Source organism: Eulemur rufifrons, chromosome 2, assembly GCF_041146395.1.
Source record: "Eulemur rufifrons isolate Redbay chromosome 2, OSU_ERuf_1, whole genome shotgun sequence".
NCBI lineage: Eukaryota > Metazoa > Chordata > Mammalia > Primates > Lemuridae > Eulemur > Eulemur rufifrons.
In genome coordinates, this window is record NC_090984.1 from 87,878,541 (window position 1) to 88,019,703 (window position 141,163).

General features: G+C 35.8%; 5 protein-coding genes and 2 non-coding genes across 14 annotated transcripts in view; 4 read left to right on the forward strand and 3 right to left on the reverse strand.

Annotated features, from left to right (window-relative positions):
• Positions 1-2,261: 2,261 nt before the first annotated feature.
• Positions 2,262-2,334, reverse strand: TRNAK-CUU (transfer RNA lysine (anticodon CUU)). Its single transcript has one exon. It is a non-coding gene; the product is annotated as a tRNA-Lys (tRNA).
• Positions 2,335-4,334: 2,000 nt separating this feature from the next.
• Positions 4,335-29,703, forward strand: PSMA3 (proteasome 20S subunit alpha 3). 2 transcript variants are annotated; one of them, XM_069487258.1, is made up of 11 exons: positions 4,335-4,434; positions 6,918-7,000; positions 13,774-13,897; positions 17,921-18,022; positions 18,102-18,175; positions 20,821-20,872; positions 21,722-21,787; positions 24,867-24,913; positions 27,082-27,149; positions 28,054-28,118; positions 28,516-29,703. In XM_069487258.1, exons 1-11 carry the CDS (start codon positions 4,414-4,416, stop codon positions 28,558-28,560), a joined length of 747 nt encoding a protein of 248 aa, XP_069343359.1. In that variant the 5' UTR covers positions 4,335-4,413; the 3' UTR covers positions 28,561-29,703. The 2 variants fall into 2 exon arrangements, with proteins under 2 accessions (XP_069343359.1, XP_069343358.1); XM_069487257.1 differs by having other exon boundaries at positions 20,800-20,872; positions 28,516-29,692.
• A 6,698-nt stretch (positions 29,704-36,401) lies between these two features.
• On the forward strand, positions 36,402-36,506 carry LOC138381065 (U6 spliceosomal RNA). Its single transcript, XR_011233014.1, has one exon. It is a non-coding gene; the product is annotated as a U6 spliceosomal RNA (small nuclear RNA).
• An 8,839-nt stretch (positions 36,507-45,345) lies between these two features.
• LOC138394924 (histone-lysine N-methyltransferase SETMAR-like) lies at positions 45,346-48,596 on the reverse strand. The gene is made up of 2 exons (XM_069487256.1): positions 48,435-48,596; positions 45,346-46,569 (listed from the first exon to the last, which is right to left on the reverse strand). The coding sequence occupies exon 2, from the start codon at positions 46,558-46,560 to the stop codon at positions 45,535-45,537; it is 1,026 nt and encodes a 341-aa protein (XP_069343357.1). The 5' UTR covers positions 46,561-46,569; positions 48,435-48,596; the 3' UTR covers positions 45,346-45,534.
• Positions 48,597-49,066: 470 nt separating this feature from the next.
• Positions 49,067-115,723, forward strand: ARID4A (AT-rich interaction domain 4A). Its single transcript, XM_069487259.1, has 24 exons — positions 49,067-49,179; positions 50,285-50,341; positions 52,156-52,266; positions 54,135-54,200; positions 55,210-55,300; positions 64,080-64,159; positions 64,245-64,339; positions 67,770-67,902; positions 71,848-71,927; positions 72,847-72,923; positions 73,315-73,481; positions 86,274-86,346; positions 87,169-87,263; positions 87,438-87,535; positions 88,392-88,623; positions 91,545-91,795; positions 94,663-94,860; positions 100,024-100,108; positions 101,439-101,580; positions 104,294-105,424; positions 105,637-105,741; positions 109,547-109,753; positions 110,410-110,556; positions 114,896-115,723. The coding sequence occupies exons 2-24, from the start codon at positions 50,336-50,338 to the stop codon at positions 114,997-114,999; spliced, it is 3,774 nt and encodes a 1,257-aa protein (XP_069343360.1). The 5' UTR covers positions 49,067-49,179; positions 50,285-50,335; the 3' UTR covers positions 115,000-115,723.
• Positions 115,724-126,102: 10,379 nt separating this feature from the next.
• TOMM20L (translocase of outer mitochondrial membrane 20 like) lies at positions 126,103-134,890 on the forward strand. Its single transcript, XM_069487260.1, has 5 exons — positions 126,103-126,266; positions 126,458-126,501; positions 130,424-130,505; positions 133,788-133,930; positions 134,715-134,890. The coding sequence occupies exons 1-5, from the start codon at positions 126,131-126,133 to the stop codon at positions 134,766-134,768; spliced, it is 459 nt and encodes a 152-aa protein (XP_069343361.1). The 5' UTR covers positions 126,103-126,130; the 3' UTR covers positions 134,769-134,890.
• The window catches only part of TIMM9 (translocase of inner mitochondrial membrane 9), a 10,483-nt gene continuing 3,959 nt past the window's right edge, over positions 134,640-141,163 (reverse strand). For 3 of the 7 annotated variants that reach the window (XM_069487261.1, XM_069487269.1, XM_069487262.1), the window contains 3 exons: positions 137,115-137,179; positions 136,675-136,770; positions 134,640-135,357 (listed from right to left, as the gene is read on the reverse strand). In XM_069487261.1, coding sequence (XP_069343362.1) covers positions 135,223-135,357; positions 136,675-136,770; positions 137,115-137,153 — 270 coding nt within the window. In that variant the 5' untranslated portion in view covers positions 137,154-137,179 and the 3' untranslated portion in view covers positions 134,640-135,222. The remainder of the gene's footprint in view (positions 135,358-136,674; positions 136,771-137,114; positions 137,180-141,163) is intronic. The other 4 variants (XM_069487303.1, XM_069487294.1, XM_069487288.1 and 1 more) reach the window with 3 other exon arrangements.

Genomic DNA, 141,163 nt, shown 5'->3' on the forward strand with positions numbered 1-141,163 from the left:
GTCCTAGCCCAAAGTCAGTGTGGGAGAGGAAACATTGAAAGATGCTTTCACAATGGGATTCTAGAGAAAGAAGTCAATAATTTTTCCAAGATTTTTGACCTTCATAACTATAAAGATGGTGTTACCATTAATGGGGGCGGGGGGAAGAAGGAAAACTGCAGGAGAAGCAAGTTTTGGGGCAAAGATCAAGAGTTAAGTTTGTGTATGTTAAGTTTGAGATACTACACATCCAAATGACATTTAAGAAAGAGATGTGGGCTCTCTTAATATGAAGTTGAGAGTCACCAGCAAATATCTTGTATTTAAAGCCACAAGATCACCACGTGAGGGAGTACAGGTGGTAAAAAGGATCAAGGTCTTATCCCTAGAGCACTTCAAAGTGAATAGGTAGGAGAGAAAAGGAGGAACTAGTAAGATAGAGGAGAAAATGAGAGCATTAGTGTCTTGGAAGCCAGAAGTATGGAGTGATCAAATTTGTAATAAGTTTCTGATAGGGCAAGTAGATTAAGCCTAGCAATTAACAATTAGATTTAGTAATGTGGAGGTAATTGGTGATCTTTTCATGAACAGTTTGGCAGACTAGTGGGGAGTGCGGTGGCAGAGCAGGAAATCCTGACTGGAGTGGATTGAGAAAGGCAGGAAGTAGCCCTGACATGGTGAACTAAGCTGACACAGCTAAGCCTCAATGCGATTATAGACTGATAGGACACTCTGAGCAAATTATACTTTTCTCCTGTTTTTCACAGAATATCCACTTCAGATAAGTTGGTCATTGCCCAACTCAAAACACCAATGGCTACTACTTTACCAATTTCAGATTTATCCCTTCTTTTTCCTCCCTATCGATAAGATTTATTAAGATCATAGAATTGCCCTGGCTTTCTGAGAGCACCCAATCCAGAACAAGCCCCCACTTCCTTAGGCCCTCCCCCAAATTACCCAACAAAAGCCCAAATCCTACAAATAGATTCTTTTTAACACTCTCTTACTGAATCACCCCCACAGTTCTCCCTCGATATAACACATAGTAAACCAAACTTGTTCAACTGCAAGTGTCGGTTTGGTTTGGTTTGGTTTGGTTTTTGGTCTTTGGCTGAAAGCCATTGTCCAGGTTAAGAGATGGGAGAAGAGGAACGAGAGCGTAAACGGGGTGACTTTTTCCAAAGGGGAACAGAAAAATAGAATGGTAGCCTTCAGGAAAACTGGGTCAAAGTTTTTGTCTTAAGATAGAGAAATAGCGGCATGTATGTAGGTTGAAGGGAACAATCAAGAAGAGAGAAAAATTGATCGTTTAGTAGAGAGCGAGTTGGTAGATAACAGGGGGAGGGTATAGGATCCAGTGGTTTAGGGCTGGCTTCACGTAAGAAGGAGCATGGATTGTTCACTTATGTGGTCTGGTGGGTGAGACCCTGGAAGGTGCCTAACTGTGGTGGTCCCAGTGAGTGTGAACGTTCTCTTTGTGATTACTTCATAGTTCTCAGTGAAGAGGGAAGAAGGTGGAAACCGTGCTCAAATATCTAATTTCCCATCCTAGTTTTCACAACTGAGTTCTTTTATGCATTTGTCAAAGAGCCTTTACTAGAATATTAACTTCCTAATATCCATCCCGTTAATAGATCCCAAGAACAATGGAAGAAAACTGGATGTATGCACTGGTTGTATAAATCTCACTATAGAAAGAAGTATTTCTCACTCTGTATTTCTTCAGGATAATTTCTCCTCCCACCCCACACCCCCCAAGATAGGCCTTATATTGAGTGCAAGAAAAAGGGGAAAACACACACGCACGCACACACACACGCACACACACACACACACACGCACACACTCACGCGAGAGGATAAATTAGTTGTTTTTCTTCCGAGTCCTCTGGCGTCTCCAACTACTTTCACATCGGATCTCTTAAATTTTAGAAAAGCAGCCAAAATTGGGGCATAATTTTGGTAAGATAAAAGCAAAAACTGCCCTCTACCAGCAACTGTGCAAAGAACGCATAGTAACAGAAAAACCAGTCTTAAACAGTGGCCATTTAGTTTCCCCCGTGTTTTAAGGAGGACACTGGGGAGGGGACGTGAGCTCTCAAGTGCGCAAGCACAGTTTGCGATCTGTTTCGTTTTCAAAATGAAGACTTTTTCCAGAGATCTGGTTAATATTAAAAACGTTTAAATTAATTTTGTGTAAAAACCCTTCTTAGTGTACATGCTTTCAAGAAACCGTAAAAGTTTTGGAGCGGAATTGAATCTCCTGACAAAACAGGAAATCGCCCAACGTGGGGCTCGAACCCACGACCCTGGGATTAAGAGTCCCATGCTCTACCGACTGAGCTAGCCGGGCGCTTACAAACTGCACTTATTTTTCTTTCTCTTGATGAATGTGCAAATGCATTTGCTTGCAATCTCCCATGCTATTTTTTATTTCTAAAAAATAATTTGTAACATACTAAGTCGGCACGTTAGAATTATTTTAAAAAATTAAGAATCTGTATTATGTATGTGTCCGAAGATCACTGAAACCTTATGCAAGTCTTTCTCCTTACAGTCATTTAATCTTTTTTATTAAGTTGTTTGAAGTACTTACACCGCCCAATATGTTATCTTCTTTACATAAACGTGTATCAAGGCTACTCAACTTCTATCAAATGGCATACTGGATTCCTGCATGTTTGGGCTCCGCATTAAAAAACAAAGTCCAACCTCTAAGAGGTTAGTTTCACTTTAGAACAGCGGGCTTACCGATTTTCTTTTTAGGTATGGCTGATTAAAGAAAGTTAAATTGAGGAAAAGGGATTTCGATTCAATTAAAGTAAGGTCTCTTTCGAGTAACTGACAATGGGATAGGATGCTCAGAGGTGGTTATTATTCTGTTCAAAAGACAGAAGCTGTGAGGAAAGAAATATAGTCTACGAAAATAATAAAGAATTTTAATTTTAAGAGGCAAAGAGAAGAACCTGATTTTGATCAAATTATGATAGGAGATAATGGAATAGTATCCTATGGAAATATATGTATTCCGAGATACTGGTGAACATTTCAAGATAAAGAATTCTGCACATTTCTGTAATAGTGGAGTAGATAGCGGATGATGTTTATCCTACTGTTCAGAAATGCAAGTTACAGTCTAATTGTAAACTTGAAAATAACAAAGAATTCTTAGGATACTATCCCTAAAACACAGTATTTGGAAGCTAAATACATTGAATGTCACATTTCCTGAGGTATTCAATTAAAAAATAATAAGATGTGTCATAAAATATGTTTAGATTCCTCAAAGTACACATAGGAGTTAAGTATATAAAATTTTAAAGCTTAAAATATTATTACATTATTAACAAATTTGTTTGCAATTACAAACTGATTTTTTTGTGATTATTTTATAACTTGGCAGAATGTAACTGGTAACTGAATTTGATGGTATTTTTTTTTTCATATTAAGCACATTTATTAAGTACCCACCACGTGCAAAGCACCGTGTTGGGTATTCTAATAGAAGAATAAAACAGATTCTGATAGCCTCAAAAAGCTTATCACTCTGTAAGAAAGATGCGTAAATTACATACCGCTTTCACATGTACTACTTCCAAAAGTAATTTGGAGTAAGTTGGTTAAAACAAGCAAACAAATCCATACCCACGCCATTTAAGGCTTGTAATGAATCACGCAAATAATTGAGAACCCGAGGCCAAAATTTAATGGTAATTCCACAGGGGACGGGAGTATGCCTAGTTCACCGTTTTATCCACCGTGTTAAATGGAGTACGTGGAATGTCAGTGCTCAATATATATCTTTAATCAGGATTATCTTTAACTCTACTAAAAAGAGTTACACTCATAGAAAGAGCACTCATACTTTTGTAAAGTTCCAAGCTGAGCTCAAAGATGATATCCTTAAAAGTGCAAAGTGCTTCCCGAGAGCCTGAGGAAAGGAGGGTGAAGCGGATATCATCAAGATACTGGTCAAAACCAGGACGTCAAGGACAAGAAGATACTTCTCCCTATTTGTAAGAGTATACGAACATCTCTCCTTTTTGTTTCACTAAAGAATAAAATAACGAGATGAGACAAATAATATAAAAGATAAATAATAATTCCTAGATAAAGAAGTGGAACAGCTTCTCAAAACTCTAGGACTTAAGAGTGGCTCGAAAGACTGGAACTGAGAGGAACACTAACCTTTTTCTAACCCCGCCTCCATTGCTTCTGCACACGCGCACTACCCACCACTCGTGCCCCCTACTCCTTTTCCCACAATACTTTTCGTTCCGAGGGCTAGAGCCCAAGGAACTACCCGCAGAGACAAAGGCCATTGGTCGAAGTACAGCCAATGAGAGGGTCTGTTACTACTCTGCGCCGTGCTGTAGGGTAGGGGAAGTGCCTTAGGCCTGGAAGCCTTGCGCGTTCCGTTGGTTTTAGCACGATGAGCTCAATCGGCACCGGGGTGAGTTTGTGATCTTTTGGTGTGATAGTTTAACTTAAGGATTGGCATTGAAGGGAACTCGGGCAGACTGAAGGGGGTGCGCGGACCCGGGATTCTCTTGGACTGCCTTCAGGTCAGGTGGGCCGCTTCCAGCTGTCTGGAGATCGGTCGTCTCGTATCCGCTAGTATACTAGGCCCGCGTCTCCGATGAAGGTGACTGCTGAAGATTTTCAGCCCAGGTGTAGCCGGCTTGGCGGCGCAGCAGTGAGGTTTGGAGCTGCTTTGAGTTGCTGAGTCACTTTCTTTAGCCGCTTAGGGAAACCGAAAGTGGAAACTTGTGGGGTCTGAAAAAGTGTGTGAAGGGTTTGGGCAACAGTTCGCCTCTTGAGAACCACTCAGGCGGCGCAGCTTGGGATTCCATGGTCTGAGGCTCGTGCTTTCTGTGAACCTACCAGTTCCTAGGGTGCTGCTGATTCACGGGCCTTCTCTTTCCTTCGAATGTACTGATCCACCGCTCAGTGTAGAGTCACTGGAAACCCACTTGGGACAGAACTAATAAGAAAAGTGGTCTGAAAAGCTAAATCTGATGACTCCTTTCAGTTTTCCTTTGTTCCGTCTTCTGAACAGCACTTTTAGGCATTGACACTTTATGTAGGAACTTGACTGCTTCAGACTTTCAATATACTGTTGAGGATTTTGGAGTTGGACCTGTTAACTTGTTTGGCTTTCTACTTTCCTTTGTTAAACGTATTGCATATGTGCAGTCTTCTGCTTACTCATTTTATGTACTTCTCCATATAGGAAATAGAGGGTTTTTTTTTTTTTTAGTCTATTGGTTATTTGCACAATAGTTATCGAATAATGGGTTTCTCAGTTTATTTAATCCTACTTGTTCCCGAGATTTTGATATTCAACGTTAAACCCAAATACTGGTGCTCTGAATTTGATAATAGGCAATTTATGTTTGGGATAGTTTAATCCATTCGTTTCATTTATGAGATACTAAAGTTATGTCACACTATTTTTTTGCGTAAGTAAATGCTCAATAAAGAATTTCATAGCGAATGGACTTTACAACTACATTAATATTAACTTCAATCAATAGTGTTTCAGTCTACTGAGCCTTTAAAAAATACTTGACAATATAACCATGTGGGATATTTTAGTATTACGATGCTGGAGTTTTTCCTTCTTGCCTTTTTAACCCTGAGAGGCCGGCCCTTCTGCAGTGAGTCTCCAGGTTCGAGAACCCCATGGTAGAGCTGACTTTACCACCTGCCCCCAGCCCTCAGTGAATCTTGAGCAGTGCCTTATATTTCAGTGTTACTGAATTCTTCTCTAAAGAAGGTTTTGGCCTGGCATGGTGGCCAACGCCTGTGATCCCAGTGCTTTGGGAGGCCAAGGTGAGAGGATCAATTGAGGCCAGGAGTTGAAGAACAGCCTGAACAACATAGCAAGACCCTGTCTCTACAAAAATGAAAACTTAGCCATGCATGGTAGTATGTTCCTGTAAGTCCTAGCTACTCTACTCCAAAGGTTGAGGAGGGAGAAGATTGCTTGAGCCCTGGAGTTTGAGGTTGCAGTGAACTATGATGATGACCCTGCTCTCTAACCTGGGCTACAGAGAGAGACCCTGTATCCAAAATAAATAAATACAAAATACATACATACATGTATAATAAACTAACTCCCTACTCCAGCCTGGAAGACCCAATGTAGTTTGGCCCTTAGCTACTTTGCTAAGATTGCTTACTTTTTTCTCCATCAGTTAACAGTGCTCAAGACAGTGATCTTAATTCTGTTCCTTGACTGTGCTAGGCTTATTTCTACCCTAATGTCTTTGTACCAAATGCCAGAAAGTTTCTTCTTCCATATCCTAAATGGCTAGCTCCTTGTCATTTAAGTTTTATTCAGCCTAAATATCACTGCCCCAGGCAGGCCTCCCCTGATGATGCAGTCTGTAGTAGTTCCTTCTATCACTTTACTGTTTTATTTTCATCTTTGTGCCATTTCTGGTTTTTTGCTGTACCTTCAGCACTTAGATTTGTGTCTGGTCTGATTTGAAATGAAAGACTTCATGAATAAGTGGTTATTTTTGTATTCTCATAAAATGACTGTCATGTAATGGATATTCATTAAGTGTTTCATGAATGCTGAATGATTTGTTAAGTCCTTCAGTTTGTTAGTGGCACAGCTATAGCTACAAATTTAAATGTTTTGACTTCAGTGCTGGTTCTACCACACAGTGTTAATTTTTTTCAAAAGTGAGTTTTGTGTTCTGACTTTACCTAAGACTTGTATCCATTGCTCTTCAATATTAGAAATCTAACGTGTATGACTTCCGTTAGTCACTGTTGGTGCTCTGACATGCTTCCCCTTCCTCTCTTAAAAGCAGAGTCATTGTTGGGATATAACACATTCCTGATTTCTAAGCCATTTAGAGGATATGCTTATTACTGCGAAAGAGATGTTACTATAAGCTTATTGTTGCCTTTTTCCCTTAGTATGACCTGTCAGCCTCTACATTCTCTCCTGATGGAAGAGTTTTTCAAGTTGAATATGCTATGAAGGCTGTGGAAAACAGTAGGTAAGAAATACTATTTTACTTAAAATGATTGTTTTAATCAGGTATTATGTCTCCTTTTATTTTTTATATTTCTGGTAATTAGGCTTTGTTATGTTGCTTTGGCACAAATTAGTATATGCCTCAAAGCAATCTCTATTTATTCATTTCCAGATCTCTTTCTAAGCCAAATGTTTTCCATGAACCCCCGCCCGATAATTCCAGTCAATTCCAAACTTATCCACTAAAATACCTATGTTGCAAATATAGCATATGAAATCACATTCATTATCATCTTCACTAGCTATTTTCCATTTTCAAATTCTTGATTTATATCATTGTTTTCCTTGGCTATTAGATTTGTGGCCTTTTTGTCTTTTATTTCTCATACATCTTGTGGTTTTTTTCTTTTAGAGACAGGGTCTCACCATTCACTCCAGCCTGGGTGACAGTGTGAGACCCTGTCTCAAAAAAAAAAAAAAAAAAACGAGAGAGAAGATGGGCTCTTAGAGCAAAGAGCAGGAGAGGCTTGGGAAAGTTACTGTTTCCTCTCCTCTGCATTCCTGCTTTTTCACTGTTGTAAAAAACTAGTAAGTCTTGACTAAGAAAAACTGGAGAGATATATTTTGAAACCATGTGTAAGCAGAAAATTGAAGGTAAGCTGTGAGTAGCTGTGTTATCTTAGGGATTTGTTTTCTATAAAGTATCTCTAATATGATTTAAAATAGTCATATTTAAACAAACATGAGGAAATAGTTCTAAAAATTTCTAAAAATTGAAACTTCAAAAAGGGAACAAGAGCAAGACCCCTGTCTCTACTAAAAATAGAAAAATTAGCCAGGCATGGTGGTGCTTGCTTGTAGTCCCAGTTGTTCGGGAGGCAGAGGCAGGAGAATCGCTTGAGCCCAGTAGTCTGAGGTTGCTGTGAGCTAGGCTGATGCCACGGCACTGTAGCCCAGGTGACAGAGGAAGACTCTGTCTCCAAAAAAAAAAAAAAAAAGAATTTTTTTTTTTTTCCTCTCCTTAATAAAGAATAAATACTAGGAAAGTTCCTCTTTTAAAGGGATTTATGTAACCTGCTATGGCAGAATACTGATGAGGTTCAGAAGATAAATTTTTTCTAACTGGTACTTACTGGTAGTGTGATGTAGGATTCTTCTCTTCGGTCATCTAAGTGTCACTTTTTTGTCATAATTTGGTAGACATCTACCCCAACTACTTCACATATTTAGTCTTAAGGATGAAATATATCTAAAAACATTTGGAAAATGTTTAAGTGCTATGGGCACAGAAAGTAGAAAAATTAAATTGTATATTAATTTTCTTAAGAGTGTGGTATATAAATAAATAGAAAATATTTAACCTAGTAATATGATATTCCTGCATCAAAAGGAGATAAATTGTTTTAAAGAAATTTAATTTTTTTTTTTTTTTTTTTTTAACTGAGACAGACTCTCACTCTGTTCCCCTGAATAGAGTGCAGTGGTATCATCATAGCTCACTGCAACCTCAAACTCCTGGGCTCAAGCGATCCTCCTGCTTCAGTCTCCTGAGTAGTTGGGATTACAGGCGTGCACCACCACAGTCAGCTAATTTTTTCTATTTTTGGGTCTTTCCCTTGCTCAGGCTGCTCTCGAACTCCTGACCTCAAGTGATCCTCCTGCCTTGGCTTCCCAGAGTGCTAGGATTATAGGCGTGAGCCACCGTGCCAGCCCTAAAGAAATTTAATCTCATAATTTAAAAGTCAAATATTTTATAGTACCTGTTGTGTTAAACATAGGAACTACCAAAACAAATAATTAATGGCATCTAAGTGAATACTTAAAAGCACATTATTAAAAATATATATACTATGATAATAACTGTTTTATAAAATTGTATGACTCTAAAAGGTAATATGAAAAAGAAAGTCTCATTGAGGAGCCAAGGTATAAAAAGAAGGTTGTATAATACAAGGACTGGATTGTTTAGAATAAAAGTGTACACAGAATTTTGGTTTCTGGAGCCCTTTATGCTTTTAGAAATTATTGAGGACCTCAGAAAGCATTTTTTTATGTAGACTATAGGTTCTGTCAGTAATTACTATGATCCCAAAGACTTTTGATTAATGCAGGTTATTTGTTCTGTTAATAATTTATCATATTAGAAGTAAAAACTGAGAAGAAAATTTAAATGTATTCATTTAAAATAACAAACACAATTGCATATTGACATTGATTTTTAAAACTTTTAATTAATAGTAATAACTTTTTTTTTTTTTTAAAGAGGTAGTGTCTCGTTCTGTAACCCAGGCTGAAATGCAGTGGCATGATCGTAGTTCATTGCAGTCTTGAACTCCTGGGTTCAAAAGATCCTCCTATTTCAGCCTTCCAAGTAGCTGGGATTACAGGAACATGCCACCATGCCCAGATAATTTTTTAAATTTTTTTTAGAGATGTGGGGTCTTGCTGCATTGCCCATGCTGGTCTCAAATTCCTGGCTTCCAGTGATTTTTCCCGCTTCAGACTCCTGAGTCCCTGGGATTATAGGCATGAGCCATAACATATTTAATAAAAAAATAACTTTTCCAAAATATAAAATATAGTGAGAAGAATGGCACTGTTTTATATTTTTGCAAATCTCAGTCTTAGTTTAAAAAGACAGTGGAATTCTCCTATCTTCATTCAATCCATTATATTTTGTTGAAGCATATGAAGCACATCAGCCTTGACACAGATTCGTAGCTGGAAAAGTGGAGACTCTTTTAATAGCCTTTTCAGATAATTATGGATATTGTCCTTTGGTACTGCAGCAAAATTGAATAAATGGTAGTTTCTTAAAGTTGGAGTCTGAAAACATATGGGTGAACTTTTTGCGTTTTGTTACATTAACTCCATTGGGCTGTCTTATACTTTTGATCTTTTATCTATGCGTGATTTTGTAACATCATGAATTGATCATTTGGAAAACACTGATTCACTGACTTATAACAGATCTTCCAAATTTGACATATTTTTAAATAAATTATCAAAAACATCACATTTGTTAATATCACCACCAATCTCAACATAAAAGTTTGCAAATATTGAGAAGTAGACAGGCTTATAGTGAATGAATATAGTGGTGAATATGTTTTCTAAAATTACTACTTTTGCTTAAAAACTTGAATTTTTGTTTCTGGAGACAGGGTTTAGCTCTGTTGCGCTGGCTAGAGTGTGGGGTGTCATCATAGTTCACTGCAACCTCAAACTCCTGGGCTCAAGCAATCCTCCTGCCTTAGCTCCCAAGTAACTGGGAGTATAGGCATACACCACCGTGGTGGGCTAAAATTTTTCTATATTTTGTAGAGGAGGGGTTTTGCTGTGTTGCTCAGGGTGGTTTTGGACTCCTGGCCTTAAGCGATCCTCCCGCCTCAGCCTCCCAAATTGCTAGGATTACAGGTGTGAGCTACCATGCCCATTGGAAAACTTGAATTTTATCATTGGCAACAAACACTGTCAGTTTTCCTTGAGGTGACATGTTTACTTTTTTCACTTTAGAAAAAATGTCTGCCATATACCTAAGTATAAATAACCACAGTTTGTCTAACATTTGTTGAAGGTAAAAACAGTATTTATGAAAAAAAAACAACTAAAAAAAGTTATATAGATACTTTTTCCTTGAGACAGCTATCATATTTTGGTGTGTAGCAGAAGTACCTTGAGCACCTACCATTTCATTACTAGAATATTAAAAATACAGGTACTCAAAGGTTGAGACTTAATAAAAGTATTGCTTCATCAAGGACATTCTTAACTAAAAGTGGCTTTTTTTTTTTTTAACTGAGAGCATGGCAGTGAAGAATACAGCTATTAGCAGTTTACTAGTACTATTTGTTGCCACTGCCTTGATTCATGTTAAAGTGTCAGCAGTCTTACCCACCCCGCTTCTGTATCATCAGTGCAAATGTCCACACAGTAGAAAAGGAACAAATGAAGTCTTTGTACTTTTATGAATATAATTGTGACCTCACGGGACACCCTGAAAGAATCTCAGGGATTTCTGAAGGTTTACAAACTATAGTTAGAAAACTTCTAGTTTAGAATAAAGAATGTTTTAGATTCTAAATAGTGAGGAAGATGGTGAGCTGAAATAATTAATAAAGGCTTACTGAGATTGCAGAAGTTAAGTTCAAGTAAATTTGCAAATGTTTGTGGAAATTTACGTAAATATGCAGTGGCAAGGAAATTCTGGCAGCCAGGATAACTTCAGAGACATGGAGGCAAAAAATGAACATGAGGTGTTTGAGCGGTGACAGTGAAGTTAAATTCAGTAGAGTACAGGATTTATAACAGGAAATCGAATATGCTTAGTGGACTTTATCTGTTCATTTTTCTTGGAAGAAATGCCACAGTTTCATCAGATTTTGAGAGCCCTGTGGTTGACACAGTTCCCCCACTTTTTAGGTTGTGGACCATTTTTTAGATTATGGTAATGACAAAATGAAACAGAGCTAGGAATTAGGCTGTTCATGTTAGGTAAGATGGACTGAAGAAGTAGAAAAGATGCTTACTAGTAATCTAAGCCTGAAACTATAAGGACCTCAATGCTGGTATAATTATTAGAAAAGTAGATATAAAAGAAATTTTGAAGGAAAAAATCAATAGTAAATACAAGTTCAACATGGGGGATGAAGAAACAATGAAATTCAAGGTGTTAGAGCTTGGTTATGCTGTTATCAAAAATAGAGAAGTTGCATTCACGGTACTGGCTATTTGGGAGGCTAAGGATTGGTTGAACCCAGGAGTATGAGGATGCAGTGAGCTGTGATCATGCTTATGAAAAAAGCCACTATACTCCAACCTGGGTAACATAGTGAGACTCTATCTTTAAAAAAAAAAAAGAAAAAAAGATAAGATAATTTTACCAAAAAACTGTATAATCAAGCATTGCTTATTTTGTCTGACTGGTTGTTTCTGATCAGAATTACCTTTGTTTAAAAAGGATTAGAAGAATGAAATAATTAAAATTTTCATCTTAAAATGGCAACATATAATTTTTCCATATTTTTTTTTTTTTTTTTTTTGAGACAGAGTCTCTCTCTGTTGCCCAGGCTAGAGTGAGTGCCGTGGCGTCAGCCTAGCTCACAGCAACCTCAAACTCCTGGGCTCAAGGGATCCTCCTGTCTCAGCCTCCCGAGTAGCTAGGACTACAGGCATGCACCACCATGCCCGGCTAATTTTTTCTATATATATATTTTAGCTGTCCATATAGTTTCTTTCTATTTTTAGTAGAGATGGGGTCTCGCTCTTGCTCAGGCTGGTCTCGAACTCCTGAGCTCAAACGATCCGCCCACCTCGGCCTCCCAGAGTGCTAGGATTACAGGCGTGAGCCACCGCGCCCGGCCTAATTTTTCCATATTTTACTGAAGTTGTTAAGATATATTTTTTTGAATAGTTGCAGCAGGCTGAGTACAGGGGTTCATCCCTATAATCCCAGCAGTTTGGAACGCTGAGGCAGGAGGATAGCTTCAGGCCGGGAGTTCAAGACCAGCCTGGGCAACATAGCAAGACTCTGTTCTCTACAAAAAGTAAAACAAACAAACAAAAGACAATAAAGGCCGGGCGCGGTGGCTCACGCCTGTAATCCTAGCACTCTGGGAGGCCGAGGCGGGTGGATCGCTTGAGGTCAGGAGTTCGAGACCAGCCTGAGCAAGAGCGAGACCCCGTCTCTACTAAAAATAGAAAGAAACTATATGGACAACTAAAATATATATATACAAAAAAATTAGCCGGGCATGGTGGCGCATGCCTGTAGTCCCAGCTACTAGGGAGGCTGAGGCAGTAGGATCGCCTGAGCCCAGGAGTCTGAGGTTGCTGTGAGCTGGACTGACGCCACGGCACTCACTCTAGCCCGGGCAACAGAGTGAGACTCTGTCTCAAAAAAAAAAAAAAAAAAGACAATAAAAAAAATTAGCCGGGCATGGTGGCTAGTCCCAGCTACTTGGGAGGCTGAAGCAGGAGGATCACTTCAGCCCAGGAAGTCAAGGTTACAGTGAGCTATGATCAGGCTGTTGCACTCTAGCCTGGGCCACAGAGTGAGACCCTGTCTATAAAAATAAAAAAGTAAAACATTTGTTGTAGAACATGTATTTTATTCTTTTATATACTTGTAGAAGCAATACATGTTTATTACAGAAAAATTGGAAGAAACAGATGAGCAAAGGGAAGAAAAAGAATAAATCATAATCCTTCCACTCAGATTAGTCACTTAATTTTTTAGCCTGTCTTTTCTTTGTATATTATGTACCATTTTTAATGGATGTGAATTTAGTCAATATTTGTTTATAACATTACTGTGATATGCCAGGCAGTATGCCATGATGTGCATATTTTGTTGGCAAATTATTTGTACTTGTTTATTTATTTATTTATTTATTTTTTTTTTGAGACAGAGTCTCACTCTGTTGCCTGGGCTAGAGTCAGTGCCGTGGCGTCAGTCTAGCTCACAGCAACCTCAAACTCCTGGGCTTAAGCGATCCTACTGCCTCAGCCTCCCGAGTAGCTGGGACTACAGGCATGCGCCACCATGCCCTGTACTTGTTTATTAGTATCTTTTTTTTGTCAAATGATACGCTAGATTTTGGGGGGGAGGTCATATGATATTCACTTATATGGATGTAATTTATCACACTTCTGGTTCTTTTTCTAGTTTTCAAATGTTTTAAAGAATTTGGCATGCTTTAAATGTTACCTATTTTTGTGGTTGTTTTAAAACTGAGGTTTATGAAGTTCCTTTTATTTTCAGTTAAAAAATGAATTTTTTTCTCCTTGTTTCAGTACAGCTATTGGAATCAGATGTAAAGATGGTGTTGTCTTTGGGGTAGAAAAATTAGTACTTTCTAAGCTTTATGAAGAAGGTTCCAACAAACGTCTTTTTAACGTTGATCGGCATGTTGGAATGGTAAGGTCATATTTAAAAATATTCCTTTTTGTCTTACCCAATTTCTTTTGAAGTTATTTCCGGGAATAGATCAGTGAGCAGCCACAATAGTAATCAGAATGAATTATTGGGTTTAAGCAGTTCACTGTCCAAAAGAAAGGTAGCATTATCATAACCCTATTTGTGATAGATGTGAAAAATCAAGTTGTCTTAAGAAAATGAGGAGAGGGGAGTACGTGTAGAAGTGAGATCTTGGCAGCACAGATGTCCAGTGAAGGTTTATGCTTGAAAGGGAAAGAATCTTTAGCTTTTGTATCCCATTTGGCAGTGGACCCCAACCTTTTTGGCACTGGGGACCCGTTTCACGAAAGACTATTTTCCCATGGGGGCGTGCTCTGGCAGCGCCCAGGTGGTGATACGAGCGATGGGGAACAGCCATAAACACAGATGAAGCTTCTCTCCCTGGCCCGCTGCTCACCTCTTGCTGTGCAGTTCCTTTCTGAGTTTCCTGGAAGACAACTGGGAGGTGGGCAGAGCTCAGGCGGTGATGCATGGTCTGGTTCCTAAACAGGCCTCAGCCTCAGGGTTGGGGACTGCAGCCTTTTGGGGATTACTGAAGATGCTATCAGATAGAGAACACATTTATAGTAAGGTGGAACACCAGGTTGTTTAATGAAAGGAAAAGTGCACATATCCTTAATAGCTTCATAAATGTCACTATATTTATTTAATGCAGCTGGTATCTAAGCTGAGTGACTGCTTTGTACAACTCCAAGCCAAGCCATAAATACACTACTGGTATATACTGAAGTTATATTACAGGGTGTCCCAAAAATCTCTATACAAAGGAAAAATTTTGTAATGAATATTTTGTCAATAAGGGTATATTTATAGCTACAATTTTCCATATATATGGCGACTTTTGGGACACCCTGTGTATAGATGTCAGACCTTGCTCAATAAGAACTACCACCAAAAAAGGGAATGAAATATTCTAATCCTGCTATCTGAAGAGGCAAGGAAGAAAAGAACATGTGTGCTAGGGACTATGCTGGGAGCTCTTTACATACTATCTTGTTTAATCTGCACAGCCCAGTGGAAGTAAGATTGATGCCATTTTTACAGATGAGAAAACAGATGAATAGCTAGTAGAGAAAAAACTGGGATTCAAACTTGGGTCTCCATGTTACTCCAGAGCCTGTTCTGCAGGGTGATAGTCTATAGGACCCAGTTCATTCAGCTGATAGCTTTGGTGTTTATAAAGCAGATGTGATACAAACAGGACTGATAAAGTATAACCATAAAGCTAAAGATAATTTTTTGTTTTGCTTCTTCAAAGATTATTTTTTTCTAAACAACATTTCTCTCCTGAACAGATTTACTATTGCCAGTGAAATTATGTTTTGATGACACTTGCCAGATTGTAACTTAGCTGGTAGGAGGTGAATTATGTATTCTTTTACTTAGTAAAAAAAAGTTTATTTTGTAAAAAATCATATATGCTAATACCATAGGCACATCAATGATGGAAAAATTTATTGTCCTAGAATTTTCAAATTTGCCCCATTTGTTATTTAAAGCCAGGGAATTGATGATACTTCTTATGCCTGGAAATTGGTAAAACATTTGACATTGGTGGGGGTTGGAAAAAATAAGGTTTAATGTCCTCCCTTCACGGTTGTCATCTTCAAGTGATTTGAGAATTATGAGACTTTACAGTAAACTTTCTCCAAAGCAACAGAAGATTCCTTAAATGGTGTAACTTACTGGCTTGGATAACCTTGGGGGAGTTATTCTAAATACCCATTTCCTTATCTGCAAAACAAGGGTGATAGTATTATACCTATCGAATACAGTTGTTAAAAGGTTCAAAATTATGTAAAATGATTAACAAGTAATGAGTGCTCAGTATATGTTAGGAATTATCATTAGGGAACAGTAGAAAAAAAGACTTCAAGATTCTGATACCACTTTTAAATTCTGCAAACCTAGCAATTTCCAAATTTTCTTGGTACCTTAAGTGTCTCAGTATTTTTTTCATAGTTTCTCTAGGCCAATAATACCTAATGGTTTTGTAAAGTATTTAGGTCCAAACTTAGGATTTATGTCCTAAAAACTTAGCTGTTTGAAAAAAAATACAAAGGAAAATATTTTTATTTAAAAATTAAAATATTTTATTTCATTTTTAAGCAACCACAATTACTAATGTGTGTACAGTGCACAACTTCCTAAACTGTGGAGTCAGATTAGATGTTGCTACCCTCATTTTCACATTGACAATTGTACAGTACTTTTTATCATAGCAACCACTAAACCACCCAGCTTCTCAAAGATATGTCATTGAAGGGAATGTAGTAAAATGATCTAATTTTAGAACTGAACTTCCTTTTTTTTTTTTTGTTGAGACAGAGTCTCACTTTGTTGCCCAGGCTACAGTGAGTGCCGTGGCGTCAGCTTAGCTCACAGTAACCTCAGACTCCTCGGCTTAAGCGATCCTACTGCCTCAGCCTCCCGAGTAGCTGGGACTACAGGCATGCGCCACCATGCCCGGCTAATTTTTTCTATATAGATTTTTAGTTGTCCATATAATATCTTTCTATTTTTAGTAGAGACGGGGTCTCGCTCAGGCTGGTCTCGAACTCCTGACCTTGAGCAATCCACCCGCCTCGGCCTCCCAGAGTGCTAGGATTACAGGCGTGAGCCACCGCGCCCGGCCTGAACTGAACTTCTTTTACAGTTGTTTACCCCAAACTTAAAATGTCCCACACTAACCTATGATTTCACCACAGTGCCCAGGGCATCTCAGCACAGTATGTAGGAACTGCAGTTAGTTCTAAGCCACAAATCTTTTCATTTTTTTCTTTCTCTTTCATTTTTATTTTCCAAACACCAGCTTGAACCAGACTACAAATCTTCAAAGATAATGGTTTTTCATTTCAGTTTATTAGCCAGTAGGTTGAAAAAGAACGTTTGTGATTGTACCTTTATACTTGATCTCAGCCAAAAGGCTGAAAAGTTGTGCCTTTAGACCAAAACTTTTACAGGTTGAGTATCCTTTATCCAAAATGCTTGGGACAAGATGTATCGTCTTCTTTTTTTTTTCCTCTCTTTTTTTTAAGAGATAGGACCTAGCTCTTACCCTGGCTGGAATGCAGTGGCACAATCATAGCTCACCGCAGCCTTGAATTCCTGGACTCAAGGGATCCTCCCACTTCAGCATCCCTAGTAGCTGGGACTACAAACATACCCTACCATGCCTGGCTAATTTTTTTTTTTTTTTAAGAGATGGGGTCTCACTGTGTTGCCCAGGCTGGTCTTGAACTCCTGGGCTAAGTGCTCCTTCTGCCTCACCTTCCCAGTTGCTAGGATTACAGGTGTGGCCAGCTGGATTTTTTTTGTTGTTGTTGGAATATTTGCATCATGCACTCACCAGTTGAACATCCCTAATCCAAAAAATCTGAAATTCGAAAAGCTCCAACGAGCATTTCTTTGAGCATCACACTGACATTCAAAAGTTTTAGATTTGGTATGAAAAAAAAAAAAAAACAATTGTAAAATGTATTTTATATGATGTTTTGAACATTTAGCACACTATTTAGTGATTAAAAAAAAAACAATAATACATTTACCAGCTGTTTCTAAGGAAAAAAAAAAAAAGTTTTAGATTTGGAGCATTTTGGATTTCAGATTTTTGGATTAGAAATGTTCAACCTATAATAACTTTAAAGAAAAGATTAACTCTGACCAAGACCATTGGTTTTTATTCTTTATAATGAGGTCAGTAAATGGGGAGAAGAGGATTTATCATAGAAATATTTTCTGTGAATGTGACCATTAGACAAAACAAGTCATACTTTGTAAATTTCCAAATTGTAATTTCATACTCAAGCACCAAAATGCCTTGTAAAGACCTTTAAGCCAAAAAAATTTATTTTGAATTGTGATGCTTATAAAAAAATATTACATAAGTCTATCATCATTACAGACTTTGATTTGTGATAGAAATGTGTTTATCACTTAAATTGGTACTTTTTTTTCCCCCAGGCAGTAGCAGGTTTGCTGGCAGATGCTCGTTCTTTAGCAGACATAGCAAGAGAAGAAGCTTCCAACTTTAGATCTAACTTTGGCTATAACATTCCACTAAAAGTAAGTTGTTAACATGTTGAGGAACCTTTTGAACACTAATAGAAGTTTATTAATAAGCTCTTCTGTTTCCACCCCATAGCATCTTGCAGACAGAGTGGCCATGTATGTGCATGCATATACACTCTACAGTGCTGTGAGACCTTTCGGCTGCAGGTATGAAATTTTATGATATATTCAAAAGTCAGATCTGTACTGTAGATATTTATTTTCCCCACCATCTTAGCCTTTTATACACTTAAAAATATGAACTCTTACCACAAAGTATTATAGCAATGATTAAATAAAATGGCATACATAAAAACTATTTGAATAGTGAGGACTATACAGAACTGAAGTGATTATAAAACTCATAATAATGATTATAATCTGATTATAATAAATTCTCTGTTATTGGTCCCTGATATTCTTAGGAAACCACGAACTACTAAACATATACCAGGTTGACATTAAATTGCCAACTATACTTCAGTTTTCTCATTAATTTCCATGTGATATACTTTAAGCACTTGGGTAAAGTGCTTTTTAAATGGAGTTCTTTTTTGTATAACGATACTTCATACAAAATTACATTTCATAATTCCCGTTGGTCACATATTCTGTTGGTAAGGTGACGTGGGTATTTTCATTTTTGGAGAAAGTGGGGATTCAGCTGCATAAAGACTTGAAATAGGCATAAATATTCAAATACGGCTTCACAGAGAAGACTTGTCATGACTAGATTTTCCTAAAACGAAAAGACATGCTTGTTTTATAACTTAAAAAAAAGTCATCTTTGATCAAAATAATACCTTTGCTAACATCTGAATGCTTAGCTGTAGTCCTCCCTTTGCATTGTTTGTAATCAGCCATACTTAATTACTAAGGAAGACAGATGTTAAAGAAAACCTCAGTTTTGTTCTAATGGCAATAGGTTAGATCTGTGGACATTTGTTACATTAGTTATTCTTAAGGTTCTCATTTAAACTACATTATGAAACACTCTACTTTCAGACTACGTAGAATCTTTCATTTTTAACCTTTCAGCTTAGCTCTCAGTTCATCTGTTAACTTCTCTTTTTAAGAAAGTAAGTAGTAGAACTGTTTCAGTAAACATTTATTAAGCATATACTATGAGTCAGTCATAGATGTGGGGACACAGAGATGAATGTTACATGGATAAAAATCTTAGAGGTGTATGATAAAGGTATGTAATGGGTATAGTGAGACAATAATTAGGGAGTGGCCTCTTTCTGAAGAGGCAGCAAGGAAAAGGATGTGGGATGTAGGGGGAATGGGTGGGTAAGGGTTATTTCCAGCATTTCAGGTAATGCAGAAGTTAAGTATACCTGGTGTGTAGAGTATAAGGTTAAGAGATAATATTGAAGACATAAGAAGGGACTCAATCATACAGAAGTGTGTGATCCATGCTATGGAGTTTCAGCAAAGGAAATAAGTTTAAGTTTTAAGATAATGACAATGAGATATATATTCTGAAAGATAAGTCTTATAGCAGTGTGGAAGATGGAAGGGAATAATTTTAGGATCGGGAATTGGATAGTTGGCTGTTACAATATTCTGCTATGAGATGATGCTAGTTTCTCTCTCTCTCTCTTTTTTTTTTTTTTATTTTGAGATGAGGTCTCTCTCTGTTACCCAGGCTGGAGTGCAGTGGCATGTCACAGTTCACTGCAACCTTCAACTCTTGAATTCTCAGGCTGAAGCAATCTTCATGGCTCAGCCACGCAAACAGATAGAACCACAGGCACATGTCACCATGCTGGCTAATATTTTAAAATTTTTTGTAGAGATGGGGATCTCACTGTGTTGCCCAGGCTGGTCCTGAACTCCTGGCCTCAAGCGATCCTCCCACCTTGGCTTCCCAAAGTGCTGGCGTGACAGGCATGACTCACTGCACTCAGCCAATGGTGGTTTCTTTTCTACTGTAAAGCAAAGAAAATATAGTCCCTTCGTATCTATGAGGGACTGGTTCTAGGACCTCCTACAGCTACCATAGTCCAAGGTTGCTCAAGTCCTTGATATAAAATGGCATAGTATTTGCATATAACCTATGCACATCCTCCTGTATGCTTTAAAAATTATCTCTGGATTACCTATAATACCTAATACAAGGTAAATGCTACGTAAATAATTATTATATTTTACTGTTTAGGGAATAATGACAAGGAAAAAGTCTGTACATGTTAAGTACAGATGCTATTTTTTTCCCTAATCTTTTCTATCTGTGGTTGGTGAATCCACAGATGCAGAACTCAATAAAGAGGGGTGAGTCAGAAACTCAAATTCATATGATCATTTCATGGCCTGATTTTAATTTCTTGAGCATATAAAAATATATTGAACCAATTCTGATTATTGCAGAACAGTGAGTGGAAGAAATACTGGGGAATAGAATGAAGGGTGAAAAGAGTTTGACGTGGATTCAGTGTACTCTCAGTCAGGAATTTTGTTCCCTTAGCTTTTTTTGTGTTTATACCTTTACCTATTGGGCCCCTTGCATTAGTTATTTTCCACCTGTCTCTTGTTACTTCTTTCTCTCCTGCTATCTTCCCAGGAAAGAGTTTCATCAGAAAATTTAATACCAAACAAACAAAAAAAGCCACGTGAATTTGGAACATGTACTAGTTTTAATTAACGCAAACTGCAGATTTAATTAATGTATGTGTATTAGTAATTTATCTTAGAAACTACAATTCAGTGTTTTCAATTGAATTGTAGTTTTTCTAAATACTTATGGTATTAAGAACCATGGTTTAAACTATTTGTTCATTTTTATGCAGTTTCATGTTAGGGTCTTACAGTGTGAATGACGGTGCACAGCTCTACATGATTGACCCATCAGGTGTTTCATATGTGAGTAATTTTGAATCATTTGACATTCTATTGTAGTTTAATGGTATTTCATTAGCATTTAAGTCTCAGATCATATGAAATTTCTTTAAAACTCATTCAAGGAAAGTAATGTTTTCTTGTTTATCATTGATAACCTATGGATATGAGGCAGAGGAAAGATTTGTAGTTCTCAATATACTTATAGAAACTACATAGTGAATATAATATTTTGAATATGTGATTTTCCTTCATTCATGTATTATAAATATTAGCAATGTCTTAAAAGTGAATATCATGTTATCCCTTTTAAAGGTGGGGTTTAAATAGGATTTCTTAGAGCTTTTTCTAAATAATTATACCCTTAACTGTTTTCTTCTTCTGAGGTTTTTACGGGTTTTACTAATTGAAGAAAATGAAGACTGTTAAATATATTTTGTTATAACACAAGTATTTATATGCATCCTTTAAAAAAAACATAAGCAATAAATGAAGGTTTAGAGTATTGAACTCATAATATTTCTGTCTCTCAGAAATGTATCATTTCATTTTTTACTTGTTACAATGCTAAAAGTTTTTTTCATTCTTATTCCCCAAAATGTCTCTAATTCAAAGTGTATATGATGATATAGTTTATTTTTCTTTCGATATACCTCTATTGAAAAGAATCCAGTTTGTTCTAGAATTAAGTCTGGTATTTTAAATTTTTTGAGTCCCTTCGCATTCATCAGAATGCGTTTAGCTATATTTTTCCATACTTTTAGAAATCATTTAACATCTTTTCATTAACTTATATAAATAGAAACTGTAGTAGTTATTGATATGATAGTATACTAATTCAGTGATTATATACTTTGTCTTTTTTTAAAATAGGGTTATTGGGGCTGTGCTATTGGCAAAGCCAGGCAAGCTGCAAAGACAGAAATAGAAAAGCTTCAGGTAATATTTAATGCTTGAATTTTTGCTGCATCATCATCCTCATTCAGTGAAGTTTTACCATCACAAACTAAACGGTTTAGTCTAAGAATATCGTGTGGCTTGATGTCCAGAGCAGAGCTTTCTGACGCTGCTGACTGGCTGAATAGAAAAGCTGGTATCACATTATCTGTAAAGTTGTATTATGGATCCCTTTATGATTTTGTTGGCTGCTATAAAGCTTCAATCTAGAAAAACACAAACACTTTTTATATAATTTCACAAAATCCTTGAAACTCATTCATGAATCCTTGTGTTCCTTAGCTTAAGAATTTTGGTGTTTAAAATTTTGAGTTAATGTCACAGAAACAGCTATAATAAAAAGTTATACATAGTACTTTTTTCCTATATCATTTCTTTCTTTGGAACACAGTTTTTATGTCTTAGTAGTCTTATATTTAAGTGTTGGCTTTGCTTTCCCATGCATCTTTACTTTGCTCCTAGCTAGATAAGGGATGGAGCCTATCCTGTTAAGAATACCCACTTTTTCTTCTCTAAGAAATTAAGCTATTAGTGTGAAAAAGTTTTCTTTAACCTGGTTTTCCTTTTAGCCATAAATTGCTCAACTTAATACTGAAAGAGTATCCCCAAAGTTCTTATTGCTTACCTGTCAGAAACTTCCCTAAGAGGCATGCATATGATTTGTCACAGTTTTGGTAAATTACAGTAAGATAAAATTTCATGTACATTTAATAATAATGCTGAAATAGAACCTTGCTCAACTAATTACTCCTTCACCTTATTTAAGGCCAGGTTCTAGAAAATATTAGTGCATGTCATTTATTTAATGCCAAGTTCTAGAACCTCCTATAAAGCCTCATTCATATTTGGTGTTTAGTAAAGTTTACAAAAGGACCTTAGAGATCAGTTAGCCTTGGCCCAACCCTGGGTTAAAAACCTATCTGAATAGCATCCAGACCTTATGACTCTTGGACTGGTATTCTTTTCCATCACACACTTACTGGTGTGGTGCTAGGTTCCTATCTTTTACTCTTTTCCTTTTTGTTTTTATCTTTCCATGGTATTATGTGGAAATTTGAAAATTAGAATATTTAGAGCAGTCAACTATCTTTTTGTCTTTCTGTGGTTAAATCCTAGTAAGGAATGGGAAGAAGAACAAATCCCAGCTAAAAATCAAGAAAAATTACTTCAATTTAGGAACACTTACACTTTAAGACAAAAACATGCTCTAAATAAGGTGTTGCAAACTATGGCCCAGTGCTTGCTTTTGTGTAAGTTTTATTGGAACACAGCTACATTCAGTCTATGGCTACTTTCATACTATAATAGTAGAGTTTAATATTTGGAACAAAGAAACCATATGACTAATAAAATCTAAAATATTTATTTACTAGTTGGTTCTTTACAGAAAGAATTTGTTGACTCCTGCTCTGTATCACTGTCCTCGTGTGTTTCTTCTGATGTTTTCTTTTCTAAATAATAAAAACTTCGGTGAACATTGTAAAAATATTGCCAGTTAAAATGTGCTTTTTCAGGCTAGCTTAAGTTTGCCTTTCTAGGATGCAGTTAATTCACTAAATGTAGAACTTAATCGATAAGGGCAAAAATATGAAGATCAGTATTCTTTCCCTTCCTTTCACCCCCAATTTAACATAAAAAAATGTGAACATCATAGGATTACAACAAACCTCTTTATTTAGACTTAAGTTATTGCTTTCCCATATTTTATCTGTATATTTTACCTGTGAACTATTTGAAACAAAGTTGCAGGCATGACATTAAATCCCTAAATGCTTCAGCATTCATTGACTTACACCATTACCATAGCTATGATACTGTCTAATAGTCCATAAAATCAAATTGCCTCAATAATCTAAACAGTGTCTTTTGTAACTGTTTCAAACTGTTGATGTTCATATTGAATTTGTTCCTTAGATCTCTTTTAATTTAGTGTTCCCCCCAACAATATTTTTTAAGAGTCTATGCTAGTTGCTTTTGTTGTTGTACCCACCGAATGGATTTATCTATTTCCTAAGACTAGGAAATATTCTTAAATTTAAATTCAGTGATGATTTTTATTGTTCCTTCTTCCTCATGTAGTTGTGCTAGGGACAGCTTTAGCATCAGGATTTCTAAATTAAGAAAATATATATTAACGAACCTCGTTTAAAGATACAGTAGTTGAATCACCACCTCAAGTCTGGACTGCTGTATGAGGACCCCTTATCATTCACCATTTTCCATACCGGCAACGTATCCAGAAAATATGAATGCCAGTTTACTCAAACATTATTTTGATCCTGTCATGTCTGTTCAGAAACCCATGTGTCAATTCAGAAACCCTTATGTCTAATAATAAAATCTTGGCACTAGTTACTTACAAAACCTACAGTATAAAACTCTTTAGCTGGGCACTTAATGGCTGTATTTCTACCCTGATTTCCAAGTATTCACTGAAAGAATGCTGAATTACTTCTAATGTGAACAAGCTTTTGGCTTCCCACTTGTGCTTTGCACAATTCATTTAGATTCCTAGAAATCAAACCAAATGCATTCTGTATTCTAAGAACCCACTCACATGTTGGTTCTTCTTCAGAGCTTGGTATTTTTCATATCCCAGATACTTTGCATTTTTGTCTTGAATAGTTCTGAGGGATAATTTATCCTACTCCTTCATTTTTCAGTGTTTTGTATATAGTAGGTCATTTCTTTCATGGCTTATATGCATTTTATTATCTTAAATTGGCTGTGAAGAAAATCAGATTTCTAATCTTTGAAACTTCAGGGTCTGCCTATGAACAGATTTCAAAGAGGGCTCTGGGTTTTTATAAATTTTATCACAAAGTTAGTGGTACCTATGGATTATCCAGAATATCTATTTTGTATATTAATTTAACAACATGAAGTTGTAAATCAGAAAACTTTGGTTCTGAGGTTTTTTTTTTTACTTTCAGTTATTTTCCTTGGTTTTATATCTAAGTATTTCAAGAATATGGGTTATTGATAAAAGTTGTAAAAATAGTTACACAAGTGGAAAATGGTGTTCATTTAACTCATATAATTTACATTTTATTTTCTGTAGATGAAAGAAATGACCTGCCGCGATATTGTTAAAGAAGTTGCAAAAATGTAAGTTGGAATTGGAATTTTCCTTACCATCTACAAAAATATTTAACTTGACCTTTCCATATACATTATACATTTTCAAGTAATAATGAATAGAATGGGAAAAAATAGCCTTTGTCCAAATAAACTGCTATTAAGTGACAAGTTAAAGGTAGGAGGACATATAGTGGACCTTTAGGGGCTTCATTTGTTAGCTCCCAACTTCTCAAATCTCGTAAGTGCCTACAATAATCTTGGATTGCCTCCAAGAAAGCTTATTGGTTTATAGCTAGTTATTTATGCATGATCCATGAAACTAGCTTATTTATATTCTTTGAGAAAGATACGTTTTACTTTTTCAGGTTTATCATGAAAGTACTTGTAACAAGATGAGAAAAGTAGTATTTCAAAACATTTACAGCTTAAGAAAACCTGAGTGGTTTATATATTACAGGTATATAAAGTAGAATACTATGTAACAGACATTTGAAATCGTAAACAACAACAAAGTTAATAAACCTGGGTGGTGATGCTTCAGAAATTCATGATTCTTCCTGATAAGAGTGTAGGCATTTGATACGCAAGGAAAAAAATCCCAACAGGCTCTATGGTATAATAATAAATACACTATTTTAAATAACACTCATAATCTCTTCTAAACTGATAGTTTTGTCCTAATGGTTTACCATTGCTGCTACTGCCACTACCCCTTCCCATCTACCCTACCTTACCTTTCTTCTTCAGTTGTGAAGCAAGCAGAAGGCATTCTATGATTGTCAGTTAATAACAGGAACACTGGGAACTAACATACATTAGAACTGCTAAAAAAGAAAGAAAATAATCTTACTGAATTGTACAACAGTTTAACATAATGTTCAGTTTCTTTCACTGAATAAATCCTTTGAAGTGCTTCTGGAAATCCACCCGTATCACCTTTTACATTCAGGTGTAATAATAGTCATCTCTTACTTTGATGTAGGAAAGCCATCCCTTCATCATTTAATAAAATGGAACACCATGGATCTTTTACTTAGTTCTAAAAAATTAAGATGCTCTCATATTATAGCAAGGCTTTAGAAGACCCTCCAAAGTAAGGGATATAAGGCAGTGGAACGTATAACATAAAGCTATACCCTGATACTGTACTTAATTTTTTCTTCCTGGTTTTTGTTTGTTTGTTTGTTTGTTTTTTTGTTTTTGAGACAGCCCTGCATCACCCAGGCTGGAATGCTGTGGCACAATCATAGCTTACTGTAATGTAACATCAAATTCCTGGGATTGAGCAATCCTCCTGTTTTAGCCTCCTAGGTAGCAGGGACTATAGGCACATGCCAACATGCCTGGCATTTTTTTTTTTTTTTTTTTTTATAAGAGTTGAGGTCTTGCTATGCTTCCCAGGCTGGTCTTGAACTCCTTGGCTCAAGCGGCCTCCCAAAGTGCTGGGAATATAGGCATGAGCCACCATGCCCCTTGCCTATACTAAAGTTTTTGATACTTTTTTTATTACTTCAATATGTTGCATGAAAGCGCTTCCTTGTTTGCTGCAATTTATAATATACTGCAGTGTGAAGGCCAGGTTAAGTGGCATATTAAACCATTATAAAATGGTCAAAGGTTTTGAAAAGATTACTGTCAAGAAGCTGCAGGTTGAAGAGACCACCGATAGTTGCAAAGACATAAATTACATGGTTTTAAAAATATTTGGTTACCTGTAGTCCCAGCTACTCCAGAGGCTATAAGGCAGGGGGAACACTGGAGTCCAGGAGTTCAAGGCTGTAGTGTGCTATGATCCTTACTGAACTCCAACCTGGGTGACATAGTGAGAACCCCATCTCTTAAAATGGTTAATGAACAGAAAAAAATAAATACCCTGAAAAGGCACAGTTAATGATGGCCTTTTCCCATTGAATCCATATCTTTAAAACAATGTATCAAAAAAAACTGAACTTGGGTTGTATAGGTATATTCAGTATTTGTAGGGAGAGCAAAAGTGTTTAATTTTATCTCAATCCCCGTGTAATTTTTCTTGTCTAGTGTTCATAATAATATAGACTGCAGAATGTCTCTGGGTGTAATTTTATAAATAAATAATTTTATTAGGGATGTGCATTCTAATTTGTACTGACTGTGGATAGGTGAACTACAATGTTTGGAGGTTGCCAAAAATGTTAATTTTCCCTCTTCTGTTCTAGAATTTACATAGTACATGATGAAGTTAAGGATAAAGCTTTTGAACTAGAACTCAGCTGGGTTGGTGAATGTAAGTTATTTTTGTGAATTTATTTGATATATGTCATTTTACTGACCTAATTACCACTGGGTATCCTTTCTAATATAAAGAAAGCCAAAACAATTTTACCAGGTAGTCTAATGAGGAGAAAGTTATTCTTAATAATTGACTTAAGTTGTGAACAGTTTACGTTTTGAAACATCCATTTCATGGTTTTAAACGATATTGCTGAGAAATTGGCTGGGCAAGGTGGCTCACGCCTGTAATCCTAGCACTCTGGGAGGCCGAGGCGGGAGGATCACTCGAGGTCAAGAGTTTGAGACCAGCCGGAGCAAGAAAAAGACCCCGTCTCTACTAAACAATAGAAAGAAATTATCTGGACAACTAAAAATATATAGAAAAAATTAGCCGGGCATGGTGGTGCATGCCTGTAGTCCCAGCTACTTGGGAGGCTGAGGCAGAAGGATCGCTTAAGCCCAGGAGTTTGAGGTTGCTGTGAGCTAGGCTGACGCCACGGCACTCTAGCCAGGGCAAAAGAGTGAGACTCTGTCTCCAAAAAAAAAAAAATAAATAAATAAAATAAAGGATATTACTAAGAAATCACCAATGTTTTTCTTTATAGCATAGTTACCACAGGGTTTCAAGGCAGGATATTTTAAAAATCTAACCATGTTATAGATTAATGCTCAGGATTTATAAATCATGGTGCATAATTTACTCTTCATCTCCACAAGAGCTTGCTTTGATTTGGGGACATATAAACTCATGTGGAGGAAATACACAAAAATGAATCCAAACCATCTAGTATTACTCATAGTACAATTTTGCATCATTAGATGAGTCATACCTGTGGATTGGGTAGATTGTATGGTATTGTTAAATCACAGCATACTTCTCGTTTTTAATTCATTTAAATATATGGCTTAATTTACAGTAACTAAAGGAAGACATGAAATTGTTCCAAAAGATGTAAGGGAAGAAGCAGAGAAATATGCTAAGGTAAGCCACAGCATAAAAAATTCTCTAAAATCATGTGTTAAATAATAAACAAATTTGGTTGAGTTTTATTAAATAACACCAGAGTTCAAATGAACTAAAGATAGAAATTTTCTAGGTTCTCTCCAGTGAGGACAAAGTTGCAGCCCTGGTTCCAAAAGAAAAATTTCTTGTGAAAATTGCAAGGAATTTTCAGGACATTTAATGCTTTCATATGTATATATTCTATCAAGGATATAGTTGTTGATTGTTACAGCAAGATTTACCTAATCATCCTTTCTTTACTTGGGTATCTTCTGCAACAGTGTTCATTTTGGGTTATAAGTAAAGGAAGTTTTAATGACAGGTGCTTAATTGAGGCTATTATATCTTAACTTGCCCACTAATTTTCTCTCAACAGGAATCTTTGAAGGAAGAAGATGAATCAGATGATGATAATATGTGACCTTTCCTCCAGTATCTGTTTTATTTTAAATTTCTACTGTAGTCCCATGTAACTATTTAGCCCTATGGATTATACATAGTTACTGACCAATTTTCATTAAATTTTTGTCTTGTAACTATTGAAGCTTGGTTAATATCTGCCTGACAAAATTGGTGGGAATAATTGAGGACATTTATTTACTATTAAAATACAGATTTATGCCTACTTAAAAATTCCTTAATTAAAATACTATAAAATGAAGGTTTGGAATCAGATGAATTCAAAGCCCTATTTCATCACTCATCTAAAATTTGAACATAATTTGAACATAATTTCCTGGGTTCTTGTATTAAAAGAACTTACCAACTCAATAGTGAAATGATTGGTGGTCATCAGCCACCGTTAATCTTTAGGTGTGATGCAGATGAAAGATGTTTCGATTTGAGATAGTTTTTTTCAAAAATGAATCCTTTACAATAGAAGTCAAGAATGTTTTTGCTTTTTTCCTTAACTGTGGTGAGAAAGAGTGGATTTAACAATCAATAAAGTCCCTGTTTTGTCACTTGAAAAATTTCTTGATCTGTAAAGTTCTAATAAAAATACTCACACCAGATAGCTTTCATGCTAAAAATAAATAAGAATATATGTGAAAGTGCTCTGTAAACAGAACTGTTGCTAAGTGGAATAATCAATAATGTGGCCTGGAAGAACAGCTGTCACAACATGAACAGCAGTAATCATCACAGCAGGAACAAACAATTTGAACTCAGGCCAGGTATGCACACCCTTTATTGGGCTCATGCCAGTATCACTTCATTCAAGTGTTATTTCCTAAGAAGGTAATCTGGTTACAGAGTTTAGCTGCAGGATACTGCTGGACTTTGAGCATTTATGTAGTTTAAATAGCAAATCATTATACCTGAATAGCTAACTACTATACAAACAGCTCAAAACCAATATTTCATTACCATGGCTTCTTTTATGTAACATTACCTGCTACATTTTACATCTCATATATTTAACTGAGAATCACACAAGTGTTGGCCTTGGAAAAACACCTGAATACTAAGTTGCATCCATTAACAGACAGATAAATTGACTATCCCTGAGCCAATCCGTGGCCATTCCTATACTTTACCAAAGTTCCAGAGTATGAATGGCACGTGAATCTTCTATTCTTATTGTGCTTTGAGTATGTCTGTTCTTAAATTTACATCAGTATAGTTATGAACCCTCTTTACAAGAGAAGACATTGGTTCTAAAGCAACCTAAATTTGAGCAGCTCAGCCACTTGTAAGCTACTACAGGTGCATAATATAAGATAAATCTAGAACTATTTAAACAGATACACCTAGCTCTATAGCTATTATGAAAGAAAAACAAATGAGTTTTCATACACACTAAAACACAGGATAAATAAATCTAGGTTATTGTAGGGGCACTTTGTAACCACCACTGAGATATTAGCCTCTGAGAAAAAAAGCTGGTACGCTTTACTTTCACATGATACAAAATTTATTTTCAGAAAAGACTGAGTACCTTATCACCATAAATCATCTTGATACTGGTACCCAAAAAAGTGTCTTAAAGAGTAGAGATTTGGTTTAGAAATTACAAATAATAAAATATTTAGACTATAGAAGCACTTATCTGACAAGACTATCCATTTTTATTTCTGCCATTCATAAAGAGACCTAAAAAATAAATAAGAAAATCAAGTTGTAGGTCATCAATGTTTAACTGACTGACACATTAAAATACTCTTATTTTATGGACAAGCAGTAAATTAAGATTACAAATTAGTATTTTCTTCATTTTGTAAAAATATCCACATATCAAAATGCTGATAAGAAACCAGAAGAAATCCTAAATGAAAATGTCTTAATGTACAACACTAACTCCTATTAGTTTTTCTCTAACTTTTGAATACTTTACCGTTTGAAAATGGAACCCAGACTTGACATATTTTACTTTCCTGCACCCCATCATATCCATATCGTATTCCCCATACCTAGGCTATTTCTTAACTGGTCTTTTCTCAGGACTCCCAAAACCTGCCAAACAAAGCCCGCTAAAATGATTGTCAAATTTTTCCCTGCTCACAGCCCCATTACATGTTTATTTAATAGTTGTCAAACTTTTTTTTTTTTTAAAGGAACTCCAAAACATGAAATGAGTAAGAGCATGGCTGCTTGTAACCCCAACCAAGTAAAGATGTTGTGTTCTACCACTGACCATGTGTATGCATCTATTGTGGCTTAAATATAACAAAATTAGTGTATATGCCCCCAGTCTGGGAGTTATTAAAGAAAAAAAAAAAAATCACGTCTTTGGATCTTGACTGGTTTAAACACACAATAAGCATTCATTCAAATGCTAAAGGCACACATTTCTTACTGAAGTAATTCATATTAATTAACTGAAGGGTAAGGTATACTATTTTAAAAACACTGGTTCAGAAATGTATTGATCAGAAGCTTCTAAATTAAGATAAGGCAGTGGTTTATCTGAACAGATCTGGAAAACTGAACCTTAGAAAATATAAAATGTGGGGGGACCAATTCTCTTGTGAAAGCACAGTAGAGGGATTTTTCTTGTTAAAAGAAGTTAGGGTTTCCTATCTATCCCAATACAATCACAATGATTTAAGAAAACTAGTAGCATAATTAAAACCAGGATATTGGTTTATTAGCTCATACAGGTTTAAGTCTGGCTTTGTCATTTACTTAATTATCTCTTCTATAAAATGAGGATTAGGTACCATTTAAAGTGACAATGAAATGGAAATATTTAGGTGTAAATTAAATTTGCGTAAGATTTTAATGTTGAAAATTATAAAATTACAGAAAATAAAGGAATAAAGTGATCAGAAGACTCTTGTTAAGATGTCACTTCTCCCCAAAGTGATTCAATGTAAAGAGACTTTTTGGGAGAGGAGGGACAGAAATCAACAAACTGTTTCTAAAAATTTATATGGGGAAAGTAAAGGAATTAGAAGAGCGAGTACAATTTTGAAAAAGAACAAGTGAGAAGACCCACACTACCTGATTAAAAGACTATTTACTATAAAGTAAATAAAACCACCCAAAACAAAAACCTCATACCATACTTTAACTCAAAAGTGATCACAGACCAAAATGTACATCAAACTATGAAACTTCTAGAATAAAATATAGATCTCTGTGAGTAGTTTAAGAAAGACTTCTTAGATACTACACCAAAAGCATGATCCATAAAAGAAAGAAATTAACAAATATTTTCACCAAAATTAAAAGCCGCTGCTCTTCTAAAAATACTGTTAAGAAAATGACAAGGCTAGGAATGGTAGCTCACACCTATAATCCTAGCACTTTTGGAAGGCCGAGGCAGGAGGATCCTTGAGCCCAGGATTTCTTTTCTTTGAGACCAGCCTGGGCAACATAGTGAGACCCTGTCTGTACAAAAATATTTTAAACATTAGTCCATGTGTTGGCTCACACCTGTAGTCCCAGCTACTCAGGAGGCTGAGGCAGGAGGAAAGCTTGAGCCCCAGGAGTTGGAGGCTGCAGTGAGCCATGATTGTGCCACTGCACTCCAGCCTGGGCACCAGAGCAAAAATATTTGCCAATTACATCTGACAAAGGACTTGTGTTCAGAACATAAAAAACTCCCAAAATTGAACATGAAACCCAATTTTTAAAAATGGGCAAAAGTCAAATGGACAGTTCACTAAAGAAGATACATGAATAGTAAACATGTATGTGAAAAGATGCTCATTATTTGTTAGAAAATGCAAATTAAAATCACAATGAGGTATCATTCATTCCACATCTATTAGAATGTATATAATTAAAACTGTACACATCCTGACCACAGTAAGCATTGGTGAAGATCTGGACTAACAGGAATGCTCATTGCTAGTGGGAAAGCAAAATGGTACAGCTGCTTTGGAAAACAGTTTGGCAGTTTCTTATCAAGTTGAACTACTCCTAGATGTTTACCTAAGTGAAATGAAAATTTAATTTACATGATTCACACATAGTGTATGATTCCAATTGTATGACATTTTAGAAAAGGCAAAACTGTAGGGTCCGAGAAACGGTTTCTCAGGGGCTGGGGATGGGAAGAAGAGATTAAGCACAAAACTTTTTATAGTAATGGAAATGTCCTATATTTTGATTGTATTTAATTAAAAGATTTTAAGTTGGCAAAAAAATAAAGGGAGGATAAGAGATATCATTTAGTGGTTTTATAAAATAAAACCTCTCTAAATTTAACTTCCTTTCCTTTTGTAAACTAAAAGGCAAGAGTGTATTTTCTATTTTCTGTGTTCTTTATATTCTGTAGGGAACTAATGTTGAACCAGAGTCTAGGATATATTTTTGGATTAAAATTGAATGCCCCTTTAACTGACACTATACAATAAGAGGGGGTTATAGTATATTCGCTATGTTCATCATATTCATATTTCCCCAATATGAGATGATAAACATCTTAAAATTAAAAAAAAATTTCATTCCGATTTCCTAGAAGTCAAAAATTACATCATTGCTAAATGAAGCTTTTCATGATATGTGAGCATATTAGATATAACAAACAATTTTTCACTGTTTTAAGGATGATCTTTGGTTTAAAGCTGTCCTGTTATATTTTTTAGTTGGTAGTTGTTCTCTTACCCACCTTTAAATTAGGGTGAATTAAACTAAAACAAGATAACAAAAGCACAGTTAGTCCAGATCTTCACCAATGCTTACTGTGGTCAGGATGTGTACAGTTTTAATTATATACATTCTAATAGATGTGGAATGAATGATACCTCATTGTTGTGGTATGTGCATATGTAGCTATATATTATCCCTCACATAAATATTAGAACATTATAAATAAAAGTATTGTTCCTTTTTTGACCACCCCGTTACAAGGGGTAATCACTCCATTTAGGTGTATCCTTGCAGTCTGCACATAACATTTCTCTAAAAGAGTAAATGCTGGTATAATATGGTTAATATATAAAGTTTTTTGTAATTTTAAAAAAGTTTTTTAAATTTTTTTGAGACAGGGAGGGCCTTGCTCTGTCACCTGGGCTGGAGTGCAGTGGTGTAGTCATAGCTCACTGTAGCCTCAAACTCCCAGGCTCACATAATCCTCCTGCCTCAGCCTTCTGAGTAGCTGGGACTACACCTGGCTAATTATTTTTTTTTTTTTTGGTAGAGACAAGGTCCTGCTCTGTTGCCCAGGCTGGTCTTGAACTCCAGGCGTCTGCCTCCCAAAGTGCTAGGATTACAGGCATGTGCCACCATGCCCAGCCAGTTAATATATGAAGATTGCTGAAGAGCAGGATTCCTTACTTATGTATCTTGAGTTTGTCTTTGAAGAGTGTGATTTGGACTTATATTTGATTTCTACTACATGAAACCACAAAATAGAATTTTAGGAAAATTCACTTAGAGAGTTGAACTATAAGATCCACATGGGAATGGGAATTATTAATTTTTTTTTTTTTTTTTTTTTTTAGGAAAAGCCATCCAGGTTCAGGACTAATGTAATATAGGAGAATTATTCTTAAGATGACACCAAGGAAATGCTGGTAATTTAGAGGGAAATGGTATAGGAGAATTAGGGGTATAAAGATGATAATATATCACCTTTATAGGTTTGACTTGAGAGTCAGCAGCAACCAAGTGATAGCAGTAAAAATTCAATGCAAACATTTGGATGCCTACAATGTATCACATAGCCAAGGAAGATTGAAATGTAAAGTTAAGATACAACAGACACATTTAAAAATCACTTGCAAGATCCATTAGAAATGTATGTGTTATTATTATGTATACATATAATATATGTCTACACTGAACTACAAATATGTGCTTTGGGAAGCGGAGGACAGGAACTTCTTTTTTTCTCTTAGACAGAGCTTCACTATGCTGCCTTGGGCTAGAGTGCAGTGGCGTCAACACAGCTCACTGCAACCTCAAGCTCCTGGACTCAGGAGATCCTCCTGCCTCAGCCTCCTGAGTAGCTGGGACTACAGGCCCGTGCCATGACGCCTTGCTAATTTTTCTGTTTTTAGTAGAGATGGGGGTCTTGCTCTTTCTCAGGCTGGTCTTTCTTTTTTTTTTTCCTGAGACAGAGTCTCGCTTTGTTGCCTGGGCGAGAGTGCCATGGCAACAGCCTAGCTCACAGCAACCTCAAACTCCTGGGCTTAAGCGATCCTACTGCCTCAGCCTCCCGAGTAGCTTGGACTACAGGCATGCGCCACCATGCCCAGCTAATTTTTTCTATATATATTTTTAGTTGGCCAGATAATTTCTTTGTATTTTTAGTAGAGATGGGGTCTCGCTCTTGCTCAGGCTGGTCTTGAACTCCTCAGCTCAAGCAATCCTCCTGTCTTGGACTCCCAGAGTGCCAGGAGAAAAACAAAGGATGTCAGTAATTAGCAAAACACTTCTGAGATGCCAGTAATTAAAGAGACCATAAAAGAATATGAAAGACAATTTAGATGCTAGTGGGAATGCATGCAATAGTTAACTTTCTCAGATGGTGGTTTAAAGACCACCTGCATAAAAATTCTCCATAGATTTGAATTCAGTGGGTCTGAAGTAGAACTCAGAAATCTGCATTGTGAATAAGTACCTGATATAATTCTTATGAACACACTAAAATTTGACAATCACTGATTTGGACACAGGTTATTCAAAGGTGAACAATTGTGCAACCAAAAAGCTTACTGGTAGAAAAATTTACAGCAGATGGTTTCAAATATTTTATGATTCAACATCAGTTCCCAAAGAGGACAACATAGAGGTCCTAGGAGAACATTTCTATCATGAGAGTAGACAAAGAGCCAGGGTGCCAATAAGAAAGAAATTGTACAATTGTTCATCAATGGTCAGGGATTAAAAAGCATCTTTCATATTTTATTGACAGGTCAAGAAAGAGAAAAATAACTCTGACTTAAATCTGGTCAGGTAAATTTGGTGAAAGAAAATTTTATAAAAGGGCTTGTTTCCACTACTGCAAAACTGGTAACACAATATTTCCTTACCAACAATGTTAGCAGGATTCAAGTTTACACTGAAAGTATGTTCTACTGACATACTCTCTCAGTACTTAGTTAGAAGTTCAATTCATAGGATAAAAACTGACAGATAATTCATCACTTATAAGTAGATGTTCTATTTACTATTTTAGTTTCAAGAGGTTCTTAAAATGGTTTTACTGCAACTTTCCCCTAAAAGATATTTGACATTCACAGTGTGCCCATTTCTATTCTAATTACCATCTGACCTTCGATGTCTCTACTCTAAGTGGAGCAAATGTGGCTAAATGCAGTTCTTACATATTTCTAGAAAAGTCTACTACAAATAAACATAGATTCTTCCTTCACAGGCAATATAATAATTCATTCACAAACTCAAACACGTTTGACGTGGAAAGCCTAAAGGCAAGCCACAACATTGGCAAGTCAAACACTAAATATTTCTGACAGCAAAAAGTTTCTCTTCCTTCCTGGCAACCCTCTCTTTCATGACAGAAGCCAAATGAAGCTTTCTGACAAATGACTTCATGTGTAGACATGACATGCCATTTTTTTCCCCCCTCCTCTAGATATCTGGACAGATTCCAAACTGAATTTCAGGAGAAGCTTTAAACATGAAACTAAGGCTAGCCTATTCTAAAATCCATTCTTTTCCCTAAATGGAAATCTGACAAAACAGGAAGTACGCAGTAGCATAGAGAAGTTCTGTGGCTTAAGTATTTACTGGTAACAGACTAGCTCTTCATGACTATGTAATAAAATGCAGAACTTCAAATTTGAGAAGAAAACAAAAAAGTATGCCTTAGGTTACCAAGGCCTCAGTAATAATTTTAAGGGCTTCATGCTCGCTTCAGTACATATACTAAAACTGGAATGATACAAAGATTAGCATGGCCCCTGCACAAGGATGACATGCTTTATAAAAAAAAACAAAAAAAAAAATTTTAAGCACTTCAAGACACATGATACCTAGAGGAATAAGAAACAGGAAGATGGCTTTTCTTTATGCTCCTTCATATAAAAATCCCCTTCCCTGCCCCATATGACCAAGATCTAAGCCACCTAAATTATACAAACACTGGAAGCAGCTTTGTGATTGCACATAAAGATTAAGAAACACGGAAGATTTTTTTGAGAAACAGTAAGAATTCTGGTTTGGTTTGAGGGAACCAGTGGAGGGAAAAATTGTTTTTTGCTTGCCACAAGATTTGAGGTAATCCTAAATATAAACAAACAGTGGGTTGCTAGAATTGGCAGTCAATAACCTATTACCACACATACCACAAGCCAACAAAAGAAAAAAAAGAAAATGAATCATTCACTCATTGACTTCTTTCCCTCTCTACCCCACTGCTATTGAAACAAGAGGCCTTTTCAGGCAACAATTAATTAACTTTTAAGATATCATAAAGATACAGTAGTATATCTAAGTGCCTAGTAAATGCTGTAATACCAAACAAATACAAAGCACTATTATCTAGTTTACTTTCTCCCCAAAAGCAGGTTGAGACCCACAGTAAGTCATGAAACCACTTTTATGGGTCATACCAGGTTTTTCAAACAAATGAACTACAAGAGAAAACATTGAAGTACATTGTAGTACTTTTGTTTGTATGTGTGTGGGCAATACACACATATATACAAAATAGGAATGTCACTATAATGAAATTAATCAGTGGTTTTCTTGCTTCGATATTATTTCAAATATATTTTACCAGCCAATGAAAACAATTAGAACTCTTGTTAAATAAAATAGCGAGGTAGGTGGGACATTAAAATGTGTGTCATAATTTGATCCTAGGAACTTCAGCAACTTCCTTAAGTGCTAAAATTATCAAGTCGAAGTCTGATACTTCAGATCCTCAAGGGTTGTTAAATAACCATACCCTTCAAGGATAGATGGATATTGTAAGTAGGCTTAGGAACTCCTGTTTGAAAAATACGGTGCTGGATTGGAACCCTAAAATATTGAGAGCTGTAAACACATAGCCCCATATCCCTCATTCTCTAAAAGCAAAACTTCATGCAGCGATGTATCTCAGGTATAGCCAGTGAGTAACAGACTTATGACTAGAACACATAACATCTGGTTTTCAAATCCATTGTTGCTATAATAGGATGCTTATTCAATCCTACGTCCTGTTGAGTTATTGTAAAATTTCTGAGAATTTTTGAGCTATGGGTACACAATTGCCACTTTAGCTCCATGAATGCCTACTATGAGCCTGATATTTTAACTTATCTCCCCAATTCCCATCATTATCATTTTTTTAAATCTTGAGGCCAAGCCCTTAGTAATATTTTAGCAATCAAGGATCAAGTAAATGTCCTCATGAAATATCTTATCCAGTTTTTATTCCCAGGTTACCCCTAGTTTCATACCTAGAAGTATTATAGTATTTTGATTTCCAAAAATGTACTTGAAGGGTGAGATTATGGGTTCAATAATTTACTGAGCCAGGTGGCTTATATATTGTTACTGGCTACTAATCGACCCTTAGCCTGGGCCAAACTTTCCTCAAATTTGTAGCACTAATAATTAGGAAGAGCTGTGAAAAATCAGGTACCATCAGAAAAACAATTTTCTGGTGGTTAAAGACACCATCTTTTAAAGAACAAAAAGAAAAATTCTAATGGAAATTCCTGTCTTGTGGATAGTCTTGCCAGTGTGCTACCCACTATGTGCTCTTGAACCTGACCCAATTCGTAAAACCTCAAGTGATCTCATTTTAAGTAACTGACCAGGATATTCTAGAACATACAAACACTGACAAAGCACATTTTTACCAGCATGCATTTGCCCATTAAACACCACCTTTTAGTTTGCTATAACTTTTTAAAACTTTCACTCCACATGTCAAGTGCCTACTAAGTGCCAAGGCCTGTGACAGGTTCTAAACGTACAAAGGTGAATAAGGTACAGTTCTCTGCCTATAAGGATTTCCTCACATAGTGACGGACACATAATAAAAAAGCTAAAATGCAATACAGAAAGTGGTAGGGATCATATGAGGAAATATATGAAATTCAAATGGATAAAGATTAACCTATGGTTGCAGATATAGAGCTGCCAAGAAAACTTCACTTAAAAGCTAGCATTTGAACACATGGAGACAGGACAACATTCAAGATGGTGGGAACAGTATGAATAAAAACAAAAGAACTGGAAAAACACAGGGTTTGTACAGGATAGCCATGATAATTGACTGTGACTGCAGTTTATGATACCTGAAGGGAAGTAGTAGGAAATAAGTATGGAGAGAGGTTGATATGACCTTCAGGAGAGTCTTGAAAGCAAGACAAAAATTTAAATGATTTCTGTATATTGATATGCTAATATATTCATTTAAAACTCTCCTGGATTGACATTCATTTAATAGAATTACTACACTAAAATCACCTGACTACTTCCTAAATACTTGCCATCATTCCAAGCATGTTACATGTATTAAGCATGTAATACGAATTCCAAACTCATCAGGTCAGTTCTATTATCATCCCCATTTTACAGATGGGGGAGAGGGTAAGAAATTTTCCATAAACCACCTCTTTTCACAAAAAAACCCTGGCAATATCTACACATTCTAAAGCTAGCAGTATCTTCTCTGCTGTCCCTCCATGATTTTTAAAGCTATCATTTCTTATGGGGGAATAGGAAAAATCTAAATCCTACAAGTAACTCGAATGACTTAAAAGTCTTTGAAAAACACAAGATCTCAAAGGTAAGGGATTATTGAAAATGAAGCAATAAAAACATACATAACCACATATTCATTAAAAACTCAGAATGCTGAAACAAACACATAAATGTTGTATTTCAGCATATATTACCTTTTTCCTGAATCAGTAAAAAGATATCTTTCTAACTCAAAGCTAGCATTATAATGGGAGAACTTTTAAATACCTAACTATATAAATGACATCAAAGATAGTCTTGATGTATGTTAACAAAGTGACTCCAATTTCATAAGCTCACATACTATACTAAATGAAGGTTTTGAAAGGGTTAGGTTTTAAAAAAAAAACAGACTAAAAAGTAGAATCAAAAAGAAAATAAGGAAAAAATATTTACTACTGTGCTTGGTATTTAACTGATTATGTAAAAGACTTGAACTTTTCCCTTGCTAAACAGCAGGAAAAGTGAGCAGAAAACATTTTTTTGTAAAGCCGTAGGAAAAAAGGCAGGAGTGGGTTGGGGGACGATAGTGGTAGGAGAACTATAGGAGGTCAACAGGTGAAATTAAGCTCTTTCTCTTGAGAAACACTCAAAAGTTAGCCTATTCCATGTCTTGATAATTCTAATTATTAAAGTACTTCCTTATACTGAAGATTTTATATGTTGAAATAGAAGTGATTTTTAAAAACAAAGCAATTAACATCCTTACCTGGATTTCAGATATTTAAAGAATAATGGCTAAAATCCATGTTCCATAAACGTACATCTGTTTACCTCTCCATATTCTATTAAAACCAAACTAAAACAAAACACTAAAATTAGTTCACACAGGAAGAGCGGAAAACAAAAGATAGTTCAGCCCATATATATGATAGCCCTTTAAATACATATACATACAAGAGGACTTAAAAGTTTGTGGAAAAATGGAAGTGAAAGATTTAAAAAAATAAACTTTATTTCTCAACATAAGCTCCGTCAAGTTCAGACACTTGTAAGCGATGATACCAGCCATTTAGTCCATCCCTAAAGAACTGAGGGTCCTGGGAATTTAACCATGTCAATGCAGTCTTTTTCACATTATCAACTAAAGAAAAATGGGTGTCCTTTAAAGATTTTTTACGATTAGGAAACAAAAAGAAGTCAGGAGGATGCCTAATGATTTCCCATCGAAATTCCCCCAAAATTGCCCTTGACTGATGAGAACTGAGCAGCATTGTCCTGGATGGAGGATGACTGGTGAAGCTTTCCTGCTAAAGCTTTGGCAAATGTTATATTGTTCTTTGGCCCACCAGAAAGTCAACAAGCAAAATGCTCTGAACATCCCAAAAATCTGTTGCCATGACCTTTGTTCTTGACTGCTCTGCTTTCGCTCTGCTGGACCACTTTCACCTCTTGGTAGTCATTGCTTTGATGGTGCTTTGTCTTCAGGATCACACTGGTAAAGCCATGTTCCATCTCCTTTTATAATTCTTCAAAGAAATGCTTTAGGATCTTGATCCCCTTTGTTTAAAATTTTCATTGAAAGCTCTGCTCTTGTCTGCAGCTGATCTGAGCACGAGAGCTCTGGCACCAATAGAGTGGAAAGTTTGCTCAACTTTAATTTTTCAGTCAGAATTGTGTAAGTTGAATCAGTTGAGATGTCAATGGTTTCGGTTATTGTTTCTGCTATCAATTGTCAATCCTCTTTAATTAGGTCACCAACAACATTAATTTTTTCCTTGCAAATTGATGTGGATGGTCTGCTGCTGCAGGCTTCATCTTCAGCATAGTCTCATCCCTTCTTAAAACAAGTTATCCACTTGTAAATTGCCACTTATTCCTTTGGAGCACTGTCCCCAAAAACATGTTTTAAAGCATCAGGGATTTCACCATTTTTTCACCCAAGCTTAACCATAAATTGGATGTTTTTTCTTGATTAAATTTTAGCAGAATTCATGTTGCTCTGATAGGGGCTTTTTTCAAACTGCTGTCTTATCCTTCTTTGTGCCTCAAACTAGATCCTGTTTAGATACGTTATAACAAGTTAGTATGAGTTTATTTTGGTACAAAAAAATTAAAACATGCTCTCATAAAACTGTATTTTTTTCAATAATGAAAAACTAACCTCTCCTTAATTTACTGTGAGAATCATCTGGTATTCCTGAATTTTAAATTGAAGTTAAGCTTTAAAAACCAGAAATATGAAAGCCCTGATAAAAGCACCTAAGTCTAACAGAATGGAATTAAAAGTCAAATCAAAATATAGAAACAATGTAAGGTCCAGCATAATGCCTTATCCCAGTAAGTGACCCCATAAATAATTTGACAAAAGGAAGAACAGATGCTTACTAGACAGCTCAAGCTCTAACTCCAATGTTTAACACAGATTTCATCTTCTTTACCAACCAGTGGCCACCCCTGACTTTCCAAATCAGTTAATGGTACTGTCTGTGCCCCCCATTCTTAAAACTTGAGAGTGTGTTTTGGTTTTCTTCTTTACCCTGATAACTGGAGATCAAATGCTGTCAACTCTTCCTCCCAACTCCATGTCTTGCTCACCATGTATTCTTTTTTCTCTAGATCCTACTCTAGTTTCACCTCATGCTGACATCACTTCAGCAGTATCTTGTTTCTTTACCTCCAATTCTATGTCATTTTTTTAGTCACTTTGGACACTGTTTCTAAATAATTTTCCAACAATATTATTTTGTACATCATACCCTTCTGTCTGTTCAAAAACCCTCTGCAAAACTAAAATTAAAAGGGAAATCCATATGGAAAAATATGTGCAAGTTACTACTAAGAATTACATAATAAACAATTAAGAAGCAAAATATCAAGACTCCAACAACATAATTAGGAAGTCTGAATATACAACTTGTACAAGAATCAGTAAGTGAAATTATAGAAAAAGGTCCCACCTTACTAGTCAACAAAAACCTTACCAAGAAAAAAAGAGCTCAACATATTTTGCACCTATTAATAAGTTAGCAAAAATGATAATTATAGACTACTCCATGCCAGTATCTCAATTCACAAGGAAGGTGATAGTGTAATTATAACTCTTTTGAAAAACAACACAACAATGTTTCAACAGTCATAATAATGTTCCTACAATGACAGTTAAAAGACAGAAAATACTATACACACATAATATGAAAATTGTAGCACAATACTAAAGAACTAGAAATCTACATGGTCAAGCAACAGAAAAATGTTAAAGATAAAATAGCTTGATGGAATATTTTCAGACATTAAAATTACTATGGAGACTGCAGTCACGCTAAATGCTTGTCACAATGTGAAAGGAACAAAGGAAAACAAAAATTACTCTAAGACTAAAGAAAGAATATGCTTACAGACAAGGAAGAAGGAAATTTTAAAAATCTGTTAGAGTGGGATTAAAAGTAATTTTATTTTTTTTAGTATCATTATGATTTGTAAGTTTGAAAATAAGACAAAACAATCTTCAATTTCTGTTCAAACCCCAGCTTTCAAGACCCCCTGGAAACCTGTATAGAGAGCAAATACCCCATGAGACTGTGATGTGCAGCTAACTCTACCAACACTGACAGGTTGGCCCCACACAATTTTCCCAACGGTATCTTTAGCCAGTCATCCTTTCTGAACTAGTTTACCCTCTCCCAGACATAGATTTCCTTATATTCTTGCTCACAGCCTTCCCTCCAATTACGGTGCCTTCTTTTCTTCTAATTTTATAGATTATATTTCAGGATCCTTGAAAAGCCTTCAATAACCATTATATAAATTTCTTTCTGCTCTGCTTTCTAAAGCAATTTATGTCTTTTCAAAAAATCACTAGATCTGATTATATACAGAACTTTGACAAATCTATTACCGTGAGCCACTATTTAAATCTTTAAATAAGGTTATCTAAATTGCTTATATCTTTTGAAATAACTACTAGATTAACTTTCTACATGTCTAATTATGTTCTCCCTTTTACTGACAGTAAGCTTCTTGAGCACAGATCCTTGTAAGGGAAAGCTATTAGGTAACCCATATCCACTTGAATCCAATTCCTAAAATATGCTGTCGTTCTAGTTTGAATTATATGTGAAAGAAAACCATTATCTATGACTCCATGTGGCCATTAAATCAGAACCAAAATCTAATAGGGCAAAAGACCATACAGAGACTGCAAAGTCTGCTTTGGTTACAAATAAATTATATAACTTTCAGAAAAATAACTGAATCTTTAGGAAAGCAGCTACATTCACCATAGCAATCAGTTCCTTTCAACATACACTGACGTTTACAGAAATAACTGCACAGTTGGAAAAATTCTATTTTTTCAGAGGACACACACACCCCCCTCCTCCCCACCGAAACGAATTGATTACTTAAGGGTGGTTTAAGTAAAATTACGTACCATAAATAGAGTTTTCAAAACAGACTGCAGATCCAGGTCTTTAAAAACAGGGACACCTTGCCTCATTTTCCCACAAATCCGTCTCATTCTAAAAGACAAACACTTCTTTTGAGTATGTTATAGCTCAGACATTCAGAACACAGACTGTCCTAAAAAAAATAATAAAAATAAAAAAAATTTATTTCACTCCTAAACATTCTCACTGATAAGCTCTCTCTCTACACATAAAGCTTTTGGAGGGCAAAAAAAAAAAAAAATCATAAACATGTTCATATAGTCCTGCGATAAAAATTGGGAAGTTAATTATACACCCTCATTTGAACACTTGATCAAACAAAACATTTTTCTTTCAATATAGCTTTATGTCATAAAAACATTAAAAATCTGACAATTATTAGTTTGTGCTCCTTGAAATAGGTTGCAAAACTACAATTCCATCATAATTTCATTCATGTATACCTAACAGATGATCTAGTAACTGTTAGTATTCATTTACAGTCACCTTCCACTAAGATATAAAATCCTTAAAAAGGATTGAGGAACAAAAAAGTCTTGAAAAACTAGTATTGACACATTCTTAATGGTTCTCTAAATCAATATTTTATTAGCAATTACAAATCAATTCAGTATTAAGTACTTGGGAATATTAAATTGGAGGTTAAGACAGCTTTGGGGAACACCACTCATTTTTAGTCAAAAATTACTATTAAACTTAAGTTGGCTTATTGCACATATTTTGTATACAAATGTGCATACATATTCATAAGAAATATTTACAGAGCACCTATCATGCATCAGGTAGGGGAACACAGCTATTAAAACAGTTGCTACCTTCAGGGAACAAAAATTTCATACTGGATTAGCCAGGTATGGTGGTGTGCGCCTGTGGTCTCAGCTACTCGGGAGGCTGAGGCAGAATGATCGCGTGGGCCCACGAGTTTGAGGCTGCAGTGAGCTATGATGGTGCTACTGCACTCTAGCCTGGGAACAGAGCAGGACTCTGTCTCAAAATAAATAAATAAATAAATAAATTCAAAATAAAAAATCTCAAACTGGGTAAGAGCCAAACAACTGCAAAGAAAGGGTGGAGATGCATGTAAAGGTTCCGATGAGACTATAAAAGCACTCAGGAAGGAATGTGTATGAAGATGGAAAATTTTAGAGCAGGCCACAGGGAAACATAAATTAGTTAAACTCAACTAACTATACCATAAAAACAATTTATTCTTTGTATCCCTAAACATCACTTCTGTGTAGCAAAACATTTAAATGTACAAATGCTCAACTATTCTAAAGTGAAAAAATTAGTTTTAAAAAGTCACTCCTGAGGTCCAAGAAAAATTTTCACATTTATTTCACTATATGTATAATTTAAGTATTTTAATTATATTTGAATAAACAGAGATTGAGGAAAGAAAATTCAAAATTTAAGGTAAAAAAAAAACCAGGAAATTGGGGGAAAAAATAAAAAGAAAAAGCACAACAAATATAAATGCAATAACAAGAAAAGCTTTCTGATGGATAAGTGTACAAGTATCCAAAGCCTTAAATGTACAATACAATCCTTTCGGCCTTTTATTTCCACTTCTGGTAACTTATTCCAAAGAAACAACCAGGGATGTGAATGAAGATTTAGATTCCCAGAAATTTTAGCCATTGATGTAAGTTCTTGTATTTTGCAAAGCATGTACAAGGATATTCACTGACGTAGTATTGCTATTATGGAAAAATAAACACGTTATATAAATTATGGTAGATTTATCTTATAAAACACTATGAAGATAAGAAAGATGCTTTCATACAAGGTATTTCTGACATTCCCAATGTTTTTCATGAAGAAAAAAAACCATCGGTAACAAAATGAGTGTAGTCCAAAACCGCAGCGTGAATTTTAAATCATTATAACTAGGCTCAAACACATCTTTATTAATCAAAATAGGAACCATTACAATCAACACATTTCTGCCAATGAGAAATAAGTTTGTTTATTCCCATAGCATAAAAACCTGTGCTTCGGGATTTGACAAACTCTTGGAAAGCATTTTCTGCATCCTGCTGGTTGTGCAAGTGTTTTCCCTGCAAAAAGTTATCAAGATGCTTGAAGAAGTGGTAGTCAGTTGGCGAGAGATCAGGTGAATATGGCGGATGAGGCAAAACTTCATAGCCCAATTCGTTCAACTTTTGAAGAGTTGGCTGTGCCACGTGCGGTTGGGCATTGTCGTGGAGAAGAATTGGTCCCCTTCTGTTGACCAATGCTGGCTGCAGGCGCTGCAGTTTTTGGTGCATCTCATCGATTTGCTGAACATACTTCTCAGATGTAATGGTTTCCTCAGGATTCAGAAAGCTGTAGTGGATCAGACCAGCAGCAGACCACCAAACGGAGATCATGACCTTTTTTTGGTGCAAGTTTGCCTTTGGGAAGTGCTTTGGAGCTTCTTCTTGGTCCAACCACTGAGCTGGTTGTCGCCCACTGTCATATAAAATCCACTTTTCTTCCCATGTCACAATCCGATCAAGAAATGGTTCGTTGTTGTTGCGTACAATAAGAGAAGACGACACTTCAAAACGACGATTTTTTTGATTTTCGGTCAGTTCACGAGGCACCCACTTACCAAGCTTTTTCACTTTTCTAATTTGCTTTAAATGCCGAACGACCGTAGAATGGTTGACGTTGAGTTTTTCAGCAACTTCTCGTGTAGTTTTAAGAGGATCAGCTTCTATGATTGCTCTCAACTGGTCATTGTCAACTTCTGATGGCCGGCCACTGCGCCCCTCATCTTCAAGGCTCTCGTCTCCTTTGCAAAACTTCTTGAACCACCACTGCACTGTACGTTCGTTAACAGTTCCTGGGCCAAATGCCTTGTTGATGTTGCGAGTTGTCTCTGCTGCTTTACGACCCATTTTGAACTCGAATAAGAAAATCGCTCGAATTTGCTTTTTGTCTAACATCATTTCGATAGTCTAAAATAAATATAAAATAAACAGCAAGTAATAAGTCATTAGCAAAAAAAAAAAAAAGCCAGAGATGTACATTAAAATGATATACAACATAACCACATTTAAGATATATTCCAATGTTAAACGGCAAATTTCAACAATGTTAAAACCACAATTATTTTTGCACCAAAATATAGAATATTTTATAAAAGAAAACCTAAAGAGACAAAGCCCTCTGCATAATATTAATATATAAGCACAGTATAAACTGTAATTGCCTTTTATTGGTAGGATACAAGAGATTTCTGTTCTTTTTTGGTTTTTTAGTAATTTCCAAATGCCCACTAACATGTTATTTAGATCAGCTAATAAGTGTTTAAGGTTGAGTAATGGGATTATGGATGATTAACCCCTGCAAAGTTCAGTAGTATTATATTGTTTTATAATTTCCTTTAAAAAAATTGCTATACTCCTAAATACTATTAGTAACAAGATCTTTGCTGTATGAGAAGTTTTTAAATAGGGGGGGAAAAAAAGAATCACAAAAGTATCCAGAGTGTTTCATGATAAAATCATTAAGTGCCTAAAAACCCCGAAATGAGAACCACATGAATGGTTAAACAAATCCGTAAGGCTGTTCTAATTTGGGGATTTCATTCAAAAATATTATCATCAGTAAGGCAGTTAGTTATACAGACTCGTTTGAACCCTTGGCCAAACAGAACACCTTTTAACTACCATTCTTGTATTTATTTACTGGTCCACAGAAAATTTTCCAAATGGTCCCCCCAATTCTGAGGATTTTTACAGACATAAAGGACTCACCTTGGCAATAGTTTGGGATATTTGTTACTGAGATGTCCTGTTTTCTTCAGCACAACTGCCAAAAAAACCCCAGTAAATTGTTAAATCACTCAATCATTTTCCAGTCGTGAGCACCACCAAATACAGCAATAGGGTTTAAAAGAGGTATTGAGGATAATTGTAAGTACCCACTGTGACTAGGTCACTCATTGGAATACCCGACATAGGTTTCACTTTCTTAACGAATAATTTTGAGAGAAATCACTGCTATGAATAAAAAATTCATCCTGCTTTAGTTAGGTATCCTCTTATTTAATAAATTTACTCTGTGGATTACTGACGATATTTAACATTCTAAAAATTATTTCATTCTTTAAAACAACTATTCAATTTCCAATACTTAAAATACGTTAAGTTTTTGTTTCATATTACAAAAAAATAAGATGTTAATAGAGTAAGACCAACATCTGTCCTATTGGGGGGTCCTTTTACGTAAAGTATTTTCAGTCCCTGCAAAACCACTGCTACTTCCTTTCAAAAAGTAGCATAAGCCTCGTGCAAAGTGACACAGGCGCTTGTCTAAGGTCACAGTAGCAGCGCCCGTGCTGGCAAGCAAATTCCTCAGCATTCCGAAAGCGAGAGCTTTCTCCAGTTTCCTCCATAGCTTTATCGCGTGAGGAGCACGCGGAAACACCTCTCCCCACGCAGAATGTTTGTAAGAACCATGTCTTCCACGTCTTAAGGAGACCCACACAGCCGGTGCCACTCGGGTGGAGAATATGGCAAGTCCCCGAAACGCATTTCCAAAGGAGGAAAAACAGCTCGGAAAGACGCAGAATCCAGAATATTTCTGAGCAGCCCAAAGGATCACCTCCAAGAAAGACTTGCACGTCTCCCCAGCCTCTTTCTCTTTCTCTCGGCGGGAGAGGAAGCCTCGCCCCCTTTCATCCCGCCTCCTCCCCCCAACCCCGCGAGGGAGCACTCACTTCACCATGGCTGCCCGCGGCCCCTTCACTTCCGGTGCCGGTGCCGATAGAGCTGCGCCATCCCCCCAGTCAATCGGACAACCATAGCCTCCAACTGACCTTTTTGACAGCTCTGCGACTCCTCCGACCAGGACTAGGTGCTGTCCTGGAGAGAACGGTGGATGGATGCCCCACTAAAATAAATCTGCCGGATAAGGACTCCGCTCCTTTCACGCCAGAAGCATAAAATGCGATAGAGCTGCGGCTACCGCTGCCGAGACAAAATGGCGCCGAGAAGCGGTTTAGCGCAAGCGCCTTGGAAACACCCTGCCCCGCCCCCGTGCAAGCCCCTGGCTGCAGTTCTGGGTTCCGTTTCCATGGGACACTCCGCCGCCAATCCTCGTGCCGAACTGCTCTTCCTGACCCCTCAATTCACCAATCAGTGCTCAGTCAAGCACATCCGGAGTCGTCTCTACCAATCATTTCTCAGGACTTGCTTACTCAATACCCAATTCTCCAATAACGTTGGTCTTCGGAGAAAGCCAATCATAAGTGGAGGATGTCCTACCTGCTGTTTTTCGCACCAATCCGTGAAGTTTCAGAGCTACATCCAATGAGGACGACAGGTAGCGAGGTCCAATCCGAAGCTCTTCGGCGTCATGAGGAGCCAATAGGAGTTCGTGTAGAAGCGAGTCTGCTCAACAGCTTGTTATTTGGTGGATTGTGGCAGTAAATCGGGGCGAGTGGGGAACCGGGCGCAGGAACTGCCGTCGCGGCCGGGAGTGGTGCTGCCGAGACGGGGGCCCCTGGGGGTCAGTGGGGCGGAGGACTCAGGAGCTGACAGCGCACACTTCACCCGCTGTTGGTAGGTGGGGAGAAAGGAAGCGCGGAATACTGAATGGACGAAGCGGCAATAGCAGCTGGTGCTGCTGCCCGGGGTCCCGGTGCAGTTGGAAGCTTTGGAGGTGGGGAGAAGGATGCCAGGCAAGTGGTGCAGCGAGCTCAGGGGAAGGGGCAAGTCGTGAAGCAGCGGCAGCAAGTGCAGGAACCGCCGCCGCAGCCGCCTCCTCGTCCGCTTCCCCGGGTTCCCCGGGAAAATGGCTGTGGGGCTGGCCGCGCCGCTAAGTTTGCTTCCGCGGGGTGAGGAGCGGGCAGCTTGGACTAGCCGGCCCCCCCAACTCCGTGGCGCGTCCTCCACTGTGGAGTCCGTGGCAGGACCCAAGGGGCTGGGGGCTGATACCTCTCTGGGCTGTACAAAAAGTTGAGGCGGGCGCGGGGAGGAGGCGGTGGCTGCCGCTGTGCGGCTCCCCTCCCCTCCCACACCCTGTCCGGCCACCTCCCCTCCTCCCCCCCCCCGCACCCCCAACCTCTCTGTTCCCTCCACCGTTCGGGTCTCCCCGAGCACTCGCAGCTCCCTGCTGAAGGCCGCGGCCCCTGCCCCTTCGGGTGAAGGAGCGCTTCTCCTTCCTGACATGGTGCAGAGCGAAGGAGGGAGAGCAATGGCGCCGTGACACTCCGCTGCCGCCACCGCGGGCCCGGGGCGGGCCGAGGGGGCCGAGCGGCGGAGGCGGGGCGCGGGCCGAAGTCGGGGTATCAGGGGGGCGGCCGAGCAAAGCCTGGGCGGTCGCCTCTCTGGCGGACCTGGGGAAGCCCAAACGGCGCGCTGCTCTTGTCCAGAGCGATCTGTCCTGGGGCTCCGAGTTGAGCATTCCGGGTCAAAGTGGCCAGCGAGGCGGGGGTGCCGTGGGCCGCTGGCAAGCTCCGGGGCGGAACGGGCTGCCCTTATGCGCGCGTGGGCTTTTCGCTGCCCCCTCAGCTCCCGCGTCCTGGCTGCCCACTGAGGGGGTCTTGTCCCTTGCCTGCTGAGGGTTCTGCCCCTCCCCGTTGGCGTTTGTTTACTTTCTTTCCCTTCGTCGCTCCCCGCTGTTGACTGATTCTGTGCCTGTCTTTCCCCTCCCCAATGGTTCTAGCAACAGCAAAGATAGCTCGTAGAGCTGGAACCCCAGAGATCACCAATAAAAATGAAGGTAAGTGGAGTCAACGCTGCCCTGATCCTCGTGCCCTGGACACTGCCAGTCGTGAGGCTGGTGCCGTGAAATGTCATTTTTTTTTTTTGCTACTCAAAATTGATTTCCCTACTAAGCAACACTTTCAGAAATCGAGGACGTGTTGAATGGGTGAGAAATGATCTGTGTGTCTAAATGCAGTCAGTTCAGCCCCTCTCTGTAGCAGTTAGCACTTTGGAAAGGCTGGTGCAGCCTTTCAATTGTTGTCCATTCGGATAGTATTTTTAAACACTTCCTGTGTTGGCAGCAACCTTTGCAGAAGTGAAGCTTTTGCCCTGCTTTGGTTCTTTGGGGGATTTTTTGAAAAATTTTTTCTTCTCCAGTGCCAATGCGATTTTCTAAGAGAATTATGTGGATTGGATAAGGAAAGTATCATTGCTTCTGAGGATAACGTGAACTTCTCTGGCTAAAATACTTGAAGTTGATCTGAAACTAGTTCTAGTTAAATCTTTATGGTAAATATTTTAAAACATGTACCCATCCTAAAAATGTGTGTATGTGTGTGTCTATCTACACACACACACACACATATTCTCAAAACAACTGAGAACACGTGGATGTTTAAAGAGAAGGGAAGCATTCCACAGTACAGTGGCCATTGGAATGTTTCAGGTTAGATACTTACTTGCCAAATGTATTCCTCTTCGATTTGCATTGTTTGTAAATGCAATGACTTTAAAAGGTACCTGATTCCTGTCTTATTACTGTTTCAGTTTATTAAGCTCTGAAATATAGCATTTGCCACAGCTGTCTCTTGTTTTTCTATTTTCTTGAAGTGAAGTGACATATTCAGCCTTCTTTAATATTACTTGGGAAAACTTATTGGAAGTGAAAAATTGTTTTCTACTTAAAAATGTATCTCTAAAGTGTACATTGTTGCCTTTGCCCATAACAGTGTTCAATTGAACTTGTATGATTACACCTAACTTTTGAAAAAAATAGACACAATGACAGATTGAGATAGCGATCATTCTGTTACTGTCAAGATTAAAATAAATGGTGAATGAAATTTCTCACATCTTTCAATGTATCATTCTGATTATGACCATTGTCTAACAGCAGACATTTCTTAGTAAAGCTTATATTTTATACTAAGAAGATTAGAGTGGTAAACTCTCATAGGTATGCCTACGAGTTTTGAATCATCAGTTCATATCTGCGTTCATTGCCTGAATTCAGACTTAAATTTTTCAAATGCAGCTGGTAGCCAATGAATTTTCCAAATGTTAACTTTTTTTTAAAATCAAAAGGACTGGCTTCATTTCTTATCTGTATAGTTACATTGTATTTAAAAATATTGCTTTTTTATGTAGCTAAATCAATAAACATTTAATTATTGTTGGCATTAATTTTAATAGCAATATTTCGTTTAACTTAAAAACAATTTTTGGGAGGCCATAAATGAATAATGTAGTTTTATAAGCGTTTATTATAAGACACTTTTTCTATTTTTTCCTTATTTTTCCACTTCTTATATAAATTATAGAATTTTTTATAACACTTTGTATATAGAGAAAAAACATTATTGTATTTCCTTGTTGATAATTTCTAATTACAACTTTAACACATTTTATAGTATCAAGATATCAGTATATAAAATGAAAGATTGTTAATAAAGTGTTTGCTGTAGGGGTATTTTTTGAATTATCAATGATATTAATAAACAAATAATTTTAATGTTCTTATTACTTTAAATACAGAACCTTATAATGAGACTTGAGGTTGGTGTAGGGAGAAATAATAGTGACATTCATAGTTTATGTTCCTTTCATCAGGCGGCAGATGAGCCTGCCTACCTGACAGTGGGAACTGATGTCAGTGCCAAGTACCGAGGTGCCTTCTGTGAGGCCAAGATTAAGACTGTGAAAAGGCTGGTGAAAGTTAAGGTAATTTTTCTTTTTCTTTTTTTTTTTTAATGCAACAGTTTTATTAACTCTGGATTGAAGAAAATCAGAGAGGGCGAGACTGTAAATCAACATTTTATTTATTGAGTCATTGCTGTGTGAAAGCACTGTTACATACTAAACTTATAGAAAAAGCACATTAAGAATTGAGAAATAAAGAACTCAGAAGGAGAAATTATTATAAAATGCTTCTATCAAAATACCATGATCCTGATACTTCCTGTCATTTGGATCTTTTTTATTTGTGGTAGCATACTTAGGCTGTAGTTACTTTCTCCCCTTTCATAATGTTCAGGTAGAGAGAATTTCAGTGATTAGAACAATACAGTGGCAATTATGTTTTTGAGACAGTATATAAAAAAGTACAAATGGATTAATATCCATAGCTTACCTCTCAGAAATAACTATTAACATTTTTTGTGTTTCCTTCTAGTAATTTTCCTATATATTTTTAAGTCTTTGTCACTTTGTACTTAGATACCAAAGTAATGCATGCTTATTATAAACATTTTTAATGTTGAGGTCTGTTATAACATTACTATCATGATTGCTATCACTATTACTATCATGATCCAGTAGTGCATCATGGATCATACTGAATTTGCTGTTTGCAAATTTTGATTTATTCACTTATATGTCTGTTGTTTTCCTACCAGAATTAATCACTGTGAAAGGAGGAAACATCTGACTTGTTCTATGCCTAACACCTAGAGTAGTGCTTGATATATAGTGGATACTCAAAATTTGTTGAGTGAATGTATCAATGAATTAGAACAGTGATTCTCAAAGTATGCCCCTAAACCAGCACCTTTAGCCCTACCTGGGAACTTGTTCAAAACGCAAATTCTCAGGCCCACACCCCAGACCTACTGAATAAGAAACTCTGGGGGTAAGATCCAGTAATTGTGTTTTAGTAAGCCCTCCAAATGTTTCTGATGCATGTCAAAGTTTGAGAACTGTTGAACTAGAGGAATGTGATTTGTGTGGTAGATAAATAGATTTATACATAATTATTATAACATTTCTGTATAAATTTTGATCTGCCGATGAAGCTTTTCTTCAGGTATTATTAGGATAGGATGTTATTTGACACTCACTTCTTATTTCATATAGCCTTTTTACTGTGTCATAGGATTTGCTTAATCAATGTTTATTTGGGATTCTTTGACAATTTTAACTTTTCATTAGTATTGTGGTTCTAATTTTTTAAAAATCAATACAATGATTGTTTTAGGAGGTCTTATACATACATTACCTAGATTTTGAATTTATTTATTTGGGTAATTGCTCTATTATGGATGGTTATCCTGTTTATTTGGGAGGATGTGTAGTAGAAAGGAGCACTTGTTTGTAAGAAACACAGAATTGCCTATCATGATTATTGTTCAGATTTACTTTATGAAGGACTAAAAGAGTTCTGACTTTAATTTGTTTACCTTTCGTACAGGCAATGGAGTTTGATACTTTTTTTGTATACTTGGTGACAATCATAACGTTTTATGACTTGTTGATAAAAAGCAATAAAGATAGTTTTTAACTTTTTACAGTAATAACTACAGGTTATAAATCTTCTGTAGTTCATTCAGTAAACAGTTATTAAGTGCCTATAATATGCATTGACATTTGCTAACCACTGGTGATATAGTAATGAAGGAGGGCCCCAGCCCTCAAGGAGCTCACAGTTAATGAGAGAGACAATAAACGTAAATACAAGACAATGTGATAAGTGTTATACTAGACCTAACCACAGGGTGCTAAGAAAGCATAGATTAAAGACATTATTGTTACAGTGTTACTATAAATGTATTTTAAAAGTAACATGTAAATAATTGTGCAAAAATGTTTTTCAGGTACTCCTAAAACAGGATAATACTACACAACTGGTGCAAGATGACCAAGTAAAGGGTCCTTTAAGAGTACGTATGTTGTGCAGTTTAAAATCTAAAATAATCATAGATTCATACTGTAATTGACCATCAATTTTACATTTGTACATATACTTAAAATTTTATAATAATTTTAATCAGAAAACAAAAATACAAATGAGGGTTTTGTATAGTTAGTATAAATTATGATATTGCAATGGCTGTATTCTTAGTTTTAGAATATTAAAAATCTTATAGAAGGGAAAGTTAATACATATAAACATGTTAAATTTTCACTCACCTTTTGTTTTAAATTCTTGGACTGAATACTTGACTTTGTTTTTTACATTGTTGCTATATCTGAGGTGATGTTTAGCCTGCTAAAATGTATACAGTATCATATACTGAATCTTCTGTTGTTCTAATTTACCAAGTAAATTATGTTCATTTTATAATTCAATTTTATGAATACCTATATTATGTTTTCCATCCATTTCTGGCCATTTGTTTATGTAATAAATCTTTGTTATGTCAGAGTACCACTTCGGTTAATATCTGATATACAAAGGTCTGGAAGCTGAAAGAAGGTCAACTGGTCCATCCTTCTCTCTCCAGGTGAACCTTTATCTAAAAGGTCCCTTAGATACAAATGCTAAATCCAATATTTTTACAAAAGTTGAGGCTATTTTAGTTGTCTGATGGTTTTATGGTTTTTATATTTAATTTTCTTGAAGGCAGTGTGATACAGTGAATAGGCTCTGAAGTAAGATTTAAGAGACTGAGTTCTCATGCTGGACTCTGCAAATTATTTTCTTTCTCCAAGCCACAATTTTCAATATGTAAAGTAGAGGTAATAATAGCTACCTCACTTTTTGCCAAAGTGTTTTGGGGCTCAAATTACATAATGAATATATGTGTACTATGAGTGATAAAGATCTAAGCCAATATAAGGTAGAATTATCATAAGTACTATATTATTTCTCTTACCCAGATCATATAGTTGGTGGGAGTGATTTGGTTTGTTTAAATTTGGTAAGGAAATTTGGATTTCATGTTTTAGGTTGGGGCTATTGTTGAAACAAGGACATCTGATGGATCTTTTCAGGAAGCTATTATCAGCAAGTTGACAGATGCTAGTTGGTATACCGTGGGTAAGTAGTTAAGTAATTTAATATATAGATTTGATTTGGAGGTTGCATATTCCTCTGTTTTGTGGGTACGCCGAATCATTGTGTTGGCAGAGAAATATGCATTCTTTCCTGTCAATTTTCTGGATATAACTAGCTAAAATTTTAATGATACCCTGCAGGTAACAAAAGTAATTATCTCTTAAAGTAACGTGGCTGTTTGTGTCTATTTCATTCAAAAATTTACTTCTGTTTTAGGTTATTTTGATGTTTTTCTTTAGGAAAACATCACTTTAGAAAAACTTTCTTTAGGAAAGTTAGATTGTATGATTATTGTTTTTTAATAAGAAAAGTCAATAAAATAGTATTATAAATAGACGTTTTCACTTTTTTCTATAATTGCAATTAAAATTGCATAGTTGCAATCTTACAGTAATCCCACATGTTTTATATAAGGATAATGTAGATGTTGCCACAGAATTTATGAACTAAAAAAAATCTGACCTTAGTAGACTAAAGACCAGGTGCTTGTAGCTTCATTTTTGACTTTTGATACAGTATGGTCTCCCTTATTAACAGCTTTTAAGAAAGATGCAGTTAATGTGAATGCATTCTTAACGTTCCATGCATAAGCTTATACTGGCTTTAAAAAGCTTTACTGTAGTGAGAAGCAACAAGTGTAATAAAACATGTAAGTTAAAACCTAAAAGTAGTATTTAAATAGTTGCTGTCATTATGTTGATGAAAAAAGCAAAAGGTAACATTTGCAAATCTCCTCTCAGTACTTTCAAACTACACAACCCTGTGGATAACATCCAATCCTTTGTCTTACATTGGACATCTATAACATTGTTGGTTTTTACATTTATATGTTGGTTTAAGCGGTGTAATTATAGTGTGGTTTCCTTGTAGAAGGAAAAGAAATGACCATTTAGGTTTGCTTTTAGTTTACTTGGTTTGTTGCTTTGGATAAAAATCATTCATTTCCAGTTTGATGCTCAGATCTGTGAGTGTTATGCTTTGGTTAAAAATTGTAGTCCCTGTGTCTTGTGGCTTCTATCAGTAGTAGCAATTTGCTGTATGTAACTACTTTTTCCAACCTATTTTATTCTTCCTGGACCTCCTAGAAGTTGGTATTGGTTCACATGGTGCTATTATTCTGAACTACATATTTTTAGGAAGCTCACTTGTGGCTACTGATATTTGTTAGAGATTTAAAAACTAAACTTAATGTTAACTCTTAGAGATTAGGTAAATATAATTTTGCTATATTAAACAGCACTGGTAACAATTATAGGACTTGGTTGGTATGTGTAGAATCATGGGAAAATATGCATATTCAAATACTATAATAATATTGTATCCTTTATTATAGTCACTATCAAGGTTGTACTCACATTACTTGTAAAGCTTTACTGATAAAATGCTTGTGCTCTGCAGAAGCATTACCTTGCAAATTTTCACATTCTGGTTTCCTGCATCCTATTGTAATTATTCAGTTATTAGTAGTGATCTCCATCCTCTACGTAAGTGGCATTTTAGTGTTTCTAAAAACATGTTACTACTGAGCATTCTCTGTGGTGATTTTCTGTGTTGGGTGATTACAGAAGAAATTGTGTAATTCTTTTCTTTTTTTTTAATTTATGTTGCATGTCCTTCCAATGAATATAATTCTTGTTTTCAAAGAGCTTTAGCATTTTAATTGCATATAGTTGAGGTATCAAGCATTAGTGTACATAAGAATCACTTGGTGCTTGCTTAGAAAAATGAGAATTTGAGGACCCTGAACCTCTTCCTTTATAGTAGTTCCGGGGATGGCAATACAAGAACCTTTTTATAAGGATGTTGGATGATTCTGAAGCAGGTAGTACACACTTAGGAAAACAGGGAGAAACATATTTATTTGAGAGACAAATTCAAAATATTAAAGATTTTTGCACTTACATGCATAAAGATTGATCTATAAAAGTTTAAGATTTTGAGAGGTACTGTTCACTTCAGAATACTCAATATAGTACTCTACTATAAGGAACATGTAGGTATTGAAGGATGTGTACCACATAAAAAATGATCAGAGTACATTGATCTTCATTACTAGTTGGTTTAAAAAGATGGCAAAAGGAAATGTGTGATCTTTCACAGGTCATGAACTTTCTATTACGTATTTTTCTTTTATTGAGTGCCTACTCCCTATTTGGTTTAATTGCTCTTTCTGGAATTTTTCTGGATTGCTAATTCCTAGCAAAATATTATATAGGTGGAATCAGAAAGTTATACTAAGTGTTAATGGCCTCCATGATCTTTTTTGGTTTCATGAGATACCTGAAATTATGTCAGATTATTAAAAATGAAACAAAAGAATATACCACATTGCTGGTTTGGATCAAATGGGAGTGATGATGATTAGTAATCTAAAGTTATTGTTAGAGTCAGTGATAGTAACTCCTTATGCAATATAGAATTAAATTTCTCTTCTGTTATATATGAATAATTTTGAAAGAGATTATGGATGTAATATGACTTGGTTTTTAAAATGTAATACCTTGCCCTTTAATCTTGAACAATGAATAGCACCAGCTCAGAGTTTTGTTTTGTTTTGAGCATTAGAAATGTTTTCTCTTCCTATTCCTACCATAGTTTGTTCATTTGATAGGGTTTTTTTTTTAAGACAGGATCTTGCCCAGGCTGGAGTGCAGTGGCATGATCATAGCTCACTGCAACCTCCAACTCCTGGGTTCTGGGTTCAAGTGATTCTCTTGCTTCAGTCTCCCCAGGAGCTGGGACTACAGGTGCATGCCACCATGCCTACCTAATTTTTTTTTTATTTTTTGTAGAGACAGGGTCTTGAGTTGCCCAGACTGGTCTTGAACTCCTGGCCTCAAGTGATCCTCCCAAAGTGCTGGGATTATAGGTGTGAGCCATTGCACCCAGCCATTTGATAGTTTTTATCCTTGCATTTAAGATAAGGAATCTAGAAAATACGGAAGTGTGTTATCCGTTCAGTCATTCAAAAGTTGTCAAAATTAGGATTAGCATTTATATCTCCACTTAAATGTTGCCATTAACTCCTGGTGAATACAACTGTCAATGACACATCTTGAAAGTACTCTTATTTTGCCCTGTTGTAATATAAAAATAACAGGTTTGAAAAATGCCAGTAATTCTAGTAATTTACATATAAAATGTACATACACACATCATATATCAAGTTTAACAGTAAAATCTATTCTGCCATTTGTATAATATTTTTATAATAAATGCTTCTTAAGATTCAGGCTTTTTGTGCCTTGTAGTTATTGTTTTGAACATTAGTTATATCAGATTTCATGGAAGTACTAGTTAAATTGAGTAGACTCCTCTAGAGGGGAATTAGATTAAACTGGTGAATTTACTGAATTTTGTACAATGTGCTACAGGCTTATAAGCCTTTTAATTTAGTCAGACCCTTTTATGAAAAATGTTTTACCCAAAATCAACCACAAAATGTTTTCAAAACCAGATGTTTATTCCACTGACAAGAAAATCATTCATTAAGGAAAAAAGTACTAAGCCACAAAGAAATTTATTTAGTCCTGTGATAGGCTTTAACCCATTGTTTAAATGGCCTTCCATAAGACTTAGTATTCTCATGATATTTTGTTAATGTAATTATATATTTGAGTGTTAATTTCTTAAGTTTCCAGATTCCTGGAGTTTTTTTTTTTTTTTAATCTTAGCTGCTGAGCACTCCTATAGTTATAGATGTTTCTGTGAATAACAGAACTATTGGAGCTAAAGCAATCTTGAACAAAAAAAACAAAACTGGAGACATATCACTACCTGATTTCAAAATATACTACAAAGCTATAGTAATCAAAACATCACAGTACTGGTATAAAAACAGACACATAGATCAATGGAACAGACTATAGAGCCCCAAAATAAATCCATGCATATATGGTCAATTAATTTTTGAAAAACTTGCAAAGAACACACAATGGGAAAAGGACAGATTCTTCAATAAAGTGTTGGGAAAGCTGAATATCCACATGCAGAAAAATGGAAATAGACCTTCATCTCACACCGTATATAAAAACCGACTTAAAGTAGAGTAAAGACTTAAACTTAAGACCTGAATTTCTAAAACTACTAGAAAGAAAACATAAGGGGAAAGCTCCATGACATTGGCCTGGGCAATGATGTTTTGGCTACAACTCCAAAATCACAGACAACAAAAGCAAAATAGACAAATGGTATTATGTCAAATTAAAAAGCTTCTTGCACAGGAAAGGAAACTATCAACATAATGAAGAGATACTTTTCACAATAGAAGAAAATATTTGCAAGCCAAACATCTGATAAAGGGTTAATATGCAAATACATAAGCAACTCTATAGTAAGAAGACAACCTGATTAAAAAACGGGCAAAGGATTTGAATAGACATTTCTCAAAAGAAGACATACAAATGACCAACAGTGTTTGAAGAAAATGTTCAACACTAGTAATCATCAGGGAAATGCAAATTAAAACTATAATGAGATATCACTTTATGCCTGTTAAAGCAGGTATTATCATCAAAAAGATAAAAGATTGTGAGCACTAGCAAGGATATGGGAAAAGGGAACTTATGCACACACTGTTGGTGGGAATGCAAATTAGTACAATCATCATGGAAAACAGTGTGAAAGTTTCTCAAAAAATAAAAGATAGAACTACCATATGCCTCAGCAATCCCATTTCTGGGTATATATCCAAAGAAAAGGAAATCAGTTACGTCAAAGAAATATCTGCGCTCTGTATTTTGTTAACCCAGGTGTCTATCAGTAGGTAAATGGATAAAGAAAATGTGGTATTATGAATACCATTGTGGAATAGTATTCCACAATGAATATTATGTGGAATAATATTCAGCCTTAAAAAAGAAGATTCTGTCATTTGGTACAACATGGATGAACCTGGAGGACATTATGCTAAGTGAAAATAATTTAATCCCAGAAAGACAAATACCACATTATCTCACTTATATATATGGAGTATAAAAAAGTCAAACTCCTAGAGGGGAGCAGAATGGTGGTAATCGGGCTGGGGCAGGTTAGGAGTGCTGAGGGATTGGGGAAATGTTGGTCAAATGATACAAAATTTTAGTTAAACAGGAGGTATAAGTTCAGGAGATCTATAGTACAACGTGGTTGCTATAGTTAATACATTGTGTACTTGAAAACTGCTAATAGTAGATTTTAAGTGTTTCTCACCACAAAAAAAAAAAAAATAAGCATGTGAGGTAATGCATATGTTAATTTGCTTGTTTAGCAATTCCACAATGCATACACACTTCAAAACATGTATACCATTAATATGTACTATTTTCATTTGTCAAAATATTGGTTTACCTAGTATACATTTATTAATTTTCAAATTTTTACTCCTTTATGCAAAGAATTCTGTTAATCGTAACTTCTATACACAGATATAACAATAATGATACTTATTTTTCCAATATCAGAATTCTTGACTTCCTCCTCAGTCTTCATTCATTTTATACTTCTGCTTTATACCTATTATCTCTTTTGATAACCCCTTAACTAAATTGTAGCTCATGGGTTAACCTTCTGATTCTCAGTTTCTTTATCTGTAAAAAGAAGATAGTGATGCCTACCTTGCAGAAGCTGTTATGAGGATTAGAATATGGTGGAAGCTTAATAAATGATGGCCAATTATATTTATGGATAAAGTTAATTTACGCTGATACTATCTTACTGTCTTCCAAGTATCTATTAGTGCTTTGATAACAGGGAGCTAGCGCTTTCATATTTAGTAGTTCATCAGATCCCTGTTTCTTTGAATTCTAACAGATGTGAGTTAGGATTTGTATATTTGTTTGCATTGGCATTATTTTGTCTATTTTGTTTATGATTAGTGTTACTGTGAGATCTTGGCTTTGTCATTTTCCTCTAAATAGATTTTAGTATTTCAATCTCTATTAGGGTTCTCCGGAGAGACAGAACCAATAAGATAGATACAAATATTAGAGAAAATTTATCAGGGAAATTGGCTTAGGTAATTATGAAAGCCAAGAAGTCCTGCGATAGGCCTCTGCAAGCTGGAGACCTGGGATGCTAATAGCTTGATTCAGTTCAAGTCCAAAAGCCTCAGAACCAGGGAGGTGGATGGTGTAATTCACAGTTCAGGCCAAAGGCCTGAGAATCTGGGGGACTGCTGGTGTAAGTTTCAGAGTCCCAAGACCAGAGACCCTGGAGTTCTGTTGTCCAAGTGTGGGAGGAGGAGAGTGTCTTAGCTCCAGGAAAGAGAGGATCTGGGCCTCCAGCTGTTTGGGTGGTGCCGGTGCACATTGAGAGCAGATCTTCCCTACTTGGTCTACTGACTCACACACATCTCTGGAAACACCCTCATAGACACATCGAGAAGTAATGCTTTACCAGTTCTCTAGGTATTCCTTAATCCTGTCAAGTGACACCTAAAATTAACCATCACAATGTCTAACATAATAATGGAGATACTACTTTTGGCTCATATGCATGTTCTATTGCACTCAATGAATAATCTGTTCAAATGCCATTTTTGGCAAGTATAAGACATTTTGTAGAATTACTACATCCTTGTAGTCTCACTTTTTTCTCTTAGACTGCTGTAGTGTAAGTCTGAACTAAAAAGAAGGTAAACTTACTATATACAGCAGTTAATTATTTCACTCTTACCAAAAATGCTATAAAGTCACTCTTCAGTTCCTACAAATTTTGTATTCTTTTAAATGATACTTCTAACATGGAAGTTAAAGAGGAAGCTTCTTATAGATGGAGCTTTTTCATGGTTTTGGTAATTAGGGATGTCATAAGTATACAACTTTGAGTTTTCTATTTGTCTTTCAGAAAATCTTGAAAAGTTACATGACTTAACAAATGTATAAAGTACTCAAGTACATATATTTGTATAGTTTTGTGAATTAAAAAAGACTTAAACCTTTTCTCTTTGTTCCCTGGAAGTTGGAATTGTTCCTGTGTAAAATTATAAAATAGTTGTTTGTACCTATAATACCGTTTTGAGAAATCCTTTGATTTTTACTTTATTTCTATCCATGATAAAGTATGTTGAAGTGAAATGAATTTTTCTCTTTAAAAATCTGATTTAATTTCAAATGATTTTAAAAATCTAGTACTAAGGATATTAAATTGTTGAAATTTTTCATCAGAGCATTTTGATTTAGGGCTGCCATTGATTAATGATAGAACACTGTGGAAAAGATTGTGTTATGTAAATTTGACAGTATTGGTCTTACATTCTCATTTTCCCTCCTCACAACTCTGTATAACTTTGTTTGTCTAACGTCATCATCTTTGGTATTATAGGCATTAAGGAAAATTGGAACCATTAATTGGAACCATTTATTCTTTATGAAATCTTATGGACACTAATACTAACATGAAGAATGCTTTTAAGTTTGGTTTGTGATAATTTCAATGAATTTTTAAAGGAACAGTGGTTTATTTATTAGACTTGATGACACTATATGAATCATGATTTTTATATAAATATTTAGGACACTATTAATCAAGTACAGATCAGTGATATAATTGATGGAAGATGTTTTGTTTTATCCTGTCATTGTGTCTGTAGGTAGTCATCAATTTCTGAATCAGTGACAGTATATAGCACAGCTGCTTTTGTGGAGTCATTATGGTACTTTGAGTATGTGCTTCAAGGGCTTTTAATTTTCTCTACATTATCTCCTGCATGTAAGAGAACCTATACTAGATGTCTTTAGTCTAAGAGTAAGAACTGATTGAAATACATAAATACTGAACATGTTAAGTGCTTTTATATAATTTTCTTTTAAAAACTTAGTCATTGAAAATAAGCATATGATTTGATGACAAAGTGTTTGCTAATAAGACATCCTTTTTTTAAGAAGAGAATTCAGGATTATAACTATATAAGTAACCAATTAAAAGATTCTAAGATATTACTAAATCAAGGTAATATAGAATTTCCCTTTATTAATACTAAATTGTTAGAATGGAAAAGCATTTAGAATTATGAAAATTAGGATTAAATCTTAATCATTTTTGTGTAACATGCTTTCCTCTGAATATATTCTTTTCATAAGATGTACAAACATTGTTGACTAAATATATGCATTTTAAGTATCTGAGATAAGGATTCTGTCTTTTATTTCTTCATAACCCTGGGTAATGAGATATCTTCTAAGGGCATTTTTTAAAAAAATAAACTTTGTAATTTTATATCTTTCTGATGTTTTCTTGTTTCAACCTTTATTTCTAAACTACTTATATCCTTTTCTAGCAAAAGAAAGAACTTGAATTTTAAGACTTTAGGATTTGGCAGCCAGTACTTCTGTTATGGTAGGTTATCACGCAAATAAGTAAAAGCAGTGGAATGATCCACAGCATTACCAGGAGTCAAACAGTTTGTGGAAATTAGGGGTACTCCTTTGATAACTGTTGTGGAAAAACCTATAACACTACTTTTTTTAAAATCAGGTTTCTGCTCATTCTTCTAGGATTACGGGTAATTTAATATTTTGCTTTGACTAGGTTCCTTATGAGTTACGATCATTCTGAAGTGATAGAAAAAAAAAAAGCAGTTGTGGGCAACCATTTAAGCTATGTTTGTTTGGTATGCTCAGAATGAAAAATGTGGTATGCTCATTTGAAAAGGTTTTGAAAAATGACTAACAAATAATTGTTCTTACAAATATTAAGCTCTTATAATTAATAGCATTCTGTGCCATTAAGTTTTTATTTAATTAGAGTGCATAAATTCTCTAATATCTTGTGCTTATTGTAGTGTTTGATGATGGTGATGAGAGAACACTGAGACGTACCTCGCTTTGCCTGAAAGGGGAGAGACATTTTGCAGAGAGTGAGGTAGGATTACATGGATGGACTATTTGGGTTAAGCAATAGCTACTGATCTAGAGGTAAAATTTGGTTTAATCTGTTTTTTATCCAGACACTTGACCAGCTTCCATTAACAAATCCAGAGCATTTTGGAACTCCAGTCATTGCAAAGAAGACAAACAGAGGAAGGAGGTCTTCTCTTCCAGTGTGAGTTTTTTCATATATGGTGTCATTACAATATAATTATTACAACATTAAACATGTGATTTTCCTAGATTGGCTAAATTTGTTTGGATAACCTTTCCATAGCATCTTGTATCCTTATGGTAGATGTTTTACCCTGAGCAGACCTTGTTGTTAACTATTCCCATTACTGTGTCCAAGAATTATTCACACCACCTTTTTCAAAAAGGTTGTTTGTTTTAAGTTACTTTGCCTAAATCCTTAATTGATATGATGATTTTCCTATTTTAAGTGAGTATATGTGGGTTTTTTTACCTTTTTATTTTGAAAACATTTTATTTTATTTATTTTTTTTTTGAGACAGAGTCTCACTCTGTTGCCCAGGCTAGAGTGAGTGCCGTGGCGTCAGCCTAGCTCACAGCAACCTCAAACTCCTGAGCTCAAGTGATTCTCCTGTCTCAGCCTCCCGAGTAGCTGGGACTACAGGCACGCGCCACCATGCCCAGCTAATTTTTTCTATATATATTTTTAGCTGTCCATATAATTTCTTTCTATTTTTAGTAGAGATGAGGTCTCGCTCTTGCTCAGGCTGGTCTCGAACTCCTGAGCTCAAACGATCCGCCCACCTCGGCCTCCCAGAGTGCTAGGATTACAGGCGTGAGCCACCGCGCCCGGCCTGAAAACATTTTAAACTTAAAAAATTGTAAGAATAATACAATGAACTTCTGTATACTCATCTAGATTCACCAACTGTTGACATTTTTTGACAGATTTGCTATATCATTCCCTCTGTTTATATATACATATAATTATTTTTCAATTTTATGATTTTATTTTGCTGAACTATTTTAGAGGAAGTGGCAAGTATCATGACTCTTTACTTTTATGTACTTTAGAACAAAGAGATTCTCTCACATAATCATAGAATGAATATCCAATTCAGAAATTTAACATTGATGGAATACTATTATTAATATGTAGTCAGTATTTCAAATTTTGGCAATTGTCCCACTAATAGCCTTTATAGCATTCGCTATTCCCCTTATTAGAGTCCAATCCAAGATCATGCATTGCATTTAGTTTATATGGTTCTTCAGTCTCCTTTAATGTGCAAAAGTTCTTTAGCCTTTTTTTCTTTTTCATGATATTGATATTTTTGAAGAGTAGTTTGTAGACTATTCCTCAACATGATTTGTCTGATTGTTCACTATTAGATTCAGGTTGTATACTTTTGACAGAAATACCATAATAAGTAGTGTTGTCTTCCTTAAAGCAGGCACATAAAGAAGTGCATGTTACCAGTCTGTTCCATAATTGTTGGTATTAACTGGTTAAGGTAATATCTGCGAAATTTCTGAACTTTGGAGTTACCATAGTTGCCATTTTTCCCTTTGTAATTTATAAATAATCTGTGTGGAGATACTTTGAGACTATTTAAATATCCTATTCCTATCAAACTTTCATTTGGTGGTTTTATTATCCACGGATAATTTGTGACTAAATCAGTTAATACTATTATGATAGCAAAATGGTGATTTTCTGATTTTTCATGCCCGCTACATTTATTAGTTTTCATTTAACTATAATGAAAATCTTTTCCTAATCATCACAATGGATTTATGGATTCTAATTTTATATAATCGGTTATAATTCATTGTCACAAAATTCATTTTGTTGCTCAAGTTGTCCCAGATTTAGCCAATCGGAGCCTTTCCAGGCTGGCTTCTGTGCACTTTTGATATATCCTCATCATTTCTTGAGTACTTTTTCACTTTCTGGCATGATGAGGTAATCTAGGCTCATATTAGTCTTTTTCTGTCCCAGCTTTGGATTTGGCTATTTTTATAAGGGTCCCTGGTTCCTTTTAGTGGGAAATAATATTCAGAAACCAAGATCCAGGTATTACATGTACCCATTGCTACTGGGGAGTATATAATGAAGATTTTAGATGGCAAAGTCAAATAATACCTAAGCTGCAAATCAGAAGTAATAAAAAACCTCTGAGGACCCTAAATAGAAATCCCAACTCAGCCAATTACTAAATATGTCACTTTGGGAAAATTACTCAAGTTCTTTGAAGTTAAGTACAACTTCTTTGAAGTTAAGTACATTTACATATATTAACTCTAATCTTCATAAAAACGTATAATATTTCCAGTTTATAGCTAAGGAAAATGGGAATGATAAATGTCTTGCCAGTTTTTGTGAGGATTAGATAATGTATATAAATTTATCAATATATCATAAGTACTTAGTACATGATATATATTTAATAAATCATTAATACCCAGTATTTTATTCATAAGCTAGTTCAATAGACTTTTACTGAAAGTGTCCTCAATTTTAACAATTTGAGTCATCTGGTTTCTCAGAGTGCAACAGATTTGAAGAGGCAAATAGAGGTCTTGGAAGGAAAGATAGGAAAGATTAATAGATGCAGACAATAAAGAAAGTAATGTGGTAGAGTTGATAGCTCACAAGTCTGTGAGGAAAAGGACTAAAACCTTAAAAAGACAAGGAACTAAATAGTTTTGAGCCATTTAATAAGCGTTAATAGCTCTGCCTACTTTAGTAAAATCTTCAAGAAGGTGTCAAATTATTCAGCATGTATTCATCAAGAATTCAGCTGGGCATAGTGGCTCATGCCTGTAATCCCCGACTTTGGGAAGCCAAGGCGGGAGGATTGCCTGAGGCCAGGAGTTCAAGACTAGCCTGGGCAACAGTGAGACCCTGTCTCCACACACAAAAAATTAGCTGGGCCTGGTGGCATGCTGTGCCTGTAGTCCCAGCTACTCAGGAGGCTGAGGTGGAAGGATCACTTGAGCTCAGGAGTTCCAGGTTACAGTGAACTATGATTGCACCACTGCACTCCAGCCTGGGCAACACAGCAAAACCCTGTCTCAAAAAAAAAAAAAAAAAAAAAAAAATTCAAATGAGGTACATACTCATTTTTAAAAAATATGGGCTTAAAATTAAAAATACATGTTGTTGACATTACGGGTAAGCTTTAGTTTTCCAGATAAGTTAGCAAAATAAACCCTCATATGTGTTTTAATGAGATATTTTTGAAGCCAGTTAGAAAGTTAAAGTTATGTTATCTGGTATCTGGCATAAAAATGGAAGGGCAATCTTTTATTTAAAAAAATGTGTGGCACAGTAAGTACTTAATGGTGGTGTAATTAGGCTTTTCTGCTCCAGCTGGTGGTTGACATGAGAGCCTAAGTCCAAGTACTCATTGATCTAGTGAAGTGGACTCAGTTATCATAGACAGCTCAGGACCACATACTTCTGTGAGGCAAAGGAAGTATTCACCTCTTCAATTACAAGAATGAAGAGGCACCTACTGCAGGGTAATCTGTTAGGAATTGAATTGACCATGTTAAATTCACACCACTCTGACTGTATCAAACAATGGTTTATATTAGGATAATGATCAAGTTATTCTAACTTTCAGTACTGAAGATGAAAAGGAAGAAGAAAGTAGTGAAGAGGAAGATGAAGACAAGCGACGCCTCAATGATGAATTATTAGGAAAAGTTGTAAGTGTGGTATCTACAACTGAGAGGAATGAATGTTATCCTGCTTTGGTAAGTAATGTTTCTTTGCAAGGTTACTCAACCATGTAAATATTTATTTAAAATGGATTTTTTTTAAGCTAGTCAAATTTAGCAGTAGGGGGTTGTATACTAGCTTTAGTGACACTAATGTTAATAAGTTCTGATAACCCACTACTATCGGACCAGCTAAAATGGATTTTTTAAAAGCATTTAAAAAACTTTGAAAATATTGGGCCAGGCATGGTGGCTGACACCTGTAATCCCAGCACTTTGGGAGAATGGGGCGAGAGGATCGCTTGAGGCCAGGAGTTTAAGACCAGCCTGGGCAACATAGCAAGACCTAATCTCTGCAAAAAAAAAAAAAAATAATAATAATAATTTAGCTGGGCATGGTAGTGCATGCCTGTTGTCCCAGCTACTTGGGCAGCTAAGACAGGAAGATCACGTAAGCCTAGGAGTTCTAGGCTGCAGTGAGCTATGATCTCGCCACTACACTCCAGTCTGGGCAACAGAGGGAGACCCTGTCTCTGGAAAAAAAAAAAAAAAGGTATTAAACAAATTTGAACTTTATTGGAGATTTAAAAATTGAGGAGTCATAGTCAGGTCCAGAATACTTCATTGTCTTCTTTTGTTATTCTCTTTCTTTAATTCTCTATAACTGTTTCTTGAGATCTTTCCTTTCTTCCCTCAAAGTGTGTGCAGTGGCTTCTTTTTACTTTATTCCTATTACCATGGGTTCCCTTAAATTGATTTTTGAAATTTTTCTTTGCTACATTCAGACATTTTCCAGAACTAACTTTTACAGAGTTTTTTTTTTTTTAAATATTGATTTAATCATGATAGTTCCATATTTTTTTTTTTAAAAAACCCTCTACTGAGTCTGCCTAATCAATCAATTTTGCATTCTTTAGGTAGATATTAGAGGCCATCTCTAGCTCTTAGTTTACTTGCTATTTTCAGTGTAAACTTGTTTGTTCTTAAATGCCGCCTATGTAAGATACTTTTCTAAGCTTTTACCACATCTTAGTTAGTATTTACTGAGCATCTGTAGTGAGTTCATCTTTCTTCTGAATTTCTTAGAAGAGAAAGAAGTGTGAGACTTGCAGCACATTGCCCTCCAGAAGCTTACTATACACACAACATAGTAATAAAGGAGTATGTAGTAAATTTAAAAACATTTGCTACACACTGGAGTAGGACAGGGAATACTGAAAAGGAAGAGTTCACCCAGATTTTCAAGAAGGGTTTGGAAATGGCAAGTCTTAAGTGACTTGGTAGAGAAAGCTAATCTTTGCTTACATAGGGAAGGAATAAGAAGAAAAGATAGACAATTATTTCATGAGAGGTATCAAAAATACTTGGTGATGCCTGTTTCCACTTCTCCTCCTCCACTTCCTCCTCCTCCTCCTCTCTCATTCCCTCTTAAATATCTTGTAGAGATCACCTCAAGTTCTGCCTTCTCTGCCTTCTCTAAGTACTTTTAACATAAGTATGCTCCTTTGAGTTTTGATACCATTTATCTCCAATAATTGTGGCATAAAATATATCCCCAATTAGATTATAATTCTTTTAAGAGCTGAAGCCATTTTTTTAGCTTTCTATGTACATGTACAATATATTTTTACTCGGTTCCTAGATAATAAATTTACATAAGGAAAATCCTGAAAATCCTTTGAACCATTTCAGTTATATAGGCAGAAAAGTAAATGGATTTTGATTCAGAATAATCAGATCATAGTTTGCCAAGATTCTTTTTTTAATTTTTTTAACAACTTCATTTACTCAACAGATATATCACTTGTCAGGTGATACTGAAAATAAAAGATAAGACACCATTCTTACCTCTGATGATTTTATGTCTGATGCAGAGAATAGTCTAAGTAACTGTAATATAAAATAGTATATGTTCAGTATTAGAACTTCTTGGTCTGAGAGAGGACATTTATATGAAGAAAATACAGAAAGCCTTCATGAAGCAAATGCTTTTGAGCTGAGCATTGAAGGATTTAAAGTTTGTAGACAGAGATTCACTAGAGGACTTTTCTTAGAGAAAATGAAATAAGTAAATCAGAAAACCAAAAGGTTTATTCAAGGAACTATTTGCTCTGGGAATCCATTTTAGCTAAATATTTGAGGTGGGTAGGGGAATAATAGGAAATATGACTTCAAAGATAATTTGAATTTAGGGAAGAAAGGTGTTTAAAAGTTCATCTAAGGAATTTGGACATAATTCTGCAGAGAATTTTATAGAAGAGTGATGTTACTTGAGCTGCACATTTAGGAAAGTCAATGAGGCAGTGATATGTTAGACCAGTTGTTGGAAAGACTGGAGGTAGCAGGAATCAATTTGAAGACCATTAGAGTAGTTCACAGGTGAGGTAATGAGACCTTGGGTTGTGCCTACTCATCATGTAAGACTTACCATACGCTTTTGTTGCCACACCTTTTCGTTGAGCATGCTGGGTTAAATCTTCCTCTTATGTGTTTCCATATTATTTTATGCCCGCTGTACTTATTCCCCATTGTGTTCTTTTTGTGTATATTTTAATGTTTCCCCTTCTATTACACTCTAAACTTCTTGAGGGTAGGCACAACTTTATTATTAATCTAATATTAGAAGCACCTAGCAAACAAGCAAACAAAGACCATTTACTTCCATCTGTTTTTAAGACAGCTTATGTGACTGCCAGGAATACTTAATTATCTGGATATTCACTTTTCAGTATGATAACCATGAGCCATATGTGGCTATTTAAGTTTAAATATAAATTAATTAAAATTAAATAGAATTAAAAATTCAGTCTCTCAGTTGCATCAGCCACATTTCAAGTGCCAAACCTCATGTGACTCATTGGTACTGTATTGGGCAGTCCAGATATGGAACATTTCCATCATTGCATAAAGGTGTGTGAACAGTGCTAGATTGTAGCAGAGTGGCTAGTATTAGGGACAGCACGAGGCAGGTACATTTCGGTAATTTATTAAGAAACTTTAATTATTTTTTTTAAATATAAAGTTTGAAGTTTTATAAAGTATACAGAGATTATTTTTTAATGATACTGCTTAAATATTTATTATTTTCAAAAGTTAAGAAATTTTTAAAAGTTGTTTATATTTTCTTTGATTTGTTTTAATTACTAAAAATTATACATGCCCTGGTAAAAAGATAACTGGTGTTTTTTTAAAACAAATATCCTGATTTGAGAATAGATCCTGGCCAGGCGTGGTGGCTCACGCCTGTAATCCTAGCACTGTGGGAGGCTGAGGAGGGAGGATTGCATGAGCTCAGGACTTTGAGACCAGTCTGAGCAAGAACGAGACCCCGTCTCTACCAAAAATAGAAAAAAATTAGCCGGGCTTGGTGGTCCACACATGCCTGTAGTCTCAGCTGCTTGGGAGGCTAAGGCAAGAGGATTGCTTGAGCCCAGAAGTTTGAAGTTGAAGTGAGCTACTTTGATGCCATTGCATTCTAGCCAGGGCGACAGAATGAGACTTTGTCTCAAAAAAATAAAATAAAATAAAAATAAAAATAGATCCTGATTCACATGTATTTTTAAAATTTTTTTTCTCTATTTTTTTTGTTTTTACTGAAGGCAACACATGTGCATTAAAATTTTAATATGTCAAATTTTCATCACAGATCATTTTACTTTTTGGATAATGAATTATTATTTAGCTTATAATAAATTCTAATATTTTGAAAGTGCTGGCCACATATTAATTTATATTTCATTAATTATTCATTTTTTAATCTAATGACTATGGATAAATTAAATATGTAGAAAACCAATATACTAAACCAAAATATAAGGAGATCTTCTTTCATAAGTAATTATAATGGGAGCTATTGACAATGAAGCTGTTTCTTGTAAAATAATCCATTTGAGAAGTTAAGGGATCCAGAGTTCTTTTTAAAAATGTTCTTTTTCTGAGAAAGGGAAATAGGAATTAATCTGTTATTATTTTATATTTCAGGTGGTATCTCCCAGCTGTAATGATGATGTCACAGTGAAAAAGGATCAGTGTTTAGTTCGGTCATTTATAGATTCTAAATTGTGAGTGAATCACTTAATAATGTTACATGGGAGGAAAAAAATGGAATCACAGTGATAGACTTCTCCCCCTAAGTCATTATTTTTAGAAGTCTAATCATTCATGAACTGAAAAGTTATCTAATATGTTTTGACTTTTTGTAATGTAGGGTATTTTTTACTGATAAATTTTATATAAAAACTGAACAACAATATGTAAGAACAATATTAAAAAGTTTTTTAAAAAATAGAGCATGGTATTTTTTCTGTAATTGTAAAATTCTGTAATTTTATCAAGTGTACTATTTCATATTAAGAATTATGAAACTTATTTTTTAATAGAATCTATATTACCAGAATAATTATTTTGACATTTTTCTGATTAAAAACCAGACTTTTAGAAACATTTCCCTAATCTCATCCTTGCTTTGTTACCAAAAAGTGTAAAATTTAAAAGTATATATATTTATTGAGTTATGAAAAATTTGATTTGTGAAAAATTTAATACCAAAATATATCTTACAATGATAAAAATATTTTAATAATACCTTCTAGTAAATGAGCTTTTTTACTAAAATGAATAATATAATAAATAGTAAACATTAAAACAGATATCTACAAATGTTGAAAACATGCTAATATAAATTAACCCTTACTCTCTGTAGGAGAGTTGTATAGATTGAAATATTGTGAATTTGAGGCTCTCAAATTAATATACTTTGAATATGTAAAACTTGAGAATAAAGATACTAGCTTTGCCTGTATTACCTCTTACCCTTTATTAAAGATTAAGATGTACATAGTCCTAGGCTTTTAAAACATTTTACAGGCAAAATTTTGATTTTGAGGTTTACATTTTCTATCTGTTAACATAGACTATTTAAGTGATAAGTTTTATTTAATAAGTGGTTTCACTCCCCTTTATTCTTCTCTCTATAATTAGTTACTCTATAGCAAGAAAGGACATTAAGGAAGTAGACATTCTTAATCTACCAGAAGCTGAGCTCTCCACTAAACCAGGTAAAATAAAGATGAATCAGTCCATTATTTCATGATGTGGCTTTACATGGAAAATAGTGAATAAAGCAAGACTGTTCTCTGTTGCTGTTTTAACTGTTTAGAGTTAATATCCACTCTTATTTGATGATTTTTTTAATGTGCAATAAAACATTTGATTTGTAATTTTTAGATAAGTTTAACTTTTCATGTTTTACCATTATGATTTCTCACAGTATTCCTTACAGTAATAACAAAACATTTCTTTAATATTATAACTTATGGAATATATTTAAGCTTACTATATCATTTTATAAGTGACAGCTAAATTCTTCGGACTCTGAATGTCATGCTTTTCCTGTTATTCTATGCTGCTAACTCCATAACAACTGCTGAAGTATATTTTCACCCTTAGGGCTTCAGAAAGCAAGTATCTTCTTAAGAACTAGAGTCGTTCCTGATAATTGGAAAATGGATATAAGTGAAATCCTTGAATCATCCAGTAGTGATGATGAAGGTGGCCCAGCTGAAGAAAATGATGAAGAGAAGGAAAAGGAGGCCAAAAAGGCAGAAGAAGAGGTGGTAGGTGTAATTTCATGTTTGTAACAAAAACATTTTAATACTCTCTAGTAAGAATAATACCTTCATATGTTTTTCCCTCTGTTTAGATTCTGTTGTTTCTGTCCATTTCTAGCACAACTGACTTTGGGGATTGAGGAAGCTTTTTGGCTCATAGCTTAGTGTATAAATGAGAACTAATTTTGAGTAAGAGGTTACAAAGAAGTACTTTTCAGGTTAATTAATCAACAGGTGCAAACTGTTTTTTTTAAGGATCTTTTCCAAACAACCAAGGAGGAAAGAAATGTAATTTTTAAGTATTTTATGTGTGTTAATTCATTTAAAACTGTTACCATATGAAGTGACTGTTATTATCCTACCCTAAAGGTGAGAAAAGTGAGGTTTAGAAAGGTAAAGTAATTTTCCCAAGGTGGCACAACTAAAATGTGGAGAATAGGGATTTGAACCCAGGTCTGGTCTGTAAAAATCATAGAAAAGATTTTGATTATGTGTTATAAGTGCTAATGGTTGTCTCTGTAATATTGCCATATCATTTAAAATATGCATATAATTGTAGGAAATCATCCATGAAAGTATCGCGTGATTACTTACATGAATATTGTTGTCTATTTATTCAGCAGTGTTTAGTCAAATGGGATAAACTGTCCAGTGTATTTTTGGTTGTTATGGGGTAAAGGGGCTTAGGGGCAAGACAAAGAGAATGAATTTACTGGAAAGGGGGACCTATTTGAGCATGAAAAATATTTGGAAAAAATGTGGGATGCTTGTTTCTCTTTTACATATATAAATAAGAATTTATGAAACAAAATGCATATACTTTTATGTGACGAAGGGCATACGCTATTTCTTCCCTTTTACTTCCATTGCAGTATTTGGTTTTTTTACACTCTGAAATCAGAATGGCGGTTCATACTTACAGGCTGCCTACAGAGTTGCCATAGTAACATGCTGTTGGTTTTAAGTGAGCATGCTCGGAAAGACAGGAAGGTTTAGCAGAGGCTTGGCAGGTTGCCAATGGAGGTCTGCCAGATGCTTTGAAATGGGCTGTCTTTCTTTTCCTTTCATGTAATGTCTGATTTTTATGTGGAAGAGAATGTAAGTAGTGCTGTATAACCCTGCGGATGCTATGCCCTAAGAGGGAAAGCAAATATTTGCAAGTCAGACTGAAAAATGTCCAGACCCTGTACTGATTAAGTAGAAGGGGAATCTAACCATTTTGCATTTGAAAGGAAATGCAGCATATAGGTAAGATTTTTTCTCTTTTTGTATATTTAGTTATGATTTTGCTTGCCAAAAATGGAGTTAAATAAGAATTTTAGATATTGATGATGTTGCTGATACGGTAGGACTCATAACCAAGCGTAATTGTTTCTTGTATAAAAGACAGTAGGAGTCTATTTTTAGAATATCAATGGATGAAGGCTATTTTTCTGAAACATAAGATAGATTTTGAAATGAAAATGATAATGAGACAGTTTGGCTAAATTCAAGATTTAAAGTCTGAATATTAAATGTGATTTTTGTATTTTATCTGTATTTATTTATAGATTATATGTTTTCAGGGTAAATAGGCCACATTTTCAGGGTGTGAACTGTTGCAGTCTGTGGTTTAGCTTTTGTTTTTTTAATTAACATTATTTAGGATCTTATATTGCCCAATATTGAACAAAGATTGGTCTCTTTATTTTTGTTAATACTTTTAATTGGTATCCCTTCCAGAATGCATTTTCCCTGCCCCCCCCATCCTCTACAAAAACCCCCTGACATTTGAAGCAAAGAGGGTAAAAAGAGCTTTGTAGAAAGTTGCAGAGGGTGTCTGTCAAATAGTAAATTGTAAATAGTGCTCTTATTACAATGACTAATTTCATAAATATTGTAATGTTTTATTCAAGCTGTGAATAAACGTTAGTAAAAAAGAATGAAGAGCAGAGGCAAAGCTCTGTTACCTATTGTTTGCAGGTAATAGTAAAGAAATATTAAAAGGTAAGGGCACTTATGAGGATAGCATCTTCTTAAAATGTGTTAATTAAATTATGAGCCTATTAAAGTTAAGTGAATCAGGATGCTTTTCATCTGCTGAAAATAACAGCAAAATTACACAATTTAGGTACTGATTTATATGAATATTACTTTAAATTATTTTTCAGATGGTCAATTTCATAGCATATACTTTATTGAATTACTTGATATAAACTAACTCTTTTCCCTGGCCAGACAGGTAGATTTTCTTGGTGAAATTTTGGTTGCTTTAGAGAAAAATCAGCTGCATTTCTTGTTCTTAGGTTTAAGATTTAGTTGCTGAATCATTCTAACTTGTCTTGAACAGTAATTTTTGAAAATGTAATATATTGATAAACTGAAGAGCACTTTATACATAAAAAGGGGGAAAATGAGTATGGTATAAAATGAATAAAAATCTGGTAAGCCACGGCCTACCTGGCTTAGTCATTATGGGCCTTTACCACATAAGTGAGACTAAGCTGTTGTATTACATTACAGATTATGCATAGTCTTTCCAAAATGTAATGATGGTGTGCTTTCATGAAGATTTAATGTTGCTTTATATTGATCAAAAAATCTTTTAAAACATTTCTGTAAACTACTATAACAATACTGTAGTCTGTCATTTGGTGTTTGAAGTATAGCAAGCAAATTTTATGCAGTAGAATCATACAAGTGTTAGATACTTCTGCAGATACTTCTGCAGTGTTAATGCAATGGACAGTGGACATTGTGTTTATATTTGATGCTTTGGGCACCCTAACATAGTCTTCATAAGGAGATTTGAGATTCTGTGACTTTACCATATTTTGAATTCCAATTTGAATTCCATAATTTGAATACCAGTATTTTGAATTCCTAAGCATTGGTAGTTCAGGATTCTAGTACAAGAAATGTATCTCATACTGTTACTGTGTGGGAAAAGATTTGAGGATCTGAGAGAAAGTAGGTCTTATCTATATTGATGACTTTAAATTTCAACTCATTGATGATTATCCTGGAAAAAAAAAGCCCTGGAGAATATTTTTGTTGATATTACTTAAGTGTTTTTTGTTAAGAAAATATTATATTAGAAAAGATTTTACTGAATTTTCTTTTCACTTTTGAATTTGATTGAAAAGTCTATGTAAACATAAGTAATGATAACAACTACTCATTTTTTCCTGACTTGTGTTTACTTTGGATAAATACAGGAGAGTTTTCAAAGGGTGAATAAATGGATGGTTGATTAGAAGACTGACTATCAAGGGGAATGTGACTATTCTTAGCTTTTTTTAATCCTTTGGCTTGTTATGAGTAGGCTTATGTATTGGGCCCTTTCAAAAATATCTTATAGTTTCATTTTTAGTAATGAAAATTAGAATTTAGTGAATTTTTCTAAGACCTGCTCTTTTTAGTGTAGAAGTATTGACACCCATTTCTCTAATCTTGTGAATTTTCTGTGGATCACTGTTACATTTAAGTAAGATTACATTTCACTATTGTAATAATCATAAGTATTTGAGTTTTTTATTCATGGAAATATGAATATTATTTTTGTTTAAATCACATATTATTTGTGACTATTAACTTATGCCTGTTTGTAAATTGATTGTAAAGGCATTTGTTAGTGATTATTGAAGATCACTTTGGGTATAGACCTACAGTAAATGGTTGATAACTCAGGAAAACCATGCTAAGTTGGTAAAATTTAAAGGAAGTTTTACATGTAATGTTAATATTTCAGGAATATTGAATAATTCTACTTGCCAGTTGAGTGTCTCTAAGCAGATCCTAAAAAGCCAAGCTTCAATGAATAATTGAGACTTTAGTTTGCAATCAAATAAAATAACTGACTTAAAGTTTAGCCAATTAAACAAGAAAACAAAAATGCCTTAATGTGTTCAGCAAAATCTTTCTTCGCGATAAGACTCTGGCTAAATTATGGTCATCTAATCAGATTAATGAGGATTACACATTTGTACACAATATGTAGTTATATTTTTATGTAGGTAATACTTTTCATATCAACACATTTTACAGTTGCGGTCATATGATAGGGTTGATTGATACTAAAAACTTGGATGTGATAGCATCTAAACCACATCTTGATTGAACTGTATGTACCTTTTCAAGTGGGGGAAAAATTACTAGGCTCAGTTAACTCTGATGCAATACAAGAGTCACGTAATCATTTATTTTAGGTAGGCTACTATTAAATTATATTCTGAAATTATAAAACAGTGTCTTGCCATGAATATATTATATCTTATATGAGCCCTAAAATTTTCTGTAAGTGTACAACAGGAAAGAATGGAACCACTATAAATTTTATGATTACCAAATTTCACTGGGTCTTAACATAATCAGTCAATTCCCAGTTTCTGTAATCAAATTGTTATCTCCTCTATTAAACCAACAACCGTACCGCATTCCATTCCAACTTCAGAAAGAAACCGGGAGTTTCAGATGGAATCCTGCTCCAAATCCTACCTGCCTGCTCACTTTCCCTCCAAGCACAATTGATAAGGTGTTGTCCTCCTCTGTAAGATGAGTCCCTCAGTTCATGCTCTGGATCTCATTCTCTTCTTACTTTTAGGAATCATAGACTGTCAACGCTCTCTTTTCTTTCTGCATCTTTAACCTATTTCTTTCCATTGTATCCTTCTCATCAGCTTTTAAAAACATACTTACATCTCTCCCAAACTTCTGACAACCCCTCCACCAATCTTCTGGCAACCTCTGTACTTTCCCTGCCAGATACTACGTTCTTTCTTCACGCTCTTGGCCAGATTGCTCAGTTATATAGACACTGCTCCTCACCTCACATTCATACTTTTTTGTTTTGAGACAGAGTCTCGCTCTGTCACCCAGGCTAGAGTGCCGTGGTATTAGCCTCGCTCACAGCAACCTCAAACTCCTGGGTGCGATCCTCCCTCCTCGGCCTCACATTCATTCTTAATTCACTGTAGTGTGTCTTATCCTCCCACAACTCAAACAACTTTACTACAGTCACCAGTGACTCCAACAGACTTTTGTACTAAATCAAACAAATTTTTGTACTGATCTTACTTGACTACTTAGTAACATTCAGTACCTCTGATATACCTAATTTCTTGAAACACTTAACATCCATGACATAACTTTTTTTTCTGGTTTACTTCCTAACTAAATGATATAATGACTGCATATCTATATGTTCATCAAAGATCTCTTCTTAGCTCAAGACATTATATCAAACTGCCAATGGGGATTTCTTTTTAACTCGTAAGTACGCAAACTCAGTATGTGGAAGATAGCACTCATTCTCTTCAAACCTATTCTTTTCCTGATTGTCCTTCATTCATTTCAATAGAAGCACCATTCTACCCAGTTGTCCAAGCCAGATATGTGGAAGTTACCTTGATTCTTCCTTCTCTTCCTCCCCCCGTTTCAGACACTGAGTCCTTTCTCTCGTACCTACTTGAATAAATGTGCCTATTTCTGTTAGTTTCTACTCTTTGTCAACCTTGATCCAAGCCACTGTTCTCTTTTATCTAGATTAAGGCAGTAGCAACCTCACTGTTCTTCCTCTAATCTATTCTCTGTAGTGGATCTAAAGTAGATTTCTTTTTTAAATGAAAAAAATATATATGTGATTCCTTTAGGAATAAAATAATTTTAGGGCATGAAAGAGGTTATAGTTTTTATTCTTTTGCATTGAAGTATTTCTAAAACATATTGCATAATGCCATCCCTTTCTCAAAGTGGCATACTGAACATTATTCAACATCATATTTACTTCATTTAATTACTGTATTGTAATACAACACTGTCATGGCTGTCAGCCCTTACACTAAATGACATATGCCTATGAAGATTGTGAACTTTTCTCTCAGTTTCCTTTCTTCTGAAATCTGTATTGTCAACTGTCAGTTTTTTGCATGTAACTTTCTGGACAGTTCTTCAGAATTCTGCTGGGGGCTGGGCTTATTAATAGCCTAGGGAATGATTTTGACCTGAGTTACCAGATTTAATACTGGTTTTGTTTTTCACTTAAAGTTAAGCTTTTTTTTTTCCCTTTTTTAGTTCCAGGATAAGTCTGAGTTATCACTTAATGTTAAACTTGAAGTTTAAGTTTTTAAGTTTTCTTTTTAAATTTAAGTCTTTATTTGCAATTTCACTAAGTGTTGTGACGACAAAATACATCCAGTTTACCGTAGCATACATCATCAGTAAGATGTACCTTTTATTATACCACTGTTAAAATATTTACCTTTTGTAGGAGATGGAGACAAGTAACAATGACCACACCAAATACTTTTCTCAGTTTATTCTTGGAGACTGGGTGGTTTTTAAAGTGAGACTGTTTACTTAATCCTCACAACATTTTATTAAGATATTTGTATAAAAAATATATATATATATTTACAACATCTTCCACCACCTTCTCTGTTTTTCATAAGTGAAGAAACTGAGATTTAAAGAGGTTACAGAAGGTTTCACGAGCTTTTAAGAAAATTTTCTCTCCTTCTCTAGGTTGTAAGGTCTGTGAAAGTAGCGGATGTCAAGTTTTTGCTTTTTTCCTTTCCCACCAGTATAAATACCTACCAGCTAGCAATACAGAGCTTAGCTCATATTAAACCTTCATTAAATAGTTTCTGAATAAATGAGTGAATGTGGACTGTGCAATTATCCTAGCAAATTACCAGTTGAAACAGGTGCTAAGAGATTTATTTTAAGGTTCTAAAAAGTTCACTTTGGGAGGAACCACAGGATAAGCATCTAACTTCCCTTCTTAATATCTCTTTTGTCAGGCAGTGCACCCTATAGGCAATCTTATTTTCTTACATAATTTTGTAAGTTTATAAATGAATTCTACTTGGCTTAAGCCAGTTTGGGATAGTTTTGTGTTGCTTGCAATGAGAGGTCTTGACTAGTAATACTCCTCCTTTGTATTTTGCCCCACTTATTTCAGGTGTCTTCTCCCTCGTCTTTTCCCCTCCAATGTATTCTCCATAAACATCTTTCTAAAACATAGATGGTTCCTGCTGGAAACCCTTTAGTGGCTTTCAGCACCTACAGGATAAATTCTAGGTTTTTTATCACAGGCCTTCAGAAGTCTGGCCCTTTATGATTTGACCCATGCTCACCTTTTTATTCTGCCTTCCACTATTCTTCTGCAATACGAAACTTCTTATAGCTCCCCTTCTGCCACTTAGATATTGTTCAGAAGCTGTTTGTTGAGTTGTCAAGTACATTATGTTGGATATCGCCTTTGTGTTGCCCATGCCCTTTATCAGTATTAAATATAACAGGAAAAATAAAATGAAAGTTTTAAAAAACTCAGAAAATGGATAAATGATAAAAAACAGCTGATATTTTAAAAACCTAACAGATGTCTATGTAGGAAAAAAGAGGGCTCTACTTGAATTAAAGTGAGTGAGTATGGCTTACACGTCCTATGCATTAACCTTAGTAAGTTATTCTGGTATTTATTTCACATTTTTAAAAAATTAGTGAGGCTGTTTAATACATGTCAAAGTTTAAACTGTTATACAAAAGAGTATAAGCAGCTACTGGTTTTGCTGCTTCCCTCCTGTTAGTCCTCCAGCCCAGAGGTGCCCTGAAAACTCACTTCTGATGTACTTCTTGCAGTGCTTTAGCTCTCCAGGCTGGGGCTTTCTTAACTGTCTTAACATATCTCCTTCCTCAATTGGGATCTGCCTGCTTGAGAGGGCTCCTCCTGCTGGCTCCAAGCTGAGCCTCTTTTTTTGGGATGGTGGCATGGAGGAGGGGAGATCAAGGGATTATAATTACGGAGGAGTGGGGAGGACTTATGATGAAGTTTCAGAGATGGGGTGAGAAGAGGAGGCAATGAAGAGGACCAGAAGAGGGGTCACAGATAGCACCATGAAGGGGGAACAAAGCTGCTTATGTCCAAAGTAATATTATTTCACAAAAATCCTAGCATTTTGGTGTTGGAAAATTAATGTGGTATACTAGAGTGCCAAAAAGGGGGAGAAAAAAAAAGGGGGTGTGTTGTATAATCATTAAAACTTCTAAAGGATTCCCATAGGGGTTTTCAAAAGCTTAGATACCCATCAACAAACAATGTGTACAGTCACAAACAATATGTACAGTACAGGGAAACCAAAAAGATTAGGTTTAGTTACAACCTTCCCCACTCTCAAAAATGTCAGTTTTGGGGGCTCCAGTCTGTTATGTGCTTAAAAGCTATCCCAACTCACTCACAGAACTGTGTACAAGTTACATGGGTCTCTAAGGGGCTTTGTGTAAAGTGCATCATATTTTATTGGCATTTATTTTGACAATTTTGATACTTTCTGTATACCTTCCTAATTTTTATTGAAAAGTAGCGTTGCTAGCTAAGAAAGTTAATTCAGCAAAAAGGAAGTATTATTAAAAAAATAAATTATATTTACCTCCCATCTCAATACGGTGGTAGAAAGTCTGTTCTTCACTAGAATTTATGCCATTTCTGAGTGCATAATCTTTCATTTTCAGATTAATGTATTTGGGAGAGAAAGGGAAAAGGTAAATGCCAGCAAGTAATTGTGCCACAACCACCTGTCTTAAGAACATCCTCAGCCATTCTTATTTTTTCTCCCTTTTCTCTGACTCTTATTTTTATTATTATCATTAATGTTAACCCTCAAATTCAATTAATGTGAAACTAAGGAATACCCTCTCCTTGATTCTTTCACACAGATGTCATTTTCATTCCCATAAAAGAGTGTCTAAAGTAAGTATCAGTCCTTAGTGATAAAATTGTGAGTAAAATAAGTACATCCCAAACCTACAGAACTTACTGAGCATTTACATGTGTTAAAATTTTGAGTCTACAAATGTGAATAATACTTAAATAACAACAAACAAAAACCCCTCAGCATTAACTTTTCTCTCTGCCTCCCTCCCCCCACCTTCTCTCTATCTTTCCCCCTACCTTCTCTTTCCCTCTCCTCTTTTTCCTCCCCTCCTCTTCAGGGGGAAGAGGGTGATCTTTCTATCCTTAGTAGCAAGACTAATTCAGGCATTCATTCTCCTCCTTGTGGACTCTTATAATAGCTCCCTTTCCCCTCCCAATTCATCAAACCCGCTCTTGGCTGAGAACTTTTTAAAACACAAATATGATCTAATTCCTCTTTAGCTTTCTCAAACCCCACACCTACCCACAATGTCAAGTTCTTACTCTTTAGTGTATCATTACAAAGACCTTTCCTAATCCCCGTCTGCCTTTGCCAGTCTCATGCTTATGCTATTTGCTTTCTAGCTCCAGGGCTGTCTACTTTGTACATTTTGAAGCGTTCCCTAATATTATTATTGCCGTTTCATCTCTAGCAAAACCATTCAGTCCCTCATTTGCTCGTGTATTCTTTTATATATTTTACAACACTTATCACATTGTGTTACATTGGCTTGTTTTACCTTTCTACACCCCCTGCCAGACTCAGAGCAGCAAAAATAGAAGGTACTATGCGTTCTCATTTTAATCCACAGTGCTTTTGCACAATCTCTGACTCATAGTAACCATCAATAAATGTTTGAACTTAATTTGAAGACATAGTGCTTGAAGTCAGAAAATTTACAATCTGGTAGTGTGGATAGATACACAACTGCCTATAGTACTAGGTACAGTATATACTCATTCTAACTAAAATTGGGAGCTTCTTAAAATTATGATCATATACGTGCCTCTTCTATATCATGAAGCTCCTTCTCTGCTCTGGCATTTTACTGGATGCATAGTTACTTTTTACATGCTTGATTAAATGAAAGGAAGAAGGCTCCTCAGCACAATCTAGTGGACCCTTAACCTCCCATCCTTGCAACACTCTACCGCTCTAAAACCCTTGAGAAATGCAACAGCTTCTGTCTCCCAACCAGGAGAGAGATGCTATAGGTATGAAAATACCATGAACAGAGAAAGCAAACCCTGATAGCAAATACAAGCCCCATACCAAAGTCATAAAGACACATTATTCTAATTGGAGACATTTCCTGACATGTGCAATTTTACTCCAAGGTGTTAAGGACTACCCACATAGGTAACTTCAAAAACACAGTTGTGAAAAATTGCTTATTGTAAGAGATGAAGCCATTTTAAGTTTTATAAAAACAATCAGATAAATTTAAGACTTTGTTATGGTCTCATATTCATTTATTTTGGGTGGAAAATAAATTTGTTACCTTATTTTTACACTTTTTACTGTACCAAAACTTACAGATTTTATGGCCATGGTTTCTTATGGAACCTAAAACACTCTTGGTCATCAACTCACTTTTAAATAAAATGCATTTAAACCAATTTTTATTCATAAAAATATATTCTTAATCATTAAGAATTTATCAATTGTTTGGTACAACCTTAACATGTGCCTGATTTTTAATTGATGGGTTGATTTTGTTCACTTGTTTTTAGGGGCAACTTTAATTTTAAATCAGTGCCTTTTTAAAGGATTGCTTTTACATATATTGGATACAACAGTCTTACCTGAATTCCGTAAGATAATAAATACTGGAATGAGATTTTAATCTGAAGAGAGAATATTGTGATTATGCGGCACAGGCAAAGCATAGAGCTAGTGTGGCATAAACAGTTTTTGGTTTTGTTTTGTTTTTCCCCACACTAGGTGTCCTCAAAGTTAGTAAGTGAAATGATTCCTGGGCTATTGGATTACTTTTTTTCTTGAGTTAACTCATTGGCAGTTAACCTTATAAAAGCAAGATTTTTTAATTCACATGGGGAAAAAACTGCCATTTCTTGATTTGAGCGTTAATGAACCCTTTAACTTTATAGTGATTATTAACTTTTAAATTGCTGACTTTTGAGGCTTAGAACTTTGACTTAAGTTTCTTTATGTTTCCTAAAACCGAAAGTATTTCAGTGTTATAAATGATTCTGAATGAATGTACTGAAAGATAAGAAAAAAATAATTTAATATAAGATCTTACTCCCTTTCTCTTGATTGCCTCATGGGTTTTAAATTATATATTTTAATCAACTACTTATTCATTGGTCCTGGCTATATTGTTAGCTATTAGATAACATAGTTTTAAAGTGACTTGCCCTCTGGACACTGAAAGCTAAATATTTATTGCTTGAGAGTTTGAATGTACTTGGTTTTGAAAAGACAAAAAATCTGAATTCTTCTTTTAGAACATAGAAAAATAGTACTCTAAAATTAAGTTATGATCATTTATATGGAAGAAATGTATCAGTGTTTTGTTTCTCCATAGTATTGCTAAACTTTTAAGTAAAAATTTTCCCAAATGTTAGTTATAAGTAGTCTATCAGAAAAGAAGATCCGTAATCCATTTGTTTGACTAGAGCCCAGACCTTGACAGTATAGGAAGAGATCACATTTGGTTTATATAATTAATAAAAAGGAACACTTAAACAGGAATTTTAGGAATAATTGTTTTTACTGGAATGTATCTTCTTCTTCTCCTTTTTTTTTTTTTTTTTTTTTTTTTGAGAGACAGGGTGTCAGTCACCCAAGCTGGAGTTCAGTGGCTGGATCCTAGCTCACTACAGCCTTGAATTCCTGGGCTCAAGAGATCCTCCCACCTAGGCCTCCCAAGTAGCCGCAACTACAGGCACACACCACTGTGCCTACGTAATTTTTTAATTTTTTGTATGGATGGGGTCTTGCTGTATTGCTCAGGCTGGTCTCAAACTGCTGGCCTCAGGCAATCCTCTCGCCTTGGCCTCTGAAAACACTGGAGCAACCATGTCTGGCCAAGTCTTTCTTTTTTTTTGAAAGAGCTAAATTTGTAATTAGTATCTAGTTTCCCTAAGAAATACTTCTCATTGTCTTAATTTCAGGGGTTGCAAAGTGAACCACAGAGGCCATACAAGAACGCCAAATGAGAAAAACAGGCTATTATGAGACAAGAGGGAATGATGGGGTCTGGGACAAAGTAGAATTTATATGACTCACTTAAATACATTTAAATTTCTTTAAAACATTGTGCTATTTAAACAAAAAACCTTTGCCACTGTGACTTTGCAACTCCTGGTTTATATTCATTTAACAATAACAAAAACCTTAATGTTGGTATGTGAATTATTTTTATATAATAAACACATATACCATTATTGTATTCATCTACCAATATATTTGTATAGGCCGCATAGTTTTCTGGGTTATTTTTGTTTTTGACACAGAGTCTCATTCTGTTGCCCCAGGTAGAGTGCAGTGGTGTCATTGTAGCTCACTACAACCTCAAACTCCAGGGCTAAGCAGTCCTCCTGCCTCAGCCTCCCAAGTAGCTGGTACTACAGGTGCATACCACAACGCCCAGCTGTTATAATTTTTCTATGTTTAGTAGAGATCAGGTCTCCCTCTTGCTCGGGTTGGTCTCAAACTCCTGAACTCAAGCAATCCTCCTGCCTCGACCTCCCTGAGTGCTAGGATTATAGGTGTGACCCACCTTGCCCAGCCTGGCCACATAATTTTTTGATGGGTTTTTTTAAAAATACCAAATGAGGTAAAAACTTGACACTACCACTCCTTTCCTCAATCTTTTCCTCATGGCTAATTTTAGTCCTTATGGTGATACTCAAGGGTAGGTTTAGAGTGATAAATGGGGTGGAGGCAGACATTATATATCTTCACAGTTGCATTAAATCAGTTGTACCAAAATATGATTTAACATCTGGCATTGTAGGATTTTGAGAAAATTCAAATGTTCCAGCTTCATTAAAATTTTATCACCTTACATTGGGTTCACAAAAGCAAAAAATAAAGAAAGTCATGTATTTCTTCCTGTTGACTGTGCTATATACATTTATATATTTTACCTTTACAGCCTGAGGAAGAACTTGATCCTGAAGAGAGGGACAACTTCCTCCAACAGCTTTATAAGTTTATGGAAGACAGAGGTATTTTCATGTTCATTATTTAAACGTAGTCATTTCTTTTAAAGTTTACATTCAAAGTATATGCATTGTTTTTGTTAATATAGTGTATATAGTTTTGAATTTTAATTAAAGCCTAAGAATCAGTTATACCTGATGATGATTAAAATATTTGGAATAAAAACAAACTATTAATATCTATTTTGAGTAGAAGTAATATGCATACCATTAATTACTAATGCTATATTTATGGCAAGTAAATATAGCCCAATCTTTATTCTCAACAGTTAAACATAATAGGAGATCAGTCCCTATTTGAAATGGTACAGGTAGAAGAAATAGAACCATTATAAATTATATCATACTGCTTGACATTCATTATTCCTAGAAAATCCTCAGATAAATTAGTTCTAGACGTTCTTTGGCCTTCAGAAATCATCCTTCAGATTATTGCTAACAGTCTTAACAATTTGCATTAAAGCAGTGAAAATGGAACCACAGCCTAAAACTTCCCCTTTCCGTTGTGTTTGTTCAAGCCCAAGCTTCTTGAACCAGCAGGATTGTTGGCCACCTTGTAGTCCCAGGGTTTAATTTAGTTTTACCCAATTCATTGGCAGGTAGAGAGGTGACTTTATTAGCTATAGAAATACAACTCCTAGAATCTAAATACTTCCACAAAGCTGTGTATGGAATATAGAAAATACTTTTGTGTGTTGTCTTACATAACTTAGATTCTTTAAGTATGTGCCTCTAATGAAATTTTGGAAATTAGAAATTGATAACTTTGTTTTCAGATTAGTATTTTTCAGTTGAATAAACCTTTTACTGTGCTCTTATATTATAAAGGTACCCCAATCAACAAACCACCTGTTTTGGGCTATAAAGATCTCAATCTCTTCAAACTCTTCAGACTGGTTTATCATCAGGGCGGATGTGACAATGTAAGTGTAACATTGCTCTTTGAAATATGTAGCGATTTGATGAAAAGTTAAATCATCTAATATTGCATTATTATATGCACTTCAGGTAATAAGCACATTTTCTTAATGAACATAGAGTATTAGTGTAAAATTATTTCCCTTTGCAAATGTTAACACAAAAACTTAATTTTCCAGATTGATAGTGGTGCTGTATGGAAGCAAATTTATATGGACCTTGGCATTCCTATTTTGAATTCAGCTGCTTCCTACAATGTAAAAACTGCTTATAGAAAGTAAGTAGTATAGTTTATTCATCAAAGAATTCATACTTAGAGGAAATATTTTCCATTTAATTTGTTAACAATTAAGTAAGAGTGCATCAAACAAGGAACACGAAAGTTAGGGAAAGTGTATAAAAAGTTTAGGTTAATAGGTACTTGTGATTGAAAGTATTTCAGTACATCAAATCTGCTTTACTTCATTTCTCACATTGTCCTGATTTCCTTTCCAAAATCAAGGATGCAGGTAGTGTCTATAGTCTTAAATTATTGTACATGTTATAGAACTGTATCTTTGGGGTGGAGAACTTTGTGTCAAAACTACAATAGCTAGATTCAGTCATCACAAGCTCAGATTTCTCAGGAAGGCGTTTGATTTCATGATGAGTATTTCTGTTTATAATCCTGTCTAAAACACCAAGAAATTAGTAACATAGAAAAAGTACTTTGGCTGGGCGCAGTGGCTCACACCTATAATCCTAGCACTTTGGGAGGCCAAAGCTGGAGGATCAGTTGAGGCCAGGAGTTAGAAATCAGCCCGAGCAACATAGTGAGAGCCTGCCTCTAGAAGAAACAGAAAAATAAGCCAGGTATTGTGGTGCGCACCCGTAGTCCCAGCTTCTCAGTAGGCTGAAGGAGGAGGATCACTTGAGTCCTGGAGTTGGAGGTTGCAGCGGAGTTGTGATGACACTGCTGTACTCTGGTTCCGCCAACAGAGCAGACTATCTCAAAAAAAAAAAAAAAAAAAAAAAATTTTTTTTTTAAAAAAGTGACTTGACTTTTACTTTTAAAAAGAATATGTTTAATAACATAATGTTCAAGTTAAATGCAAAGACTGTAAGATTTCTTAAATGAAATATTATTTGTTTAGGTATCTCTATGGTTTTGAAGAGTACTGCCGTTCTGCAAATATTCAATTCAGAACTATTCACCACCATGAACCAAAAGTAAAAGAGGAAAAAAAAGACTTAGAAGAATCAATGGAAGAGGCCCTAAAAGCAGATCAAGAAATGCCTTTAATAGAAGTGAAGAGTGAACCTGAGGAAAATATTGATTCAAACAGTGAAAGTGAAAGAGAAGAGATAGAATTAAAATCTCCGAGGGTGAGTACTTAATAGTAGTTTTACCTGGTTTATTTTGAGCATTATTTAAATTTTTTATTATAGACATTTTCAGATATATACAAAAGTACTACAGTAAACCTAGTTTATTTTCCAGTATTTAATTTTACTTCAGCTAGACTAGCTGGCTACTTTTTAAAAAATATTTTGTACATTATTTCTTCTACCTGAAAACTTTTCCTCCTCTTTTGTATCTTTTGTAGTTATGTTTGATCAAGTCGTTCTAATGTGAGTTCAGGCTCATATATTCCCTTCCTTCAAGTCTTGCTGAAGTGTCACCTCATTGTAGCCTATGCTAGTCACCGTTATCTAAAATTATAACCTACCTCTTCTCTTTGGCACTCTGAATCCCTCTAATGTTGCTGTTACCCATAATTATTTATTATGTTTATTATTTATTTTCTATTTTGTCCCACTCTCTGCTAGAATCACATTCCACGAGAGTAGGAATTAATGCTTATTTTGTTCATTGACTGCTCCCTGGCATCTAGGATAGTGTGTGGCACATAGTAAAGGCTTATTAAGTAGGTCTTGAATGAGTGAATCTCTTCTTTATAATATCTGTGCCCTCAGCCAGATAGTATCTTGTTTTTCTCTGTAACTTTATAACACACTTTACAGCTCTAGTCATTTGTACACTGGTTTTGTCTTCCAATTCTACTCTTCCACTCCATTAATATATAAAGAATTGTCATCTATCATTCTAATCAGTGTCCAGTGATGTCTACACAGTAGGATTTATCAAATTTTAGGAGGAAAAAGAAATTTACCACACTATCAAAGAAGTTTAATTACTATTGTATGTCTTATTTTTCAGTGAAATCATATTTAGTGAAAGAGAAGGTGAAATTACTTTTCTCTTTTATTTCAGAAATCATTTTTTCAAACTATTAATTCTAAGTATTATCTAGTAAATGGAATCTTCTAGTGAATGTCATGAAATATCCAAATTGATTTTTTCACTTCGTTTTTTAATTTTATTTTTTAAATTGTGGTAAAATACACATAACATAAAATTTACCATCTTAACTTTTTTTTTTTTCTTAGAGATAGGGTCATATTCTACTACCCAGGCTGGAGTGCAGTGGTGGGATCATAATTCTCTACACCCTCAAACTCCTAGGCTCAAGTGATCCTCCTGCCTTAGCCTTTTGAGTAGCTGGGACTATAGGCATGTTCCACCATACCCAGCTAAATTTTTTTTTTTAGGAGATAAGATCTCACTATGTTGCCCAGGCTGCTCTCAAACTCCTGGCCTAAAGTGATCCTCCCACCTTGGACTCCCCAAAGTGCTGGGATTACAGGCATGAGCCACCACTCCTGGCCTCCATCTTAATTTTAAGTGTATAGTTCATTGGCATTAAGTACAATCACATTGTTGCATAACTGTCACCACCATCCAGCTGCAGAAATTTTTTACCTTTCAAAACTGAATTTCTGTGTTTATTAAATAATAACTCCCATTCTTCCCTCCTCTAACCCCTAGCAACCACCATTCTACTTTCTGTATCTATGAACCTGATACTCTAGATAGCTCATATAAGTGGAACCCTACAGTATTTGTCCTCTGTGACAAGCTTATTTCACTAAGCATAATGTCTTCAAGGTTCATCCATGTTGTAGCATCTGTCAGAATTTCCTTCCTTTTTAAAGGTGAATAATATTCCATTGTATGTATTGTGGACACACTTTCTTGTCATTACCTAAAGACCTTCCTGTCCTATGTAGTGTAGTGTACTGTATAGTATGGATGAACCATACATTTACCTTCCCCAAGATTTTCTCCAGTTTTTTACTACTGTAAAAAATAAAACCTATGCTTGTAAAGATATCCTCCTTATTCATCTGAATATATAAGCCAGACTTCTAAAAATGGAATTTCTGGAACAAAAGCATACAGAACTAAGTTTTTATAGATAATAATAGTTTTCATTCATTTACCTACAGATGTTTAAAGAGCACCTGCTATGTGCCAGGCACCTTCTAGATCTAAGGGTGCAGAATGAATAATACAAAGTCCCTGCTGTCATGGAACTTGCAATTCTCGTGCTTTGTGACAGAAATAAATTAGTACACATAGTAACAAGGGAAAATATTGGTTCACTGAGATATTAATTGTATTCTATTGCTCCCTAAGTTGTTGGCTCCTTTTTATCCTTGTTTTATTCGAAGAAGAGGGGGAATTCTGCCAGTGTATAGAGGTTGACTTGAAGGAGAATCTAGGAGATAGTGAAATGGCTCACCAGTTTCATGGTCAGCTGAGCATGCAAGAGGCGAGGTAGAAGCTGCTGGCGGTAAAACAAGTTACTGCTGGCTCAGTGAGCTCCCCAGATATTGAAAGAAATCTGCTCACTTTTTGCCATTGATCCGATTCAAGCCTTTTAAAATGTAGTCACAAATAAATACAGTGATAATGTAAATTTTGTTTTAGTAAACAGTAGAATTAGAGACCACAGAGCTATTAAAGAGGCTATTATTTAGGGGATTTATGTATCATTATTGTTGCTAACTTTTATCATTTGCATTTAGATTATTTATAATTTTTATTGTAGTCAAGGAATATTAAAATTGAGATAAGATAATGTAGTGAACAAAGGAGAAAATTTTTATTTCTTTTTTCTTCTTTTTTTCTTTTCTCTCTTCCAGTCTGAAGGAAGCAAATTTTTATTTCTTATGTAATGTATAACTAAAGATCATAGTAGGCCTAGATATAATTAAGTAATTTATATTGGTTATTCTTTTACTTTCAATAGGAAAAATACCTGTAAGTTAGTTTTCAGGGTCATGTCTCAAGCCATAGAGCAGACTAGTCATTTCTGTGAAGGTTAGGGAAAAGATATCTTTTCCTGCTTTTTCCCCCTTTGTAGTGAGAGCCGTTTTAAAGCTTTTATACACTCTACTAGGGACGAAGGAGAATTGCTCGAGATGCAAATTCTATTAAAAAGGAAATTGAAGAAGAGAAAATAGAAGACAAATTAAAAGATAATGATACAGAAAATAAGGATGTAGATGATGACTACGAAACTGCAGAGAAAAAAGAAAATGAGCTACTACTGGGGAAAAAAAATACACCAAAGCAAAAAGAGAAGAAAATTAAAAAGCAGGAGGATTCTGACAAAGACTCAGATGAAGAGGAAGAGAAAAACCAAGAGAGGTACATTATCTTATGTTTGTTCTCCAGAAGCACCTGTCTGGGGTACAACAGCGCTTTGCTCCTGCTTAGAGATTCAGGTTTGAGGGAATGTTTTCTTATTGGGACTTCCGTTCCTCTTGTCTAATGAAGGTGAGACACATTGTGAAGATGATGTGTATCGCCTTTCGGAATTGGAGAATATACTGGTCGCACCATTTTAATAGCACTTGTGCCCTAAACAGTGGCCTCAAAGAAGGCTGCGCCACCCAGTCAAAAGAAAGGTCCTGCAGTTGACAGCAGGGAAGGGAGCTGGAGAAAAATGGAGGAAGTGGACAAGAGGAAACAGCGACAGCAAAAATTCCATTTTAAAAAAGGTACAATGTGGGAAAGCTAACAAACACATGGGTGCACAGTACTAGCAGATGTTTCTGTGTGTTAGCTTTAAGACATTTTTCTTTTTCAAGCTATTGTCTTAGAATAAGTGGCATGCACCCCTGATTCTAGTTTGGAAAATACATTCTTGCCCCACATCACACCAATAAATTTCAGCTTTTTAAATGTCCATCTTGTTTGCTGTTGAGTGAAAACTGTATTTTTTTTCCATGTATTAGACATGTATAGACTGAATTGACTTAAAAATAGCTAAAGATTAGGCAGTCCAGCTAGATCAAGGTAATGTCTGACCATGTTATTTCATTGACCATTTCTGTAAGTGTTGTCAGATTTACTAATTTTTAAATTCTACTTAAAATATGATTTTTAAATGAGCAACTACAGCATAACACACTTACTTATAATATAAGCTTTCCTCCATAGTAGTTATTTTTCAATTATTATACTATGTGATGCTGAATTTTCTAGAAATTTGAGTTGTATTAAGCCATATTTGGGAAAAGTAGCCTGCTACTGAGAGAATAAATATTTGGAAAAATAGGAGAATGGAATAGGTAAACTGATTCAATACAGATAGGTACAGGAGCTATCACAATTACATGTGAACTAGGTTACGTGAATAAAAGAAGCTTCTGTAATGAAATATATTCAGGATTAGGAAAAGTGGGAGGAAATAATTGGAGTTGAGTATAATGATATGAGTACAGTATTTTAAATATTTGGGCAAAAAATTTAAGCAAAGTTGAGCCAATTAAAAAGTAGGACCTAACTATACATTGAAATTTTATGAAAAATAAGTATCAAAATATGTATATTGTAATATGTATATATGTTGCCCGGGTGACAGAGTGAGACCCTGTCTCAAAAAAAAAAAAAAAAAACCAAACACATGGTTACTAAGGTAAATAGCTCTTGTTCATTATCTTGCCCACCAAAAAAAACTAGTCTTGGTAGTTTTTTTACATACACATGCATCTAAGTATATAAATAATATGTGATTTAAAAAGATTTCATAATTGGTATATAAATGGACAAAGATATATTTTAGAGAAATTTTCACAGACATGAATATGAAGAACAATATTCTATTAAATAAAAACTGAATATACAGACATTATACAAGTCTGTATTCTCATTATATAGCAGGAATCATGGAAACGGGGAGACTTTTTATCTATAGAGATTTGTTTTAAGTAGTTTTTCTTGTAGTGTTTTGAAATTACCTCATCAGTCTGTATTATTGGAAGGTATCCTGGGAGAGAAAACATTCCCGCTGCAAATGGGCTGTCAAAGCTGCTCCATGTTAGGTGCCCTAGGGGCCACCAAAATAATGCCCTGTATTTATTAGAGAGCACAGTACCTCCTCTTAAGCTTTTAAAACTCATGTGATATTAGAATGATCTTTGATGCAGTTCTCTTCTGAATCTTGCAGGGTTAAGACAGAATGTTTTATCATAAAAATATTAATTATATTGTTAGACCTCCCTGAGTGAATCTCCTTTATACCTGACTATCATTAGAAAGAAAAGCTAATGGGAAATGAGTAAACAGAAATCAACACCAAATATGCAAGCTTTGTTCTCCTGGTGCTATCCTGCAGTGTCAACAAGTGACCTGATATGCAAATATCTATTGTTTCTTTGTTAGGGCTGGGAAACCTCAAAAATACAAACTAGTTTAAAAGACATGGTTACTGGCCAGGCACAGTGGCTCACGCCTATAATCCTAGCACTTTGGGAGGCCAAGGTGGGAGGATCACTTGAGGTCAGGAGTTCGAGACCAGCCTGAGCAAGAGTGAGACTCCATCTCTACAAAAAACAGAAAAATTGGCCAGGCATGTGGCATATTCCTATAGTCCTAGCTTCTGGGAAGGTTGAAGCAGGAGGATCACTTGAGCCCAGGAGTTAGAGGTTGCAATGAGCTATGATGACGCCACTGCACTCTAGCCCAGGAGGCAGAGTGAGACTCTTTTTCAAAAAACAAGACATGGTTACTAAGGTAAATAGCCCTTGTTCATCATCTTACCCACCACAAAAAACTAGTCTTGCTACTAATCTGAATTGAGCAGGAGAAGTAATGTAGATTTAAGATAATTCAGTTGTAGGAAGTTACAAAATGTGCTTAGATCATTTTCACTTAGAAGGTGACACTGAAATATGAATCTTAAAGACTTTTTCAGGGAATATTTCTCTTATTTTGTTTTATCAAAAGTGATTTATTTGATTCCACATCATCCTTAACTGTGATTATTGATTGGCCTTTAAGAAGTATGGATTTACTTTTGGTACAGTGCACCTTTACACAATAAATTCCTTAGAGAGTAGGCCATAAAAGATCTTCTCCTTCTCCTCCTTCTTCTCCTCCTCCACTGACATGTTATTAAGGTAATATTTAGGTTGTGAATATTCTAGTGACACCTTGGATTCTTTTAGCATATATGATTTTGTTCTCCATTAAGTTATTAGTAGCATTATCAATGTTATAACTTACTACAGGGAAGAAACTGAAAGCAAATGTGACTCTGAAGGGGAGGAAGATGAGGAAGACATGGAACCCTGCCTAACAGGAACCAAAGTGAAAGTAAAATATGGACGAGGGAAAACGCAGAAAATTTATGAAGCTAGTATTAAAAGCACTGAAATTGATGATGGAGAAGTTTTGTACTTGGTACATTACTATGGATGGAATGTCAGGTAAGCAAGAAATTATTTTCCTACTATTGAAATTTTTTCAGTAGCTAAAAAAGATCAATTCAGTGTTGTAAAGAACTAAAGCAAATAATGGTATAGGTTTACAAGGTATACTTTGATTCTGAATTTTCCAATCCTTTGACATTCCCAGTTTTACTAGCTATGTCAATGCTTCCAGTCAGAGACTACCAGGATCACACCTATAGTTTGAACAAATTAGGTTTATCATTCATTTACAAAAAGGGAGAATCCACAGCATGGGGAACCACAGGGCACCTCAGTAACAGGGTGATGGTAGATGGATCAATGAAAGCTCAGGGCACCACCTTTGGGAACGCGAGCCCAGGGTTCTGTGGAAACATTGCATAAACATGGACAGGGAACCAGGCCTGCAGCTTCCAACTGGGCAAATGTTTGTTTATTTGTTTCATTAATCAGAAATTAAGCCTATGACAAGTATTATAATAATTCTAAGTTGGTTAATAAAAAAGACAAATTTGAGCTTGTGTTTGATTTTGAGGAGGGCATAAGGGAGTAGGACTTTGCTTTATATTAGATGCTGTCAGGAAGCTGGGGTAATTCTATGATTGGTTTTCTTTTCTCTTTTTTTAAATAAGAAAACTACAGGCCAATATTTCTCATAAACATGAATGTAAAAATTATAAAAGGAGTAAAAATTAGACCAAGGTTAACACTATAATTGGTCAAAAAAAAAAAAATCCCCAAAATAGCAGCTGCTCATATTAGGGAAATTTGGATGTTTGGTCATTTTTGTGGTTTGGACAATGTTCCTGTTTTTTCTGTATTCAGACATGATTAGGGAGTGGTCTTTTGTTTTGATCTATCGCAGTCACGGAATAGACTTGTCTGATGTTGCTGTTCTGTGAAATTGTTCACATTCAACAGGACATCATGGCCTAGTTGTGAGTGCCAGACCAGCTCAGAGTAACACCAGCTGATGGTTCCAGGCCAATTCCTGAATGTTTGAGGATGCTTTTTTTTCCTTTAGAAAGTCTTTTATGTTTAATGTTTTTGGTTGCCCTGTATTTATTGGGAGCTAGATTGCTCCAGGGTTTTTGTACATATTAGATGTGTACTCTGTCATTACTCAATTCTCTCATCTCTAAACTGGGGAAAACAAAATACCTATTTTATAGAGATGTAAAATGCAGTAGTCTCCCCTTATCTGTGAGAAATACATTCCAAGACCCCCCCCACGGATGCCTGAAACTATAGACAGTACCAAACCCTATATATAGTGTGTTTTTTCCTGTACATACATACCCATCATAAATATAAATTAGGCAGAGTAAGGTATTAACAACAATGACTAATAATAAGATAGAATACTATACTATAATAAAAGTTACGTGAGTGCAGTCTTTTTCTCTCTCAAAAAAATCTTAATATTTTTGGGTTATGGGTAACTGAAACCATGCTGTGGCTAAGTGGGGACTACTGTAGTGATAATACCTGTATTAACATGTAAAGTGCTTAGAACAATGCCTGGCACTTAGTAAGTATCCCATTAGTGTTAACTCTTCTTTTCTCTTTACAACATATTGTTGAATTCAGGGGGAAAGAACTTTGTTTACCAACTTTGAGTCAACTATATTTGTAGTTGCAGCACTTGATGGCCTTCTTTTTTCCTCAGATTCTATTCATTTCACAACCATTCATTCTTACTTATCATCTGTATATGTCTCTGTTCTGCTTTCTAGAATTTCTCGTTCCTGTTGTGTTTCTTTCTCATCTTTTAATGTTTTACTTTATGATTCTTGTCAATATTCATTTTGTTATTATTATCTTATTTGTTTATTTTTGAGATAGGCTCTTGTTCTATTCCCCAGGCTAGAGTGCAGTGGCATCATCATAGTTCACTGCAACCTCCAATTCCTGGGCTCAGGCAGTCCTCCTGCCTCAGCCTCTTGAGTAGCTGGGGCTACAGGCTTGCACCACCACACCCAGCTAATTTTTCTATTTTTTTGTAGAGATCGGGGTCTTGCTATGTTGCTCACTCATGCTGGTCTCGAACTTATGTCCTCAAGTGATCCTCCTGCCTCAGCCTCCCAAAGTGCCAGGATTATAGGCGTGAGCTATCACGCCAGGCCCTCAGGTTCTTCTTAACTGGTTATCTTCTTAATTAGTTACCTAACTGGTTACTCACATGGTTCTTGGTTTTCTCTTATCCTTCCATACCTCTAAAAGCTGTTATAATTCTGGCCTGCTCATTGAAATAGAGTCACTATACTTCCTAGAGAATTTTATCAGATTTCTATTGTAAAATGGGAGCCTCTGCAAGTGTGAGGGGAGTCCTGGTCTCTAGTTGAGAAATCCCGGGACCAGTCTTGGTTTGGCAGTATTAGTGCTAGAAGTACCAACATGACATACTGTTGTGACCAGGACTGTGTGGCCTGGATGAAGTACACTCCAAATCAGGCCTGTACGTCTTGATATCTCCTGTGGAATTTTGGAATTGGATAGTTATTCGTTTGTTAATCCTGGATCAGATACATAACTATCTTATTGCACTTACCAGACTGTGCTTACTTTTACTATATGTCTATCTTTCATACTCGACTATGAGTAGCATGAGAGCAAGGGCCTTGTTTTCTCTATTATTCTCTACATGCTTCCTCATATCGTGCCTGGCCCCTTAGTAAATGTCTAAATGAATGACTGTTTCTCAATGAGGTAATAAAGTACAGATACATAAAAGCCTGGTACAATGCTCATAGCTAGTCCTATTTTAGAAGCTTTAATCCAGTGTGAGATAGTTTCCAAACCATAGTACAAACAGTCCCTGACTTAAGGTAGTTAAAGATTTTTTGATGTGCAAAAGCGATGCACATTCAGTAGAAACTGTACTTCGAAGTTTGAATTTTGCCCCCAGGCTATGATATGCAGGATACGCATTATGATATTCTCTTGTGAGGCTGGGCAGTGGCAGCAAGCCACAGGTTCCAGTCAGTAATGAGATCTTGAGGGTAAACAACTTACACTGTACTCTACAGTGTATTCAATAAATTACATGAGATATTTAACACTTAATTATAAAATACGCTTTGTGTTAGATGATTTTGCCCAACTGTAGGCTAATATAAGTGTTCTGAGCACGTTTAAGGTAGCCTGGGCTAAGCTATGATGTTTGGTAGGTTAGGTATATTAAAAAATTGACTGCCACACTAGAAAAAAAATTTTTCCCCTTGGGGCCACAGTGTTTTATTACGAAAATGAAATAAAAACTCCGAAAACAAAATGATCCTTTCTTTTATTGTTTTTGAGACAGTGTCTCACTCTGTTGCCCGGGCTAGAGTGCCTTGGTGTCAGCCTAGCTCACAGCAACCTCAAACTCCTGGGCTCAAGCGATCCTCCTGCCTCAGCCGCCCAAGTAGCTGGGACTACAGGCATGCGCCACCATGCCCGGCTAATTTTTTTTCTATATATATTTTTAGTTGTCCAGCTAATTTCTTTCTATTTTTAGTAGAGACGGGGGTCTCGCTCTTGCTCAGGCTGGTCTCGAACTCCTGACCTCGAGCTATCCTCCCGCCTTGTCCTCCCAGAGTGCTCGGATTACAGGTGTGGGCCACCACGCCTGTCCTAAAATGATCGTTTCTAATTTAATTCAAAACAAAATTTATTGACTTCTATTCATTTAATCCATGTTTTTAGAATTAATTTGTCAATATTAACTGTAACAATAAGAACATCAACAAGTAAGATTTTTGAGAACCAATTGCAGAGTTTTGCATAGGTTGTGCTTCATGAGGCCCTATGCTCAAAACTAGCATGAGTTAAATACAACTCACATGGCAGTTAATGTGTTAAATGCATTTTTTTTTTTTTTTTTTTTTTTTTTTTTAGACAGAGTCTCGCTTTGTTGCCCGGGCTAAAGTAAGTGCCATGGCGTCAGCCTAGCTCACAACAACCTCAAACTCCTGGGCTTAAGCGATCCTACTGCCTCAGCCTCCCGAGTAGCTGGGACGACAGGCATGCGCCACCATGCCCGGCTAATTTTTCTGTATATATATTTTTAGTTGGCCAGATAATTTCTTTCTATTTTTAGTAGAGATGGGGTCTTGCTCTTGCTCAGGCTGGTCTCGAACTCCTGACCTCAAGCGATCCACCCACCTCGGCCTCCCAGAGTGCTAGGATTACAGGCGTGAGCCACCGCGCCCGGCCTAAATGCATTTTTTACTTACTATATTTTCAATTTATGATGGGCTTATCGGGACGTAAGTTTATCATAAGTCGAGGAGCATCTGTATCAACTGAAACTTGTGCATATTGGAACCATGTGTTTATTTTGCACATCTCCACGGTAATGGTTTACAAAGTGAAGGTGTGGTTTCCATATACATGAGTTTCCATTAAAATGGTACAGTCTAAAGCAAGGACTCCTGTAATTTTTTTACTGAAGTGTTCAGATTTTAGATTTTGATTGAATGCTGTAAATACGTATATATTCATAAAATGTAAGAACTGTTATTTAGTTCTAGAAAGCTTAATTTCTTATTTTCCCTGATTTGTAGCTTGGACTATGTTGAAATTCAATAATAATGTCAATCTTTTGGGAAAAGGTACAGGGGAAATGAAGAATTTTCAACTTGAGCTAAACAGAATAAATGTACATAAAGGAAGTGAAATAAAAATATCCTTAAAAAATTTCAGAGTCTTAAAGGTAACCAGTTCAGAAAAAAAAATTATTGGAAATACTAGAGGCTAAAGAAAATTCTGGGGAAGAAAAGAAAGTTGAAATGGGCTTGATAAAATAATCTGGAACTGATCATATTACAAATTTGAATTTACCTGACTATTCATTTAATAGGATGAATTCTAGTGCAGAATCTCCTTGTAAGCTCAGCTCTTTGGGAGTTGTGGAAAACAAAGCAGTTCATATAGCCTTGAATCTTTTTAGAATTGTTTACTCAGAGTTCCCTCTAAAGCTGTTAACTCTAAAAAATTCTCTTGCCTTTCCCTGTTGGTGGTAACAAAGCACCCAGTGCACTTGCTGCCACATGTTACCAGCAAACCTTCCCTTGTGCCCTTCACATTTCTGCTAACACTGGAAAACACTCTTTAGTCTATCTCACTATTGTTTTTGTTCGGTAAATACATTTCAACTCGGGTACCATTGTGAAATTTTTATGTATTCTTTATTTTAAGGTATGATGAATGGGTGAAAGCTGACAGGATAATCTGGCCTTTGGACAAAGGTGGACCAAAGAAAAAACAGAAGAAAAAAGCTAAAGTATGTTCATAGATTCATATCTTTTACAATAGGTACAGGAATTATTCAAATTGTATTGTTGTATGTGTTTTCTAAGACATGTTTTTTTAGAGCAGTTTTAGGTTCACAGCAAAATTGGGAGCAAGAGATAAAGATTTTCCATATACCCTTTGCCCCATACATGGATAGCCTTCCCCAGTTGTCAACATCCCCCACCAGCTTTGTTACAATTGATGTGCCTACATTGATACATCATTATACCCAGAGTCCATAATTTGCATTCGGGTTCACTCTTGGTGTGTTATGCATTCTGTGGGTTTGGACAAATGTATAATGACATGGACCTACTATTATAGTATCAGACAGAGTAGTTTCACTGCCCTAAAAATCCTTTGTGTTCTGCTTATTCTTACCCCACCCTCACTCACCCCTGGCAACCACTGATCTTTTTACTGTCTCCATAATTTTGCCTTTTCCAGAATATCATACAGCTGGAAATCATCCATTATGTGGCCTTTTCAGATTGGCTTCTTTCGCTTAGTTATATGCATTTAAAATATTGTTTTTAATAAATCTTCTCATCGTAACAATCATCTTGATTCTTTAATGATAATTGTGATTTTTTTGTCTTATAACCCAGGAGCTAAAAAAGTAAAAGTTTAAAACACATCACATTGTTTCAGGAAAGGTGAAAACCAGCAACCCCCTGGGGCATGGTTTCAAACTCAAATGCTACAGAGGCTTTATAGGAAAAGGGTAAAGTAGGACTGATAGTGACAAACAAGAGGACACATCCTTTATCTAGAAAGGGTGGAACTAAGCACACTGCTGTGGGAATGCTGACCCAGGGTTGCCAGATTTTAGGATTTTTCAAGACCACTATATTTTTTAATATGTGAAATATGATTTTTAAATACTGGAAGTTGATACTAAAATTTTAAAACACATAGCCTACTGGCCAGTTGTACCCTCACCCACACCCTCAATTGTTAACCTTTGCTCTAGAGATTTGCCTAACATTTTTGTCTATTGGGTGGTAGATATCTTTCTTTTCTTTGGTGGCTAGTAAGGAACAAGAGGGGGTAGTGCTGAATAGTTGTACAGCTTTCTAATGCACTGACGCTGACCATCACAGTACACTTGTAATGTTACACATTACAGAACAACATATTCATATAAATACAAAATATGTTTTTAAAAACCTGGTTTAGGTTTTTCTATAAGTACAGATTAGGAGTTGACTTATAAAATATTTAACCTCTTTTGAGTTGTCGTTTTCCTTGGAGAAGTAGAATGTTCATTATTTCATAAGGCATTACCCCCTCTCATACCTTTTGTTGTTGTTACCCAGAATAAAGAAGATAGCGAAAAGGACGAAAAGAGGGATGAGGAGAGGCAGAAGTCAAAGCGGGGACGACCTCCTTTAAAATCGACCCTTTCATCAAACATGCCATATGGTTTATCGAAAACGGCAAACAGTGAAGGAAAATCAGGTACCAGAAATGCTCTCGGCAATATACCAGACAGCTCACCCCTGTCAAATGGAATGGAAGGTGCTCAATTTTGAGGATGGCTGATTTTAAAAAATCAGCATAAGTAAACTTCCATTGTGTGAGACAAAGTATAGGTTGAATATCCTTTACCTGAGATACTTGGGACCAGAAGTGTTTCAAGTTTCAGATTTTTTTGGATTTTGGAATATTTGTGTATATGTGAGATATCTTGGGGATGGGACCCAAGTCTAAACATGAGATTCATTTGTTTCACAATCATGTTATACACATAGCCTAAAGGTAATTTTATACAATATTTTTAATAGTTTTGTACATGAAACAAAGTTTGGGTACTTTTAACCCCCAAAAAGCAAAAGTGTTACTATCTCAGACACTCACGTGGACAATCTATGATTGTTTGGCATCACCATTATTCCTGACTTTGAATTTATATGCTACTGATAAGCAATCTTTTTTTATACTTATTCACACATACGTACCTAACAGTAAGAAATATGACATACCATTAATACAGTGGAAAAATAATATGTTCAGCGTAACTAAGAAGCACAGTGTCATTACCAGAATACCTGTAGCAGCTGTTAAACAACAGCAACAATACGGCTGCAGGCCTTCAGTCTCTACCTGTAATGCTGTGTTTTGATTAAAAGATTATTGTGTACCATACCTTGGAGATGCTGAATAAACTGTTTTGTGTGCCAGTTTTTTGACTGCAAACAATCACATGAGCTCAGGTGTGGGATTTTCCACTTGTGCCGTCATGTCAGTGCTCAAAACGTTTTGGATTTTGGAGCATTTTAGATTTCAGACTTTCGGATTAGGGATACTCAACCTCTAAATCATCTAGGTTTTTAATCTCATGATTTAAACTACAAAATTTAATTTGAAGAGAATATTTATTTTGCTATATAATTTTTATTTAAAATTTAGTGATGTTTTATTTTAATTTAGGAATACTTTTTCTTGTAAATATTTTAGAATTATTCTATTTTAATAGAGGGTGAATTGATAAGCCATGTACCCTAGTGTGTGCTACACTTTCCTTCAAAGCATGCACCAGTGTCTCCTGTAAATTCAGTGCTGTTCATCTAGGATCTTTCAAAAATGCTAAGAACATATTGTTCAAAGAAAGCACAAACTAATGTGCTTTAGGCATTTAATGTGGTATAGGCATATTTTGTGATGAGTCTAAGTGAACGTATTTTATTCTGCTTTTACTCATTTCCCCCACTTTTCTACCTGTGTATATTTTTAATGTAATTGAAGAAATGTTAAATGGTTGTCTTACATAAGAATTTCCCTCCCTTCAAGGAAAAAGCTATTCCAAACTATAGGTTTGCCATTAGTCCATATGGTGCTTGTGTGCAAATTTTAAGACGGCATCCTTCCTCTTTACTGCCATCTGCTGGAAGGTTGTCATAATACATAAATATAAAATCACAACGTGAAAGGTACCCCCTTTAGAAAGCATGCCTTGTGCATTGTACAACCTACAGAACAGCCTTATTAAACTACCACATAAAAGGATTTTTTTAAACATGAGAAAAATTAATTCTACATTTTATTTATGATAAAACCACAAAACAAAACTTTACATACCTTTTCATTAAAAACATACTGTCATGTTTGCTGTTTTGAACTTCTTTAAGATTTGAGCACCATGTGGATAGAATTTTTTATTTTATAGCTCCTATACAGTCATAGAATCCTACTTTACTGTTTTAAAATTTAATTTATTTTATTATTTATTATTATAAAAATTATTTTAAAAATTCTCTCATAGTGAATAATTTCTTTTATTAGAAGATGGCTTACCTGTGATTTCCTTGTTTTTTTTTTTTTTTTTTGAGACAGAGTCTCACTCTGTTGCCTGGGCTAGAGTGAGTGCCGTGGCGGGTCAGCCCAGCTCACAGCAACCTCAAACTCCTGGGCTTAAGGGATCCTCCTGCCTCAGCCTCCCGAGTAGCTGGGACTACAGGCATGCACCACCATGCCCGGCTAATTTTTTTTCTACATATATTTTTAGTTGGCCAGATAATTTCTTTCTATTTTTAGTAGAGATGGGGTCTCGCTCTTGCTCAGGCTGGTCTCGAACTCCTGACCTCGAGTCATCCACCTGCCTTGGCCTCCCAGAGTGCTAGGATTACAGGCGTGAGCCACCGCACCTGGCCTGATTTCCTTGTTAATAAGAATAAGAATATTTAAAGTTTTGGGAATTCATATTGCTTATTTTAAACATCTCTTATTTCCACAATTATTTTAAGTGGAATGTCATATTTCTTTCTTAGGACACAAAATGGCCCTCACATGTATTAATCAGGACTGACTAGACCTTATCTCAAACCATTTAACATATTAAGTGCATATCTCAGTACTGTACTAGTCTTTTGATTTTCCTAAGGTCTGTTTTAGCCTAAATATGATACTAGTGAATATTACAAAATAGCCTTTATATAGATGAGACAGTAAAATGCCAATAATGTATTTTTACATGGAGTTTAATTTGAAATCCCCTCACCAATTTTTCGTACAAATATTATGATTTATTTTGTACCAGAGAGATTTCTACAGGGAGGTACTCAAAGGTGTATGATTAAGGATTTTGTTGGTTTTGGGTAGTATTTTTAGTATAAAATTACATTAGTAATTAATGTAAAAAACCTGTATAATATAATAATGTTTTCTTTTACAGACTCTTGTTCATCTGATAGTGAAACTGAAGACCCTTTAGAAAAGAATTTGATAAATGAAGAACTTTCCCCTGATATTAAAGAAGAACTAGACAAAAATGAAAATTTAAGTGATGATAAACTAGATGAAGAAAATCCAAAGATTGCTGCACATATGTTAAAAGAAAACGATAGGACTCAATTGCAGCCTTTAGAAACCCTGAAGTTAGAAGTTGGAGAAAATGAACAAATAGTACAGATTTTTGGAAACAAAGTGGAACAAGTAGAAGAAGTTAAGAAAGAGGCAGAAAAATCTCCTAAAGGAAAAGGAAGACGAAGCAAGACAAAAGATCTTTCTTTAGAAATTATAAAGATTTCATCATTTAGCCAGAGTGAAGCAGGAAGTGAACCTCATATAGAAGCTCATAGTCTTGAATTTTCTTCATTAGACAATAAAAACTTTGCTACTGAAGATGAAATTGATCAATGTACAAAAGAAAAAAAATTGAAACGGAAAATATTAGGACAATCATCACCAGAGAAAAAAATAAGAATTGAGAATGGAATGGAAATGACAAATAGTGTATCTCAAGAAAGGACCAGTGATTGCATTGGATCTGAAGGAACGAAAAACTTAAATTTTGAACAGCACTTTGAACCAGAAAATGAGGGAATGCCATCGTTGGTAGCAGAGTCAGACCAATGCATTCAACAATTGACTAGTGAAAAATTTGATAGTCCAGCTGAAGAAACTGTAAATACTCCACTAAAAGAAGAAGAGGATGCAATGCCTCTGATTGGGCCTGAAACCTTAGTTTGCCATGAAGTAGATTTGGATGATTTGGATGAAAAGGATAAGACCAGTATTGAAGATGTAGTAGTTGAAACCTCTGAGTCTAACTCTCTTGTTTCTGTTCCACCTGCCCTGCCTCCCGTAGTCCAGCATAACTTTTCAGTAGCTTCACCACTTACTCTCAGTCAAGATGAGTCTCGAAGTGTAAAAAGTGAGAGTGACATAACGATTGAAGTTGATAGTATTGCTGAAGAATCTCAAGAAGGTCCCTGCGAGAGGGAATCAGCAAATGGCTTTGAAACCAGTGTTGCTGCTGGTAACTGTAGCATAATTGTACAAGAACGAGAGAACAGAGAAAAGGGTAAGGATTTTCTAGGGAAAAAATTAGCCTTTATATTAAAACTAAAAATTAATGTTAAGAGTTTTAGGTACTGATGATCTGTAAAGAGTACTTTCTTTTTCTTGTCTTTGTAAAATAAAAATGTGTATGTGGAAATAAATGCAGAGTAGACAGGTGAATAAATATACTTGCTTTTTTTTTTTTTTTCAAATTCTCTCTTTCCCCTATTTCAGGTCAGAAAAGGCCAAGTGATGGAAATGGCGGATTATTGGCAAAAAAGCAAAAGCGTACCCCAAAGCGAACGAGTGCTGCAGCCAAAAACGAGAAGAATGGAACAGGTTGGTATTTTTCAATGTTGGCTTTAGCTGAGTGTTAGTATTTTTTTTTTTTTTTTTTTTTTTTTTTTTTGAGACAGAGTCTCGCTCTGTTGCCCGGGCTAGAGTGAGTGCCGTGGCGTCAGTCTAGCTCACAGCAACCTCAAACTCCTGGGCTTAAGCAATCCTACTGCCTCAGCCTCCCGAGTAGCTGGGACTACAGGCATGCGCCACCATGCCCGGCTAATTTTTTATATATATATATATATATTTTAGTTGTCCATATAATTTCTTTCTATTTTTAGTAGAGACGGGGTCTCGCTCTTGCTCAGGCTGGTCTCGAACTCCTGACCTCGAGCGATCCACCCGCCTCGGCCTCCCAGAGTGCTAGGATTACAGGCGTGAGCCACCGCGCCCGGCCTGAGTGTTAGTATTTTTTAGCAGTTTGTTGGCTTGATCATGTGTGTTACTTTGAAAATAAGTTTGGTTTATTATGTTCTGAAAATAGCCATTTTTTCCATTAACTTTCAATCTGAAGGTGCTTGTCAATTTTATTTAGAAGTGTGATTATTTTTTATGCTTATTCTATTTGTATTTCATATGTAAAGCAGTTTAATATTAGAAGAACATAATTTGGGAATCTTGAATAAAAGAAAAATAACATTTGCTGTGGTGTTAAATATAGATAAAGTTTACATTTCTGAAGGGAATGTTTTCTGTTAAGCTACAAAAACTGTTTTATAAATAGTTTGGTAATTTTAAAACATGAGGAAATAAAGGTAATTCTAATTGCAACAAACAAGATTAGTAAATCAGAATGGATAGATTACACAAAAAACAAATTTCTGTATACTGAAGAATAAAATTTAGTAGAATATAGTAGAAATAAATTATTTTGAAATATTAAAATTTTACCTCCAAAACATCCCTTCATTTAAGTCTGAAAGAGAAATTCTGCATTGTAGTAGAATATTCCAAGGAAAAGATCATATAATTTATATAACATAAAAGACATTTCAAAGGAAAACCTTTGAGCCACATTTCAGATCCTTAGTAGTCACAGGTGGCTAGCAGTTGGACAATGCAGGTCTAGAGACTAGAGAAAGAGTGATAGGAGGTGAGACTAGAAAGGTAGCTGCAATTACAAAGGGAATATGAGTAACTTTAAGGTGGAGAAGCCTGGCAGACACCACCTCAGTCAAATGATCAAAGTGAACGCCACTTTGATGGGACAAATTGAAATCAGGTACCATCTGACAAGATGCAACAAGAAGAACATAACAGCACATCTGTGATATTCCTGTCAAAGATGTATAACCTGAATCTAATCACGAGGAACCATCAACAAAGTCAAACTGAAGGATATTCTATGAAATAACTGGCCCATAATTTTCAAAACTGTCAAGGAACATCAACATCAACATTTCCTTGAACATCAAGGAAAGAAGAACTATTCCAGATTGAAGGAGACTTAAGAGAACCAACGACTATTAATATTATAAATACAGTATATGATTCTCACCTGGATCCTACTGTTATAAAGAACATTATTGGGTCAAGTAGAGAGATTTCTGTGGCATCTGAGGGTTTAGGTTATAGTAACATATCTGATTTTGAAGGTTGTATTATGGTTCTGTAGAAGTGTGGTGGTTTAAAAAACATATCCTCAAATTCATTGATACTTTTCCCTTCAAGAGGCGAAGTCTAATTCTCCTCCCCTTGAGTATGGGCTGAATTTAGTGACTGACTTCTAACAAATAAAATAAAGTGGCAGTGTTGGTACGTGACTTCGGAGAATGAGTCATACAAGGCCCTGCAAATTCCTTCTTGCTCTCCTTTGGATCACTTCTTGTTGGGGAAGTTGGCTGCCGTTGTTGAGAGGACATGTGAGTGATCTTTGGGGAGGACCACGCAAATGAGCCATCTTGGAAGCAGATCCTCCAGCCACTGTCAAGTCATCAGAGCCCAAGCCCTGCACAAAAGTTTGGAGTGCACCCTCACAAGATTGCACCATATAGTCAAGCTGTCCCCAGATTCTGACCCTCAGAAACTGTGTGAGATATTAAACATTTGTAGTTTTAAACTGCAAAGTTTTGGGCTAATTTTAATGCAGCACTAGATAACTGTACAAGGAGAATGTTCTTGTTTGTGAGAAATACACACTACAGTACTCAAGTCTGGCAAGGCAACTTACCTTACCTTCAAATGGGTCAGAAAAAAATTTTTGGTATTCTTACAACTTTTTTGTAAGTTTAAAGATTGTTTCAAAATAAAAAGTTAGAAAGAGTTAAGAAGGAAGGAAGGAAGTGATCAGTTTTACTTTTTGGAAAGACTCTTTGGCTTGCTTAACTAAGGCAGTGAAAGAAGGGATGAATTAAAGAAATATGTTAAATAAAATACTAGGATTCTGTTATGATTAGTCAGGAATAAGGATTTAATTAACTGAGATAAAAAATATAGGAGTAGCAACAGGTTGTTGGAAGAATAATTTGGGGAATGTTGAGTTAGAAGTACCCAGTATTGAGAGGAAAAGGGGTTTGGAGCTGAGAAGAAAGTCTGCTTTTAGAAGATGATGAAATTGCAATGGAAGAGTTGTAAAATGAGAAGAAAAATGACCAAAAGTAGAATTATGTGGGATGCACCCTTTATATTGGCCAAGAGGAGTAAAGTAGTAACTGTCTCAAGATAAATGGAAATCAGTAAACACTAGTGGGTTTGAATAAGAAAGAAATTTCAAATGCTTTAGATTGAATATTGAAGTAGGATTAAAATACATTCATTGAATTTGGCCAACACTAAGTTTTAGGGACCCTAATAAGAGCACATAGCCATGGTTAGAAGGTTAATAATGAATTTCTCTTTTAAGAAATTTGACCCTAAAGAGAAAAAGTGCCAACTAAAGAAGGAAGTTTTCCTCTCCTTCTTTCCTTCTCTTTCTAAGGATGGGAAAGATCTAAGCATCTTGGTAAACTCTAGGAAAGGAAGGAGTTGAAGATTAAAGAACATGGATAATTGATATTGGGATATTCCAGAGGAGCTAGGAGTAGGTGGTTTAAGAGCATAGCTGAAGAGATTAGTTTGTCCAGAAACATAGTCTCTTCTTTCTTGAGACCAAAAAAAAGAAAAAAAATTAATAAGGCAATAAGGACAGAAACAGGTAGGAAAGTGGCTGGGAATTTGGTGTGTAACTGTCAGCTTTGCCATTCCAGTAGAAGGTAAGATTGCCTTGTGAGAGTGAATAGAGTGGAGATAGGGTGTAGAAACTGAAAAAAAGGAAATAAAATTGAGACCTCTAATTTGTTACCAAGGGAAAACCAAAAGCTTCTCCTCTCATGAATTTGCTGGGGAGGGAGGCAGAGTTGCAAATAAATATCTCCTCACATTTTATAATACATATATTAAAAGTTGGATATTGTATACATTAACATCTTTTTTTGCTCTTTTTCATATAGTTGGGGTTGATCCTCTTTTGGGTTATTTTTAGGTTTTGTTTTAAACATAAATGGGGCAATACTGTATTGTTTTATAAGTTTGTTTTTTCACTTAACAATATATATTGGGTATTTTGCCATTTTTGTTCTTACGAACTAACTCTAGCTCATTCTATTTAACAACTTTAGCAAAGTATTCAATAGTATAGAATTTTTAACCATTTCCCTATCAGTGGGCATTTTGGGTTATTTCCATTCTTTTTATGGTTTATAAACTTTGTGCATTTGTGCACTTATTTCTGTAGGATACCAAGAAGTATAATTGTTGGATCTGTTGTATGTTGATATTTAAGATTTTTATCATTTATAATGTCTGAGCCAAATTTCTTTTATTATAGGACAAAGCAGTGATAGTGAAGATCTTCCCGTCCTAGACAATTCAAGTAAATGTACCCCAGTAAAGCATCTTAGTGTATCTAAGCCTCAGAAACTTGCACGATCTCCTGCAAGAATATCCCCTCACATCAAAGACGGAGAGAAAGATAAACACAGAGAAAAACATCCGAATTCTTCCCCTAGGACATATAAATGGAGCTTTCAACTCAGTAAGACGCTTATAGAAAACCTGATAAATGTATATTGTAATGTGGAATATACCTTAAAATGTCAACTTGGATTAATGTTAATAAAATAAGAAATAATGATTAACAAATTTAGTTAGGTAGTCCAAATATTATCAATAATAACCACTTGTTATCTTAAATACAAATCTGTGTCTTTTCATAACACTGACTTGCTAAATATTGACTGCAAGAGGATCTCCAGTTAAGAAATAAAATCTTGTTATGATTTATATAAATCAATGAAACTGAAGTGCCTTTTGTAGTACTGATAATTAGAAAATAACTAATTGAAGAAACATCTATAGAAACTAACAATTCTGATAAATTAATTATAGATCAGGGTTGCTTTGTGTTTATGTTTTCTTATGTTTTTCTGATCATTTAAGTAATGTGTGTTTAGTATAGGAAATTTGGGATATAAATAGAACTCTTAATCATCAATTTAATTCATGTATTTCCTGTTTCTAGAGCCTAATTTAGCTTAATATAGCTTTTTAGTTTAATGTAATTTTTATAATAGGTATGTTTTAATAAACTAAAGATTTTGTTGATATATAAGTTAGACTTTTGATAGAAATACCATCTTTTTTTTCTCATATAGTTATTTAAAAATCTAAATTAACTTTTTCCCCCTTAAGATGAATTAGATAATATGAACAGTACAGAGAGAATCTCATTTCTTCAAGAAAAACTACAGGAGATCAGAAAATATTACATGTCTTTGAAGTCTGAAGTTGCAACCATAGACAGGAGGAGAAAAAGATTAAAAAAGAAAGACAGAGAAGGTAATTTTATTATAATTTTTCTCACCTTATGTTTCAAATTTATATCCTATCATTTAAGAAGATTTAAGTCTGTTGCTTTTTAACTGTAGTACACATTCATTAATTGCTGTTTTTAAATACCTAGTCTTCTTTGTTGCTATTGTTGAAGTGAGTGGGTCAACTGAATTAGAGTGAGACCCTTCAAAATGAGTATGAACTGTTTTACAAATGAGTGATTTTACTAAATGTGGTGGTTTCTCAAGTAGAGCTTACTCCCTCTGAATGTTTGCTCAACAAACATTTATTGGCTGCCTATTAACAAGTGCTATATTTGTTATTATGGGGTTCACTAAAATAAATAAGGCATAAGGCTTATCCTCAAGGAGATTATCTTGTTGGGATTATAAGTCATTTCCTAAGCAATTACAGTTTAAGGCAGTGCAGCTCAACAACTTTAGTGAGTATGTACCATGTGCCAGGCACTCTGCCATGTGGTAGAAGTACAGAGATGAATGAGATACAGACTTTGATCTCAAAGATCTTAACACATAGTGGGATAGTGTGTGCCCTAAGAGTGATATATTAACTAGTAAGTACAGGAGTTAGTGGAAGGAGAGGTTACTTTGGAGTAACCATGGAGAGGGAGTAATGTCTGAGTTAGACCTTAAAAATTTATAGGATTGATTTTTAGTTAAACATGGACATGCTCATATCTGTGATGAGCATGGGATGCCCCCAAGCCCCACTAAAATAACAGTAAAGGAAATTAAAAGCCCTATGTCCACAAGGACAAGAGAATAAGACAGCTGACTACAGCACATAAGAAACGTCAGCAGGCCAGTGTGGTGGTGCACACCTGTAGTCCCAGCTATTTTGGGAGACTGAAGCAGGAGGATCCCTTGAGGCTGGGAGTTGGAGGTTGCAGTGAGCCACGATGACACTACTACATTCCAGCCTGGGTGACAGAGCAAAACCCTGTCTTTATATATATATATATGTATATATATATATATACACACACACACATATACATATATATAAAAAAAAAGGAATGTAAACAGCATATCTTTTGGAAGCTGAGCATCAGATGGGCCATTGTAACTGTTCTAGCAGATGAGACAATGCTAAAACCTAAGCTTGCTTGTCCTTGCAATGGCACAAAATGAAAAGCAAGTTAATAAATACCTATAATGCCAGAAAAGCTCTCAAGGGAGGGATATGGAATAACGCCGAAAAATGGAGTTTGCTTGAAAATGGAAGGAGAAATTGGATTCTCTCCTCCTGCTTTGTGAAGCAAGGCTACATCTCTCCCCCAGCTCTAGCAGAAAATAGATTAACTTAACAGAAGGTGAAGAGAATCAGTAGGCTTAAAGACTCAGGGACACCAGCAATAGCTGAAGGTAAGGGTTAAGTGCTAAGCCAAAGATAATGGATGCAGTGAAAGTCTGCATACTGACTGGTAAGACTGCTGTCCTGCTTCCAGTGCAAGATCTAATCCTCTTGGCTCCCTGAAAGCTGGCAGCCAAGCATATACTCATTCTTGGGAGTAAATTGGAGAATTCTAAAGAAAATGACCAACCCAAGGAAAAATGACCTAACATTTGGGCATTCCTGAACCAAAAAGCAAGATCCTGTCCAATCATTACAGGTGCATTGCCCATATTGAAAAGTCCTGCTGCTCATACACAACTTCCAGTCAGCTTTCTAATGTCCCTCTCTTAAATATGGAAGCCACATGACTAGATATTTGAGGAAAGCCTTTATATAATGACAGAAGCCAAAGAAAAACAGAATAAAAAGGAATTTGGAAAAAACAGATAGTATGCCATATTGGGGAAAAAAAAAAAAGGCACAAAATTATAGCCAATAGTTAATACTGGTTGAGTATCCCTTATCCAAAATACTTGGGACCAGAAATGTTTTGGATTTTTTCAGATGTTGGAATATTTGCATTATACATAATGAGATATCTTGGAGACGGAACCGAAGTCTAAACACAAAGTTCATTTATGTTTCATATACACCATGTGCACATAGCCTGAAGTTAATTTTATATAATATTTTAAATAACTTTGTGCATGAAACAAAGTTTTTGTTACTTATGTGTGGAATTTTCCACTTGAGGCATCATGTCAGCACTCAAGAAGTTTCAGACTATGGAACATTTCTGATTGCAGATATTTGGATTAGGGATGCTCAATTTGTATCTAGAGATAAAGGAAAAAATACTACAACCTTGAAACAAAAGCATGGCTACTATTTTAAAAATTTAGAGAACAAGAAGGATCTCTTAAAAATATGATAGCAGGAATTTTTTTTAAATTCCTTGAAAGGATAGACAATAACGGGATTGTCTATCTTCTTCAGTAGAGGGTCAAAGATACAATAGGAGAAATCCCAGTAGAGGGTCAAAGATACAATAGGAGAAAAGAAATAAGAGATATAGGATCTGCCAAAAAGATCCAACTTCTGAATCATAGGATTTTTAGAAAGAAAGCACTGAATAAACATAGGAGGAAATTATCAAATATTACTTTAAAAATTCCAGAACTGAAGGATATGAGTTAAAAGATTGAAAGGATTTGCTATACCCTCTATAAAGAATGGGGGGGAAAATCCAAAGCACATCATGAAATTTCAGAACTCTATGAATAAAGAGATTCTAAAAGTTTACCATATAAAGGTTCATACAAAAGAAATGGATCTCAGAACATCAGGTTTCTTATGTCATATTTCTCACTGGTAGTACTAGAAACTAGAAGCCAAGCTAAGACAACAACATGGGATCCAGCAAACAAGGAATCCTACATAGGAAAACGGTAAAGGAAAATCAGGAGGTGATGGTGAATGGAAGCTGTAGGATGACCATTACACAGCAGGCCTAGAAAGCAAGTATTCTAGGAATAGGATGGAATCCGAGGGGAGGGCTCCAAGAGGATGTCTTTAAAAAAAAAAAAAAAAAGGTAAATTACTTGATACCCTTGACCATGTTGAGAGAAGTTTTCTGCCCCTGGCAGAGATTCAGGGGATAAATTATAGGTAGAATGACCTGTGTCATGTGTGGTCTAGAATCATTCTACTCCAAGTCCAGCAGTTTTTAGTTACTGGAAATAACTAAGTGGTGCAAATATCAGACGTTCCATGTTTGTTCTTTTCTTTTAAAAACTGTAAATAGCAAGAAGTCTTTATGGAACTTTTGAATATAAAAAGAAGAAAAGAGCAAATTAACAAATTGAAATTTCTTCAGAGAACGCTCCACTGGTTTGGTTTCTTTTCTAAAGGTGATACAAGTTTCAGACAACTAGAAAGTTTTTTTTTAATTATAGTCTTTGTCCCTTTTTTATTTTCTTAATTTTTTGTAGGGAGTCATTAAGTTGAGATATTGAGTGATTTCAAGCATGCATAGAAGACATTGTTGTAATGATACTTGAATAAAGAAAAATTGAAATTTTAAATAAAATAATAGCAATCAGGCAAAGATTGGCAGGAGACAGAGTTTTGCAAGGAAAGAAGATAAAAGCAAAAGCTGAAAAATGGCAAAGCACCTAATGCATAGGGTAGTGATCCTTAATTTGTGTTGTGTCCTCCTAGAGAGATTTATGTCAAAGCCATTTGAGGACTTTTTTTGTTATTACACACTTGTACTTCCATTCTGATCTCTCTTATTCTCATACTTGACAGTTACAGGAAATTCTCTGGGTTAAGTGAATTCTCTCATGATCCTATGACCCAGAAATAAAGCAGAAATTCCCTATGGTGAGAATTTATCTCAGGTTGACTTTGTTTCTGATTTGGGGCAAGCGAAGTTCCTTCTTGGGATCTTCTAAGTAGGGGTTTAAGAGTTTATCTGTCTTTAATTTTAATATTTTATGATGTCTCTTAGAGAAGGGGTCTCACCCTGACACCTAGCTGGAGTGCAGTGGCCAATCATAGCTCACTGCAGCCTCGAACTCCTGGGCCCAAGGGATCTTCCCACTTCAGCCTCCTGAGTAGCTAGGACTACAGGCATGCGCCACCACACCCAACTAATGTTTTTAATTTTTTGTAGGGACAGGGTCTCACTGTTTCCCAGGCCAGTCTCGAAGTGATCCCAAAGTGCTAGGATTACAGGTGCAAGCTACCACACTTGGCCTTATGAATGTATTTCTTGAACTGTTGAGTTACTTAACTGACCAAAGATTAATTCCACTTAATGGAGCCATACAAAATTTTTGCTGACAATTGGTTATTCCTTCATGCAACATTTAAGAAGCCTGTGATTGGAGTGAATAATGTTAAGAATTTTATTTGTAACTTGCCATTAGCTAGGTATCTTTGTGTAATAGTTTTTGAGTCTAATGTAGTTATTTTCATCCGACAGTGTCTCATGCGGGAGCCTCCATGTCATCTGCTTCATCGGACACTGGAATGAGTCCTTCATCATCATCTCCCCCACAAAATGTACTTGCTGTAGAATGCAGGTGATAAACATTTTCTCTGCCTTCCCAGCAGTTTGCTGCCATGGACATAAATCCCAAAACCCTAAAATACAACCACCGAAAGCACTCAACTGGTTTGACATTGCTAAGTATATCCTGTATACTTTTCCAGGCTGGATTATATCTATTCCCTTCTCTCTTCTTTTTTCTTGTTGCAAAAAATAAGCTGATTAATAAGTGAAGGTGAGGCAGCCTGCCATATTTGTCATAATTTTTCCTCTTCTTTTTTCATTTTTTGTGATATAGAAAAAAGGGCACTTAGCAAATTTGAATTTGTATAATAAAGCTTTCAGGGGTTAGAAATCATAGACAAGCAAGTGCACATGATAAACATCAAAATATTATCCAGCTGAATAGTTACTGCTGCACTTTCACTAAGATGTATTTGAACACTTGGTGAGTAGGGGGTTTATGTTGTGTTTTTTTTTTTAACTGTTGTTGTTTTTTTTATTTTTGTGGAAGCACTTGCTATTTAGAACTGCCAAAGTATATGTTCAGCAGTGTGCCCAGGTTTAAGGTGTAAATGGGACAAAATAAATTGTGAAAGGAAGTGTAGTTGACTGAAAACTACAGTTGTAATAAGTCTTCCACTTTTTATAGGATTTTTGAGCACACAATTATGCAAATATTTTAATGTTATTAATGTTTACAGTGGAATTGTGAATAAGTTTTCAGTGGACTATCTTATCCCTTGACAAAAATATTTTGTCTTTTTTCTATGTAATTTCAGAGTTTTTATTTTGTTACAAAAAGACAAAAATGAAATATATAACAACAATGAAGTTATTTAACAAGATTTCTAAAGCTGAAAATTTTGTGTAAAATAAGGTATTATCTTGCAACTTGTTAAATATATTTATTCAGACATTGGATGTTGTATTTTTATGTATTTTTTAAAATATTAATAAAATTGAAAAAAAGAAAATTCTAGGTTAATTCACTCTTTGGATAATAATAGCTCTCAGCTGTCCCTTTTACAGGAGGTTGCATCCAGCAGCCTTGCTTGTATTGAAGGGGGTCTGTCTCAGCCTTCAGACAGTATATAGATCTATAAATGGGCATCTGGATCATTAAAGTACGTCCTTGTTTAGAAACTTTGGCAGTCCTAGTATTTAAACTGTTTTAAGGATCAAATTTTTGGTTGCCCTTAAGATACTTTGTCACAGTTTTTATGTTTGCTATACTGCCGAATAAATTTATATCTCCCAAAGTTGAGATGCAACAACTAAGTAAAGCAACTATGTATGCTTTGTCTGTGAATTGTTCCACAGACTGATACATTTTGTAAATAATTCTTCAAAAATCATGTATTTAAAGCAGTTTTGCATATATACATTCTGTAAAAAGGTGATTTTTTAAAAAGCAATTTTTAAAACCATGTTTGTACATTGAAAGGGGTTTTTTTTAAACCTCCTTTTCTGTGTTTAATATGCTGTAGAGTAATAACCTAGATGCTCTGTATATCAGGATCTGATTTACAAGAACAAAGTCAGAGCTAAACACTAGTGATGGCATAAGCATTACTGAAATCATTGTTTCTTAATTTCATTTTACCACATTGTGAACTTGTGATTCAGATTCCTTCCATTTTCTCAGAGAATTAAAAACAAAAACGTACTCTTGTAAAATGCACTTTTTTGTCTTTTCTTTGCAAAGCAGAAGTATTTCAATGTAAAATAAAAGTGGAGCTCAGTGGGCAGTATTAATAAAGGCCATGTTTTAAACATAGGCTTTATATTTTTAGTTTTCATTTAAATGATTGCTTTTTCTGTAAGTGCCAGTGACTTACAGTTGGAAAATCCAATTTCATAAAACAAAGCATTTCAGTATATTCTTCACAGCTTTTACAATAAAATATTTCTAGTACTGAATTACAAAAATGAAAAAATGTCATGCAAGTCCAGTTGGACCTAGGAGGCAACCTTAGATTTATATGTTAGATATTTTAATGATTTCCTTCAGTATCAATTTAGTAAATCTGAGATAACTAAGTTATCAGCTTAAGTAGTATCCCTTCTAATTGATATAAATTTTTTAATGAAGTATTGGGATGTTGCTAACAGGGAATAAATTTGTATATTCATTGTATAGTTATATAGACACTGTTAAAATCCTTTTATTTAGAGGTTGGAAAGGATTATGAAATTAAATGAATGTTGACTAGGTATGACAATTCAGATATTGGGTATATTTTGAGTTCAGCTAAACTTTGAATAGATAGCTCTTACATGTGACTAAGAGAGTAAAAGTGTAAAAGTATAAACCTTCCATTAATATAATATAATGGAAGGTGTTCTCTATAAAATTCAGTTATTTAAAGATTATGGAGCTTTCTGTTTTAGTATTCCATTGTGTGCTCTTATTGTTTGTTTTGTGTTAAATTTCTAGTTTTCCTAGCTTTCACTAAGAAAGATGGTTATACTTAACACATTTTAAAAGACTACTGCATACTATGTCTTCTATGAAATAGCTTTAAATTATAGAAATCTATATGGATTAACCTATGGATTTGCTTATGTACCTTCTTATAGGCCTTGTAATTTAACATAGCTATCAAAATTGTGAAAGCATTTGAAACTATATTCAACCGCACATAAAACCTATTACCAGAATTCATTCATCAACAATTTATTGAGTATCTTCTATGTGTCAAGCATTATGCTAAGGCCCAGGAACCAGACAGTGAACAAGACAGAAAAACATCTCTCTTCTTCATGGAATGTATAATCAAGGTATAATCAATGAGGTAGATGTTAAACAATTAACTCATAATTCTTAGCTGCAGGTGTGATAAGCATATGAAGTTCCAGTGTGCCATGAGATAACGGGATTATGAATTGGCTAGAGAAATGGGATGGGAAATATGGGAAGAGTATTGTGTTCCAAGCACATGGGGGAGGAGAGATGGGTAGAAATGATCCAGGTAATGACCCAGGGCAAGAGTAAACCTGAGGCAGGAGCCAGGTCAAGAAAGGCCACTCAGGCAATGCTCAAACCCTGAACTTGCCCACCTCTGCCTCTTGTTTCTGTTCCCCAACCAGTCTCATCCTTCTTGTCCAGAGCTGTCTCAAGAGACACTTTTCCATGAAGCTTTTGCTGACTTCTCACCACCACCAGAATATTGCCCTCATTTATGTTCTGATAGCTTTTCATTCTGTGTTATTTTATTTGACAGTTTACCTTGTATTATGTTTACCTGTGCATTTGTGTTTCTGCCCTACCAGATGATTAGGTTCTTAAATGCTCCTAAGTCACAGGTGTATTCCACAAAATGCCTGGTCCAGCATTCAACACCAAAAAGGTGGTCAAAAACTATTTAATTAAATTGCGAAAAAATACTTTCAATTGCTATTGTTTGTTTTTTATCAGTGATCCTTACGTACAAAGCTAGGCATTTAAAAAAGGTCTTTAGGGTTCTTTCCACAAAGTGGTACTGTTAAAATATCATTTGGAAAGTATTAAAGTAGACTTATTTAGCAGTTTGATCTTCAACTCAAAATATTCTTAAATTGATGAGTTATTTTTCCTTCTCTCCCTGTTTGTTCTTCCCTCTCCTGTTACTTTCATGTGGTTATACATGATTTTTATCTCATTACAGGAAGAGTACAACAAGTGTTGGCATTCATCATTAGTAAAGGTTGAATGACTCTTAGAATGGAGTTTGTACTAATGAGGAATTTTTAACAAATACATCCTTAGTGTTTTCACAGAGCAGAATTTTTTGTAGTGCTTTAAATTTTATTACAGAATCCAATGATATCTTCCATGTTAACAAGCACAAAAAAACCTTTCTTTATTCATACAGATCCCTTCATGTATCTCTTTAAACAGAACAAGAAGGGTAGTGTTTATGATTTTGGTATTTGTAGTTATTATTAGGAAGCCATCATTATTTTATAATCTGTGTCATGCAGAATTCATTTTGAAAGTTCTATTGTGAGGAACTTCCATATAAATATAATGATTCTGCACAAGTAATTGGATTTCTTCTCAAGGCTAATTTACATTAAACAAGGCAATCTGATTCAAGAGTCTCACCAGTTTAGGGTTACCATAGTAAGCAGATAAAAATACGGGATACCTAGTTAAATTTGAATTTCAGAAAAACAACAAATAATTGTTTAGTATATCCCATACAAAAAATGTTATTTGTTCCAAAAGAATCAATCTAAAGCAAATATGGTAAAATGCTAAGATTTGATAAACTGAGTGTTGATCATATTATTCTCTTCTTTGCTATGTTAAAATATATTTAATAAATTTTAAAAATATCCAATGAACTGTTTAAAAATAAGATGAAAATAATTGGTAGAACTGAGTGCCCTATTAATGAATTGAGGTCCATTCATACTATCTCAATCTTATGAAAGAAGCATTGTTATTTTATTTTGACACATGAGAAAACAGGTTCCAAATGGTCAAGAGAGAGTGGTCAAGTAAGTGGCAGAATTAGGACTCAAACTCATTACTTCTGATTCCTTAGTCCGGTTTTTGTTTCATTACGTCAGTACTGTTATGAGAAGCTTCTGTTCCCTGGGAGCAATTGTTGCATTCTTACCAAAGACAGTTCTTGGGCCAGGACCCTTTCTGCATCACATCAGTACTATCGTAAGAAGCTTCTCGGTGGGAGCAATGGTTGCATTCTTACTAAAGTCTGAGTTTTGGGGCCAGGACTCTTTATGCATCAGAACATTGGCAAGTCCCAATTTTGAGGAACAGGAAAAATCACAAGTTTTATCTTTTAATCTCTTATCACTTCCCATTTTTTATTTCTCCTTTCCAAATCTGTCACAAGGTAAAATTAGGTGACAGCAAAAGTTTTGGTTGACAGAGGTAAAATTTAGACAATCTATTGATTTTTTTTTCTGCATAATATTCCAAGTAACACATTGACTTACTAGATTTTTTTTTTTGTCTGAATATCCTTTATTTTAAATTGTGGATGATCTGGCATTTTAATAACTTCTGAAGTTTTTGAGTAATGTATTTTAATTGTAGAAATGTTAGAATATAAAATGAGTTAAAACTAAAAATTACAAATTAAATACTCATATATAACTACTGTTAACATTTTGGCATATGTACTTCCATGTCTTTTGCTATGTGTATAAAAATATCAAACTTCATAAATAAACACCCTAACTTTTTAAGTGATTTTTTTTAGAGATGGGGTCTCCATCTGTTATCCAGGGTAGAGTACAATGGTGTGATCATAGCTCACTGCAACCTCAAACTCCTGGGCTCAAGTGATCTTCCTGCTTCAGCCTCCTGAGTAGCTAGGACTACGTGGAATAGCTAGGACTACAGTGGTGGCCCCGCTAATTTTTTTTATTTTTTGTAGAGACAGGGTCTCACTATGTTACCCAGCCTGTCTTGAACTCCTGGCCTCAAGTGATCCTCCTGCCTCAACCTCCCAAAGTGCTAGGATTATAGGCATGAGCCATCACACCCAGCCCTAAACACCATAACTTTTAAAAACATAAATAGGGTTGTGCTGTATGCTGGTTTTAAAGTCAGCATTTTTTCACTTGACAATATAGTATGAACACTTTTTCACATTAATGAATAATTATTCCATATTAAGTGTTTACCTTGTACTCCATGGTATTGCACATTCCTAATCTATTTTTTGGATGTGTACATTACCAACTTTTAGCTATTTCTTTGTACTATCCATTCTTTAGCATTTTGTGGCATAAATTCATAGAAGTGGAATTACTAGATGAAAGGGTATGCAAAAGTCTTAAGTAGCATTTTCTGAAACTTTTTCAGTATTGATGGGATTATAAATTTTATTCCAGGAATACAGGATTGGCTCAATATTTTTTTTAAAAAAATCAATGTAATTCACCATATTAACAAATTAAAAGGAAAAACTCTATGATGTAGAAAAAACATTTGACCAAATCCAACATCTGTTCTCATCAAAGTAGGAATAGAAGGGAGCTTCTTCAACCTGATAAAGGACACCTATGAAAACTTAACACTTAACATCGTAATTAATGGTGAAAGACTGAATGCTTTTCCCCAAGATTAGGAATGAAACACTCCCACCACTTCTATTCAACATTGTACTGTAGGTTCCAGTCAGAGCATTCAGATAAGAAAAGAAATCACAGGTATCCATACTGGTGAGTTTAGCAAGAATACAATCTAGAAAGAAACCTTCACATATATGAACAAGTGATTTTTGACAAAGTCGCAGAGACAATATAGTGAAGATGGAGCAGCCTTTTAAATAAATGATGCTGGAACAATTGGATATCCATATGCAAGAAAAAAAGAATTTGAATCCATACCTTACACCATATATGAAAACTCAAAATGGATCACAACTTTAAATAGATCACAAAACCTAAAATTATAAAACTTCTAAAAGAAATCATAGGAGAAAATCTTTGTGACCTTGTGCTTAACTGGGTTAATTAAAGATTTCTCAGATATAACAGCAAATGCACAATCCATAGAGGAGCAAAGTGATAAACGGAGTTCATCAAAATTAAAAACTTTGGCTATTTAAAAGACACTGTTAAAAGAATAAAAGAACAAGAAACAGACTAGGAGAACCTATTTGCAGAGCATATATCATATGAAGGACTTGTATCAAGAACATATAAAGAACTATCAAAACTCAAGAGTAAGAAAACAATGCAATTGCTTAAAAATGGACTAAAGATTTGAGCATACACAGTCCCTTAGGAAGATATATGGATAGCAAATGAGCTCATTTAAAAAAGGTGTTCATCAAGAGAATGAGAAGACAAACCACACACTAGGAAAAAAATGTTTGCAAAAGATATATCTGATAAAGGACCATTATTCAAAATAGACAAAGAACACTCAACACCAAGAAAAAAAAAACCCGATTAAAAAACGGGTAAAAGATCTGAACAGACACCTCACTGAAGAAGATATACAGATGTCAAACAAGCACATAAAAAGTGTTCAACATCATACGTCATTTGAGAATTGCAAATTAAAACGAGATGCTACTACATACCTATTAGAATGCAAAAATCCAAAACACTGACAATAACAAATGCTGTTGAAGATGTGGAGCAACAGGAACCCTCATTCATTGCTCATAGGAATGCAAAATGGGATAGCCACTGTGAAAGACAGTTTGGCTGTCTTTGGTTTCTTACAAAACTAAACATAATGTAACCACATGGTCCAGCAATCACACTCCTTAGTATATACTGAAATGAGATGAAAGCTTACGTCTACACACAAACCTGCACATGGTTGTTTATAGCAGCTTTATTCATAATTGCCAATACTTTGAAGGAACCAAGATATCCTTCAAGTAGGTGAATGGGTGAACTGTGGTACATCCGGATGATAGGATATTATTCTATTCAGCTTTAAAAGAAATGAGCCATCAAGCCATGAAAAGACATGAAGAAAACTTAGATGCATATTACTAAGTGAAGGAAGCCAATCTGAAAAGACTACATACTCTATGATTCTAACTATATGACATTCTGGTAAAGGCAAACTATGGAGACAGTTAAAAGATCAGTGGTTGCCTGATCAGTGGAATACAAAATGGTATAACAATTTTGGAAAAATGTTTGACATTTTCTTAAAAAAAAAATACCCCTACCATATGATACAACTAGTTCACCTTGGGTATTTACCCAAGGGAATGAACAGGAAAGATATGTTCATATAAAGACCTGTATATAAATGTTTATAGCAACTTTATTTGTAAGAGTCAAAAAAATAGAAACAATCCAAATGTCTCTAACAGATAAAAGGCTGAACAAATTTTGGAATATCCATAAAATGGAATACTACTTACCAATAAAAATGAACTGTTGATGCAACAACATGGATGTATCTCAAAATAAGTGTGCTGAGTGAAAGATGCCAGACAATGAAAGAGTACATACTGTATGATTCCATTTGTATAATAAATACTCTAGAAATTACAAACTAATCTGTAGTGACAGAAAGTAGGGGAGAGGGGGAAAGAAGGATGGAGGGAAGTATTAAAAAGGTACCTGAAGAAATGTTTGGGGATGATGGATATATGATTACTATCTTGATTTTGGTGATAGTTTTATGGATGTATGCATATGTCCAAATTTAGCAAATTGTACACCTTAAATACATGCAATTTACTGTATATCAATCAGACCTCAATAATGCTGGTTTTTTTGTTTTTTTGTTTTTTTTTTTGAGATAGAGTCTCACTCTGTTGCCTGGGCTAGAGTGAGTGCCGTGGCATTATCCTAGCTCACAGCAACCTCAAACTCCTGGACTCAAGCAATCCTCCTGCCTCAACCTCCCGAGTAGCTGGGACTACAGGCATGTGCCACCATGTCCGGCTAATTTTTTCTATATATATATATTTTTAGCTGTCCATATACTTTCTTTCTATTTTTAGTAGAGACAGGGTCTCGCTCTTGCTCAGGCTGGTTTCGAACTCCTGAGCTCAAACAATCCGCCCGCCTCGGCCTCCCAGAGTGTTAGGATTACAGGCGTGAGCCACCGCGCCCGGCCTAATGCTGTTTAAAAGAAAGATAGCTATCATCCAGCACAGAACCATGCTTTGAGAACAACTATTAATGCCATCTCACTATGAAAATGACCAAAGCTTTTTTCCCCTCCCCAAGACAGAGTCTCACTCTGTCACCCCAGGTAGAGTGCAGTGGCATCATCATAGCTCACTGCAACCTCAAACCCTGGGCTCAAATGATCCTCTTGCCTCAGCCTCCTGAGTAGCTGGGACTACAGGTGCATGCCTGAACGCCTGGCTAGTTTTTCTATGTCTAGCAGAGACAGGGTCTTGCTCTTGCTCCAGGCTGGTCTTGAACTCCTGAGCTCAAGCAATTCTCCTGCCTCAGATACCCAGAGCACTAGGATTACAGGTGTGAGCCACCACACCCAGCCATGACCAAAGCTTTATAGGAATTCTGATCACCAAATTAGCAAGAGTAGTGCCTATATCTGAGAAGAAAATACCTACCTGTACCATGGAAATTTGCCTAAATATTTTTCAATTATTTTTCCTTACGGCCTCTGTGGTAATTTAAATTTCAGTAATCTGTGTATTTCAATTGCTGTGGTAATTCTCCTGGCTTTATATGTCACTGTTTACTTTGTCCCTGAACACCCACCTAATCTAGACAATTTCCCTGGCTCTCCACCTCTCCATTTATCACTTACCACTTACCACAGGAATTAACTATGAGCTCAATGGAAGTGAAGGATGGGAAGAAGGCCTGGAGTGCAGTGGGGTTAGAAGACAAGTGCAATCTGCCTACAAAAGATCATTTGGAGCTGGGCTAAACCCACCACCAAGATTCTGAACACAAATCCAGTCCCAGATCACTAGTAACATTTACTGGATTGTTGATAAGCTCCTTTCCTCCATGTTTACAATCAGGTTTTCCAATAACAAAGTTCTCAACTAGAATACTGAGTTATTATGGGAAGAAATATACAGTATCCAAGAAAGTAATGATATGTAACTGACCCTTGCTTACTCTGGAATTGTGAGGGCCCGGGCTGCTACTCAGCCCCATTGGTAGAGCAGTGATGAGCACCTTGCTTTGCTAGTAATATCAATAAATAAATAGTACATTAGTAAATAGCAGTTGAATAATTTAAAAAAAAAAAAAAGGAATTATTTAGTTAAGTCCTTACCTAGCTTATGCCTTCTCTTTGTCTTAGCATTGAGGATTGCAAAGTCCTAAACCTCTCTGACAGAATAAAGGATCCTCTTTTGGCTAAAACCCCCAAATTTTAGAGTTGCTAGCCATGGGAGGATGTTCACATCCCATTTGCTTTCACTCCCTCCCCTTGCTAATCATTACTAGATTTATCAAAGACCCCTCTGCTTACTTCATCTGAACCCCTGTGCCCTCCCGTTTTCATGGTTCTGACATGACAGTCCTTTCAGACCACAAAGAGTTTCTTCTTAATAAAGGACTGCTGGCTGGGAACTGGTTCTGGCCAGTCTCCTGAGGATGGACAGTTCATAAATTTGTGCCCTACCTTTCACCTTTTTATGTATAGCACCTAATTATAATGCATTTAAATGTTAAATCTCCACCTCAAAGTGATTGCAGGATGTGTGTTACATACCTATAAGCCCAATACCCGTATGTGGTTCTCCCTCATGAATATTCATAGCTCCTCCTGTAGTAGCCTGTTGAATATGTACACTTGGCCAATCCTTTCAGCAAGAGTTCCCATCTTACTCCCTCCCAGTGCCTGTCTCCAGGCTTCTGCCCACGCTACACTTCCCAGCCTGTCAGGATGGCCAGCCTGCAGATTGTAACCCTTTATAAGAAATAATGTCTCCTTTCTAAATTTATAGACTTGGCGACTCTTTTTCAGTCGATAGTATAAAAATAAAAAAAACTCTGGTATCTGGGGCAAAGTCTTACCTCCTTTCTTTCTGCTGTCTGCTAAATAAAGCAAATATTAGAAAGAAAAGCATCTAGGCCCGTAAGTATTGTAGGTCTCTTGGTTGTTTTTAATCTGGGGCCTTTGACTGCCAGGCCCAGCTCAACAAATTAACGTTTTTTCTAGGTTAAACAGGCTAGGCTTCAAAATTCTTCCTTTCTCCCACTATTGAGTTAAGATGGTTAGAGACCTTGGACTCCTGGGTCCTTTCAGGTGACACAGGAGACCAGGTTGGGGACTACGGGCTAGTGTTAGCACTGTGAACTAGGAGATGACCAAAGATGACCTTAGAGTCAACTTAATTTTGCAGGTGAGGGAACACAGGCCTAAGGAGGACCCAGGTCTCCAGCCAACCAGATTCTCTACAATGCTGTGATTTGCCTGAATGAGCGTCCTAGGTATAGTGGCAGGGGCGTGTCTGGGGAAGGGGTTCAGAATTTGGAGTGCGACAGACCTGGGTTCGAACAGAGCTCTGCTACTCGGTGGCTGTGGGGCCTCCCACACACGTCCACTCAGACCGTCTGCCTCCTCATCTGTCCGCAAGCCTCTGAGCAAGGCCTCGGCGAGCCTGCGGCAGGGCGGACAGGAAGCCTGGAGGCCGGGATGGGCCGCCGCGCTGCCGCCCCCTGCCGGCCGGCCGCGTCCTCGCGCTCGCCAGCCCGCGCCCAACGCTCGACTCGAGGGACGCCCGCGGCCGGATGCCCTGCGTCCGCACCCTCCTCGGCCTCCTGGCTGCCCTGGCGGCCTGTGGCGCTGTCGCCTTCCTCGGCTACTGCGTTTACTTAGACCGGAAGCGGCGCGGGGATCCCGCGTTCAAGCGCCGCCTGAGGGACAGTGAGTGCGACGGAAGCAGAGGCGCGGCCGGGCCCAGAGGGCCGCCGGGTGGGCGGCCGGGCGGGCCGGGCCCACGGGGCCGAGGCTGGGACGTGAGTGTCGCCGCCGTCGCCGCTGCTGAGGGGCCCGCGGGGCCCACGCCGGCCTCAGGATGGGCCTCCCCACCAGCACGTGCCGTGTTGTGTTTGCAGAAAGAAGAGCTGAGCAGCAAAGGGCTGAGGCGCGGGCCGCGCAGGTGCAGTGCTTTAGATACGCCCAGGTAGCTTTACAGATGCTGGCCTGGCCGGCCTCGGGTCCCTCAGGTGGCCCGGCAGGAGGTACTTCCCGCGTCCCCGCCCGCCTCCGGGAAGAGGCCTGCCCTCAGGCCCCGTAAGTTCTGCCAGAGGTTTAGTCTTTACTCTCTTCTTACTGAAGGAAGGAGGAACAGATGGGGCTATAAAAAGGCAGCTATGAAGTAAACATTGTGGGAACGCACTTATGTTCATTGGAAGAAGGAAGGGGAGCCTTTGCCCTACCAGAGCCGCACAGGACACTTGGAAACCCAGGCCCGCCACGTATCGCACAGTTACATGGCAATAACTTAGACCTTAGAATCAACTTATTCTGACCCTACACCACCGATTTTTGTCTCACAGGGCCTTTCTTCCAGCCCAGAAACAACGCATCTTTGTGTTCTCTAAAACAGAATTGCTTTTTTTTTTTTTTTTTTAAGATGAGGTCTCACTGTATTGCCCAGGATGGTCTTGAACTCCTGGGTTCAAGCAATCCTTCTTCCTCAGCCTCCCCAGCAGCTGGGATTATAGGTATGAGCCACCACGCCTGGCTTAGTTTTAAAGATAACAACTGCAGTCATCTTGGTGATTGGCGCCAGCTTTAACTAACTGAAATCAGTTCTAAAAGTACTACATGGAATTCTTAGGTTCTTCTATGAAATTTCAGAAGGAATTCTCAACTATCATTCTTTCTGTCAGTCAGCGCCTATTTGTGAGCCTCTTATGTGTGAGGCATTGTCCTGAGGTCTGGCAGAGGTTAGCAACAGGGGAGTAAGAATAACCCCTGCCCCCAAAGAAGGCAGTGGACAAGGTCAACAGATGTAACAAGAATTTAAGAGAAGCTAGATCATTTTCAGGGTAGGATTATCTTGGAGGGTGTTATATTTACCTATTGTTGTTTTAAGCTTAGTGGCTTAAAATGGTATCTATTTTGCTCCTGAATCTGCAGTTTGAGCAGGGCTTGGTGGGGATAGCATCTTTTTGCTCCATTCAGCTTCAGCCAGGATGGTTCCAGGGCAGGATCTTGGGTCATCTGAAAGCTCACTCCTTCATGTTTGGTAGTTGGTGTTGGATGTTTACTTAGCTGGGACTGTTAGCCAGACCACCTTAGACATGTCTTCTCTGTGTGGCCTGGGATTCTTGTTTGTATAGTGAGCTGGGTCCCAAGGGTCAAGCAAGCACGCACGCGCACACACACGCACACGTGCGCACACACACAGAGTTATATATGTAGAGAGAGAGCGTGCCAGACCACGTGCCTATGTGGGTGAGCAGATGGTGCCACTTCTTGCATCATGGAGGCATACTCAAGCTCAGTTTCAAGGGGAGAGGAAATAGACTCTACCTATTGATAGGGGAGGCAAGATTCTGAAAGCACATATGGGACTGGGAATATTTCTGTGGCTGTTTTTGGAAAATGCAGTTTTTCTGCAGAAGACTTTGGAGAGGAGGTGGCATTGAACTGAGCCTGGAAGGGCTCTTGATTTGGGGCCTGGTTTCAGGGAGACAACATTCAGGATGGAGGGAAATGCATGTGCATAAAAATGCAAAGTGGGGGATCTGCCAGACATATTCAGTAAATCAGTTTGGCAAGGGAGTCATAGTGAGGAATAGTGGGAGGTAATGCTGCAGAACTAAGGAGGAGTTGAATTAGGGAAGTCTTGCTTTTAAAGCCAGGTTAAGGAATTGAAATTCAATGGGGAATACTGAAGATTTCTAAGCAGGAATTTTTTAAAAAGAAGGAAAAGTAAAACAAACTGATTGATTAGGCAGGGGTGTGCTTGATGGATTGGAAGAGAGAACAAACAATTGCAGCAATATAGGGGAGAGGTAATAAAAATCCTGAATTATAGTAGTGTCAGTGGTAACTGGGAAGAATAGATAGTTCATGCTGCCTGATTAAAGGATCACAGTGACTCTCAGACCTCAGAGTGCATAAGAATCACCTGAAAGCTTATTAAAATGCAGATTCCTGGGCCCTACTCCCAGAGATTGATTTAGTAGGTCTTAATGAAGCCCAAGAAACTGCAGTTTTAACAGCTCCTTTAGGTGATTCTTTATGAAACACAGGCCTCAGGTTCTATACTCTTCCCTCTTCTCCCTAGAAGGATCCTTACCTTCTCAAAAGTGATCTCAGATGTAGTACTCTAGACCTCGTGTCCCAAGTTTCATCTGCCAGACTCTGTCACCTGGACACTCTGTTGACACCTCTAGCATGTTCAGAAGTAAATTCATCATCTCATCCCTTGCTCCTCCTCCTTCTCCTCCTGTTTTCCTATGATGCTTCTGATATCACCAGTCTCCCTGCTGTGGCCCTGACTCATCATGCTTCAATATCAACTTCATCCACCATAATCAACATCCAATTTTTATTTTTTTTCTGATCTACGTCATATATATCCTACTCCTCTTCTATTTCCATTGCTTCCATGCTATTACCTTCTACCCAGGCTATCGCAATAGTTTCCTACCTTGTCGCCCTGCCTCTAATCATGCTGTCAGAATAAATTCCTTCTAAACTGCAGCTCCAAATGTGTAACTCCTTGTATTAGCTTCCTACTCTGCAGATCAAAGACCAACCTCAGCTTGGCAACACGCCTTCCATGGGTGCCTATTCTATACTGACTGCCTTATTTTTCTAAGGATTGGAAATAATATATGTAAAGTCCCTACTCTAAAGCTGGTCTTCAGTAGTGGTAATTATTGTTGCTGCATTCACCCTATCATAATCCAGCTAAATAAGATCACTTTGGTATGTTCCCTGCAGTTTTGTGTTGCTTGTACTTTCTTCATCAAACTTTCACTGAACCTCTCCACATCTCAAATGTTATCTTTTCTGAGAAACCTTCCCTGATTCTCTAACCAGGATGTAATGTGTTTGTACTTTGAGCCCTAGAGGACATCAGACTTATTGTTATACCTGTGTGATGCCTTTCTCTTTGTTATACTGTGGGCTCCTTGGGGATCAGCACAGAAGTCTTGGTCTTCTCTTCCTTCCAGTTCTTCCTAGTGTCCTGCCCTTGCTCACTAAACATCTATTGAATGGAACCTGTGGTTGTTAGTGATCATTAGCATGTTTGCTGATAAAAGCTTAAAAGACTCCTCTCTAGGCTCATCCCATTTTAAAAAGAGAATTCTTAGGGAAAACAAACAAAAGCCTTCTGGATATAAAAGATTGAGGCTGAATTGACTGGCAGTAGAGTTGACATTTTAGGCTAGGGTTTGCCCATTCTACCTTGAAATACCAGCCCTAGGCATATACCAATGATGACACCATCTTGTGGGTGTGGTTGCCTTCATGAACCAGGCTGCAGCAAACCAAAATATCCTTCTGAACACTCACAAACTGCTCTGCCAGCCCCCCACTATGTCCTTTGCCTCGTTCCTTTTTTAGGGTGTGAGTACAGAAGCCTTAGCATAGCTGCTTGCCTCCCCTACTAGAGATTTACTGCTGCATGAACAGGTATCAAAACCAAAAGACCAAAATGCCCCCAAATAGCCCTATCAGCCAGAGAAATCATTGCAACTAAATCAACAAGCACTGTTAATATCCCAGGCAAGAAAGTAATTTTGCAACATACAAAACTACCTTTGTTATATTAATTACAGTAGGATTTCTGCTGTGTACCTAGTAAGCTGGGTAAAATACGGATAAAAGTTATTATAAGCATCTCAACCTAATTTAAATATGCCATGTATTTTTATCAACTGAAACTGTAACTCCATTTTAGAAAACTGGTTTAAATTTTATAAAGAACAGCTACATTTGTCATACTTTGGATTTAGACACTAGGTTCAGGCTGTCCTTTTTAAATAAAAATTTTGATCAGTAACCATATACCTTACATTCATTACTCATTGTTAAATATTTTATGAATCTTTTAGTTGTGGGATCCAGAAAAGAATGAAATATGGCAACAACTTTTTTTGCAAGAGGTACGGATGGGAGAACTTTGGTTATCTAGAGGTAAGAATGTAACATTCTTTTGTAAGTTATTTTAAAATTGATATTCAAGAAATATTTATTGATTAGTATTTGTATGTCAAATAACTAGCTACATGTGTTAACCAGTTTGTTCCAGTTAAAGAGAAACTATCCCAGCATTTTCACTTCATCACACTGTCCCCCTCCATTACGTTGGTCTTCAAGTTTATGTTGACAGTCTCAAAAGTGGGAGATGGGAAAACAAAGCCAAGCATGAGAACACCTCTTTTATTGTCATGTAAAATTCTAAGTAAATGAATTTTACAAATGACTTAATGTTAAGAATCAGAATTTTAAAATCTTGACTGGTTTACAGAATTTTCCGATTTTCTTAGAATATTCTTAATAAAATACTTACTTTTGTTGGTAAAATCATTATGAATGACCATTTTTGTACTGTGTTTAATGTGGTGATGCCTATAGGGGCTACCATACACTTAGTGGTCATAAACTATATTTGAATTATAATTTATTCCCACCTAATTCCAGATGGATTTGCGAAAACTTTACAATATTGTCAATATTGGCGGTAGATAATATATATTATGTATTTATGTATAAATATTATATACGGTAATCATAATGTTCTTATTCTGGTGTTAAACCCTGGAAAGGAAAAGAAGTTGTCTTAAGACTTCTTAATGTAAGGGATAACTGATGTTGCTGGTAAATCAGCATTGCACCCATCAAGTACTGTATTTGTTTAAGTGTTCCAAACTCCTGTATGCCTGTACCTATTTTTGCCTTTCTGTTCTTTTTTCAAAAGAATTTTTCAACCCATATGTAAGTGGGTAGCATCCTCCAGGATTTATAAAAAGAAAGAAGTCACGATCCTAGACAACTCACAGCAACAGCAATGCCCAAGATTTTTACTTTATTGAATGACCTAAAACCATATAAAGGTTTTGAGAAATGAAGAAAGTTGCAGCCATTCAAAATCATTGCACATTAATTATAATATGAAATTTTAGTATTTTACTGAGTACTGTTCTTTGCTTTTAGATGGAGTAATTTCTTAAGTGGATTAAATATATCTGCCAAATATTTATGGGAAAATGAATAGTTAGAACTGACTTAAATGGTATCAACAGGAATGACTTTACACAGCTAATGAAACTTAAACTAAGGACCTTTGCACAGGCCTCGTCCAAGGCCTCCTAGTAAAACTTTGTATTCATAATTTCATATTCTTTTGTTTTTTTGACCCACAAACCACACACAAGAATTATATTCTTTTTCTTAAACATGGGCCCTCAAATTGTGTAAGCTATGGACCTCACAAAATCTGGATTCATCCCTAGATATGGATACTTCCTGGATATAGGGTCAATTAAAATAGATAAAACCTTTCAACTTTAACTTTTATTGAATTGGGTAGTATATATAGGTAGGGAAGAAAATTCTAAATTATAAGTCAAAAGAAAAAATAACATTTTATTCCCATGCACTTTATGTTTAACAGCTATCATGTGATAGTTTAGATTTTGAGGTGGTTAAGTTACAAATATTTTGATGATTAGAACAAAAATTACAAACTTGGGTTTTTACATTTTTTCCTCTCTCAAAGGTGATAACATTTTTTCTATGAACCCTTAAATTGATTCATTAGCTCTCTAAGGGTTATATACTTTTTTAAATCATCCTGTTATTTTTGAAGGAAGGGTTATATACTTATATAATTTTAATCCAGTTTTCAATCTTGGCTGTTTATTCTTTAAATCTCCATCAAACCCCAAACCAATTAAATCACAATGGGGTGGAACCCAGGTGTATTTTTAAAAATTTCCCTAGATTACTACAATATAAATCCAACATTGAGAACCAGTGTAGTACTCTAATGTGGTAATTTTTCACCTAGTTTTGTGCAATCTTCTTGACATTCTCCATTCCCCTTTGCCATCTCCCCAGTTTTCATTACTTTGCTATCAGGTAGAATATAGTTCTACAGCCATCTCAATTGTGGCTGTCTATAAGGGACCATAGGCCCAATAATTTTGATTGAAATTTCTAGGGAGCTGGTGTGATTAATTGAAAAAATTGTATCATCTCCATGAAGCTATAATATTGTTAATTTCAAATAAACCTTAGTGAAATACTAGTACAGCATTTCAGGTGAGAAATACCGTCTTATTAAATGTGGGAGAATCTGAGAAATACATTACTAAAAACTCAACGATGAAATTTCTCATGTTGAAAATGTACAATTAATTAAAAACTACATAGATACAAAACCTAAGTCTTAAAATCTACATAATACTGAGAAAGCTTGCTTTGTGTATCTAAGTCAGGTCATATCCCTTAAAGTTTTTCAGTTTAAGCTTAACAAATCTTTGGAAAACATTTTTTTCTGTCATGCACTTTTCATATGACCATGTATTTCAACCAATAAATGGAAAATTAGTTTCAGTTAATAAGAACCCTATATATTTAACTGTAGTGAAATATATTTCCTACCTAGTTACATGAAGTATGTCAAAATTTCAATTTCTATGATTATATAATACCAGAAGAGAGGCAGTGTACTCTAGTCTCAATGGTCAGAAAATTAGGTTCTATTCCTAATTCTGGCATTAATTAGCTTTGAAACCTTAAATCATTTCACTGATCTTTGCCTCGGTTTCCTAAAAGTAAAACTAAGTCATTCCATGTTCTAACTTAAACAGAAATGCTATGATTAATTTCCACTCTTCACAAGTTTTTATTGTTTCTTCACAGCCACTCATTCTAAAACCCACTTTAAAACTTTACTTAGAAATCATAGTTCATAAATTTCTTATTTTCTCCCCCTGGATATGCAATTCATGTTACAATAAATCTTGTTTCAATTCTGATAATTAAATCTGTTTTTAAACTTTCATTTAGCTAGAATAGATGTTTCATTTGTAATTATGTTACCAATCACACATGCAAAGATAACCCATCTCATGTTAATAAAAGCAGTCCACACCTTAAAAAAAAAACTCAGTACCCTGTCCCTCATATACCCAAATTGCAGGACGTGAACTTTTCCAGTGCAAGAGTACAATTCTAAACAGTAAGAATACACTTACTGTAATTTGCCTCATAAATTACTCACATTGCAGCTTCACCATGGTGAAGCTCAACATTTCCCCCATTTGTTGTACTCTTCACAAGACTTGTTTATATAGTCTGTAGTTTGATATGCTTTTTAACTTTTAAAGTTTGTTGCTTTCTTGGTAATTTGTAGAATGTCTATTTTGAAGAACTTCAAAATTTTGCTCAAAACTTACCAATCTGTTTCAGGAGAACATAGAATGGGGGTTGAACATCTCAGCAATGCCCTTTTAGTGTGTGGGCAACCACAGGAACTTCTGAAGGTTTTCAAACACACACTCCCTCCCAAGGTATTTGAGATGCTGTTGCACAAAATTCCTCTTATTTGCCAGGTGAGCACATATTTAATTATCTTTGACAAATGTACACCATAAACAACCATGTTGGGCTTGATTATATAGAAATTACGAAGTATGTGTGTGAATTGGCTAAAATTTTGAGTGCAATCTCTGAATTTTTCATTGCTTTTCTTGCTTTAAGATGAAGCAAGCCTATTCTTTCATGTTCCTTTGACTATAATGAACTGTATATTTTGTTGAGTATTATACACGTTTCAACACTTCAACTTTAAAGTAGAACAATACTTCTGCTTTCTATTAACATACAAAACATAGAAATCACTTTGGTAAATATAAGCATACAGGCTAGTGTTCTCTTAAATACAAGTTTAGATTGGTATCAATGAAATCCATTCATAAGCCAATTGATTAACAGGTATTAGTCCACTTACATTTTACCGAACTGTCTGGTATACTTACACATCAACTAGAATTTCCTACAAATGTTTGGATTTCCTTCAGGATTCATTAGTCATAAGACATTACTGTAACTTTGGTTCACTTTTTATTAGACTGATCCCATGTCATGGCTAAGAATAAACTGTATATTATCTATCAGACTCAGAATCATTCATTAGACTCTTAGGTTTTGAACAAAACACAAACAACAGACTCCAGTAGAGCATAACAGTTAACTCTCACAGATGGGATGTTTCCTGAAGATATATGCAAATGTCAGTAGGACAGGAATGTGTAATGCTCACCCTGACACAAGGGAAGCAAAAAAAGGATTGTGGATTGAAATGATTAGCAAGTAACTATTTTATGTATTTACCAGCAATTTGAGGCAGACATGAATGAACAGGAATACTTGGAGGACGATCCTGATTGAAAAACATTTCACCGTATCCACAGTCCAGTCAGAATACTATGGTACTATATAGTATAAACAACTGCTCAGTGATATTTCCATTTATTTTACTTTTAGTAATAAAAATTTTTTTCTATCTCATACATGATTGACCACATATTTTGCTTTAAAATTAACAGTCACAATTGAAGAAACAATGGTTTATTTTTCTAATCAAGTGACCAAACTGCTGAATCTTAAGGCGTCAATAAATGTTGCATCTTATTACTTTCATTGAATAATAAAACCTTCTATTTTGATTATTCCTCATAAATAGCAATTTTCTTCCTCCGGTGGCTTCCATTTGCCAAACAGTCATGACAGATGGTTTAAAATGGTGGCTACTGCTTTCAGGGGGTTCTATCAGATGACTCCTCATTTCCAGTGCAGCAGCTCTTAGCAATCTTTCATCAAAAGTCCATCCATCAGGACTTCTCTATCGTGGCTGGCCAAGGAGTCCTGCTTTGGCTGCCAGAGCTTCATTCTGCTGAATATGATATTCCTGAAATCTCATGGATATTCTTTGTGTCATTTTTAAATATTTCTGTAAGCAATGTTCTGAACAGGTGGTCTAGAAATAAAAAGGGAAGATCCAAGAGGCAACACAAAATAACAATTTTTAAAAATGCATGTATTCCAAAAGAACAGCCAGTGGGTGCTTTTCTTTTCTTTGAATATATCTGAGAATTAAATATTAATATTAATGGGTAGCAAGTGACCATAGCTTTCAATTGTTGACACTTTAATGCATTGACAAGAATATATACTGAATGCCTACCAGTTTGTAGAAACTAAGAACAATGGAATCCCTGCCCTCAAGAAGCTTCTGGACTCGATTTTCTGCTGATGTGCTTCAATATTAAGTGTAAGCCCACATGCCTATCCCCTTATTCAGACTGTTAAAATGTAGACCCAATAGCAAGTTTGTTCCTTTTTAATAAGAAACCTCATTTTCAACGTTCTTAATTCACAACTTTTAAAGAAGAATATTATACTCCTAACTCAATTATTTAATAAGTACTTATTTTTTGCTGGTTATATGCTAAGTTCTTGGCATGCATGTTTATCAACATCTTCCACTGAAGGATGTTTATGTCATTTTGAGCAAATATATAAGTGTTCTGATGAAGGACATTAAAAGTTAAGATTTCTAATAGGGTTGGGTTTTCAGAGTCCACCTATGCAATATGAGCCACCAAATTCAAGCTTTGCTTTTTCCAAAGTCAACTAGAGTTCTCAGGGCCAGAGAGAAAGGCTGTGTCAAGTTTCTCTAGCCAGGCCATCTTGACTGAAAGATAATTAGTAAGAATCTTTGCTGTGGAACAATAACTCAGCAGCCCCAGGCATCTCTAAAATGGTCTGCCTTGGTACAATATGGCTGTCATATTAAATTTGGCATTGTTAAACTCAGTGAGGCCAGGCGTGGTAGCCCACACCTGTAATCCTAGCACTTTGGAAGGCTGAGGAAGGAGGATCACTTGAGGCCAGGAGTTTGAGAGCAGCCTGAGCAACATGGAGAGACCTCATGTCTGCAGGAAAGAGAAATATTAGCCAGCCATGGTGGCATGTGCCTGTTAGTCCCAGCCACTCAGGAGGCTAGGACAGGAGGATTGCTTGAGCCAGGAATTGGAGGTTGCAGTGAGCTATGATGATGCCACTGCACACTAGCCTGGGCAACAGAGCAAGACCTTTTCAAAAAATCATACCAAAAAACAATAAAAACCCCTCAATGCCATGGGGTCCTTGGCTGTTTCAGTGCCTCCAAGCAATGGAACATAAAAGGTAGCCCAAATTCCTGTAGTAAGTTGGAACAAGTGAAATGCTTAGGGTGATCCTATTTATATTATTCATGACAAGCCTGGAGAATTTGAGCAACATGTTTTCATACCTCTTCAGGTTTTACTTCTCTTGTTGTGAAGTCTTTAACACAGTCCAAAAAGCAGGTTTCTGTAAGTTTATTGTAGGTCCCAAGAAATTCCTTAAACTACAAACAAATCAGAAGGTTCTTTAATATTTGGTTTTTAAAACAAAGGTGCTTTGAAAGTTAAATTACCAATATTTTGTATTTAGACAAAATATCCTGTAATACCTGAAATCATAGGTTCTTTTGCTAACTTAAATGGGTATAATATGATCTATAACATAGTCTTATTTTCTAGTTGAATATTTTTTCCGTATCAGTCAAATGAAAAATACACATGCTCTATATCGTTTAATATCCACTTTTGGAAACGAAATAGAAACATTTATTTTGACTGACATGGTTGCATCCAGTGGTACCTTTAACTTTTTTTGCAAACTCCCTTTCACTTAATTAGAATACCTTACCTGTTTTATCTGATCAGATTCTGGTATTTGCGCAGCCATTTTCTTTTGGTACGTTTATTAGTCACCTGATTTAAAAATTGAAAAAAAAAAAAAAAAAAAAGGTTGTTAATCTATAAACAAATGATTTAGGCTAACTGAAGAGTTAGGTAATCATTATTCATATTTTGTAAATTTCTGTGTATGTAATATGCCACCCCCCACCAGTTTCCCAGATCATTAATGACAATAGAGTTTTAAAATATTAGTAGCCATGCTAAAGAATTGTAACTTCAGAATAGACAGAGCAAACTAATTTCACTTAATAAAAGGAAGGGGCTCTTTTTTTAAAAAAAAACTATTTAAGCAACAGAAGTTTGGATTTTATCAAAGACTATTAGAACTTGAATGGGCCTCAGTAGTCATATTATAATACCCTCATTTTTCAGGTAAGAAACAGCCTCACTGGAGACATTCAGGCAAAAGTTGTACAACTCTCAGAACAATAGGGACAAAGGGGACCTTTTCAACTTGATAAAACATCTATAAAAAACCCCATAGCCTACATCCTTAATGGTGAAGTAGACAATATTTTCCTAACATTGTGAGAAAAGATGTCCACTTTCACCACTCTTACTCAACATACTGCTGAAAGTTCTGTCCAGTGCAGTGAGGCAAGAAAAGCAAATGAAAGACATAAAGACTTAAGAAAATAAAACTGTCTCTATTTGCAGATAACAAGATTGTGAACATAGAAAATTCTAATGGATCTAGAAAAAAACTTAGAATTAACAATTGAGTTCAGCAAGGCTGCAGGATACACAATAAACATCCAAACATCAATTGTATTTCTACATATTAGCAATGAATACATGTACACTGAAATTAAAAATAAAATACCATTTATAATTACTCAAAAAAAAAAAAAAAAAAAAGGGATTTAGGGGTAAATCTAAAAAATCTAACAAAACATGTATATAGGGCCTGTATGTTGAAAACTACAGAATGATGACAAAAGAAATCAAAGACCTAAACAAATGGAGAGACATACCATATTCACAGAGAAGATTCAATATAGTTAAGAATGTCAGTTTTCCCAAAACTGATATACAGGCTTATTGCAATTCCTATCAAGATCCCAGCTAGATTTCTTATAAATATATACAAGAGAATTCTAAAATTTATATGGAAAGCAAAGGGACTATTACTAGAATAGCTAAAACAAATCTGGAAAATGAATAATAAAAGTAAACATGATTTCAAGACTTACACAGCTATAGTAATCAGTGCTGTGTAGTATTGGTGTAGGGACAGACAAATAGATCAATGTAACAAAGAACTCAGAAATAGATTCACACAAATAAACCCAACTGATTTTCAGTAAAGGTATAAAAGCAATTAGATGAAGGAAGGATAGCCTTTTAAACAAATGGTACATCCATAGTCACAAACTTTAACCACGAATTAAGTCTCTCACCTTACATAAAAATTTACTCAAAATGAATCAGGGACTTAAAAAGTAGAAGATAAAAGTATTAAAACTTTCAGAGAAATATGAGAAAATCTTAGGGCTTTATAGCTAGGTAAAGAGTTATCAGATTTGATATCAAAAGCATAATCCATAAGACGAAAAATTAATAAATTAGACTTCATCAGAATTAAGGACTTTTGACAAATTACTGCTAAAAAAATGCTTTGTGAAAGATATCATTAGTAGAATGAAATGACAAGCTACAGACTGCGAGAAAATATTTGCAAATTGCATATCTAACAAAGAACTAGTAAGTAGAAGATACCAAGAACTCATAAAATTCAACAATGAAAACAACTAGAAAATGGGCAAAAATTATGAGAAGATATTTCATCAAAGAAGACATACATATGGCTAGTAAACACATGAAAAGATGTTCAACATCATTAGCAACTAGGGAAACAGAAATTAAAACCACAATGAGGCCCAGAGTCATAGTGCATCCCAGTGCTTTGAGAGGCAAAAGGATCACTTGAGGCCCAGGAGCTTGTGACCGGCCTGGGCAACAGAGTGAGACTACGTCTCTACAAAAAAGTTTTAAAAATTAGCTGGGTGTGGTCATATGCAACTACCATATGACCCAACAATAGCATGTCTGGGCATTTATCCTAGAGAAATGAAAATTTATGTTCACACGAAAACCTGTATGTGAATGTTTATAAGAACTTTGTTCATAAAAGTCAAAAACTGGAAACAACCCAAATATTCTTCAGTGGGTGAACAGTTAAGAAAAACTAGTACATGTATACCATGGAATATTATTCAGCAATAAAAAGGATGAGGTGTCAATATATAACAACAGCCTGGAAAATTATGAGTAAAAAAAAGCCAATCCTAAAAGATTATATATTTATACAATGACAGCATTTCCCCACCCCCCCCCCCTTTTTTGAGACAGAGTCTCGCTCTGTCACTGGGCTAGAATGCCATGTAGCTCACAGCAACCTCAAACGCCTGGGCTCAAGTGATCCCCCTGCCTCAGCCTCCCGAGTAACTGAGACTACAAGCATGCGCTACCTCATCTGCCTAATTTTCTCTATTTTTAGTAGAGACAGGGTCTCACTCTTGCTCAAGCTGGTCTCAAACTCCTGAGCTCAAGTGATTTGCCTGCATTGGCCTTCCAGAGTGCTAGGATTACAGGCATGAGCCACCCGGCCCAACCTACAATGACAGAATTACAAAAATGGAGAACATATTAGTGGTTACTAGGGATTAAGGAGTGGGTGGGATACGAGGGAAGTGGGTATTGTTACAAAGGCAAGGAGAGACCTTTGTACTAGAATATCTTGACTGTATCAATATCCTGAATGTGATATTGTACTCTTTTGTAAGATAGTAACATCTTACAAAACTGGGTAAAGGGCACAAGAGATCTTTGTATTATTTCTTATAACTGCATGTGACTCTATAATAATTTTAAAAGAAAAATCAGCCGGCACCATGGCACATGCCTATAATCACAGCTACTCAGGTGGCTGAGGCAGGAGGATCACTTGAGCCCAGGGGTTTGCAGCTGGAATGAGCTATGACTGGGCTACTGCACTCCAGCCTGGCTAAGAGAGCAAGACCCTGTCTCTAGAAATATAAATAAATGAAAGAAAAAAAATGATTCTGTACAACTTTATAGTCCTTGCCAAAGAATAAGATACAAGTTCCAAACTAGAATTCTTTTGGATTCCCACTAAGAAAAGAATCTGAAAAGATCCAAGAACTAGGAAGACAACTTTTTTTTGGAAGTATTAAATGAAAGCATTGTTTTGTGGGAACTTTAAAAATACAAGGGTAATAAAACAGGCATCAAGAACTTGGTTTACCAACAGGCTTCCAGCTGAAAGTACAAGAGGTCACCCACTAGACCTTGGGCCTTTTGTATTGATGAACTAGTACAGTACACCACTGTCCTTCAGAAAAACACGCAGCAAACTGGACTTTCTACAGGTCACACCAAAAAAGAAAACAGATCTGATTTCCTTACTTATAACACCTTAGAAATTTACATGATTGCTAATAGTAATACCAAAATCTCATTCTCTTTTTTATTCCTATCCTTGTATTTCTTTGGGTTAAAATTCATATTTACTGACTTTTCAACCAGAGGTCAGAAAGGCAGAAAGTATGAAATCTTTAAATGTTCTTTAAGTTTCTTTCTTTTTTTTTTTTTGAGACAAGAGTCTCACTCTGTCACCCCACCTAGAGTGCCATGGTGTCAGCCCAGCTCACAGCAACCTCAAACTCCTGGGCTCAAGCAATCCTCCTGCCTCAGCCTCTCAAGTAGCTGGTACCATGGGTGCGTACCAGCATGCCCTGCCAATTTTTCTAATTTTTGTAGAGACAGGGGTCTCAGTCTTGGTCAGGCTGGTCTGGAACTCCTGACCTCAAGCAATCCTCCCACCTCGGCCTCTCAGAGTGTAAGTTTCAGAGACTGGAACAGTGTGCTGCCTTTACCCTCACTTTCCCCTTATACAATTCATGGTGACAAATGATGGCTGTTATTGAGAAGTCTTTGACAAGATAGATGAGGAGCACCCCAAGTAGTGTTGGT

Coding starts and splice junctions, on each gene's coding strand:
- LOC138394924 (XM_069487256.1), bottom strand. CDS start 46,560: ATGATGTTAGACAAAAAGCAAATTCGAGCGATTTTCTTATTCGAGTTC.
- TOMM20L (XM_069487260.1), top strand. CDS start 126,131: ATGCCCTGCGTCCGCACCCTCCTCGGCCTCCTGGCTGCCCTGGCGGCC. Junction 126,267..126,457: donor CAAGCGCCGCCTGAGGGACA/GTGAGTGCGACG, acceptor TTGTGTTTGCAG/AAAGAAGAGCTGAGCAGCAA. Junction 130,506..133,787: donor AGAACTTTGGTTATCTAGAG/GTAAGAATGTAA, acceptor AATCTGTTTCAG/GAGAACATAGAATGGGGGTT.
- PSMA3 (XM_069487257.1), top strand. CDS start 4,414: ATGAGCTCAATCGGCACCGGG. Junction 13,898..17,920: donor TTGATCGGCATGTTGGAATG/GTAAGGTCATAT, acceptor TTTTTCCCCCAG/GCAGTAGCAGGTTTGCTGGC. Junction 27,150..28,053: donor ACTCAGCTGGGTTGGTGAAT/GTAAGTTATTTT, acceptor CTTAATTTACAG/TAACTAAAGGAAGACATGAA.
- ARID4A (XM_069487259.1), top strand. Junction 52,267..54,134: donor AAAGGCTGGTGAAAGTTAAG/GTAATTTTTCTT, acceptor AATGTTTTTCAG/GTACTCCTAAAACAGGATAA. Junction 101,581..104,293: donor AAACAGTGAAGGAAAATCAG/GTACCAGAAATG, acceptor TTTCTTTTACAG/ACTCTTGTTCATCTGATAGT.